Raw genomic sequence first — 121,896 nt, 5'->3', positions numbered from 1 at the left:
TGGTTCTGGAACCATTTTGAAGAAGTAACCAGAAATATCTCTGGGGAAAATTACCTTACAGCTAGCCAAGTGATTGGATTTATCAATGGACTAGTTTCTGTCTGCAATAAAATGAGAAAAGAAACCCTAAGCGAAGTCTCCAAACGTGTAGTTGATGAATTGCTCAAAGGACTAAAAACCAGATTTTCTAACATTGAAAACAGCAAGACTATAGCTTTGGCGACGTTGTTAGATCCACGTTTCAAGCTTGCAGTATTTTCAGATGAAAAATCAGCTGGATCCATAAAAACCTACTGCACTGAGCTCATGTCAGCCATATGGAGCAAGAAGACAAGCACTTCTGTGACGTCTGTCAGTGGAAGTCAGGAAAAAGACGATGGAAATCAGCCTCTTACAAAACAGGCAAAGTTTTCTATCTGGGCAGACCTTGGATAAGATGATAGCATCCAAGAAACCGTCAGGTACGTTAAAATATATTAATCTGTAAACCATATTAAATTGGGTTTAAAAAAACACTTTATTATCCACTTAAAATAATTGTATTTTCAGGGTTAAAGGCATCTGCTGTCATATTCAATTACGTGTTAAAACACTTTATTATCCACTTACAATAATTCATTGTATTTTCAGGTTCAAAGACATCTGCTGCAATTGTTGAAATGAACCGTTATTTAGACGAGGAATGCATCGGACGCTCAGAAAACCCACTACTGTGGTGGAAACAAAATGAAGTTTTTTACCCTCTGTTGTCACAAGTTGTAAAAAAAACATTTTTGTGCAGTGGCAACATCGGTCCCCTGTGAGAGATTATTCTCAAAAGCAGGATACATAATTACAGAACGGACGTACCAGATTATCAGGGAAACGATGTGAACAACTGTTGTTTTTTAAATGCTAACAGATATTTAGTGCAATAAGTTTTTTTTAGTTGTTCTTAGTTTAGTTTTTCTTATTATATGTCAGGCAAACTGTGTTAAGAGCTGTTGTTTTAATAATGCCGACATATTTTTAGTACAAGTTTTTTTAGTTGTATATTTTTACTTGCATATTGTAGTTGTAATATACTTTGTATATTTTTTCAATACGTTGTATCTCATAAATTACATTCTAAAAGGTATTGGCTTATCAACTTTATAGCCCTGGTTTTAAGACTTAATAGTAACTTAACTTAAGTAAATTTTAAATGACACACTAGTTCATAAGCAATTTAGAATTACGAAATAATAATATGTTTTAGTATTGCAACTCTAACCTGTAATTTCAAAAATTAAGTTGAATTATCAGTGTTTGCGGTGACGGGTGTTTGCTGAAGTTTACGAGAGCTACGGCTGTAACGTAACTGTCACCATTAAATAATATGGTGACAGTGACAGACCGGCCGAGCGCGAGCGGAGCCACAGCGCCAGGCGGAGCCGGAGCTGTCCCCGTAATAGGTGACAAAAATAATAGGCTACTGGAACCTATTACGGCTCCGTCACGTAACGTTGGAACCTATTACGTCAAAGTAACCGTAATTTCCATCACTATTTGGTTCAAGAAACTTATGGTATGGTGGTGAGGTGGGCGGCAAAGAGCATTTGGCATAGAGTGCCAGAATAGCTCGCACCAGTCTCTATGTATAAATTTAAACTGATATGACCCACAGAACCAGCAACAGAGGTTATATCAATGTCGTCAAGATTGAAAAATTAACAGGATGATATAATTTGTGAAACTCATTGTTTTAAAATAAGTATAGCCTAAGAATGTCCTTTGACTACATAGAAATTGTTGACTTACTCTTGTCTACAATAATAATACATCATATATCAATATTATATAAAGTTTTGTAAACATTTCTTTTCCGTATTAATGTCTGTCATCCTATCTTACTGCCAGTTACCGGCATGCTGTACTCTTAGAAATTATAATTGTTTGTTTAAAACATTATTATAGTGATAGTAACTTATGGTAATGAGATTTTACAATGCGGTATTTGAATGTTTTCTCAAATTGTTTTCTGGCACGCGACGATGGTCGGAAGCATTCAAGATCAGACTTTCTAGACTCTTCTTAGGTACTAAATACACTTATACAATCACAACCATTACCTCCGTTAATTTTATAAATCAGCAAAGCTAGACTAAGCAAACTATAACTTTCTACTATTGTACTTTCTTATTTACCAACAACTAACACTACTAGTCGACATTGTTGTTTCCTATTCGCCTGTTGTTAATGGGCGATTATTAAGTTATCATAATTAACTTGCAAGTTTTGTCATTAAACATATTTAATATTGATAAATGTATGTTATTTTTCATTTCATACGAAAACATACCATTTCTCCCAATTTTACACTGTATGAACATATACACAAATTGTTCTCGTTATAAAGCTCGGCCTCTCCTTTTTAAAGAAATAAAGAAACCCTGAATAGTTTGAGATTAACTTTAGTCAAGTAGGTTTCGAAAGAAATACAAATCGAAAGGATGCCGCTATAGATATTGTCAAAACTGAAAAGTAATACAATGAATTTAGTTTGTATAATTATAGTGCTAAATTTACTGTTGATTATTCTACGTTCACGATATCTTGTTCGTGTATGTTTAAGCCCGTGTCAAAGCCGATTTCTATTCAATCAAACCATTTTGTTATTAAATTTGAATTTAGGTTATGTTGATAGGTGTATGGTTACAAACGCCGAGTAGTAGTAATATCTTGATAATTAGATTTAAATGTTTTTACTTGTATAATGCTTAAATATTAAGTTTGATATTGTGCCTGTGAAGGTGTTATATGTCTTTTTATTGAAGCTTTTAACAGTAAGTAACTTAATTTAAGTTCTTTACTATATATTTCCAGACCCTGGATCAAAGTTATTTATGTAGCCGACTAATTGTATGTTATTTTGAATTAGTAGTATAGCATAAGGACAACATATTTTAATGTACTTAAACAAAAATTTGTCATCTCAGAATCTGGGTAAGAGGAGCACACAGCTTCCACCCTTACTAGCAGTGTGAAACTGCCCATAGATTCCATCCATAAAAAGTACTAATTCTCTCACAAGAATCCTAACCTGCTTCATGAACTACTACTGACCTATTTCCTGAACTACCATTAACCTAGTCCCTGAACCAGTTCAATTAACAAAACTAAATTAATTTTATTATTTGAAAACAAAAAGAACAAATACAAAAAAATCTATAGAATCTACTTAACAGGCATTCTAAAACTAAAAATACCAGTTTTTATGTACAGTGTACTTAATTTCACAGGCCAAATGCAGAAAAAAAATCTATAAATGATCATAGGTGAAGATTACGATAAAACTTTCTATACACATTCAATACATGGTCTACTATACTACAGTATAAGCCTCATTCTTAGACCGCACCAATTTTCGGAGAAATATCGATTTTACATGTAAAATACTGAAAAACGAAGTCTACGGATGGCCGTACCTCAAAAACGTACAAGCCGATTTTTGTACAACTTTCTATACACATTCATTGCATGGTCAACTATACTACAATATAAGCTTATTTTTGGAGATATATATAGTATATATTTTACATGTCATATACTCTGAAAATAGTTGTGGCCTAAGAATGAGGACTGTATTATAGTACAGTAGAGAATGTAATGAATGTGTATAGAAAGTTTTGATCAACATCGGCTTGTACATTTTTGAGGTACAGCCATCCATATGTTTTTCCAGTGTAAAATCGGTATAGGCTATCTCCGAAAATAGACGCGGCCTAAGAATGAGGCATATATTGTAGTATAGTAGACCATGTAATGAATGTGTATAGAAAGTTTTATCAAAATCGGTTTGTAAGTTTTTGAGGTATGGCCATTCATAGATTTTATTTTTTAGCACATAGCCTAGGTTTGGCTCTAAAAATAGGTGCGGTCTAAGAATGTGGCATATATTGTAGTATAGTAGACCATGTAATGAATGTGTATAGAAAGTTTTATCAAAATCGGTTTGTAAGTTTTTGAGGTATGGCCATCCATAGATTTTATTTTTTAGCACATAGCCTAGGTTTGGCTCTAAAAATAGGTGCGGTCTAAGAATGTGGCATATATTGTAGTATAGTAGACCATGTAATGAATGTGTATAGAAAGTTTTATCAAAATCGGTTTGTAAGTTTTTGAGGTATGGCCATCCATAGATTTTATTTTTTAGCACATAGCCTAGGTTTGGCTCTAAAAATAGGTGCGGTCTAAGAATGTGGCATATATTGTAGTATAGTAGACTGTGTTTCAAATGTGTATATAAAGCTTGTACGTTTTTGAGGTACAGGACATAGATGAGGGTTTCTCAGAACTTGCCTTGATAAATGAGTACAGTATAGTCCTGAAAATGGCTGCTATAAATGGCGATTATTATCATAAAAGTAGTGTTTGTTCATTTAAAATCTTTATTTGTAGTATTATTTTCACTTTATTAAATTAATATATACTCTGTATGGGTTGTTGATGAACGAGGTTAGGATTCAGTTAGGAAAAGGTCTGGGTACTCGTTCTTTCTATGGGTGGAATCTATGGCCAGTTTCATGTCGGCCCCTTATTTATAATGAATAATTGATATTCTGTCAATTTGGAAGGTGTGAAGAGGTTTTTATTGAAATAAGTATAATGAGACGCTTCACCAGTTTCTTGCTCTTTAGTGAAAAAACTCTGAACTCTTTAGTGAAAGAACAGTTAAATAGGATGGCCATTGCTCCTCGAGCATAGGCCATTGTAGGTGAAATCTATGATTTTGTAATAGTAAATTGCAATATAAAATAAGTATTATACTACTAAGTTGTCGTTAAGTTAAACCGTATGGAGTAAGTTTTTTGCTTATTTAAAACTGAATAGGCTAGTGTATATATAGACCTAGTATAGATTAAAAACAGTGGAAAAAATTATAAATAGTATATATATATATATACTGTATAAACATACATAATCATCACCACTGGTTTTGGGTTGTTTATCAATAGTTCGTGGGATCAAACAGAGGGTAGAAACACCAGGCAGAGTACAATAAGCGGACCCGGTTTATATATCGCTTATTACAGTCACCGATACTTATATAGAATAACAGAACTCGATATCAACGTATCTGCAATACTACACTAAGGTCACATGTTTCAAATTAATAAAAATACTTTTAACAATTACTAATGTCATAAATAATAAAGGAACCGTAACCATTAATCAAACAATAAAACTAAAACAGGTGATAGAATAAATGACTTTTAAATAATAAAGAAAACGTAAAAACAAAACAATCATTTTGAAACTGAGAAAGACATTATAAGTCACCTTTCAGTGTTATTTTGTATAGTTTTCTAAAATGAACTATCTTTTTTGTTTAAAAGAAGTTACTTATAGAATAAATTGAGTGTAAAATATGTAAATGCATGTATAGTTGGTGCACATGATTTATTTATTGTTCAAATTAATTACTATTGGTTAATTACTATTAGTAGAGGCGTCCCTCAAGGATCTGTCTTGGGACCGGTACTTTTTATTCCATGCTAACCAACGATCTCCCAAACTATCTCCAAGAGCTTAGCCAGGTACTCATGTATGCTGATGATACTGTCCTCCTCATAGCAAATAAACAAGTACAAGAACTAGAAATAGCATCCTTTATCGCTCTAAATACAGCAAAACAATATTGTAATCAGAATGACTTAGTATTAAACGACCATAAGACTCAACAACTAAACTTTGGAAGAAGAACAATTGAATTTACAGGACTCCCAGAAGTTGACGTAGATAATAAAGCGAAATACTTGGGAGTAACTATTGATGACAAACTCACCTGGACACCACATATTGATAAAATTTGTTCAAAACTTAACTCCTGCGTCTATGTCCTTAAAAGACTAAAGGCTACCAATACTCAGGAGATAACTAGAATTGCCTATTTTGCACTTTTTGAGGCTCATCTTCGATATGGCATAACAGTCTGGGGCAACTCCTCAGCAAAAAATGTGCAACGTATCCTGGTAATTCAAAAAAAAAGCGATTAGGATCTTAGCCAACCTCAATCCACTTGACTCCTGCAGAAGTACATTTAAAGAACTAAAGATACTAACATCAGTATCCCTCTACATCCAGGAAGTTATTCTTTACACTACTAATCAAAATCTAAAAAGAACAGGACAGCTCCATTATTACAACACCAGGCATGGAAACAATTTCATTTTGCCGAACCACCGTCTCAGCCTATATGAAGAGAAGCCAAGCTACATGGGACCAAAATTGTTTAACTGCCTTCCTGACTACCTGAAGAAGATCTCCAGACAAAAACATTTTAAGAGGAAACTTCAAGAATGGCTCCTGGAGTGGTCTTTTTACTCGATCAAAGAATTCACTGACTTAAAACAACAACATCAAAATTTGTACAATTAAAAACCACTTTTGTATATAAAATATGACTTTACTACCATGACGCCATTGTATTTCTCCATGAAATTACAAATAAAGAATTTTTGATTTGATTTGATAATTATATCGATGGGTATATTAATTAAATATTGTTTGATAATATTGATATAAAAAAAACCGGGTCACTTATCGTACTCTTCTCGAAACACCTACAATTGTGTTAGAACTTAAAACTACCTAGTATCATAACTGCAGAGTAAAACAAATATTAAAACAGCCAGTAGGTGGGATAACATATAACAAAATTCAACAATACATAAATTGAATAATTATGATAATTTTATCGTGTGACAACAAAATAACAACCAATATTACAACAATAACAATAATAACTGCTGAAGCAATGATCAATAGATAACAAAATATTAATAATAATAACAACAGAAAAAAATTAAGCGTAATTGGAAAAATTAATTCCAACCATGTTCCTGAGTTACAATAATATTGCTAAGGAATTGTGATACTCATCTCATCTTGAAAAGTGCTATCTTCCAAACATGTGCCTTGATCTGGTTCGCTAAGGAACTCTGAGCTGAGGGCAATAAACCACACCGACCAACATATTTTGAAGGAGTATAACATCAGCCACAGACCTTTGTAGTTGTAGAACAGGTGGATGCAATAAAAGTTACAGCTTATTGGCCGGAAATTTACGATATGAATGCCCCCGCCATTCTCAAAGACTTTCTTTGGATGACCTTCAGTCGGCTAGATATTTGACCAGGTAGGTTACTATAACTTGTCTGACCAGAGAGCAGAAAAGTATCTTTATGGCATCTGGACTATGCAAACTCTCTTGTAGACCTTGAGATAAATCCAATAGTTGATTTGCTCTCCTGCAAACTAAGTTAATATGGGTTTTGTAATGTGAGATGTTTGTGAAAAGTAACACAAAGTTCCCTGATATTACTAATTCGTTGGAGAGGCTATCCAAGACATACTGAAGGAGGATTGGGAACCTTGTTTGTAGAATGTGACAGCTGAGCACTTGTTGATGTTTGTTTGTGTAACACCATTCTATAACAGAGTATGTGACCGGGCTTGGTCTTCCGGTGAGGATTCTTTGGCAACTATTATATAGATGACACAATAATAATTTAGTACTTAGTAATCTAAATATGAAGCTTTATCAATTAAAAAACATTAACCATAGGTTAAGCCTACTTCAAATGTTCAATACAAACATACAAATAATATCATCAGTCTTTCGGTTTATCATTTGATGACTGAAGATGACTTTCCACAATAAGGCCGAGATGTTTCAGGAACATAATTGTGTAAGCAATGATTCAATGAAGTGTGAACTGGAAGTTTTTGACGTTAGTTATGACACGGTTTGCATAGTTTAAGAACTAGGAATACAAAATTAATGTAAAAGAATGAAAATAGTCTCTATTGAGCTGTTGTATCTAGGCATGTGGGAAAAATGTACCTGACTAGATGTAAAACTACTGTATGTGATATAAGGTTGAAATGAATATTTTCTTATTCTTATATTTATCTGTATGTTTTATTTTAATACTAACTACATAAATTATCCTCTCCTGAATATGCCTTGTCCTGATACATACTTCTATTTCAGTTAGAGTGACGGGTCAGGATTGCCAATGGGTCTGCTGACCGACCCGACTGGACATGGGAGACCGACCCAATTTATTGTCAAGTACCACAACATCATTTGTGTGACTGTCTACTTGGTTTCGCTTGTATGGTTCGGCCTCTTGGCACACAACAGTTTCAATGCTGGTATGTTCACAGATTTCTAAATAATTTATTTATGGTCTTGTTAATATTATTTATGATGAACAAATTTTATTATTAAGTTCGAGTGCTGTATATTTTGTTATTAAGTAGTTATTCATATTAATTTTTTTAGTTAGTAATTTTTTACTACTTATGATAAAGGAAAAAGAACTGTAGAGCTGGTAAATACTGCAGTCAAGCTACTTCTGTACTGGTATTGCTGTAGATGCAGCAGTTAATAATCATTTGAAAATTTGTCGTTAGATGTAGATATTTTATTTCAAAATGAGTGTCACGTGACAGAAGAACAATCACCCTAAAGATTTTAGTAAGTTTGATTTTTATTTCTTAGTTTTTTCTTTTTGTAGGTATATAATTTTAGTGTGACCAACTAAATCAATACTTATAACCAAAATCTGTAAAATTAAAAATCTTGTAATATTATTTATTTTTCTTACACGCTATGGCAATAAAGTTTATTCTTTATGTTACATTGGCTTTTTATCATTTTTATCATACTAATATAAATAGTTATGAAGCTTACTTTAAATTGAAAACTTGTAACACGTTCAAGTTTTTGAAACTTTGCAATAAATTAACTAGTCTGCCTGTTAAATAGGCTATGTATAAATCTGCAAACTTAAGTAAAAATAATAATTTTGCAATGAATTTGGTGACCTTCACTGCAGCCTAGGGGGAGTCTGAGGCTCTAGCCTAGAGGTATTAGGGATCAACAGAAATTTACAAATGGGAATGCTTTCTGCGTAGAAGTACCAAAACACTGAATTAAAAAAATATATATAAAAATAACAATTCTTAAAAAAGGATTACTTGACTTTTTTTTAGTTCCCATTGTATTTTTTCAATCAGTACGCCTTCTGTACTTGGTACTTATATTTCTTAAATATATTTGGATTTCAAGTCTGAATAATTCCATTAATGTTTCACACATGTACAAAATCCTTTGAAGAATCCTGGAATCAATTATTATTGTTTACTAGGGGTATATTTAATGTATTATTGAATTTTTAGTGATATAGTGGCAGCTCCAAGAATGACTGAAAATATTGTAAAAGAACAGCAAGTAAAAAATGCCAGTTCAACAGTTTTACATAATGCTGGTAAACAGATAGATTCATACGTTAGTGAAATCCATGTAATTTTGTATGATGGACGTGCATGAACACTTCTCTATTAATACTTGTGTGGTGTTATTCATGTATTACATTTCCATTTTCGTCACTATCCAGCCACCTACTTTTCGGAGAATGCGTTACTCCCAGGGTTGGTGAAGGGGGAATTTGATCTTGATGGAGAGGCCAAGGTGATGCTGGGAGAACTGGAGCTGGAAGCTCAAAGGTTCCAGGAGTCCATGCCTGTCTCCTGGCTCACTGCCAAGATGACCCGTCTTAGCCTAGACACTTATACACACAACTTCACTCTCAACTACCCCCTCGGCAAAGGCACTGTGAGTTGAGTAGCATTAGTTAGGTCATGACATCTTTTATATATATATACTATATATAGTAATTTACTTTTTTGCAAGTACATGAAAATGATTATAGAGACATTATTTTGGAGAGTCCATGAGCATGATGATGTAAGGAGTTAGAGGTAGCGTAGGTCAAATCCTGTCTGTGACCGTAGCACTTTTTATCAGTATCATCTACCTTATACTGTATTGACTTCCTCCTTATACTGTTTGATACGATCCTCACACAGGCCAATGGCCCATGAGGACCGTCAGAATAGGCCTTGAAAGGGGATCGACCTATCATCACAAAAATAACGGTAAGGGAAATATAAGAAATAAATTGTACTCTTTAAAGTTGAAAATATAATGTGGATAAATAAAAAAAAAGTAAAAATGAAGGTAGGTTTATGGGAGATAAAACTCCTACACTTGTCTTAGGGGTTCTTTTCTCAAACTTTCAGGTCTCAAACACTTCAGCTAAGCAGAATGGTAGCTCTATTAACCGGATTATAAAAATATAATTCATCTCATTAGGTCAATGGACAAGATGTCAACGTGGTCTTCATGGTGTTTGGAAAGATGTTCAGGAATCCTGCCCCAAAGTATGTTGATTGTTTCTCAGAGATTGTACCCTCGTTTAATGAAGGGATATTCTTGCAGCCGCCCAAATAATTCCCTATTTATTCTTGTTTTTGCTGTTTTGATAATTCATGTATCGTCTTCTGCCTGAAGGCACAGCAATTAGTCATACAGCAGACTGGCAGTATCCACACTGGTTTTGGTCATTCATATATCGTCTTCTGCCTGAAGGCACTGTAATAGTCATACAGCAGACTGGCAGTATCCACTGGTTTTGGTCATTCATGTATCGTCTTCTGCCTGAAGGCACTGCAATAGTCATACAGCAGACTGGCAGTATCCACACTGGTTTTGGTCATTCATGTATCGTCTTCTGCCTGAAGGCACTGCAATAGTCATACAGCAGACTGGCAGTATCCACACTGGTTTTGGTCATTCATGTATCGTCTTCTGCCTGAAGGCACTGCAATAGTCGTACAGCAGACTGGCAGTATCCACACTGGTTTTGGTCATTCATGTATCGTCTTCTGCCTCAGCAATTAGTCATACAGCAGACTGGCAGTATCCACACTGGTTTTGGTCATTCATGTATCGTCTTCTGCCTCATCAATTAGTCATACAGCAGACTGGCAGTATCCACACTGGTTTTGGTCATTCATGTATCGTCTTCTGCCTGAAGCCACAGCAATTAGTCATACAGTAGACTGGCAGTATCCACACTGGTTTTGGTCATTCATGTATCGTCTTCTGCCTGAAGGCACTGCAATAGTCGTACAGCAGACTGGCAGTATCCACACTGGTTTTGGTCATTCATGTATCGTCTTCTGCCTCAGCAATTAGTCATACAGCAGACTGGCAGTATCCACACTGGTTTTGGTCATTCATGTATCGTCTTCTGCCTCAGCAATTAGTCATACAGCAGACTGGCAGTATCCACACTGGTTTTGGTCATTCATGTATCGTCTTCTGCCTGAAGCCACAGCAATTAGTCATACAGTAGACTGGCAGTATCCACACTGGTTTTGGTCATTCATGTATCGTCTTCTGCCTGAAGGCACAGCAATTAGTCATACAGTAGACTGGCAGTATCCACACTGGTTTTGGTCATTTATGTATCGTCTTCTGCCTGAAGGCACAGCAATAGTCATACAGCAGACTGGCAGTATCCACACTGGTTTTGGTCATTCATGTATCGTCTTCTGCCTCAGCAATTAGTCGTGCAGCAGACTGGCAGTATCCACACTGGTTTTGGTCATTCATGTATCGTCTTCTGCCTCAGCAATTAGTCATACAGCAGACTGGCAGTATCCACACTGGTTTTGGTCATTCATGTATTGTCTTCTGCCTCAGCAATTAGTCATACAGCAGACTGGCAGTATCCACACTGGTTTTGGTCATTCATGTATCGTCTTCTGCCTGAAGGCACTGCAATAGTCGTACAGCAGACTGGCAGTATCCACACTGGTTTTGGTCATTCATGTATCGTCTTCTGCCTGAAGGCACTGCAATAGTCATACAGCAGACTGGCAGTATCCACACTGGTTTTGGTCATTCATGTATCGTCTTCTGCCTCAGCAATTAGTCATACAGCAGACTGGCAGTATCCACACTGGTTTTGGTCATTCATGTATCGTCTTCTGCCTGAAGGCACTGCAATAGTCAATACAGCAGACTGGCAGTATCGACACTGGTTTTTTGTTTAGTTTTACAATTTTTATTGTTTGTGTTAGAGAAATTTTTCCAAACTGTAACTTGTTAAGGATTTGCACTTCCAAGAGACAGCAGTGAGCTGTTGTACTCATTAGTATTAATTATTTTCTCGTGGCACACAAATAGGACGTTTGATCTATAGAAATAGAACTATTTGTGCCTGAAGTGAACTTGTTACCTAGATTTTTCTGCAAGTAATTTACCCTACAACACATTTAAACTTTTACTGTCTCACTGAAGAACAAAATGAAATAAGAATTTTTAGTGTATTGTAAAAAACTATTCTTAGTATATATCACCATCAATTAACATTTCAAAATTTAGTGTCGTTAAATAAGTTAGGAATCTATTGAGAGTTTAAATAAAGATTCTTGACCAAAGAAATTGCTTGGTATAAAAATCATCAAAGGTTCAGTTATTGATCCTTGGATAACTCCACAACTGCTTTTACGGTCAACAAAATATTTGTTTGGCTAGAGCATCTGAAGAAAATAACAAAATATCTCTCCTACAGAAATTTACTGGGAAGAACGTTTATGGTATCTTGAGAGCGCCACGGAGTGCCAGTACCGAAGCAGTTGTGGTGACAGTACCGTACCGCCCGCCAACCAGCGTACACCCCACCACTGCTCCAGGGCTGGCACTTATGCTGGCACTGGCACAGTTTTTTCCGACGTCAGAAGTACTGGGCCAAAGACATCATCTTCTTGGTGACTGAACATGAACAGCTCGGTGTTCAAGCTTGGTTGGAGGCTTATCATGACACACCTCCCACCGGTATGTAAGCACAGATATCTTTGAGGAACTTTCACTATGGAGTATAATAAACTAAACCATAAGCCACTGATATAAATTCTTTGTAATATGTAACTATAGGTTAAAAACAAGGAATTTTTCTGAATAATCATAGAAAGTTTTGTATCCTAGAAGTGTATTCAACTAATTATTTTTCTATTAGCACTTATTTACCATCAATCGATCATTTAACCCTTTTAGTGCTGCAGCCTCTGGCTTTCTCTCACACTCAAGTGTATTAGCCAATTTAATTTAAAATGCAGTGGTTAAGGAAAAAATCTTGAAATATTTATTTAAAGAGATTATTTTACATTTCTTTTCCATAAAAAATATTAAATAAAATATAAAACAGTTCAAGTTTTAAAATATTGTACTTTATATACATATGTATTTTACTTTTTGATAAAATTAAGTATACAAATAATAATAAAAATACAAAAAAGTATGTACATATATTAATCTTGAAAATCAATAAAACATAAGACATCGCTAACAATGCCACAAATGAATAAAAATATAAAATGATTGAAAAACATGTCTAAACAGTTTTTGAAACACATATAATGAAATAGAATTTAATAATATCACAATACAAAATCTATAGACTAAATAAAAAAAAGACAGTAAACAATTACGACAAAACATAATAAAACATTAGCAGCTAATGTAAAAATCAAACCAACAGAATTGAATTACTTATTTTTTTGTCAGATTCATTAATCGAACAGTGTATGGATACGCAAGCTGCAAAATCAATACATTGGAACCTTTGAAACAAGAAGGGGCTTTTAAGAAATATATAGAAATGCAGACTTTTAGACTAAATCGCAGAGTTGCTCACAATGACACTTACAGGGTTAAATATTGTATATTATTTGTAATAATCATAGGTTATCAATATTATTCTCATTCAACATCAACTACTTCCTGCTCTCTGTGAGTGAGTGAGATCACAGTAGTGTTGCCGTAGGAGTGCTGGAGCACGGCTCATTGCTGGGAAGAGGTGGGGCGATCCAGGCAGCATTGAACCTAGAGCTGCACGCCTCCCGGGTCGGGTACATTGATGTCAAGTTGTCCGGACTGAATGGCCAATTACCTAACCTTGACTTGGTCAACCTCGTGCATCGCATGTGCTCGAAAGAAGGCGTCAGGCATACATTCAACAACAAGGTGCGTTTATTGTGCATCCTCTGTTATTGTGTCATTGTACGCCTTCATAAACGTGAAGTAAAGAGTAATTTGTTATCTAATTTTATACATGTAAAAAACTACAGTAGAGCGTATAAAAACTGGACTAATTAAGACTTAAGTGTTTGAATTTTCAAACATAAACTAGAAATTCCAGGTTACACTAAAAATGTAGGATGACACAGTATGAACCACAATACGTAACTACAACTACACTACTGAACAAGTGAAGCAACAACGCTGACTCATATAGACTTGCCTGCTGGGGAGAGGGGAGTGGATGGTTCAAATAAACACTTGATGTATTATTTAATGAACGTTACCAAAGAATATAACACAGTATGAACCACAACACATAACTACAACTACACTACTGAACAAGTGAAGCAACAACGCTGACTCATATAGACTTGCCTGCTGGGGAGAGGGGAGTGGATGGTTCAAATAAACACTTGATGTATTATTTAATGAACGTTACTGAAGAATATAACACAGTACGAACCACAACACATAACTACAACTACACTACTGAACAAGTGAAGCAACAACGCTGACTCATATAGACTTGCCTGCTGGGGAGAGGGGAGTGGATGGTTCAAATAAACACTTGATGTATTATTTAATGAACGTTACCAAAGAATATAACACAGTACAAACCACAACACGTAACTACAACTACACTACTGAACAAGTGAAGCAACAACGCTGACTCAGATAGACTTGCTTGCTGGGGAGAGGGGAGTGGATGGTTCAAATAAACACTTGATGTATTATTTAATGAACGTTACTGAAGAATATAACACAGTATGAACCACAACACATAACTACAACTACACTACTGAACAAGTGAAGCAACAACGCTGACTCATATAGACTTGCCTGCTGGGGAGAGGGGAGTGGATGGTTCAAATAAACACTTGATGTATTATTTAATGAACGTTACCAAAGAATATAACACAGTACAAACCACAACACGTAACTACAACTACACTACTGAACAAGTGAAGCAACAACGCTGACTCAGATAGACTTGCCTGCTGGGGAGAGGGGAGTGGATGGTTTCAAATAAACACTTGATGTATTATTTAATGAACGTTACTGAAGAATATAACACAGTACGAACCACAACACATAACTACAACTACACTACTGAAACAAGTGAAGCAACAACGCTGACTCAGATAGACTTGCCTGCTGGGGAGAGGGGAGTGGATGGTTCAAATAAACACTTGATGTATTATTTAATGAACGTTACTGAAGAATATAACACAGTACGAACCACAACACATAACTACAACTACACTACTGAACAAGTGAAGCAACAACGCTGACTCAGATAGACTTGCCTGCTGGGGAGAGGGGAGTGGATGGTTTCAAATAAACACTTGATGTATTATTTTAATGAACGTTTACTGAAGAATATAAACACAGTACGAACCACAACACATAACTACACTACACTTACTGAACAAGTGAAGCAACAACGCTGACTCAGATAGACTTGCCTGCTGGGGAGAGGGGAGTGGATGGTTCAAATAAACACTTGATGTATTATTTAATGAACGTTACTGAAGAATATAACACAGTACGAACCACAACACATAACTACAACTACACTACTGAACAAGTGAAGCAACAACGCTGACTCAGATAGACTTGCCTGCTGGGGAGAGGGGAGTGGATGGTTCAAATAAACACTTGATGTATTATTTAATGAACGTTACTGAAGAATATAACACAGTAACGAAACCACAACACATAACTACAACTACACTACTGAACAAGTGAAGCAACAACGCTGACTCAGATAGACTTGCCTGCTGGGGAGAGGGGAGTGGATGGTTCAAATAAACACTTGATGTATTATTTAATGAACGTTACTGAAGAATATAACACAGTACAAACCACAACACGTAACTACAAACTACACTACTGAACAAGTGAAGCAACAACGCTGACTCAGATAGACTTGCCTGCTGGGGAGTAGGGGAGTGGATGGTTCAAATAAACACTTGATGTATTATTTAAATGAACGTTACTGAAGAATATAACACAGTACGAACCACAACACATAACACTACAACTACACTACTGAACGAGTGAAGCATCAACGCTGACTCAGATAGACTTGCCTGCTGGGGAGAGGGGTGTGGATGGTTCAAATAAACACTTGATGTATTATTTAATGAACGTTACTGAAGAATATAAACACAGTACGAACCACAACACACTTAACTACAACTACACTACTGAACAAGTGAAGCAACAACGCTGACTCAGATAGACTTGCCTGCTGGGGAGAGGGGAGTGGATGGTTCAAATAAACACTTGATGTATTATTTAATGAACGTTACCAAAGAATATAAACACAGTATGAAACCACAAACACATAACTACAACTACCACTACTGAACAAGTGAAGCAACAACGCTGACTCATATAGACTTGCCTGCTGGGGAGAGGGGAGTGGATGGTTCAAATAAACACTTGATTGTATTATTTTAATGAACGTTACTGAAGAATATAACACAGTTACGAACCACAACACATAACTAACAACTACACTACTGAACAAGTGAAGCAACAACGCTGACTCATATAGACTTGCCTGCTGGGGAGAGGGGAGTGGATGGTTCAAATAAACACTTGATGTATTATTTAATGAACGTTACCAAAGAATATAACACAGTACAAACCACAACACGTAACTACAACTACACTACTGAACAAGTGAAGCAACAACGCTGACTCAGATAGACTTGCTTGCTGGGGAGAGGGGAGTGGATGGTTCAAATAAACACTTGATGTATTATTTATTGAACGTTACTGAAGAATATAACACAGTATGAACCACAACACATAACTACAACTACACTACTGAACAAGTGAAGCAACAACGCTGACATACATATAGACTTGCCTGCTGGGGAGAGGGGAGTGGATGGTTCAAATAAAACACTTGATGTATTATTTAATGAACGTTACCAAAGAATATAACACAGTACAAACCACAACACGTAACTACAACTACACTACTGAACAAGTGAAGCAACAACGCTGACTCAGATAGACTTGCCTGCTGGGGAGAGGGGAGTGGATGGTTCAAATAAACACTTGATGTATTATTTAATGAACGTTACTGAAGAATATAACACAGTAACGAACCACAACACATAACTACAACTACACTACTGAACAAGTGAAGCAACACGCTGACTCAGATAGACTTGCCTGCTGGGGAGAGGGGAGTGGATGGTTCAAATAAACACTTGATGTATTATTTAATGAACGTTACTGAAGAATATAACACAGTACGAACCACAACACATAACTACAACTACACTACTGAACAAGTGAAGCAACAACGCTGACTCAGATAGACTTGCCTGCTGGGGAGAGGGGAGTGGATGGTTCAAATAAACACTTGATGTATTATTTAATGAACGTTACTGAAGAATATAACACAGTACGAACCACAACACATAACTACAACTACACTACTACTGAAACAAGTGAAGCAACAACGCTGACTCAGATAGACTTGCCTGCTGGGGAGAGGGGAGTGGATGGTTCAAATAAACACTTGATGTATTATTTAATGAACGTTACTGAAGAATATAACACAGTACGAACCACAACACATAACTACAACTACACTACTGAACAAGTGAAGCAACAACGCTGACTCAGATAGACTTGCCTGCTGGGGGAGAGGGGAGTGGATGGTTCAAATAAACACTTGATGTATTATTTAATGAACGTTACTGAAGAATATAACACAGTACGAACCACAACACATAACTACAACTACACTACTGAACAAGTGAAGCAACAACGCTGACTCAGATAGACTTGCCTGCTGGGGAGAGGGGAGTGGATGGTTCAAATAAACACTTGATGTATTATTTAATGAACGTTACTGAAGAATATAACACAGTACAAACCACAACACGTAACTACAACTACACTACTGAACAAGTGAAGCAACAACGCTGACTCAGATAGACTTGCCTGCTGGGGAGAGGGGAGTGGATGGTTCAAATAAACACTTGATGTATTATTTAATGAACGTTACTGAAGAATATAACACAGTACGAACCACAACACATAACTACAACTACACTACTGAACGAGTGAAGCATCAACGCTGACTCAGATAGACTTGCCTGCTGGGGAGAGGGGAGTGGATGGTTCAAATAAACACTTGATGTATTATTTAATGAACGTTACTGAAGAATATAACACAGTACGAACCACAACACATAACTACAACTACACTACTGAACAAGTGAAGCAACAACGCTGACTCAGATAGACTTGCCTGCTGGGGAGAGGGGAGTGGATGGTTCAAATAAACACTTGATGTATTATTTAATGAACGTTACTGAAGAATATAACACAGTACAAACCACAACACGTAACTACAACTACACTACTGAACAAGTGAAGCAACAACGCTGACTCAGATAGACTTGCCTGCTGGGGAGAGGGGAGTGGATGGTTCAAATAAACACTTGATGTATTATTTAATGAACGTTACTGAAGAATATAACACAGTACGAACCACAACACATAACTACAACTACACTACTGAACAAGTGAAGCAACAACGCTGACTCAGATAGACTTGCCTGCTGGGGAGAGGGGATTGGATGGTTCAAATAAACACTTGATGTATTATTTAATGAACGTTACTGAAGAATATAACACAGTACGAACCACAACACATAACTACAACTACACTACTGAACAAGTGAAGCAACAACGCTGACTCAGATAGACTTGCCTGCTGGGGAGAGGGGAGTGGATGGTTCAAATGAATACTCCCAAGATCATTGTCCCCCACAGTGCCTGTAAAATACTGTTCTTATGTTTAAAGCAGGCGTTTAGATTATCGACTTTTGGATCATTGACGCTCTATTGTACCTGTAAAAGTTACTAGAGTATTTTATTCAGGACAATGAGTTCAGTTGATTGCTACCGGTTTTGAATTACAATAACATTTTAGATAACCATTAAAAGTTGAATAATTGCAAAATTAGAATTATATATTGGTAGTGTCATTTTTGGAACTGCCAAAAACAGTTTTTATAAATTGAAATTTTTTTGAAATTTGATATAAAATCTTTAAATTAGTCATAATTTTGAAATTGCGAGTATATACGAAGGCCATCCGGAAAGTAGTACCCGTTTCCACCGCGTAAGGCGCTGACGACGCGAGTAGCCGCCGGACAAGGTCAGATCGCTGCAGTGGCTTGTCTGCCTTCTCTGTTACAAGTTCCGTGACGCTAGCATTGCCTGTGTTGTTTCTGTGGCAGTTCATAATGTTTAAAAAAATTGAAAACGCCGCCAGTTGTGAAGTGAGGGCTGTAATAAAATTTCTCAACGCAAGAAACGTTCGACCTTGTGATATTCATCGCCAATTAAAGGAAGTGTATGGAGACAATGTGATGGAAGAGTCATCTGTTCGGCGCTGGTGTCGTAATTTCAACTTGGGGAGGGGGAACACACATGACGATGAGCGTTCAGTGAGACCATCTGTCATTACAGATCAACTGCTGAGGTCAGTAGACGAATTCGTGAGGAACGATCGGCGCGTCACAATTGATGCGCGTCTTCAGATTTTCATCTCTTTACAAAACTTAAAGAGTTTTTGGCGGGAAAAAGATTTGACAGCGATGAAGAACTTAAAGAAGGCGTGACTACGTATTTCAATCGGCTGGCGGCGGAGGAATATGACGCTGGAATATAAAAACTCGTCACACTTAAATGCTTAAATTTGCTTGGAGATTATGTGGAGAAGTAGTTTAAAGTATGCTCTTTTCAATAAAAATGTTTATATTTGTTAATATTTACTTCTGTGTCTTTATTTCACAAACGGGTACTACTTTCCGGATGGCCCTCGTATTATAACTGTTAATACTGAATTAGTATTTATCATGACAATTATTGTACAAAAGTACAGCGCTGTAATGTACATTAGTATTTGCATTAAACATTTTTAAGTAAAACATACAAACAGACAAATGATTAATACAGTAATATACAACATATAGAGTAACATAAAAATATTCAACCCCAGGTTGAGCGCCACAGTGTTTTTAGCCATCTGTCCATTCTGGCCACACATTTTTTTTTCATGCACTTGTTGAAAAATGTGTTTTTCTTGCTTCTTATCAATAGTTAGGTATAAGTTATGTGAAAAATCTCAATATCTAAGAAATACCCATAAGTGGGTCTCATGGCCTGGTGGCGTGGACCCAAAAAGTAAGTCTTTACCATGGAGCCATGAGACCCACTTATGGGTCTCGCTGATACCCATAAGTGGGTTCCAAGTTTATGTTTAGAAAATATTAATTCAATTATAATACACTAAATAGTGCAAAAATAAATACTTAGGGTTTAGTAAAATTATGTTACAATATGAATCAGCAAAAAGGAGGATTAATACAACCAAATACAAACCAAAATTAGAACATTTTACTGGTTCAGGGTGAAAATTCTGATTTTTACAGTCAATTACTACAATTATGACAATTATTTAGTTCAGAGGCTATAGGTATACTGTTATTTTTGAGGTAAAATTTCACTTTGATTTCTTTTTAGCGACATGGTTTATAAAAAAGCATTCTTTGCACATAGGTACTCCACACTGGCTACATTTAGTAGAAGTCTTTTTGGCATTTTGTTGTGCCAATCTTCGTCCAAATTCACGGGATTTCTTCTTATAACACGATGGACATCTGATGCGTTTGTTGTTTGCAACCAGCAAGTGAGGTAATGGTTCCGGGTGGCCTACTTCTGGACTGGGTGTATAAATGCACATTTTTACTATGTCTTCCTTGAAAGTGGTAATGGAACAATTATTTTTAGTTACAGTCTTATAAATTGACCATGCATTCACAATGGAAACATTCAGAAGTAGGTCAAAGGCCACTTTTCTGTACCATTTTACTGTCTTAGACAGTTTGAGTACGCGCTTATCTGATCACTCAGGTCTATGTACGATTTACCTGCATTGTAGTCCATAACTGCTACTGTTTATTGCGCACTGTGACTGTTCTCATTTTATCAACATGTTTGGTTGTAATCATGAGGACATCACGCTTGTCTTTCCATTTAAGTATGACTACATTCTTATCGTTTTTCTGAGCTGATATCTCACCTTTTTTTAATTTGCATTTTACTACATCAGGTGGATTATTTTTTCGGTCTTTCCTCAGGGTTCCTACTAAGTGGGTGTTTTGATTATTTAGGGCTTCTGCTAATTGTACACTATTGTACCAATTATCAGCATATAAAGTTCTTCCACAGTCCAAATAAGGTGCCATAAGCTCCATTATTACATGTTCTGAAACGGGATGACCTACAATTGAATTTTTTCCAGCGTACACTTTGTACTGTAGCGTATAACAGTCTTTAGTACAAAGTTTAAAAATTTTGACACCGTATCGGTGCGCTTTATTTTTGAGGTATTGTCGAAATATCACTCTTCCGAGAAAAGGTACGATGCTTTCATCAATGCATACACTTTTCTCGGGAATCAATACTTGCTGAAAGTTTTGTACAAGAGACTGTAATAGATTATCGATCTTGGCTAGTCTGTTGGCTGGATTAGCCATGTTATTGTCTGCACAATGAAACATACTTAGTATAATTTCAAATCTGTTCCTGGACATAACTGTAGAGAAATTAGTAGAGTACAATTTATCTTCACTCCAGTAATCATTAATTGATGGCAATCGTACCAATCCCATCCACAATATAAGGCCTAAAAACTTGTGCATTTCATCTGGTGTCGTGTCAACCCATTTCTTAATTCTAGCATAAGGGCTATGTACATTTGCTTCAATTTGTTGTGCTGCGTAACAATTTGTTTCTAACACCAACATATCTATAACGCCACTTGTTACAAAAAGCTTGAAGTAATCAAAGGGTTTACACTCAGACATAGTGTCAACAACATCAGGGTTGATGCCCACAGGTTCACTGTCTGGGTTAAAATCAAAACTATTGAGACTGTCCTCATTTCCTACACGTCCCCAAGTCATATTTCTAGGTGCAATATGATTATTTGCTAGTAATGGTTGAGGCGCATTATTGCGATTCCTTATGGTTTCGTCACTGTCATTATCACTGTCAGATAGCGGAGTCAGGCCGAAGACAGCCAACGATCAGTGCCGAACAACAACAGCAGCATCAGCCCCCCAAAAGGACAAGTAAATTAGTAAGATACATTGGGAACTTAATTAATAAAAATAGTAATAGCTGCTCAGGGTTTATTATTTTTATATTCTTGTTTAGTTAAAAAATACTTTTTTTTTAAGTTTCGTATGTATTTAACGAGTGTACGTTTACTTTGGTTGATTGAATAAGTGTTTGTTATGGTATTGGACAGACACAGTCTACCATTGTATATGTTGCACACAACTTTGTAACTAACTGTATAAAACCTGAATGTTTAGTTCTCAACATAAACATTTTTAGAGAAAGCTTTTTATTTAGTTAATTCATGGAGACTTTGTTTGTGCTTTTAAAGTACACGATAAAACTTAATTATTTATCTATTTTTAATAGTTTACTATTTGTTTCTTAGTTTTTAAATAAGATTATTTTTCTTTACAAATGCAACATAGTTTCATTCATTAAATGGAATAGAAGTGGGTTTTTTTATTTATTTATTGATAAAGCAATGATACAATAATATTTATTTACCTTATATGTATCACTAGAGTTTTGTTTTTAAATATGAAAGATATATTTTATTTGTGTATTTTGAATAAGAAATATTTTTAAAGTTTATTTTCTTTAACAAGTTACTTAAACACTTAAATTAAATTGTAATGTTTATTGTTTTAAATCTATGCATAAGGAACATATACACACAATTGTAAGGATGATGATGATTGTAAATAATTCCCCTTATATATGTGTATATGTGTATGTATGGACTTGTATTTGTGTGTGTATATTAATTATATTGACATTGTTATGTCACAAATCTGATATAATTTTCTATGTTTGTTCATGTCAGAGGATTTAATATCCTCTCATCGTTAATATTATCTTATTAAATTCAAATTAAGTTATGTTATAGTCAGATATCATTATATTACCCCAGAATAAACAGAAGTATGCAGTAACCAGATATTATATTTGAACCAGTAATACATTTAGTTTATACTACCAATGGTTAACATAATTAATACTGAATAGAAATGTAAGACTTGATTTAAATTCATGTAGTTAGTTTTTTTTTATAGGATTAATAGAGTATGTTTGTTGTAAGGTGTCCTCTAGCATGCTAGTGTGTATATGTTGTTAGTGTTATACTAGGGCTCAGTGTGTGCTTGGGAATGAGAGAGATTGCATGACAGTACGTTGTGTGTGTTAGTGAGTGAGTGAGTGTGCGCGAGTGCGTGCGTGCGTGTGTGCGTGCGTGCGTACGTGTGTGTGTGTGTGTGTGTGTGTGTGTGTGTTTGTGACATTCTATTTATGCGATGATTGGTGCTTATTTGTTAATAAAATACCAATATTATATCATTTGTTTATATCAGTATAAATTATCTGTGTATAATGCACTTATTAGACAGCACTTATACTTATACAACTGTATAGAAGTTTATAATGAGTGTTATTGTATTATTTTATAGTTTAATGTATATTCCATTTCTAAGTAGTTTCTAAATTGATAATTATGAGTTCGGAAAAAATATAGGTTGCAAAACATAGCGGATCGGTGGGAGGCTACTAAATAAATGGAGTCACCTAACGACTTGGATATTTCTAGTACTGTTGAATGTCTAGAGTTTGAAAATAGTTTTGATTTTAAATATTTTTTTTCTAATAATTTAAATAACGTAAATTTAAAAATTTTCCATTTGAATATAAGAAGTTATTCAAAAAATATTGATAGTTTATTGGTTTATTTGGAATCACTCAACAGAGATATTGATATTATCGTTTTAACCGAGGCCTGGGTTGGTGACGACATGATAGTGTCGCATCTCGACGGTTATGAGGTAGTGAAGACTACAAGGAAAAGAAATCGTAACGATGGTACTCTTGTCTATGTGAAGAGGTCCTTATCTGTCGTGTCCGCTGAGGTAGCAATGGGTGATGTTTATGGGCTTACGTTTGATTTTGTTTTTTATGGTAGGAGATGTAACTTAACTGCTTTATACAGAACACATGACAGTGACACTGACCTATTTATTAACGAACTGGAACGGTATTATAGTAGAACAACAAAGAATAAAACTTATATCTTTTTAGGTGACATAAATTTAAACTTACTGAACACTGATATGTATGCAGAGCGTTACCTTAACATTTTGACAGAAACTGGTTTTGTGAGTTGTATAAATATACCCACACGTGTGACGGGTGACAGGGACAGTGGCTCGTGTATTGACCATATATTTGTTAATCATGATAATTTCCATAACGTTCGGGCAGCTGTCTCACACACAGGCATTACGGATCACTACAGCACTGCGCTGGAGATACAGTTCAGTGCTTCAAGAGTTAGGGTGCAACAGACAAATAATAGCTATATAGATACAAGTATATTTCGGAATATGTTAAGAAATGAAAGCTGGAATTCGATCATTTTATCAAATGATATTGAAACTAGTGCAAACAATTTTAAAAATATAGTTGACGAAATTACGCGCAAGGCAAATAAATCAAATATGGGTGGTTCTCGTCTCACTAAGTTAAAACCTTGGATCACGCCTGGTTTAATTAGGTCAATTAGAAAAAGGGACAAGCTAAGCAAATTGGTTAAGAAACAACCTTTTAACACAGAACTTATTAACTATTTTAAACGCTATCGAAATTCCTTAAATAACTGCTTAAAAGAGACTAGGTTGATTTACTATAGAGAAAAAATAAATCAGTGTGGGAATAATCAACGTTTATTTTGGAAGACAGTTAATGAACTGTCAGGAAGAAATAAAAATAAAGATTCTTTCCCAATAGGGAAATATATGCAGGGGACGGACAGTAACATTACTCACTGTGACTATGTGGACATAGCCGACGACTTCAATAACTATTTTTCAACAGTAGGATGTAACTTGGCAACTGCAATCGACTCAAGCGGCCCACCAGTGTTATGTGACGAGGATTACTCTACTGACTCCACTTTTACTTTAAGCACTGTAACTGAGACTGACATTATTGAACAGGTTAACAACTTACGTGGACTGTCCGCGCCTGGGTGTGATGGTGTATCAGCCTCCCTTCTCAAAAATGACATTGAATTTTTTTTGAAACCATTATTGCATATCTTTAATTTGAGCATTATTTCAGGCAAATTTCCATCTGTTTTTAAATTGGCAAAAGTTATTCCGCTCTACAAAAATAATGATTTCCGTACCAAAAGTAATTACCGTCCAATATCATTATTAAGCGTATTTTCTAAAGTACTCGAGAAAATAATTAAAAATCAATTAGTTAAGTATTTAAATAACAATAATATTTTAACCTCATGTCAGTTTGGATTTAGAAAAGATAAAAACATAACAGATGCGTTGTACATGCTGACTAAAGGAATTAACGATGCTATTAGTTCGAATAGGCGTTGCCTCATTGTATTTTTAGATTTGGCTAAAGCATTTGACTCCATTTCACGGAGTAAGCTCTTACAAAAGTTACATTGTATAGGCTGCCGAGGTAGCACATACTTATGGTTTGAGAGCTACCTGTCGGACAGGAAGCAATATGTATCGATCTGTGGAGCAAAGAGTAGTGAACAGCAAGTAGACTACGGAGTCATCCAGGGAAGTACACTTGGTCCCATTCTTTTCCTAATCTATATTAACAATCTTGCCAATCTGTATGTGGAGGGTGAGTTGTTTCTCTTTGCAGATGATTCCGCAATACTATATGAAGGAAAGAATTGGGGAGAAGTCAAAACTAAGACATTACGTGGCTTATCCATAGTAAAAAAATGGTTTGATCAAAACTTATTATCTTTAAATGTTTCCAAAACGAAATTCTTGCCAATTTCATTACGAACTAATCATGATTTTAATGAAAATAGTCTAAAACTTCATTCCTGTGGCAATTTCACGAGTGAAACATGCGGTTGTGACACTATAAGCAGTGTCGATTCATATAAATATCTAGGAATTATGTTTGACAAACGGATGCGTTGGGCAGAGCACATAGATTACATGAAAAACAAATTAAGAAAATTTATTTTTGTATTTAGGCAGCTACGTGAAATTTTAAATTTTAATGAATTGAAACTTGCTTATTTTGCTTATTGTCAATCAATGTTATTGGTTGGTATTATAGCTTGGGGTGGTGCCTATAAATCAGTATTAGAACCTATAAATGTTGTCCAAAGAGCCATTCTTAAGACTGCCCTGTGTAAAGGTAACCGTTATGCATCATCTGCACTTTTTAATGATATGGGAGTTTTGGGGGTCAGGCAGCTATATGTAAAAACATTGGTTTTGTATATGTATAAAAACAATAACACAATTTTTAGACGAACTAACCATAGGTACGGAACTAGGATTTCGGTTTCAGTAAATATTCTAACAGATAGATTAACTAAAAGCTTTACATTAACTAATTCTCATTATATAATGCAAATTTTGATTAGAAATTTACCGAGACCATTAACTGATTTTTATAATATAAAAATTGGAATATTTAAGAAGCTACTGGTTAATTGGCTTACGGATTTGGGAGGGGAGGCAACGGAGAACGTTATTGCATCCAATTACAGATAGGATTTTCTTTTTCTTTTACTTCAAGCTCATGTCTGTTACTAGCCTATGCCCCGTTACCTTACTTACTCTTTTTTTAGCTCTATTGTAATGGGAGCTAGGTTTATTTATTTATGTGTGTACGTGAGTGTGTTAAGTGTGCTACATATCTGAGTTATATATGATTAAAACTTATCGGCAATGTGGGTCGACCTGTCTTTTCAACGACTCGTGCCCACGCACAGGCTTGCCTATGTGGGTACTTTTTTCCTATATTTTAAGTAATGTTAATGTTTTAATCATACTTGAAAATTACTATAGTATATATTACTCTATTATGGAACTGTAATTTCTTTATTTGGAAATAAATAAGGTTTTGAATTGAATTGAATTGAATTGTCTACCACTTAGATTAGCAAAAGGTTGAAGGCGTCTACCTCTGTAGTTTTGAGTCGATTCGTCACTAATAACAAATTCGGGGTCAGCATCACTATCATATAGACCGAATAGCCCATTGTCACTTTCTGCATCACTCCACTCCATTTCAAATTACCACTAACATTCCTTTCACTTCTCAATAAATACTCTAACCTCAAACAGCACACAAATCATCATAAAGTTATAGGCTAGTCTAAAAACAAAATGTGATTTTTTCATTCAACTAGTTGTCAGTTTAGCCAACCTATGAAAACAAAATGTCATTACATGGAGATAAAAAACGTGTGTGTCATGATTATCAAATATATTGGATATAAACCATTTAAAAATATTAACATGTGGTTGTAGTTTTATGCAACACAGCTGTGTATTATTGATCACTATCTTTGATATATTGTCATATTTTGAATATTCGTAGCTCCTAAACCTGTCATGACACAACCAAACCAACCCCAGCGAGTTGTCATCCAGAGCCACGGCTATCTATTCCACCATTTAAAACCATTATAAGTGAGACCCAAATGTGTCCAAAATAATATTTATGACAGCCTACACGATACCCACATTTGGGTCTCAAGGCTCCCTGTGACATCTGCGTGAGGCCCATTAATGGACCTCATGGCGATTAACCTGTTTTATATGTACTGTTGTTGGGTGCACAATTTTCAGACACCCTGTATAGGTGATGTTCTACATTGGTTGGCCTAAAACTTCCACTTTTTCTGTATGTTTAAATCTAAAATTGTTCTTTATGTTTAGGAGAAGAACATGGACAAAGATCCCATGAAGGCTTGGTTGAGTTCCCTCAACACTCTAACTTCAATGGTTCTCACTCAAGCCACCTCAACACCAGACGGGAACCATGGTCTATTCCACAGGTGACTCTTAGTCATACAACGGGTTTGTGCTATTTATTGTACTAAATCTTCAGCTGACGCATTGAATTTGGACTCATTAATTCCAAAAATTTAAAGATATTTTGGATAATAAAAGTTATTAAATTGTATCTGGGTCACCCTTGGCACCGCATGCTCCTTTGTAGTACGTACTATGTGTTACAAAACATATCATCCTACCACTTTTCTGATCCTACACACAAATGATGTTGATGACATTGAGATTTAGTTGGCAGAACTGATGTGTGAGCAGCTGAGCATTGTGCACTAAAATGTTGGTCAAGATCGATATCTACTAATGAATGTCAAAACAATTAAAAAAGTGTTTATCTACTGTATGTTTGAATCACTATAACCTAAACAGCAGAACTGATGTGTGAGCAGCTGAGCATTGTGCACTAAAATGTTGGTCAAGATCGATATCTACTAATGAATGTCAAAACAATTAAAGAAGTGTTTATCTACTGTGTTAAATTCATACATACTGTGTGTTTGAATCACTATAACCTAAACAGCAGAACATTGTATTTGGGTGTCTGTAGCTTATCCAATTAACACCATAGTGTACCTTGAGGCATGTAAACTTAATTTTATTTGTATTATGTAGATTTATAAAGAAAAGATAGAGTTTCCACAGTTGAAGAAAAATCTGGAACGTATGATTTTATTTGGTCTGCTTAAGACTAGCTTCCATTTAATATGGATTTTATAATAAATTTGAGATCCATACTCGTGTATGGTTGCCAACCATTATTGCACTTTTTAATATTTATAAGGTGATTTTCACCACACTAAAAAAGATTATATTGCTGTTAATATCTATCCAAGTTTAGAACCAATTAAAGTTGGACCTCAGTATATTTGATGTCAAGAAATATATTATTATTTCAGGTTTGGTATTGAGGCTGTAACATTGGAAGGGTTTGAGAAGACTGGGAAAGGCAGTCCAGCTACAATGTATCAACTCGGCCGGTAATATATCTTTCTTAACTTCATTATATTAGTAACAATTTTCCGTTACAAAATTCTGTAAATATTAAAAAAATATATTTTTACTTTATATTGTATAGTAACTTTCCGCTGAAAGCAAGCCTATGCATTTATTTGAAAGATGCATATAATTTGAACATAATGCTGTAAACTATACTGCAAAATTTTTACTTATTATGAAATGATGGCTGTTGAAATAAGATCAATATTGAGAATTTAAGTGGTCACCATTTTGAATAGGGTTGATGCTTTAGGAAATGTCACTCCTTAAGGTGTCTACTGAAATAGTAGCTTACACTCTGGTTGATGACAATATGTGTCACTGTTACTTGATCCCAGGAGCCATGTGAGACACTCAAGATTCAACACTTCTCGTGACGTGACCACACTGAATCCAGAGTCAGAGGTGATAAAACATGTAGCTTACACTCTGGTTGATGACAATATGTGTCACTGTTACTTGATCCCAGGAGCCTTGTGAGACACTCAAGATTCAACACTTCTCGTGACGTGACCACACTGAATCCAGAGTCAGAGGTGATAAAACATGTAACTTACACTCTGGTTGATGACAATATGTGTCACTGTTACTTGATCCCAGGAGCCATGTGAGACACTCAAGATTCAACACTTCTCGTGACGTGACCACACTGAATCCAGAGTCAGAGGTGATAAAACATGTAGCTTACACTCTGGTTGATGACAATATGTGTCACTGTTACTTGATCCCAGGAGCCATGTGAGACACTCAAGATTCAACACTTCTCGTGATATGACCACACTGAATCCAGAGTCAGAGGTGATAAAACATGTAACTTACACTCTGGTTGATGACAATATGTGTTAACATTACTATTACTTGATCTCAGGAGCCATCTGAGACATCCAAGACTCAACCCTTCTAGTGACGTGACCACACTGAATGCTGAGTCAAGAGTGATAAAACATGTAGCTAACACTGTGGTTGATGACAATATGTGTTACCATTACTAGATCTCAGGAGCCTTGTGAGACACCCAAGACTCAACCCTTCTAGTGACGTGACCACACTCAATGCTGAGTCAAGAGTGATAAAACCTGTAGCTTACACTATGGTTGATGACAATATGTGTTACCATTACTAGATCTCAGGAGCCATCTGAGACACCCAAGACTCAACCCTTCTAGTTATATGACCACACTGAATACTTAGTCAAGAGTGAGAAAACATGTAGCTAACACTCTGGTTGATGACAATATATGTTACCGTTACTAGATCTCAGGAGCCATCTGAGACACCCAAGACTCAACCCTTCTAGTGACGTGACCACACTGAATGCTGAGTCAAGAGTGAGAAAACATGTAGCTAACACTCTGGTTGATGACAATATGTGTTACCGTTACTTGATCTCAGGAGCCATCTGAGACACCCAAGACTCAACCCTTCTAGTGACGTGACCACACTGAATGCTGAGTCAAGAGTGATAAAACATGTAGCTAACACTCTGGTTGATGACAATATATTGTGTTACTGTTACTTGATCTCAGGAGCCATCTGAGACACCCAAGACTCAACCCTTCTAGTGACGTGACCACACTGAATGTTGAGTCAAGAATGATAAAACATGTAGCTTACACTCTGGTTGATGACAATATGTGTTACCATTACTAGATCTCAGGAGCCTTGTGAGACACCCAAGACTCAACCCTTCTAGTGACGTGACCACACTGAGTGCTGAGTCAAGAGTGATAAAACATGTAGCTTACACTCTGGTTGATGACAATATGTGTTAACATTACTATTACTTGATCTCAGGAACCATGTGAGACATCCAAGACTCAACCCTTCTAGTGACGTGACCACACTGAATGCTGAGTCAAGAGTGATAAAACATGTAGCTTACACTCTGGTTGATGACAATATGTGTTACCATTACTAGATCTCAGGAGCCTTGTGAGACACCCAAGACTCAACCCTTCTAGTGACGTGACCACACTCAATGCTGAGTCAAGAGTGATAAAACCTGTAGCTTACACTATGGTTGATGACAATATGTGTTACCATTACTAGATCTCAGGAGCCATCTGAGACACCCAAGACTCAACCCTTCTAGTGACGTAACCACACTGAATGCTAAGTCAAGAGTGATAAAACATGTAGCTAACACTCTGGTTGATGACAATATGTGTTACTGTTACTTGATCTCAGGAGCCATCTGAGACACCCAAGACTCAACCCTTCTAGTTATATGACTACACTGAATACTTCAAATCAAATCAAATCAAATCTTATTTATTGCATCGACAATTCTTACATTGTATGGCAAACGTCATGGTTTTTTAAATTTCTGACATTCATATAACAATACAAACTCATACATACAGTTTCACAGTTACGCCTCTTTCATACATCGCCAATGCAACCCACTTAGTACAACGGAGTCAGTTTTCTAATTGGGCGGTCTCCCAGTCGAATGCCAAAAACTCACCTGCATTATAGAATGCTTGTGACACCAAGAAGCGTTTAAGGCGAGTCTTTAACGCCTTGGGCGTTGGAGTATCTTTAATTGAATTGGGCAGTCTGTTGAGAAAATGAACACCCGCCTGCGAGGGCAGGCGTTCATAAACCACCGTTCTGTGTCTCCCAGTTCGGTAGTTTGCTCTACCACGTGTCTCATACATGTGTATGTCTTGGCCTCTGGTTAAGGCGCATTTACTCGCACAAAACAAAGTTGTTTCCAAAATGTAGAGGCACGGCAGAGTCAACAGCTGCAATTTCTTGAAGGATTCCCTGCACGACTCTCTAAATTTGATTTTTGCGATTATTCGAATTGCTTTTTTTTGGAGTCTGAATGCTCTTTGAAACTGTGTGTTTGCGCAAGCTCCCCAAAGGACCACTCCGTAGGCCAGATGGGGGTAAATCAGTCCATAATACGCCGTAATCAGTACCTGACTCGGGCAGTATTTGGCTAAAGATCTCAGAACAAAAATACCTGAGCAGACTTTGGCGCAAACATAGTCAATATGCTCATTCCAAGTCAGCCCTTGGTCAAGGTGCATTCCTAGGAATTTTGAAGAGCTGACTTCTTCCAGTGTGGAGTCATCTAACAAAATAGCAGGCCCACACTGGTTGCCCGCAGTGCGCAAGGCTATATTCAAAACGTTGGTTTTTGAAGGGTTTGTTGTAAGATTGAGGCTGTGGAAGTATTGGACACAGTTGTTGACGTCAACAAAAGCCTGTTGTTCCAAAACTTCACTTGATATTGCATTGAAAAAGAGAGTCGTATCATCGGCAAACTGCACTAATTTTGCATGCAGAAGCGATGATTTTACATCGTTGACGTAAAGCAGGAAAAGCACAGGACTGAGGATGGATCCCTGAGGGACTCCGTAACTCAGTTCTATTTTTTTGGACGACTTACTAGATATCTGGACAACCTGGGATCTGTGAGTTAGAAACGAGCTAAGCCATTTAAGAGGCAAACCTCGAATACCGTGAGACTCAAGTTTGTCAAGCAGTGTACCGTGGTCAACGCAGTCGAATGCTTTGGACAGGTCTAAGAACACACCCATTGTGTGGTTACGACATTCAATCCCCTCTACAATCATATCGACAAGACTCACGACTGCGTCTGTTGTCGATTTGCTCTTCCTGAATCCAAATTGTTCACTGGAGAGCTGATTGTGTTCGTCCAAAAACTGAAGCATTCTTATAAGAAAAAGCTTTTCAAAAATTTTGCTCAGAACTGGCAAGATTGAGACAGGCCGATAATTGGTGATTGAAGCTGGGTCGTCTTTCTTGAAAATTGGCAATTTTCAGGAGAGAGGGGAACACTCCTGTTTGGAATGAATAGTTTACCAATTGAGTTAAAGGTCTCACTAAATGCTTGCAGCATTTTTTTATGAGCCATGGAGACATTAGATTGAGGTCATTCGATTTTTTGGCTGGGAGCTGCTGAATAATTCGATGAAGCTCATCCTCAATTACAGGAGCCAACGCCATTGACGTTATGGGGCTCTGTCTTCGCGAGGGGCATACTTGAGGTTCAGATGGCCGAGGACCCCGCCCACCAGCAACGGATGCGAAAAAGCCGTTGAACTGGTTGGCAATCTCTGTTTCATCCTCCACAAGCCTATCCCCAATTTTAATTTTGATTTGTTTGTGAGCTTTTGTTTTATTGTCAATGATGCCCCAGATTGTTTTTGAAACGTTTTTGGAAGAGAGAATTGATTTTGAGACATCATATGCTTTGGCTGCTTGGATCACTTTCCTGTATATTTTTTTGTAATTCTTGAAAAAATTTTGAATTGTTCGTTTGAAGTGTTTTTGTAAATTTCAGAAAAGAATTTTAGTTTCTCTCTAGAAACCAAGATACCTGCTGTGATCCAGTTGTTTTTTTTATTTTTTTCGCAAACATTGATCGTTTTTGTAGGGCAGCATATGTTAATGTGGAAATTTAGAGTGTCGTTAAACAATTTAAATTGCTGCTCTACGGGTTGAAATGAATTTAGAAAATCCCATCTTTCTTTAGAAAGGGATTTGTTGAGGTGAGCAACGTTTTCTGGCCTTAGGTCTCTTACTGTTTGCTTAATTTTGGGCTCCCTTTTTAATTGTACGCCACTAATGACGGCTTCTTGGCCGTAGTGGTCAGAAATAGCTGTATTCACTACAGACACTGCGACACTTGGGTGGTTGGTTATGATGTTGTCGATAGCCGATTGTGTTGTAGCCGTCACTCTCGTCGGAGTTTTGACTAGCAACTCCAAGTCAAATGACCTAAGTAAATCGACCAATCGAATTGTGGAATGGTGAGTGTTGTCCAACGCGTCAATGTTGAGATCCCCCATGACGACAAATTCTTGACATTGGTTAGTCAGGCATGTCAATAATTTTTCGAATTTAGAAAAAAATATTTCTTCATTACCACTAGGAGACCTGTAAATTCCGATCACAAGTAATTTTGATTGTGTTGTTTGAAGTTTGATCCCGACTGCTTCAAAATCTTTTTCGGTTGATTGTTGGATCGGAAAAGGTGTAGATAACAAATTTTGTTTAAGAAAAATAGCAACTCCCCCTCCTTTGGAGTGGTTTCGACAAAACGCGGAGGCCAATTTGTAATTTGGGATTTTGCACAGTGCGATGTTCTCCATGTTGAAACCATTTTCGGTTACTACAAGCAGATCAGTTTTCAGATCCTCGCACATAAGTTGAATTTGGTCCAATTTGTTAGTTGCAAATTGAGAATTTTGATGAAGCAGTCTTAATTCAGTTTGTTTTTGAGTGTTTGTGTTTGTTCGATTTAATTTAGTTTTGGATGTAAATTTTATCCGCTGTTTCCAAGTGGGGTCCCTAAAAAAACAGCTTTTGATTTAGTGTTTTCATCGGATGTACGACGTTCATTGGGAGGTGAAGATCTCACTGCCTCCGCGTAACTGTCGTGGGGTAGTGTCCAAGGTGTAGTCGGACCGGGTGGCACACAGAGAACTGCGGTGTCGGCAGTCGACCCCGGTGACAGCGTCGGCGGAGACTGCGGCTCCGCGGCGGCGATGCTCGGAGACTCAGCGGGAGCAGCAGGTGACGGCAAAGGCAGAGGCGGTGGTGGCTGAGACGGGCCTACAGAGACCAAGCTTGCCCTCCTCAAATTAGCCACCACAAGTCGAGCCAGTAGCCGCTTTCCCCCCATCGTCAGATGCTGGCCATGGCGAGTAAAGTGCCGCCTCCCGATGGTGTTGAAGTCCAGCAGTACGGATCCTTCACATCTGGCACACAACTCCCTGATGTAGTGGTTGACCAGAGTAGTCTGCTTGTTGACGGGGTGGTCGGTGGAGAGATCGTGGCGATATGGCACTGTCGACACCACGACCTTCGCAATGGAGGTGCGCACGATGATCTGCTGCTCCAGGTGCTCAAAGATCGTTGATGATTCGCCGGCTCCGACGTCATTCGCACCGGCAATTAGGACATAGCAGTTGCCCGGAAGAGGGGGTTGACCGCCCCCAACCACACCCAACAGTCCGGCCCCAGGCTTGCACACCCCAAGCACACTCGTCTCCGCGGTGACGAGGGACTGGACCAGTCCAGCCAAGGAGCGAACGTGGCTGTCCCCCTCGACAATCACAGTTGAAAAGACCACTGGCGTTAAAGATGTCTCGGTGTTACGTGTTTTTGCTTGGGTTGCTTTTTTAGGCGTTTGTGCTTATTTTGATTTTTTTCATGCTTTTTAACGATAGATTTTTTAAAAGTAGATGTTTAAGGAGTGTTATTTTTAAGTATTTCCGGTGTTTCGCTCAATATATCGTATTTATTTTGTATTTTTATCGGTTGATTCTTTTTATTCCTCCCACAAACAGTCCATTGCGTCGAATTTTCCTCTTTCACCTCTTTACATGGGCAACTGCTACTTCTCGATTTCAGCTGTTCGATCTCCGCCTCCAACACTTCGATGGTGGTTTTGAGACTGCTTACAAGATCGCGAACCTCAGTGCACTGCCTGTTTTTGCACTCGGTGGACCGCTGCTCGCCGGGTTCAATCGGTATAGTATCAGCCACGGAAGATGAAGTTGAGGGTGTCTCATTCCGTGAGAAACTTAGTCAAGAGTGAGAAAACATGTAGCTAACACTCTGGTTGATGACAATATGTGTTACCGTTACTAGATCTCAGGAGCCTTGTGAGACACCCAAGACTCAACCCTTCTAGTGACGTGACCACACTGAATGCTGAGTCAAGAGTGATAAAACATGTAGCTAACACTCTGGTTGATGACAATATGTGTTACTGTTACTTGATCTCAGGAGCCATCTGAGACACCCAAGACTCAACCCTTCTAGTTATATGACCACACTGAATACTTAGTCAAGAGTGAGAAAACATGTAGCTAACACTCTGGTTGATGACAATATGTGTTACCGTTACTAGATCTCAGGAGCCATCTGAGACACCCAAGACTCAACCCTTCTAGTGACGTGACCACACTGAATGCTGAGTCAAGAGTGATAAAACATGTAGCTAACACTCTGGTTGATGACAATATGTGTTACTGTTACTTGATCTCAGGAGCCATCTGAGACACCCAAGACTCAACCCTTATAGTTATATGACCACACTGAATACTTAGTCAAGAGTGAGAAAACATGTAGCTAACACTCTGGTTGATGACAATATGTGTTACTGATACTTGATCTCAGGAGCCATGTGAGACACTCAAGACTCAACCCTTCTAGTGACGTGACCACACTGAATGCTAAATCAAGAGTGATAAAACATGTAGCTAACACTCTGGTTGATGACAATATGTCGTGTTACTGTTACTTGATCTCAGGAGCCATCTGAGACACCCAAAACTCAACCCTTCTAGTTATATGACCACACTGAATACTTAGTCAAGAGTGAGAAAACATGTAGCTAACACTGTGGTTGATGACAATATGTGTTACCATTACTTGATCTCAGGAGCCATGTGAGACACTCAAGACTCAACCCTTCAGGTGACGTGACCACACTGAATGCTGAGTCAAGAGTGATAAAACATGTAGCTAACACTCTGGTTGATGACAATATGTGTTACTGTTACTTGATCTCAGGAGCCATCTGAGACACCCAAGACTCAATCCTTCTAGTTATATGACCACACTGAATACTTAGTCAAGAGTGAGAAAACATGTAGCTAACACTGTGGTTGATGACAATATGTGTTACTGTTACTTGATCTCAGGAGCCATGTGAGACACTCAAGACTCAACCCTTCTAGTGACGTGACCACACTGAATGCTGAGTCAAGAGTGAGAAAACATGTAGCTAACACTCTGGTTGATGACAATATGTGTTACCATTACTTGATCTCAGGAGCCATCTGAGACACTCAAGACTCAACCCTTCTAGTGACGTGACCACACTGAATGCTGAGTCAAGAGTGATAAAACATGTAGCTAACACTCTGGTTGATGACAATATGTGTTACTGTTACTTGATCTCAGGAGCCATCTGAGACACCCAAGACTCAACCCTTCTAGTTATATGACCACACTGAATACTTAGTCAAGAGTGAGAAAACATGTAGCTAACACTCTGGTTGATGACAATATGTGTTACCGTTACTAGATCTCAGGAGCCATCTGAGACACCCAAGACTCAACCCTTCTAGTGACGTGACCACACTGAATGCTGAGTCAAGAGTGATAAAACATGTAGCTAACACTCTGGTTGATGACAATATGTGTTACTGTTACTTGATCTCAGGAGCCATCTGAGACACCCAAGACTCAACCCTTCTAGTTATATGACCACACTGAATACTTAGTCAAGAGTGAGAAAACATGTAGCTAACACTCTGGTTGATGACAATATGTGTTACTGTTACTTGATCTCAGGAGCCATCTGAGACACCCAAGACTCAACCCTTCTAGTGACGTGACCACACTGAATGCTGAGTCAAGAGTGATAAAACATGTAGCTAACACTCTGGTTGATGACAATATGTGTTACTGTTACTTGATCTCAGGAGCCATCTGAGACACCCAAGACTCAACCCTTCTAGTTATATGACCACACTGAATACTTAGTCAAGAGTGAGAAAACATGTAGCTAACACTGTGGTTGATGACAATATGTGTTACCATTACTTGATCTCAGGAGCCATCTGAGACACTCAAGACTCAACCCTTCTAGTGACGTGACCACACTGAATGCTGAGTCAAGAGTGATAAAACATGTAGCTAACACTCTGGTTGATGACAATATGTGTTACTGTTACTTGATCTCAGGAGCCATCTGAGACACCCAAGACTCAACCCTTCTAGTTATATGACCACACTGAATACTTAGTCAAGAGTGAGAAAACATGTAGCTAACACTGTGGTTGATGACAATATGTGTTATCATTACTTGATCTCAGGAGCCATCTGAGACACTCAAGACTCAACCCTTCTAGTGACGTGACCACACTGAATGTTGAGTCAAGAGTGATAAAACATGTAGCTAACACTCTGGTTGATGACAATATGTGTTACTGTTACTTGATCTCAGGAGCCATCTGAGACACTCAAGACTCAACCCTTCTAGTGACGTGACCACACTGAATGCTGAGTCAAGAGTGATAAAACATGTAGCTAACACTCTGGTTGATGACAATATGTGTTACCATTACTTGATCTCAGGAGCCATCTGAGACACCCAAGACTCAACTCTTCTAGTGACGTGACCACACTGAATGCTGAGTCAAGAGTGATAAAACATGTAGCTAACACTCTGGTTGATGACAATATGTGTTACCATTACTTGATCTCAGGAGCCATCTGAGACACCCAAGACTCAACCCTTCTAGTTATATGACCACACTGAATACTTAGTCAAGAGTGAGAAAACATGTAGCTAACACTCTGGTTGATGACAATATGTGTTACCATTACTTGATCTCAGGAGCCATCTGAGACACTCAAGACTCAACCCTTCTAGTGACGTGACCACACTGAATGCTGAGTCAAGAGTGATAAAACATGTAGCTAACACTCTGGTTGATGACAATATGTGTTACTGTTACTTGATCTCAGGAGCCATCTGAGACACCCAAGACTCAACCCTTCTAGTTATATGACCACACTGAATACTTAGTCAAGAGTGAGAAAACATGTAGCTAACACTCTGGTTGATGACAATATGTGTTACTGTTACTTGATCTCAGGAGCCATCTGAGACACCCAAGACTCAACCCTTCTAGTGACGTGACCACACTGAATGCTGAGTCAAGAGTGATAAAACATGTAGCTAACACTCTGGTTGATGACAATATGTGTTACCATTACTTGATCTCAGGAGCCATCTGAGACACCCAAGACTTCAACCCTTCTAGTTATATGACCACACTGAATACTTAGTCAAGAGTGAGAAAACATGTAGCTAACACTGTGGTTGATGACAATATGTGTTACCATTACTTGATCTCAGGAGCCATCTGAGACACCCAAGACTCAACCCTTCTAGTGACGTGACCACACTGAATGCTGAGTCAAGAGTGATAAAACATGTAGCTAACACTCTGGTTGATGACAATATGTGTTACTGTTACTTGATCTCAGGAGCCATCTGAGACACCCAAGACTCAACCCTTCTAGTTATATGACCACACTGAATACTTAGTCAAGAGTGAGAAAACATGTAGCTAACACTCTGGTTGATGACAATATGTGTTACCGTTACTTGATCTCAGGAGCCATCTGAGACACCCAAGACTCAACCCTTCTAGTGACGTGACCACACTGAATGCTGAGTCAAGAGTGATAAAACATGTAGCTAACACTCTGGTTGATGACAATATGTGTTACTGTTACTTGATCTCAGGAGCCATCTGAGACACCCAAGACTCAACCCTTCTAGTTATATGACCACACTGAATACTTAGTCAAGAGTGATAAAACATGTAGCTAACACTCTGGTTGATGACAATATGTGTTACTGTTACTTGATCTCAGGAGCCATCTGAGACACCCAAGACTCAACCCTTCTAGTGACGTGACCACACTGAATGCTGAGTCAAGAGTGATAAAACATGTAGCTAACACTCTGGTTGATGACAATATGTGTTACCATTACTTGATCTCAGGAGCCATCTGAGACACCCAAGACTCAACCCTTCTAGTGACGTGACCACACTGAATGCTGAGTCAAGAGTGATAAAACATGTAGCTAACACTCTGGTTGATGACAATATGTGTTACTGTTACTTGATCTCAGGAGCCATCTGAGACACCCAAGACTCAACCCTTCTAGTGACGTGACCACACTGAATGCTTAGTCAAGAGTGATAAAACATGTAGCTAACACTCTGGTTGATGACAATATGTGTTACTGTTACTTGATCTCAGGAGCCATCTGAGACACCCAAGACTCAACCCTTATAGTTATATGACCACACTGAATACTTAGTCAAGAGTGAGAAAACATGTAGCTAACACTCTGGTTGATGACAATATGTGTTACTGTTACTTGATCTCAGGAGCCATCTGAGACACCCAAGACTCAACCCTTCTAGTGACGTGACCACACTGAATGCTGAGTCAAGAGTGATAAAACATGTAGCTAACACTCTGGTTGATGACAATATGTGTTACTGTTACTTGATCTCAGGAGCCATCTGAGACACTCAAGACTCAACCCTTCTAGTGACGTGACCACACTGAATGCTGAGTCAAGAGTGATAAAACATGTAGCTAACACTCTGGTTGATGACAATATGTGTTACTGTTACTTGATCTCAGGAGCCATCTGAGACACCCAAGACTCAACCCTTCTAGTGACGTGACCACACTCAATGCTTGAGTCAAGAGTGATAAAACATGTAGCTAACACTCTGGTTGATGACAATATGTGTTACTGTTACTTGATCTCAGGAGCCATCTGAGACACCCAAGACTCAACTCTTCTAGTGACGTGACCACACTGAATGCTGAGTCAAGAGTGATAAAACATGTAGCTAACACTCTGGTTGATGACAATATGTGTTACTGTTACTTGATCTCAGGAGCCATCTGAGACACCCAAGACTCAACCCTTCTAGTTATATGACCACACTGAATACTTATACAAGAGTGAGAAAACATGTAGCTAACACTCTGGTTGATGACAATATGTGTTACCGTTACTTGATCTCAGGAGCCATCTGAGACACCCAAGACTCAACCCTTCTAGTGACGTGACCACACTGAATGCTGAGTCAAGAGTGATAAAACATGTAGCTAACACTCTGGTTGATGACAATATGTGTTACTGTTACTTGATCTCAGGAGCCATCTGAGACACTCAAGACTCAACCCTTCTAGTGACGTGACCACACTGAATGCTGAGTCAAGAGTGATAAAACATGTAGCTAACACTCTGGTTGATGACAATATGTGTTACTGTTACTTGATCTCAGGAGCCATCTGAGACACCCAAGACTCAACCCTTCTAGTGACGTTACCACACTCAATGCTGAGTCAAGAGTGATAAAACATGTAGCTAACACTCTGGTTGATGACAATTTGTGTCACCATTAGTTGATCTCAGGAGCCATGTGAGACACTCCAGACTCAACCCTTCTAGTGACGTGACTACACTCTGATGCTGACATTGGGATCTTACACTTTTCATTCATTCATTCTTAGATTTAACTTCAAATTGGGGGTAGTGGAAATCAATAGAATTTTTTTAGATAAATTAAAGCAAAATTGTATTATTTTTCTAGATGAAGTAAATGTGAGATATGTTGTTTTCGTTGTGTATCTGCTATAAACCGGTTGTAATATTAAAAAAGGGATTGAATGAACATTTTTTACAAACAATAGTTTTGTAACATTTGATATAAGGGAGATTTCTTTGGGAAATGAGATGTTTATGTTTTAAAAGATTGTAAATTCAGTACAAATTCTGTTTAGTATCTGGTGAGGGGATTTAAAAATCCTTTTACATTGGAAAAAAGACAAAGATAACAAATAAGCAAGTAAAATGTAAGATGAAAAATCAAACATGTGATAAGGTAAATACATAATCTACCTCATAGTCTTCCATATCATTCTCTATCACCGGAACCTTGTCAATCAGTTGTTGTAGCTGTGATAAATTGGTAAGGATTAAAATTTTATTTTAGTAGTTTACTTCTAAAGAGTGTTCCCTATTTTTTCAAGGTAACATTTTTTTTTATGTCTCTTCGTTGGCAATTATGTTGTTGTGATTCCAGTGTGCTGGAAGGTTTGCTCCGGAGCCTTAACAACCTTCTGGAGCGATTCCATCAGTCTTTCTTCTTCTACCTCCTCCCGGACACAGACCGCTACGTCTCCATCGGCATATATATGCCCTGCATGGAGCTGCTGGCTGGAGCTCTGTTCCTCAAGGCTTTCACTCTTTGGTTACTGCTCAAATACACCCCACAGTCCGATACCACCTTGTTGTGTGTGCCCGCCGATAACGTGGTCAGTTCAGTATACCTAAAGTACCAAATACATAAATGACATGTAAATACCAATGACTGTAAAAAGGGGACAGTAACTAAGATTGAGACTCGTAATAGCATAGTAACGTAATTATTATAGAAAGGTTTAATTCAATGTTAATGATGAGTTTAGCTCCAGTTCACCATCCTCTTAGTGCAGCATCTGGAATTTGAAGCTGTTTCAGGCTATCTCTTAGTCTACGTGCCTCTGATTCTGAACATTGTAAAAGGGTTCATTTTGAGCTAATTTGTTGCTGACCTGCTAGTTAATGACTCTAGATCTAGATTGCAGATGATGCTCTAGTAGGCAGGTAGACTCAACACTCACAATAGCATACTGCTGTAAGGTCTGCTAGTTAATGACTAGATCTAGATTGCAGATGATGCTCTAACAGGCAGGTAGACTTAACACTCACAATAGCATACTGCTGTAAGGTCTGCTAGTTAATGACTAGATCTAGATTGCAGATGATGCTCTAGTAGGCAGGTAGACTCAACACTCACAATAGCATACTACTGTAAGGTCTGCTAGTTAATGACTCTAGATCTAGATTGCAGATGATGCTCTAACAGGTAGGTAGACTTAACACTCACAATAGCATACTGCTGTAAGGTCTGCTAGTTAATGACTAGATCTAGATTGCAGATGCTACACTAACAGGCAGGTAGACTTAACACTCACAATAGCATACTGCTGTAAGGTCTGCTAGTTAATGACTAGATCTAGATTGCAGATGCTACACTAACAGGCAGGTAGACTTAACACTCACAATAGCATACTGCTGTAAGGTCTGCTAGTTAATGACTCTAGATCTAGATTGCAGATGCTACACTAACAGGCAGGTAGACTTAACACTCACAATAGCATACTGCTGTAAGGTCTGCTAGTTAATGACTCTAGATCTAGATTGCAGATGATGCTCTAACAGGCAGGTAGACTCAACACTCACAATAGCATACTGCTGTAAGGTCTGCTAGTTAATGACTCTAGATCTAGATTGCAGATGCTACACTAACAGGCAGGTAGACTTAACACTCACAATAGCATACTGCTGTAAGGTCTGCTAGTTAATGACTAGATCTAGATTACAGATGATGCTCTAGTAGGCAGATAGACTCAACACTCACAATAGCATACTGCTGTAAGGTCTGCTAGTTAATGACTAGATCTAGATTGCAGATGATGCTCTAACAGGCAGGTAGACTTAACACTCACAATAGCATACTGCTGTAAGGTCTGCTAGTTAATTACTAGATCTAGATTGCAGATGATGCTCTAGTAGGCAGGTAGACTCAACACTCACAATAGCATACTGCTGTAAGGTCTGCTAGTTAATGACTAGATCTAGATTGCAGATGATGCTCTAACAGGCAGGTGGACTTAACACTCACAATAGCATACTGCTGTAAGGTCTGCTAGTTAATTACTAGATCTAGATTGCAGATGATGCTCTAGTAGGCAGGTAGACTCAACACTCACAATAGCATACTGCTGTAAGGTCTGCTAGTTAATGACTAGATCTAGATTGCAGATGCTACACTAACAGGCAGGTAGACTTAACACTCACAATAGCATACTGCTGTAAGGTCTGCTAGTTAATGACTAGATCTAGATTGCAGATGCTACACTAACAGGCAGGTAGACTTAACACTCACAATAGCATACTGCTGTAAGGTCTGCTAGTTAATGACTCTAGATCTAGATTGCAGATGATACACTAACAGGCAGGTAGACTTAACACTCACAATAGCATACTGCTGTAAGGTCTGCTAGTTAATGACTCTAGATCTAGATTGCAGATGCTACACTAACAGGCAGGTAGACTTAACACTCACAATAGCATACTGCTGTAAGGTCTGCTAGTTAATGACTAGATCTAGATTGCAGATGATGCTCTAGTAGGCAGGTAGACTCAACACTCACAATAGCATACTGCTGTAAGGTCTGCTAGTTAATGACTAGATCTAGATAGCAGATGATGCTCTAACAGGCAGGTGGACTTAACACTCACAATAGCATACTGCTGTAAGGTCTGCTAGTTAATGACTAGATCTAGATTGCAGATGATGCTCTAGTAGGCAGGTAGACTCAACACTCACAATAGCATACTGCTGTAAGGTCTGCTAGTTAATGACTAGATCTAGATTGCAGATGATGCTCTAACAGGCAGGTGGACTTAACACTCACAATAGCATACTGCTGTAAGGTCTGCTAGTTAATGACTAGATCTAGATTGCAGATGATGCTCTAGTAGGCAGGTAGACTCAACACTCACAATAGCATACTGCTGTAAGGTCTGCTAGTTAATGACTAGATCTAGATTGCAGATGATGCTCTAACAGGCAGGTAGACTTAACACTCACAATAGCATACTGCTGTAAGGTCTGCTAGTTAATGACTAGATCTAGATTGCAGATGATGCTCTAGTAGGCAGGTAGACTCAACACTCACAATAGCATACTGCTGTAAGGTCTGCTAGTTAATTACTAGATCTAGTTTGCAGATGATGCTCTAACAGGCAGGTAGACTCAACACTCACAATAGCATACTGCTGTAAGGTCTGCTAGTTAATGACTAGATCTAGATTGCAGATGATGCACTAACAGGCAGGTAGACTTAACACTCACAATAGCATACTGCTGTAAGGTCTGCTAGTTAATGACTAGATCTAGATTGCAGATGATGCTCTAGTAGGCAGGTAGACTCAACACTCACAATAGCATACTGCTGTAAGGTCTGCTAGTTAATGACTAGATCTAGATTGCAGATGATGCTCTAACAGGCAGGTGGACTTAACACTCACAATAGCATACTGCTGTAAGGTCTGCTAGTTAATGACTAGATCTAGATTGCAGATGATGCTCTAGTAGGCAGGTAGACTCAACACTCACAATAGCATACTGCTGTAAGGTCTGCTAGTTAATGACTAGATCTAGATTGCAGATGATGCTCTAACAGGCAGGTAGACTTAACACTCACAATAGCATACTGCTGTAAGGTCTGCTAGTTAATGACTAGATCTAGATTGCAGATGATGCTCTAGTAGGCAGGTAGACTCAACACTCACAATAGCATACTGCTGTAAGGTCTGCTAGTTAATTACTAGATCTAGTTTGCAGATGATGCTCTAACAGGCAGGTAGACTCAACACTCACAATAGCATACTGCTGTAAGGTCTGCTAGTTAATGACTAGATCTAGATTGCAGATGATGCTCTAACAGGCAGGTAGACTTAACACTCACAATAGCATACTGCTGTAAGGTCTGCTAGTTAATGACTAGATCTAGATTGCAGATGATGCTCTAGTAGGCAGGGAGACTCAACACTCACAATAGCATACTGCTGTAAGGTCTGCTAGTTAATGACTAGATCTAGATTGCAGATGATGCTCTAGTAGGCAGGGAGACTCAACACTCACAATAGCATACTGCTGTAAGGTCTGCTAGTTAATGACTAGATCTAGATTGCAGATGATGCTCTAACAGGCAGGTAGACTTAACACTCACAATAGCATACTGCTGTAAGGTCTGCTAGTTAATGACTAGATCTAGATTGCAGATGATGCTCTAACAGGCAGGTAGACTTAACACTCACAATAGCATACTGCTGTAAGGTCTGCTAGTTAATGACTAGATCTAGATTGCAGATGATGCTCTAACAGGCAGGTAGACTTAACACTCACAATAGCATACTGCTGTAAGGTCTGCTAGTTAATGACTAGATCTAGATTGCAGATGATGCTCTAGTAGGCAGGTAGACTCAACACTCACAATAGCATACTGCTGTAAGGTCTGCTAGTTAATGACTAGATCTAGATTGCAGATGATGCTCTAACAGGCAGGTAGACTTAACACTCACAATAGCATACTGCTGTAAGGTCTGCTAGTTAATGACTAGATCTAGATTGCAGATGATGCTCTAGTAGGCAGGTAGACTCAACACTCACAATAGCATACTGCTGTAAGGTCTGCTAGTTAATGACTAGATCTAGATTGCAGATGCTACACTAACAGGCAGGTAGACTTAACACTCACAATAGCATACTGCTGTAAGGTCTGCTAGTTAATGACTAGATCTAGATTGCAGATGATGCTCTAACAGGCAGGTAGACTTAACACTCACAATAGCATACTGCTGTAAGGTCTGCTAGTTAATTACTAGATCTAGTTTGCAGATGATGCTCTAACAGGCAGGTAGACTCAACACTCACAATAGCATACTGCTGTAAGGTCTGCTAGTTAATGACTAGATCTAGATTGCAGATGATGCTCTAGTAGGCAGGTAGACTCAACACTCACAATAGCATACTGCTGTAAGGTCTGCTAGTTAATGACTAGATCTAGATTGCAGATGATGCTCTAACAGGCAGGTAGACTTAACACTCACAATAGCATACTGCTGTAAGGTCTGCTAGTTAATGACTAGATCTAGATTGCAGATGATGCTCTAGTAGGCAGGTAGACTCAACACTCACAATAGCATACTGCTGTAAGGTCTGCTAGTTAATGACTAGATCTAGATTGCAGATGATGCTCTAACAGGCAGGTGGACTTAACACTCACAATAGCATACTGCTGTAAGGTCTGCTAGTTAATGACTAGATCTAGATTGCAGATGATGCTCTAACAGGCAGGTAGACTTAACACTCACAATAGCATACTGCTGTAAGGTCTGCTAGTTAATGACTAGATCTAGATTGCAGATGATGCTCTAGTAGGCAGGTAGACTCAACACTCACAATAGCATACTGCTGTATGGTCTGCTAGTTAATGACTAGATCTAGATTGCAGATGCTACACTAACAGGCAGGTAGACTTAACACTCACAATAGCATACTGCTGTAAGGTCTGCTAGTTATTGACTAGATCTAGATTGCAGATGCTACACTAACAGGCAGGTAGACTTAACACTCACAATAGCATACTGCTATAAGGTCTGCTAGTTAATGACTAGATCTAGATTGCAGATGATGCTCTAACAGGCAGGTAGACTTAACACTCACAATAGCATACTGCTGTAAGGTCTGCTAGTTAATTACTAGATCTAGATTGCAGATTATGCTCTAGTAGGCAGGTAGACTCAACACTCACAATAGCATACTGCTGTAAGGTCTGCTAGTTAATGACTAGATCTAGATTGCAGATGCGGCTCTAAGAGGCAGGTAGATATGAGACACAGATTTAAAATATTCAGAAAAATATCTTGGAAAACCTCATTTCAATATTGAATGAACTAGTTTTAGAATATTGATGGATCTTTGATTTTTTAATTTTAGAATATTTTACTGAATATAGTACGGTGTGATGTGCTGCTCCCGTCTCACATCGTAAACGTAACGTATACAATAGTTTTGAGTTCTTTGCAGCTTCTCACTAAGTAGCCTACTATGGTTATATCATTGATCACGGAGTTACAGTAGTTGAAATGTGGAAGTACGAGTGATTTAGTCAAGAGCAGCTTGATATGTTCTGGTAAAAATCGTTGTAAACGTTTGAGTGAGTGAATAGATGCAAAAACCCGTTTAGAAATCTCCGCAACAGCGTCAGTCCAAGTCAAAGTCGAGTTTATAGTCAAATCAAGATCCTTCACCTCGTCGTAGTATGGCAGAATGTTACCATTTACAGTTAACGTTTCAATAGTATTGAATTTTATTGAGTTTCGTAAACGAGAGTGACAAATAATGATTGGTTTCGTTTTTGCATAGTTTAGTCTCAGGCCATGATTTTTGGACCACATAATGATATTTTTAATGTCACTATTGATTTTGGTGATACATTCATTAATGGAGTAAATTTTAAAGTGTGAATAGATTTGCAGGTCATCGGCCATTTTTTTTTTTTTTTTTTTTTTCCTTTCTGAGGGAAGAGGACACTTTGTCCCCGCACTTAGTCCTAAAAGGACCTTTTCGCCTCCCTTACTTTAATTTGTACCCTCAAAAACCAATCAGGTTTAAGGGCTCCTGTTCTCTAATGTCCTTGGGGCTGAGGAGATATGCTCCGAAGTATCTTTTCCTAGTCTCAACGATGGCAGGACAATCCAACCAAATGTGCTCTGCTGACTCTTCCTCTTCTCCACAGAGTCTACATTTGCTGCTCCGACTAAGGCCTACCTTCAGAAGGTGCTTCCTCAGAGGGCCATGTCCTGTTAACATTCCTAATATCAGTCTTATATCCTCCTTATTCTGGCCTAGGAGAGCTATCCACCCTTTTGCATAAGGAGAGATAAACATTTTGGATATTCTTAAACCCAAGGCTCTACTCCAATTCTTGTATCTTGTCTTCTTTTCCCAATCTTTGACCAGAGCTTTAATGTTGGAGAAGGCTATCCCACAACCTGGCTCAGGCCCCACCAATGTGGATTCTGCTCCCTTTTTGGCGAGGATGTCAGCTTTTTCATTCCCATGAATTCCTTCATGACCCGGCACCCAACCGAGTGTTACTCTGTTATTTGTTGCTAGCTCTGTTAGAGCATTCCTGCATTCCCAGACCGCTTTCGAATCAATCGAACAGGTATCCAATGCCTTCAGTGCAGCCTGACTATCAGAGAGTATTAGGTATGATAATCCTTTTGTCCTCAACTGTGTGAGTCTTCTGGAACATGAATCTATTGCCATGACCTCCGCCTGAAAAACTGAGGCATGTCTTCCTAGGGGCACAGCCATGTCGACTCCAGGTCCATGTATTCCATATCCTGCCCTAGAGTCTAGGAGTGAACCATCGGTGAAAAACTTCAGGACTCCTTTTTTAGGGTAGGCCTCCCTTTTAATCCATTCCTCCCTACTTCCGATAGAGACCGTATATGGTTTTTCAAAGGAGTATTTCTTAACCATAGTATCAGATACTTTGGTTAGCATTTCAGCCTCAGGAAAATTTTCCAATATCTTCATGTGGCCTTCTAGGGAGGTAACATTTATTACCTTTGTTCCTAGAAGCTTCATTGCGCTCATCGCAGCTGTTCTCATCAACTCCTGGCCAAGAGGAGTGTAACCCAGGACCGCTTCCATTGCTAGTGTTGGGCAGGAGCTCATTGCTTTCTCAGGACTCTGTAGCCTTTTTACAGCTGTTGTTTGTTTGACCTTCAGCCACCACACTAAGGCAGCATATGTGACCATTGGTTTTACTATGGTTTCGTAAATCCAATACATCATTTTGGGTTTAAGTCCCCATTTAAATCCAAAGAGTCTCTTACAGGCCCCAAGGGCCATTATTGCTTTGGATGTCCTGTTTCTAATATGGGAGTTCCAAGTGAGCTTCTCATCCAGGATTAAACCCAGATACTTCACTTTCTTTGTTTGGTTAATGCTGATTCCCTCCATGACCGGTTTTGCTAGCTGGAATTTGCTTTTCCTGGTAAAGGTAATCATATTAGTTTTTGATAGGTTGATCCGCAGACCTTCCCCATGACACCAGTTGCTTATGAAGTTCAGTTCTGTTTGTATTAGGCGTTCCAGCCTGCCTATGCCTGCCTGGAAGGGTCCTATTTCTTCCAACTCTTCTGCTAGGGACTCTCTGTATCCTCTCCAGTTGGTAGATTTAGGAACCCTGTGGGTCAAGTATCTTTCCCCTATCTCCTCTATGTCGAACCTAATTGGACAGTGGTCCGATAGTGAGGCCTCCTTGGAGACGTGCCACCTTTCCTGTATGTTTTTGAGTCCTGTAGATAGGGTTATGTCTAGGACTTCTTTCCTATTTCTAGTTATAAAGGTTGGGCTTGACCCTCTATTTTCTAACACTAGGTCATTGCTATACATAAACTGTAGAAGTTCCTCACCTCTTTTGTTTATGTTTGTGCTTCCCCAATACGTATGGTGAGCATTGCAGTCGCAGCTGAGAATGAGGGCCGAACCTCTGTCTCTGCAGCTCTGCAATAGTCTTTCTATTCCTTTCGGTGGGCAGCTTGTTGACGGGTTGGGGAAGTAGGCTGAGGCTATAGTAACCTCTCTGACCCCTTGCAGTGAAGCCACCTTCACTGTGGCCGCCACCAGATCTCTTGTTATTAGATCTGTAATCGGAAAGGCTGTTATTAGTTTTGAAGTTAGAATACAAGTTCTTGGGTTTTCAATTGTTCGATCATATATGAGATTACCTACCTGAGCCATCAGTCCTCTGATGCAACCTCTATTGATCCAAGGCTCCTGGATTAGGGCGATATCCAGGCCTGTTGAGATAAACCTTCTTCCCAAGATGTCAGTTGCGCCCTTTGCATGGTGTAGGTTTATCTGTATTAGGCGCATACTTACGCCTTTTTCCCACCTCCCCCAGGTGATCCATCCCCGTCTCTTCTTTTGGATTGCTTGGAGACTTTGTCCCCTTTTCTTCCTCGAGCCGAGACGGATGGTCCTTTGAGAGAAGGTCCCCTCTTCAAGAAGAGAGAACAGGTTGGTTTATCATCTTCGACCGCTGCACTGGCTTGTGGAGTAGACCTTTCAGGTAAGGTATGTACAGATTGCTCTGACACCTTCGTGGCCTCCTCCACTTCCATCTCTTTAGCGGTGCTTTTTTCTGTGGTGACCGTCTCAGATTTCTCTGAAGTCCCCTCTTCCCTTGTGGGTTGTTCTGTGTTTCCTTGGTGTTTCTTTTTCAGTCTAAGCTGAACTTTTCCAAACTTGTAGCCGATCCATGGACCTTCCTTCTCAAGCTTGTTCGCTGTAGCGCAGTCGACTGCCAGGGTGAGTAGAACAGACTTCCCCTCGTCGCTCCTACGCAGAACATTCCATTCTCCGACAGATAGCTCTTTGTTTTGTCCTTTTAGGAACTTCATTATCTTGTTGGTAGTTTCGTGTGTACTATCAGGAAGATAGACAGTTGCAATTCTTGCACGAGGGATTTCTTCCTCTGGTACAATCCTCAGACTGGCCTCTTCCGAAGGCTTGAGGGAGTCTTGCTTTCCTTTAAGCCATTCAGCTGTTTCGGTGTTTTCGCAGGTGAAGATTAGAACCCCTTGTCTCCTGTTGATACTGTAGAATCTTGGAGAGTAGGGACCCTCCTGTTCTTCCACGATAGCTTCCAGGATGAAGCTCTGGATCTTCTCCATCTGCTCCGTTGTGAGTAGGGTCTCGGGAAAATTGGAGTGTAAAACCCCCACCCTTATACCAGCTACCGCTTGTTTGTAGGAAGGTTTCTGGGGTTGTCCAGATTGCTCCTTGTGTTCCCCTTAATTTCCTTCGTTCTTTGTTTTTTTCCTCCGATGGGCCTCCGGAGTGGATCCATCAGAGTGAGGTCTTTTCGGTTTCTTTCCCTCCTTTTGTTTGTTTAATTTTTATTTCTTTCTTCTGGAATTGGTTTTAGGGCCAATTCCCTGGCTTCTTCTTGGGAGTACCCTCTTTTTCGAAACCAGACCATGCGTTTCCTGGCGGCTCCACTTAACTTAGGCAGTACTGGGAGCTGTCTCTCGACTTTTGCTCCCTCTTCCTTCTGGTGATCGCCCTCCAGTATTGCATCTTCTTCATCGGTTTCGACTCTGACCGAGTCAGAGGCTTTTGGACTTCTACTAGGAAGTCCACCTGTTTTTTGGGTTTGTTCAGGATTGCTAGGGTCAGAGCCCATCATCAATCCCTCTATGTTTCGTGAATTTTCATTCACTTTTTGAGTGCTACAAGAGCTCTCTGGTTTTGTTTGGTTGTCTTTAAATTCTGTACTCATTGTGTTCCCACAAGTAGCGGAGATCTAAAGGTCACCCCAAGCATTGTCCCGCTCTACTTGGGGAAGGCTAGGTTTAAACTGGAGGTCGCCAGGTATCCAGAGTTTGCATATTTACGACCAAGCTCTCCCTTGATCATGCAGCCCTCGGCATATGCTGTTCCACCTTGGCTTGGATACAGAAAGAAAACTAGATATAGGATAGTTTAAGATAGATTGTTGGGAAGATTACCCGACAGGTGAGAGTAGTAGGAAAAGAAAATTGAATGTTGTGGGATAGTTTACAGAAAGCCCGCCAGATCAGCTCAGCCTGATCGGAATTATAAAGAAGACAAGATTTGGATCAGGCAGTTCCCAGGTGTACGCGCACGAAAAATACAGCACTTGAGAAGAGAGAAGGTGGCTGTGCGTGTGCTTCGTGGACGCTCTGGCTTGGCACATGTGTTGGGGTATGAAGACCCCGCCACTTCCGCACCCGTCATCGGCCATACATGTGATATGAGCTTAAGTACAGAATGAATGTCGTTCACGTACAGTACAAATAATAAAGGACCAAGAATCGATCCCTGTGGCACCCCACAAGTAAAAATTTCCCAGTCTGAAGTCATGTCATCCACTTTTACACACTGCTGTCTCCCTCACAGATAAGATCTCAGCCAAGTTAATACATGACTAGAAAACCCTATTAGCCTTAGTTTAGCTAGCAATACTTTATGGTTTACGCTGTCGAAAGCTTTTGAAAAATCGAAAAGAGTGAGAATTGTGCCCTGTCTGTGATCCATAGCAAGCCTAATGTCATCCGTCACTTTTAAAAGTGCAGTTTCTGTACTGTGGTTAGTCCGAAAACCAGATTGATAGTCACTAAATAAGAGGACGGACAAAAGCAGACTTCCATTGTGATGGGAAAATACCACTCCTAAGAGACGTGTTGAAAATAAATGTGACTATTAGAAGGACAGCAAATAGAATATTCTTTATGAGGCGTATTGGGATGCCATCGTGCCCAACAGCATTACTGCGAATACAGCGTATAGCTTTCAACACGTCACCTTGTAACACAGGTTTAAAAGTAAACTCAGGATAACCACAACTACGGTAAGGTAGGTTTTGAAGATGTTTTAAATAGTCCTCCACTTTGTCCTGACTGAAACTTTGACTACAAGATGTAAAAAATTGGTTCAACTCATTCAGAGGTATAAGAACTGACTGTGAAATACGTTGTTTTCCTATTTCAAGGCTTTTAACCTTAAGCCATAAGTCGCTTGACGACTGTTTCCTATTCTCAAAAAGACCTTGAGTATATCTCAGCCTGGAATTACGCAGAAGTTGTTAAACCCTGTTTCGAATTAAATGGTATTGATCCATAAGTATCTGGTCATTAGAGTGCCTCACTCTTCGATATAAGCTATCACGATGGGCCATCAGGCTAAGAATATCCTTTCTCATCCATGGCACTGAGTGCCTCTTATTTATTTATTTTGTTACATAAGGAGAATGTTTATCATAAACAGATAAAATTTGTTTATTAAAACCATCCACAAGGTCATCAACAGAGTCAAGATTCTCTAGGTTATGCCATGAGATCAATAAAATATCGGACATAAATTCAGCCTCATTCATGTTTTTAAAGTCTCTATACTTGATAAACCTAGCTTTAATCTTAGGTATATTTACTGAATAAACACAATAGATTAGATCATGCTTTGATATGGCAGGGACTGGAAGCTGCCCATGAAGGACGATATCTTGTGGTTCCGAAACCACCATGAGGTCAAGAAGTGTGTCAGACTCGGCAGTGTGATGAGTTGGCTCCAGTGGCAGGTATTGTAAGATTACACGAGTCAAACATGGAAGTCAGCTGTCTGTAGTTATAGTGTTGATTATTTTTCATCAAATCAGTGTTGAAATCGCCCATGATCAATATATCTGTGCATGTGGTGTAAGAGAGCATTTTCAAAATCTGTCATATGTCCAACTCTGGGTGGGCGATAACACACTCCCAGTAATAGTACATCTGAACCAGAAAAGCCAATTTCAATAAACATAAATTCTGGCCCAGCCGAGTACTCAGAAGGCGAAAAAAGAAGCGGTTTAAAATTTAAACCCTCCCTAATATACACTGCAACACCTCTGCCATTTTTTCCTGTTCTATCGTTCCGTTGCAAAACATAACCAGGAAGAAAAACTTCGCTTGACTGAATACTCGGCTTAAGCCAGGATTCTGAAATTCCAATTAAATCAAACTGATGAAGGCCAAAAATTTCTCTAAGCTCATAAACATGCCCCCTCAGCGATTTCGCATTGATATGAGCGGCTTTCAAATGTCTAGGATAGGAAGATAAGGAAAGAGAGAGGACATCAGCTGTGGATGGAGGCGAGGAGGAGTTGGTGAAGGTGGGGAGGCGTGACATGCCCGCTCCGGACTGCTGCCACGACACTGACTCATACACACGCACAAATACATACAATACTCTAATTCTACGCAATAGGCCTAATACATTAACTAAACACATGCCATGACAATTTCGTATAGCACACAATAGCATACTGCTGTAAGTTCTTTAGTTAAGTTAAGAACAATTTGTGTTCTAGAATCCCAATGACTTGTTCCAGAAGGAGCAGGAGCTGAATATTGTGTATGTGGGGATCGCAATGTTCCTGGCTCACGTTTCGGGACTGATGCTTCTGTCCGGCAGTCCGTGGTTCACATATCTCACGTCTCTACCAACAGAGGATTCTCTCTTCCTGGGCTTCCTCATTGTTTCCATTCTCTCCATGTTTGTTCCTCCCATCCTCCACTGTTTGTGAGTGCATTTTCAATTTTAGGTTTAAACCCTTGCCCTTATCTTCTACTATTTTGTAACATATGGCACAAATTGTACTGTAATACACGTAATCTCTATAGGTGTTATATTACAAATTTAAAATACTTGAACAGTTGTAGAAATGTTGTTTAAATCTAAAATTAATTTTGAAATGAGGCAACCTATAATAATAAAATTTATAAAATGAATATACTTTTTGTTATAGTTTGATGAAGCTATGCCAATGTAATTTACTTTTTTTACTTTTGTTGTGGATGTGATAAATTATAAATCTCTATGCTCAGATGCATAGATCAATCAATTTGTAGATCAGTTTACCTTGCTTCAGCCTCAGCATTTTGTTACTATCAGAGGCTCTTGTATTCTTGGAATTGACTAATCATTAATCCTCATAATTGTATCAAGTATTACTTAACAGTGATATAATTTAATTATTAGTGGTGAACCTTTACTTTCTTTCAAAGTGCAGTACAGTGATCGTGAGTGTGTAATGTTAACCATTGTAATGTTATTGTGTTGGCAGCATTGGCAGAGAACGAAACCTTGTGCTACTCAACATTCTCGCTCTTCTAGAGTTGGCAACACTGCTGGTGGCTGTTTCTCTTACTAACTTCTCCCTTGCATTCATTACCGGAGTGTTATACCTACCTCCTGTACTGTGGATACATTCAAGCAACAACAGGTAAGGGTTTTGGTCCAGTACATCCTAGTAAGTACTGGTACTGTAGTAGTATTACTATTACAAGACACATCATAGCTTACTTTCCCCTTTAATGAACCCATCTAATGGCCAGCACTCATTTTCAGCTGATCTCTGACAAATATGATATCTACATGTTCCCACTGAACTAAACTATCCAAAATAGGTATTGACATTTCAGATAACCTACATTAACATGACTTAACTTCAGCAACTTTGTGATACCAAGGGAATTTTTGTTTTGTAAAAGCTTAGATTATGACATTTCAGATAACCTACATTACATGACTTAACTTCAGCAACTTTGTGATACCAAAGGGAATTTTTGTTTTGTATTATATATGAATATAAAGCTTAGATTATGACATTTCAGATAACCTACATTAACATGACTTAACTTCAGCAACTTTGTGATACCAAAGGGAATTTTTGTTTTGTATTATATATGAATATAAAGCTTAGATTATGACATTTCAGATAACCTACATTACATGACTTAACTTCAGCAACTTTGTGATACCAAAGGGAATTTTTGTTTTGTATTATATATGAATATAAAGCTTAGATTATGACATTTCAGATAACCTACATTACATGACTTAACTTGAGCAACTTTGTGATACCAAAGGGAATTTTTGTTTTGTATTATATATGAATATAAAGCTTAGATTATGACATTTCAGATAACCTACATTACATGACTTAACTTCAGCAACTTTGTGATACCAAAGGGAATTTTTGTTTTGTATTATATATGAATATAAAGCTTAGATTATGACATTTCAGATAACCTACATTACATGACTTAACTTCAGCAACTTTGTGATACCAAAGGGAATTTTTGTTTTGTATTATATATGAATATAAAGCTTAGATTATGACATTTCAGATAACCTACATTACATGACTTAACTTCAGCAACTTTGTGATACCAAAGGGAATTTTTGTTTTGTATTATATATGAATATAAAGCTTAGATTATGACATTTCAGATAACCTACATTACATGACTTAACTTCAGCAACTTTGTGATACCAAAGGGAATTTTTGTTTTGTATTATATATGAATATAAAGCTTAGATTATGACATTTCAGATAACCTACATTACATGACTTAACTTCAGCAACTTTGTGATACCAAAGGGAATTTTTGTTTTGTATTATATATGAATATAAAGCTTAGATTATGACATTTCAGATAACCTACATTACATGACTTAACTTCAGCAACTTTGTGATACCAAAGGGAATTTTTGTTTTGTATTATATATGAATATAAAGCTTAGATTATTTACGATTTAAAAATAATATTAAATTTCCATAAACATCTCAGCAACATAAATACAACAAAATGTCCACAACATTTTTTTACATTTTTGAAGTTTAACGTTTTTGGTGTATTTTTTTTTTTTTGCTAATACTAAAAAATTTGCATTTACCTAATAGAACATTTATTTTTATTACAATGATATAAAATTTGTTGGTTTGTATGTAAAATAATATTTTATATTTACCTATGAAAAACCATTGTATTTTGTCAATTAGCTACTGTTTTGTATTTGTTAACATTCCAGGCTAGAATCCTAAGCGTAGAGGAGGTTTTTGGTGGGTATTCTATGTAAGTAGGAGTCCCACACTACAGGCTGGCCACTTGTGTGCGTAAAAGCATGTTCCTGCCTCTCCCTCAAAAAAAAAAAGAACATTAATTCAACAAAATTTGTACCATATATATATACACATAATACATATCATACACACAGTGTGTTGTTCATCTTATATATGAACAAAAAACTGTGTTTGATGTGTATTACACTGTGTTTTATATTTTATTTTTGGATATTATTCTTTGTCATTTGGCTATTTTGGATTTTTTTCAAAAAGATATTACACGACCAGGGAACTCGATATTTATGGTTTTACTCTAGAATTGCTCAGAAACCACTAGTTTTTCTAAGTTAATTGTTTTCTATGAATTCTAATAATTTTTAAAAAATAAAGTTTAATATTCAAACTGTACACACTTTAGCAAAAATAAATATAAAAAGCATTTTATAGCAGTTTAGAACGAAAACACTAGGAAATCAGCTTGTGTATGTGGTTTTAGTTTGAGAATTTTAGCTTAATTCGTAGAGAAGATGTAGCAATAATTGTTGTGTTCCAGGTGGTGGAAGAAACTGATATGGTTGTTGTACCATCCTCTGGTGGTCCTGGGTGGGGTGGTTCTTGTCAACTCCATGCTCAAGTTCCCAGAATTGTCTGGATTGGAAGTTCTGAGCCGAGCACTGAGTGCCACGAAACACGCTCTGGTGCTCGCCTGCGTGGACCATCTAGTCTACGGAAATGTTGTGTTCGCCATCGGGTCAGTCTAAATATGTCATTTACTGCGATATATACACTACTATTCTATGATTTATCAAATATAGATACACAATGAGTAGGATATGAGAGAGAAACTACCATACTAACTCTAACAGTGGTGGTGATAGCTATTTATTGTAATATGGCTGAACCAATGTGTGGCTATAAACACATGTTGTAGTATTAGCTATCAAACTTTGAATGTGGTTTAGTTTTTTTTTTTTTTTTTCTTCCTTGGGGCGGCCTACTGCCATGCACTTAAGCCTCAAGGGCCTTTTGCGCACCCCGAAAACACCATGAGGACTACCAGTCTACAACTTCAGCAGTTCAACAAACCGCCGAAAACAACCTATCAAGTCCTCCTGGGAAAACTCGCCACCCCTGTTCAAGCTACCAAAGATGGCATACCGCTCTCTTGCTATTGCTGGGCAATCAAAGAGCAGGTGCTCAGCAGTCTCCTCCTGCTCATTACACCTTCCACAGAGCGGATCCTCCTGAAGGATACCAACTCTGTGTAGATGCTTCTTCAGGTGACCATGCCCCGTAATGAGACCAATGACCTTGGAAGACATTGATCTGTTTAATGAGAGAAGGTCCGAGGCCACCTTGGAGGAAGGTGACTGTAATACCATTCTACTCACTCTCAAACCCGGATGCAACCTCCACCTTCTCCCATGCTCCGCGCGAATCCATTTCGAGACAACCCTAGAGGATTCACACCTTGGAACACCGCAGAATGGTTGAGGGCCCGTCATAATTGTTGCTGAGCCCTGGTTGGCCAGGGCATCAGCTCTTTCGTTCCCAGAAATCCCCTTATGACCAGGAACCCAACAAACGGTTACATTGTTGATTCTGGCAAGGGAGGAAACGGTCTGATAGCAATCCCAAACCAGTTTGGATTTGATTGCGCAAGAATCCAGCGCCATCAGCGCTGCCTGACTGTCCGTGAAAATGTTAATCGTCTTGCCCCTATATCGCAGACGAAGATTCTCACGAGCACATTCCATAATGGCTGCGACCTCCGCTTGAAAGACTGTCGGATACGGACCCATAGGAACCACCAGCTCCCTACATGGTCTCACTCCCAGAATTCCAGCACCTGTGCCGCTTTTTGTTTTAGAGCCGTCTGTGTACCATTCGAGCTCCGCTGGTGGAAGAGGTTGCTTCCCCTCTGACCAATCATCCCTTGAGGGCAAAATAATCAAAGGAAAACTTTTGTGGCATCTGATCAGAGATCATATGCAAAACATCCTCCTGTATCAGAGTGCTAATTCTGCAGTGCCCACCGCTGCAGCCCGACCAGAATCCCGTCTGCTGCAGACAGTAGGCACTCTTCCTGGCCATAGCTCGAATGACAATGTCCAGGGGGGCGAGATTAAGACAACAGTCCAGAGCCGCGCCTGGCGCACTAGGAAAGGCCCCTGTGATAGCGAGGCAGGCCATCCTTTGGATACCTGCCAAACGTGCTACCACCGTTTTGGCTTCCATTTTTGGCCACCATACGACAGCTCCGTACATTAGTGCAGGTCTGACCACGGAAACATAAAGCCAGTACAAGAGCCTCGGCTTCAGTCCCCAGGGCCCACCTATCACACGTCTGCATTGCATTAGAGACCACTTACCCCTGGCAATGACCCTTTCTAGATGAGGTCCCCAGTTTAGAACCCTATCTAGGATCACGCCCAGGTACTTGACCTCAGGCTTCAGCTCAACGGGTGAGCCTTTAAATAGAAAAGGACCAATGCCCTCCATCTGTCGCCTCCTGGTAAAGGCAACCACGGCAGCCTTGGTGGGGTTGACGGTGAGGCCAACCTTATCACACCAGTTTCCCACCATGTTCAGAGCAGCATTGGTCAATTCCGTGATTGTTGTGTTGAACTTGCCACTCACAAGAATCACAATATCATCTGCGTACCCTTGTAGTAGGATATGAGAGAGAAACTACCATACTAACTCTAACAGTGGTGGTGATAGCTATTTATTGTAATATGGCTGAACCAATGTGTGGCTATAAACACATGTTGTAGTATTAGCTATCAAACTTTGAATGTGGTTTAGTTCATAATCAATTCTATAAATTGGTTTTTATCTGTAAAACAGTACATTTCTGTTTCCCTGAATGATTAGATTACTTAACGAGCCTGTCAAGGAATCACTTATCATCAAGTGGTATAATTTAACGACACATTATATAATTTTATTTCCCCAACATTCCATCAGAATACGGTTGAGTGTTTGTTCCGTATTCCATTGTGATGTTGACGGAGTGTGAAAGATCAGAACAGTTGTCGCCACAGACTACATTAGTTTTTGTTGACTTTGACCGTCTGTCAAGAATCAAGAATCAAGAATCAAGAATCTTTATTAGTCATAATAACATTATTAAAATGCATTGACATCGTCACCAGAGCTTCAATAAAATATTAAATCTAGATACATTACATTAAATGTTAATTCCAGTGAAAACCTGACTGGCCAGATGAAATAACAGTACTATGTATAACTAAGCATGGACAATCAACAATAAAGAATAAGAATAAGAATAAGAATAAGAATGTATTTATTCCATCATCAAATAACAAAGGTAAACATATGTAAAAAAACTTGGAATGACTAGTCACCGCATCAAGTAAAGGTGACTAGCACAATGAAAATAAACAAGAACTTCTTACATCAAACAGTCTAAATATTACTTATAACCTAGCGGTCCGCTGCAGTGTCAGCACTTATTTATTTAACTGAACCAAAGTACACTTTACATTAATACGTGTAAGTAAAATAAACTAAGTAAACTATTCACTTCACTAAGTAACCTCGTCAGTAGGTGAACCAAAAACATCCAATACATTAAATAAAGCCAAACAATTGAATACTTAAAAATATTTACACAAACGCATATAAACTCCATTCCATATATCTACAATAGGAATTCGTTTTTAATTTTCATAATTATAGCTAATGTAATATTTCTACCAGGTCATTAATGTTGTCTTTATCAAACAGCCATGATTTTAATTTAATCTGAAATAGCCTTATGTTTTGACTGTTTTTTATGTCTATTGGTAAAATATTAAAAATTTTTGGGCCTAAAAATATAAATGTTTTACTGAACATAGTTTTATTCACTTTTGGTCTAATGTATGTTACTTTAGAAGCTGCCCTGGTATAGAAGCGAAATTGTTTTGAACATTTATTTCCACTACGTATGTAAAACATTCTTAATACTTTAAAAATAAAAAGGTATTTCAGAGGCAGAATTTTTAGGAGGCGAAATAGAGGCAAGGACGGTTCGTGTTTGGATTTAAATGTTATGATCCTTATAAAGTGTTTTTGTACGATTTCTAATGGATTTAGTGTGGTATTGTTTGCTGCACCCCACACTTCTATACCATAAGTCAGTCTTGAGTGGATTAAGGCAAAATATAGCATACGTAAAAGGTCATCGGTTAAAAGATTTCTTAAATAATAGAACGTTCTTATATTTTTTTCTTAATTGGGTCTGTAGATGATAGATGTGTTGCTTCCATGAAGCGTTTTCGTCTAGAATTACGCCCAGATATTTTATATGAGTTACTTGACTAATAATCGGGCAGGGACAGTTATCATTGATTGAGCAATTTAAATAATCGTGATATTTTAAAGTATTAGGGAAAGAGTATTGTTTTAGGTCAAAATTAATAAAGTTTGTTTTTTCAGCATTTATTTTCATTCTGTTGTTAATACACCAGGTTCCCAAGGACTGCAAATCTTCATTAATGTCGACCCATATGTTTTCCCAACTTTTCTTGGAGTAATGGATGGCAACGTCATCGGCAAATGCTATTATTTTACCCTTGAATGGAACATTCATTAAATCATTTATGAAAATTAAAAATAGTGTTGCAGACAGTACCGATCCCTGGGGTACACCTTTCACAATAGATTTTGCGTGACTGAGACAGTTTTGAATTTTTACTTGCTGGGTTCTTTCTTTTAGAAAACTACTAAACCAGTTTAGCAAAGGTCCTCTTATTCCAGCGAGTTCTAATTTGTCTAGAAGTATGTCAATGTCAACAAGGTCGAAGGCCTTTGAAAAATCTATAAATAATCCTGTACATTTATGACTATTATTTATGCTGTTTAAAATTCCTTCCATAAAAGTTGCAATAGCCGATTCTGTACTTTTACCTTTAGTAAAGCCAAATTGGTTAGATGAAAAAAAGTTGTTGTTATTTAAAAATGAAAGTAGCCTAGATTTAATGCACCTCTCTAGAATTTTAGATATAATAGGCAATAGAGCAATCGGTCTGTGGTTTTGTATCATTTCGGGGCTGCCTTTCTTAAAAATAGGTACAATTATAGTTTGTTTTAATTTAGAAGGAAACTTGCCTGTTTCAAAACTTAAGTTGACAATATATGATAATACTTCAGATATAGCAGTTTCAATATGTTTTATTAATTGGACTGATATATTGTCAATTCCAGTAGATCTTTTATTATTTAGGGATTTAATGGTATTTGCTATTTCTAGCGGAGTGACAGGACTCAGGAACATGGAATGCGGTTGACGGCAACAGTGTGCGAGGGCTGCCTCGCGAGGAGGGGAGGGGCCGGCTATCAGCTGTTGAGAGACTGATACAAAGTATTCATTGAATATGTCGGCTATTGATTCTGGCTTATCGATTATGGTGCCGTCCTCCAGTCTTATCTTAGTAGTTAGTTTTTTATCAGTTCTATCAATTAGACTGTTGATTGTTTTCCATTGATATGCTGAATTACCTGCATTGCGATGAATTAAATTGTGGTAGTAGTTTTTCTTTGTACAACTTATCTCGGTTTGAAGATTGTCTTTAAATTTATTAAAGTAATTGCAAAAAGATTTGTCATACGGTCTATTTTTCAAAATTTTTACTAATTTGTTCCTCTTATTTATTTTTTTTAACAGTGATTCCGTTATCCACGGACTTTTGAATTTAGCTTTGCTGAATTTCGGCAGAAATACTTTTTCATTGGTATTTGAAATTATACTTTCATGTAATGTATCATAAAACATATCTAGTGACAGGTCAACGTCTGTCGTATGATAGATTGCATCCCAGGAGGAAGCTAATAAATAATGTTTAACACCCTCAAAGTTAATTTTTTTAATTGTCACTTCTTTGTTGTGCTGCAAATTGTGTACATTAAAGTTATTTAGAGTTAATGCTGTTAAACTGTGGTCGGTAATGTTAATGTGAAAAATTCCTGTTTTGAAGTTTGTTAGATTTTTGTGCCTGACGAAAATGTGATCCAGACATGAAGCATGTTCTGTAGTTATTCTAGTGTTATCATTTATAAGCGAGTTAAAACTATTATTTTGGAACAGAGATAGGTAGGCTTCAGATTCGGGACTATGTTTTCCTATATCTATATTAAAATCTCCAATAACTATAGAATTTGGTTTTAATTGTTTGAGAACAGGTTCTACTTCTTTTACAAACTCCAATTTTGAAAACTCATGCATTCTATAAACGCAAAGTAATGAAAATATTAGGTTGTCAAAATAGATTTGTAGTAGCAATACATCTGCAGTTGTCATCTTACACTCTATAACATTTGCCTTAATTCTATTATTGATGAAAACCACTATGCCACCTGATCTGTACGTCTCGTTACAGTTATAGAAGGAGGTATAATTAGGTATTTGATAGTGTGTTATTTCATTATTAAAAATCCAAGTTTCAGTTAAGATCAAAACATCAATATTTCGTTCTAGCTTTTGCAAATACATTAAAAGTAAATCAAAGTTTTTCCTGAGGCTTCTAATATTTTGATGTATAAACGATATATGATTGAATTTGTTTACAGGGAAGAAAGACTGATCCAATGTATTAAATATACAACTCATATAGTGTTAAAGAGTTAAATATGAATAGAAAATAGCTAAAAAATAACATACTTAGATCTAATTACGAGTAGCATAAACTATTTACAACTTATCTAAATCAGCGAAAGTGTCAACCTTCCTACATTTTTCTCCTTCGCCTCTTCGCACGAAGATCTTGCCGTCCCTGGTCCACACGTATTTGTACCCCTTCGTTTTCGCAGCCTCTTTGGTCCTTGAGAGGAGTTGTTTATTTTCTGGCGAGAGATGTTCATTGATAAACACTTTATTCTGTAAGTTGAATCTCGGGTTGATCTTATTGGCTGTCAGTGGTCGCACGTTCCTGAAGCTGCTGATCCAGACGTCCTTTTCCTCGAAGGTAGAGAACCGGACAATGATAGGCGGCGTCCTCTTCTTATTAAAGGAAGGTATGCGGTGAGCTGCTACCACTCTTTCTCTCTTCAGCTCGACTCCGATGGCTCTCCCAACGTCGTGGATGATGGCGTAAACATCTTCATTATTTGATTCAGGCACTCCGTCGATTTCTATATTTTGTTTCCTGGAGTACTGTTCTAGGTTTCTCACCCGTACCTCCAGATTCGAAACGTTGTTCCGCAGCTCCAAGTTCTCTTTCTGAAGCTTAAGGTTATCTTCCTGGGTTTTCTTTAAATCTTTCCTGACATTCTCCCTTAGTTTGTTACTTTCCTCAACTGTGGTATTGAGGAAGCTCAACGAGGTGCTGAGGCTAACGTTCTCGGTGGCAATCTTCTTCAACTCTTTCAGCATTTCTTTCTTGAATGCCTCGATAGTGTTGACTAGAAACTCCTTGCTGATGGTCGTGGTTCCTGCTGATTTGCTACTGGCCACTGATGAGGACTCCGGTTTACAGGAATTACATATCCAATCTTTCTTGGAACTCCTCGTTTTCTGCGGAACACAGTTAAGATGGCACACTGCTCCACAGTTCTCTGCACACCTCACCAAGTTAGGTTCACCATCACACGCTGAGTTACAGACACTGCAGTTAACCGGCATTATTTGAAAATCGTCACTTCGCGATTTTTTTAAAAATTATTAGTGTCGGAACACGATCGACCTACACGTGGCTCACTATGACCTTGAGCTCGGCGCACAGCGATAAGGTCCGCACTGCTCGGCTGACTGATAACGACTGTGGATCTATTAATAAATCCATGTATTAATAGATTTAAGAGAAAATAAATTAATAACATTGTAATAAAATGGTTAACATTCAATAATAAATAAATAAATAGTACAATAACAGACAATTTAAAACAGTAACATTTAAAACATTTATGTGGGCTACAATACAGATAGATTTAAAAATTAAAAAGATACATCTATCACAGACAGTGCCAGGTATTCATCTATACTATAAAAAGGTCTAGTTAACAGCCATTTACCTGTATACATCACTGATTTGAATTTACTAAGACTAATGTTATGACTGGTAAGAGGTAGTTTATTAAACAAACGGATACCAATAAAAGAATACATAGATTGTGTTTTACTTAATCAGCAGTAGGGCTGATCTAAATATAAGCTGCCTCTAGTAGGATAGTGATGAATGTCATTTCTAAGAGAAAAGTCGCCAAGATTCTGTTTTAATATAATCAGACATGAATAAATATAAAGGTTGATAACAGTTAGAATACCTTCCTCTGCAAAAATAGGTTTACATGTAGTTAAGGAGGAGACTCCTGCTAAAATTCTAACAGCCTTTTTCTGTAACAGTGATACTTTATGAATATCATGACTGTTACCCCATATGGTGATTCCATACGATATGGTGCTATGAAAAAATGCATAATATGCGGATTTAAGATAATCTTTGGGAACAAGTTTCTTTAGGTGGCGCAGCAAAAAAATTACTCTTGACAGCCTACAACAGACACTCTGAACATGGGGTTGCCAAGTCAACTTAGAATCTAAAGTTATACCCAACAGTCTTACACAGGACTTTAAATTTAAATTATACTTCGTTAGCGTAAGATTTTTACAAAGAGAAAATAAAATATTTTGTGATTTATTATCATTTAGTAACAGACCATTAGATGAAAACCAGTGGTTAGCTTGGTGGAGGACATGAGTTCTCTCTATAAACAAGGTATCTATATCGTTATTTATACAATAAAACGTGGAGTCATCTGCAAAAATTACTGAGCCGCAATCCACATTGGTAGGCAAATCATTTATAAGAACTAAGAATAAGAATGGGCCAAGGACCGATCCCTGTGGTACACCACCCTTAACTGAAGCTAACTCAGAGAGTGTGTTGTTGAAGTACACCCTCTGAGTGCGATCAGACAGGTAAGTTCGAAAGAAGTTTAGCTCAACACCATTTAGGCCATAATGTTGTAATTTGTTAAGGAGGATGTCATGTGGAGCACAGTCAAAAGCCTTTGTCAAATCACATAAGCTGGCAAGTGTGCTAGAGCAGTGTTCAAAACCACCTATTACTCCTGAGACTAGAAGCTCGACTGCGCCCACAGTGGACAAACCCTTGCGAAAGCCAAATTGATTTTTAGAAAATAGAGAATTAGATTAAAAAAATTCACTAACCTGGTATATCACAGCTTTTTCAATTATTTTGGAAAAGGTGGGCACCACAGATATAGGTCGATAGTTCTCAGCCAGGGAGGAGTCACCCTTTTTAAAAATAGGTACAACTTTTGACAACTTAAGCAAGTCAGGAAACAGGCCTGTAGAAAGACAATGATTGATGCTAGCCGTAAGGGGCTCTAGTATCACAGGCAAAACAAATTTCACCAGATCAACACTGATATCGAAGATGTCTTTACTGGAACTGCTTTTGATGCTTTGGACACACTTCAGTACTTCCTCACTTGAAATAGTTTCCACACAAAACGTAGGGGTGGAACCTGGTAGCCGCTCACAAGTTGACCGGAAACCGCCAAAGAAGGCGGAGCCTGACTACATGCTTCTTTCACTGTTGCAATGAAGGTGTAATTGAAGTCATCAGGGGTTAGGTTGTGGCTGATCTTACAGGCATTTGAGCTACCTTTATATCTGTTAATAATTTCCCATGCTGCCTTACAGCTATTAGATGCAGAGGATATATATTCAGCATTGAAATTTAGTCTGGCATGGATAATAGCTTTCTTATAGGTTTTCCGAGCTTCAACATAGTTTGACTTGGTTTGTTCGACAAACAGATTGTACCTTACTGCCCACAGATGAATATGATGCAGACTACTAACTTTCTCTTTTAGACGGAGAAGTTCTTCAGAAAACCATTTGGGCCTACTATTAGAACACAGATTTATTTTATGTCTAATTTTCACAATTTTCTTTGGAAAGCACAAGTTCATGCCTTCATGAAAATAGTTTAAAAAGTTTTCAAAAAGTGTGAGATTTGGATTACTGTTTAAAACATGATTCCAGTCCGTTTGACCAAAATAAGAATAAAATTTAACTTTGTTAGACATACTAAAAGATCTTATTACCTTTTCCTCTTCTACGGGAATGCCACTCAGGTTATGTTCAATACTGGACTGAGATGTCAAGGTAGTTATCAAAGCACTGTGATCTGACAAAGGAGGCTGTAGTACATCGACAGAGAGACAATCCCTCGGTAGGCCACCTACAACATTGTCCAAACAGGATTTTCCCCTCGTAGGCTTGTAGTTGAAACAACAGCAGTCGAGCGATCTTAGAAGGTTGAGAAACTCATTTGGAAATTCTTCATGTACTTTATTGATATCTATATTGATGTTCCCAGAGGCAATGATAGGGAGGTTGAAATTACACAAAAACAACCACAGTTTTTCCATGTTGTTTAAAAATATGTCTTTGTTGCTATTAGGAACTCTGTATATAGATACAAAGATTACTTTAAAATTATTAAATTCCACAACTGCAGCAACAACTTCAAAAACATTTTCTTCACAGAAATCATTTACATTAATTTCAGAGAACTTTAATGTTTCATGTACATAGATAGCGACTCCACCTCGCGATCTTAAAGATCTACAGAATATGGCAGCACAGTAAAAACCACTTATAAGAGCTAGGTCCTTAGAGTCATAGGTACACCAGTGCTCACTTAAGCATATAACAGAAAAGTTATTGTTGGCGATTATAATATCAAGTTCAGGGAGCTTATCTAAGAGAGACTGAACGTTGACAGTCAAGATTTTATAGGTAGTCCTATTCGACGTTTGGTCATCACTCTTGATTGGAGGTTTTGTGAGTTTAAAATCCCTTAAGTAGGGCTTAATACTATTCAGTTCGTCTAGACATAACTTATCTTCTTCCAAGTTCACGTTCGACTCAAGAGGGTCTAAGTTACAGTTTGTGAAGTTGGGATTTGAGAGTTTAAAGACTTATCAGATTTCTTCGGTTTGTTGAAAAACCTTGAAACATATACATTTTCTGGCCAAAATTCAGGAGAAAAAATGTCTTTATAATGCGTAGCTGGAACGCCCACCTTGAATGACGAGTAGTAGTTTGGAAATCTTAAATTTAACTTTTCAACAAAGTATTTACCACTCTTTCTCTCTGTCAGAAAGCTTTTTAGATCCTCACACTTCGTTTCGATACTTAGTCTTGAAATAAACAGGAACTTTAAACGATCCGTCACAGTCAAGTTATGGCCACCTATGGCTTTTCCAGTTATAGAGCTATGCTGTTCTGGTCTTCTGCGCTTCATTATGTCATTAGTAGTATTATTTCTCTTTAGGGAGTAATTTTTAGTCTTCCGAGACACAACAAGATGAAATCCTTCATTGTCATTTATTTCTTCTGTAGCCCTAGGACTACTAATATTTCTAATATTCTGTTGTGTTTCTGAAGTTGGATTGATACTCACACAATTTTTCATTTGTGGGAGAGTAGGCTGTAAATTATGTTCCCTTGTAACTTCAGTCACAGCTGTCCTTTGCTTACTAGTAGTTGGGCTAAAATCAGTTCTAGTCCTAGACCTACCTATAGGGTTCCGTGTTATCGGATTTATATATGTGGGATTCACTCCAGATACATCGCTGCAAGCACCCGATTTACTCAGTGTCTCCTTGTATCTGTGTTTTAACTTCCCTGCATAGGAAGCATCGTTAATTAAAATATCACCAATAGCTTCTTCATGACTGTTGAGAGCAGAGGTTAGTCTGATACTGTCAGTTTGGAGTTCACTGAGTTGTTTTCTCATTTCATTTTGGTTCTTGGTCAGTTCAAAGATTTGATCCGTTAGGATTTTTATATGATCAAAACATTGAGCACAGTCACAACCAGTAGTTCTATTATTTATAACCTCACTATTGGCTGTTAAACTTCCCAAGTGAGTGTCAGATGTTTCTAAGTTTGACTGAGAGCAACGTCTGCATAACCATAATTCATCGCCTTGCTTTTCAAATACTTTGTTAGATACACCCCCACAGTTAAAATGAAACCATATTTGACAATATCCACTACATTTAATGCCACCAGAAGTTTTGGTAACATTTTTATCACAATAACCACATTTATGTTTACTACCTGCCATGTAGTTAAAAGTCAAATCTGGGTATGAGGATTTTTGCCTTTGATGTTGTATGTTTGGTAACACTTGTATAGAAATAACTTATTTAGTAAAATAAATAGTACAAACAGTCACAGCTATAAAAAATAAATAATTAAAATTAAAATATTCAAATATTAGTCAGTCAATGCAATTATTATTAGTTTGGAGTCTCTATTTATATACAATCAAGTTTGACAGATGGGAGATAACAGTTACACAATTGTCCACTCAAGAGCAGTGCAAAGGTCAAGCAAGATTCCTGCCAGCTAGACTCTCCTTATCAGTATTGCTGATAAAGATCCCTCTTATCTCAAGTGAACAATCTTGTCCCAATTGGAAATTAAAATAGTTTTTTATGATAACCTTTTCACTTTTACTATTTATGTTAAAAATGTCACCTGATACAGAAATAAGCCGACTTTCTTCACAGATTGGTGTAAAATAATTATATAATTTCTTTAAATAACCACACAAATTTCAACTGTATTACAGGAGCAAACTCTTAACTGTTATCACTGTTTGCCACTCAGTCACCCAATCTGTACGCTCGAATTGGGTAAACTCGCTCGTGAAAGGTCACAGCTGAGGACGCATTGTTTGTTTGGTATTCCATTGTGATGTTGGAGTGTGAAGGATCAGAACAGTTGTCACCACAGAAAACATTAGTTTTTGTTGACTTTGACCGTCTGTACGCTCGAAGTGGGTAAACTCGCTCGTGAAAGGTCACAGCTGAGGACGCATTGTTTGTTTGGTATTCCATTGTGATGTTGGAGTGTGAAGGATCAGAACAGTTGTCACCACAGAAAACATTAGTTTTTGTTGACTTTGACCGTCTGTACGCTCGAAGTGGGTAAACTCGCTCGTGAAAGGTCACAGCTGAGGACGCATTGTTTGTTTGGTATTCCATTGTGATGTTGGAGTGTGAAGGATCAGAACAGTTGTCACCACAGACAACATTAGTTTTTGTTGACTTTGACCGTCTGTACGCTCGAAGTGGGTAAACTCGCTCGTGAAAGGTCACAGCTGAGGACGCATTGTTTGTTTGGTATTCCATTGTGATGTTGGAGTGTGAAGGATCAGAACAGTTGTCACCACAGAAAACATTAGTTTTTGTTGACTTTGACCGTCTGTACGCTCGAAGTGGGTAAACGCGCTCGTGAAAGGTCACAGCTGAGGACGCATTGTTTGTTTGGTATTCCATTGTGATGTTGGAGTGTGAAGGATCAGAACAGTTGTCACCACAGACAACATTAGTTTTTGTTGACTTTGACCGTCTGTACGCTCGAAGTGGGTAAACTCGCTCGTGAAAGGTCACAGCTGAGGACGCATTGTTTGTTTGGTATTCCATTGTGATGTTGGAGTGTGAAGGATCAGAACAGTACCTGCACTTTATATTTTAGATTGCCTATAGTATATAAAAAGAAATTTACATGCCATACCTACAAATAGATCTGTACATAACCATATGACTAGAAACTCAAATTCTCTTAGAATATCTCAATGTAGTCTTAAAACCACTTTGAATTGTTTTGCTGAAACAGGCATTATAGTCCAGTCGTATTACCTGAATGAAAAAATAAATGTTTTCTTACAGCAAACTAATGGCACAATTTAGTCAAATACATCATAAATAAATAAAAAAAACCATTCCCAACCAAAATCGTCTATTAGGGGGTATAGGAGGGGTGGTTTTTAGGGGTGAAAATGGTTTTTTTTGCAATTTGTGAGTAAACAATGCATCCTATTGAAAAAAGTCAAATATAAAAGTGGTTGGAAATAAAAAGATCTACAACTTATGTAGTAATCATTTTTGCCCTAACCTCAAAAATTTCCCCAAAAAATTCAAAAAACCGTTTTTTTGGTTTTTAATTTTTTTCTTTTACAAAAATGGTTCGATTGAGCTGAAAGTTTGATCAAATATACTTTGTGCTATTCTAAAAATACTGTATTTTTTTCATTAAGAAATATTCAGCCGTTATAATAAAATTTCACTTTAAAAAAATATTTTGATAATTTTCAATCACCATTTTGAAACATTTTTTTTAATCAAAAAAGGTTCTATGACGGCTCATTATTTTCTTTTTTTAGTCTATTTTGAAGAAATGAAATAAAAAATATGTAGTTTAATTGAAAAAATTGCAGAAAAATGGAAAATAAACAAAATATTGACATTTTTCATTATACATTGTATTATTTACGTGGAAAAATTGTTATTATTTATTTAAATTATAATTCTTATTAATGTTGAAGAATTTTCGAATATTTTGAAAAGTTTAGAAACATTGTTGAATGTGAAAGTTGGATTACACGTATATATAGTGCAGGTATATAATAGTGTCCTTGAAGCAAAAGGGCGGGGTCAATCCTATTCTTCTATTATACGGGTCTCAGTATATTTCTAAGCATACAATAAGCAGCTGCTTTGTCGTCAGTGAAGTTATATTGGAGTAGTGTCGTGAAATAAGCCTCGTGATTAGCAATTTACAAGATTTTTGTCTATATAAAATACAAATCGTAAGTAAAACTTTAAAATTTTTCGAAACAAAATTTTATAAAAATTATTCAATAAAAATTATTAAAAATAATACAGATCATAAAACTTTGTCTCTGTACATACAATTTTACGCATGCTAATTATCTAGTAATTTTTACGTATTTTCAGTATACTAATTTTATCGTGCTTTCTGCATTTTATAGATTCGTGTAAATGGTGGAAAAGGTACCTTCTTGTATCATTTGTAAAAGCCGCGATGGAGATTTGGCGAAAATAAAAAGTCGAGGGATAGATACTCTTATTTCGTCAAGTAAACAAAGCAATGATCAGCGGTACAAAACATTTCAGAAATTGACTGAAGCACACATTCATGATGGTTGTCGATCGGCATACATTAGACCTCAATCAATTGTTACAGCTTCCGAAGAACAAACAAGAAAAAAAAATCTATTGGGAAGAAGATTATGAAAGAAGCATGTGATTTTGATTTTAAGCATCATTGTGTTGTGTTTTTTGTGAAGAACCTTGTAACCAAAATAGAGCATTTCGCGGCATGCAGAAGGTTGGGACTAAAGAAAAATCAACTTTAAAGGGAAGAGATATTTCAGAATAATTTAATAAAAGTCTGTTAGTTAGAGTGAATTTTCTCAAAGAATCAGATGAAGTTCAAGCTTATTATCATAATAGGTGCATGTCATCTTTTTATGATGGGACAGCTCAACATCTTGTAGACATACATCGAGTGTAGATTCTAAAGATTTCATAAGTTACTGCGTGTATTACTTAAAAAAAAATTCATCCGAGTGCCAATTTTCCCTTAACGAAATTAAAGAAGATTTTGATGGTGATATCCCAACATTAAATATATTTAAAAAAAATTGAGTGATAGTTTTGATAACGATCTTGCGTTTCCTTCAATGAAAGGAGATACAATCATTACATTTAAAAAAAGCAGGGAAAAATTGAGTAGAATATAGTATGAATCACGATCAGATGACGTAGAATATGAAAAAAAAAGATATTTATATTTTTAAGTTCACTGAAAAAACATAAATATTAAAAAAAAACTTTTGGAAGAAAATAATGGTTTCTTGATTCAATTTCAATAAGAATTGTAAAAAATATTACAAATAAATAAAAAATATATGATGAAAAATAAAAATTAAAAAAAATTTACTATGACTCGAATTCTGTTTTTTGATTTATTTAAAAATTTCCACGTAATTTTTAAATATCCATGATTCATTATTATTTTGCTTAATGCTTACAAATAGCACTGGTATAAAAAAATTATAATTTAAATAAATAATAACAATTTTTCCACGTAAATAATACAATGTATAATGAAAAATGTCAATATTTTGTTTATTTTCAATTTTTATGCAATTTTTTCAATTAAACTACATATTTTTTATTTCATTTCTTCAAAATAGACTAAAAAACGAAAATAATGAGCCGTCATAGAACCTTTTTGATTAAAAAAAATGTTTCAAAATGGTGATTGAAAATTATCAAAATATTTTTTTAAAGTGAAATTTTATTATAACGGTTGAATATTTCTTAATGAAAAAAATACAGTATTTTTAGAATAGCACAAAGTATATTTGATCAAACTTTCAGCTCAATCGAACCATTTTTGTAAAAGAAAAAAATTAAAAACCAAAAAAAGGTTTTTTGAATTTTTTGGGGAAATTTTTGAGGTTAGGGCAAAAATGATTACTACATAAGTTGTAGATCTTTTTATTTCCAACCACTTTTATATTTGACTTTTTTTCAATAGGATGCATTGTTTACTCACAAATTGCAAAAAAAAAACCATTTTCACCCCTAAAAACCACCCCTCCTATACCCCCTAATAGACGATTTTGGTTCGGAATGGTTTTTTTTATTTATTTATGATGTATTTGACTAAATTGTGCCATTAGTTTGCTGTAAGAAAACATTTATTTATTTGACCATTTTTAACTGCTATTTCTCCTGGACTATTAAACTCTAAAACTCTCTTCCTTCTCATCTTAAATCTCTTGCAATTAATTGTTTCAAGAAAAGTGTAAAAAAGCTATTGATTAATATCAGCCCATATGACATCAGTGATTATTATGCTGTAATTGTATAGACACTTGTTACTAGGCCTAGGCAATGCATATCATATATGATAGTTCATGCTGAATTTGTTTCTGACACTGCTATACATTGTAAACATGTTCTGGCAATAAAGAATTTGATTTGATTTAATATGTTGATATATATATATATATATACACACACGCACAGGAATCCATACAAGAAGAAGAACATACACCCATACAATTTTGATAACTTACAATAAACATATATAAGTCAATAGATTTTAAAATTAAGATAAACTAGCAACCTATTTTAGAGTTAAAATTAACATAAAACAAATAATCATACATATAAGATAAAAATACATTGTAAAATTGAATCATCAGACAAAATAAAGTATTTCTTTAGACCAAACACCACAGAATACATTAAATCTTCATATCAAAAACAAGGAGATTGTTATGCAAAGTAAGTTTACAACACCTTAAGTTATAAAGTGAATTTAGATCAAATAATGACTTTTTATAATAATGGAATTTATTCTTTTGAATCATGAGTTAATTTGAGACTGAAAAGAACCCTTTTTGGTTAAGAAATTTATTAAAAAACACCAAGTTAATCAATTGAGTTATTAAATACAGTCATACATTTTATTATTTGTGTTAAATTGGTGAATCTCGATTTTTGTAAAAAAACAGAATAGATATTTACTAGATGATGACCACTTGAATACTGGATAGCAACCAGAACTCTCAGATCTTAATGGATTAACATTGCCAGTATTAAATCCACACTAAACTGACAAGGATGATTGGAAGATTAATAAGTGTCAATGGAACACACAAAGTAAAACTGTATTTGAACTCAAGTAAGATCTACCCAATTTATGACTCCAAATCTTTCATAATTCAAATGTATTTTTTTGTATAAATTCATACCTAACATGCACCAAAACCTTTTCTATGTTAGATATAATTTTTTGTGTGCCTATACCAGTATAATTCACGGAAACCCTCTATCATACATGTGACAAATAAACTCAATAATAATTGTAAATTAATCGTTTATTTATTTATATTAATAGCTAGTTAAGCAAGGGCAAAGAACGAGTTAATAAATAAATAAAGCAAAAGAAAAATGAATACGCTTCTTTTCCACTTTTTGAGTGCTGCTAGAGCTCTCTGGTTTGTTAAAATTGATTGGTATTTTTTTAATCATTGTGTTTCCACAAGTAGCGGAGATCTAAAGATCACCCCAAGCATTATCCCGCTCTACTTGGGGAAGGCTAATTTTAAACTGGAGGTCACCAGGTATCCAGAGTTCGTATATTAACAGCCAAGTAAAACCTTGATCATGCAGCCTTCGACATATGCCTTTCCACCTTGACTTGGATAAAGACAGAAATTTAGGTTTAGTATGGTAGAATATAGTTGGAGCCAGATTTTTGGGAAGTTTTCCCGATAGATGAGGGTAGTATGAAACTAAAAATGAGGGTGGTAAGGATAGTCAGAAAGAAGCCCGCCAGATCAGAATAATTAAAGAAATCAAGAATCGGATCAGGCAGTTCCCAGGTGCGCCCACATGAAAAATACCAATAAAATACACCTACAGACAACGTTTCATAAATAAATAAATATTTGCTATTTAACATAAAGTAGTTACATAGCATATGAAGAAATGAGCTAATTAGTGATTATTATGTGATGCTTGTATATGTTAATTAGGCAGAGTTTTCAAAGAAAAATTAAAGAAAATATGTTGATAGCTTATTAAATAATCAAACTGTGAATTTTTTACTGAAACCTTGCAAAATACCTTCAAAAGGACTGGCACTTTTATGTGCACCCACTAGTAAAATACATGGCACTTTTCAGTACACCCACTCAATAAATACTTGGCACTCAAAGGGTGAAAGTTTGAATATTCAAACTAAGGCAACAACACGTTTTAGCAATTTCGATCAGCCGATAATTATTGACATGGTGGATCTCTGCAGATTCGAATGTTGCATCCCAACAATCGATTCTCAAATCCAAATCTTGGTATAAAACTTGAGAAAACATACAAACTACATTATGAAACACTAGTGTGATAGATCTCGTCTAACAAAGGTATTGCTCACTGATAGCCACAAAGTAGCACTCTTGGCAGGATAAGTGAAAGGGAAAATGAATTCTATAATTTTTTTCTTCTAATTCACAATAATGATTTTTGTTGCAGATTGGTATTCATGTTGCCGATTTGGTTGTTGATATGGACAGTATGTCTTTCTACGGACACAGAAGTTTCAGAAACAAAGAAAGAGAAGACTGACTAATCTAAAAGTTATCCATGAATTCACCAATTACTTCACAAAGACTGCATTGTTTTCATACCTGTCTTTGTTATACTGTAAACATTATTTCTGTTAGTTGTGTTTAGTTCTTGTTTCAAGTTCAGTGTAGTCTGTGCTTAACATACATGAAGTATAATTGCAGTGATTTGTCTTGTCAATATAACGGTTGTGTTATTTTAGTTCATAAACATTGTACTGTACATTATCATTCCATTTTTTACTGCTTTTGAATGAATTAAAATTATCCTTTAACCCTTTGACTAGTAATGTTGACAGTTACATAGCGCGTGCCACCAGAGGTGACTGATCATAACTATGACTCTAAACAATATTTTCTGTACTCTTTCATAAATTTTAATATTTAACTTCAATGTTTATGCTTTCTAGCAGAGAATAACATAGGTCCTATGTTTCAAATAGGCTACTTGTTTTTCTCTGTTTGTTTTCAGTTCCTTTTAGTTAAATTCACGGTTCCTGATAAAAAACTCTGACACATTTTTTAATTTGTAACGATAAAAAATTACTTTTGCTTTCTACACCAGTTTAGTATCCTACATTATTATTTTAGTAAATCCAATATAGCCTTAAAAAAACTCACTTTGTGGAGCACTATTACATTGAAAAGCTTCACCAGTCAAAGGGTTAAATTAAAGTATTTTGTAAATATTTAAGTATTTGTTATATAAGTTAAAAATCTTAATGTGTATTATAATGTACATGTGTAGTATTTATTTTAAATTTTTAAATAGAGATCTTTAAGCTTATTGTACAACTATATCAACTGTAAATGTATGTTAAGTAACTTTCTTACGTAATTAAAAATGAAAATTAAAGAAATGTACACAAATATATGTTATTTATTTTGTGTCTCAATCAGCAACACCCGTTGTTTTGCATCACTCAATTTCGTCACTTGTTATAGTACTTATAATAGTGAATGTCAATATGAATTTTATATATATATATCTTATTGGAAATTGAGAAAAATGCTAAAATCATGATGCTTTATTTCTCTTTGTCGGCACAGAATTACGATTCAAAACGTAGTTAGAAAGAATATTCAGTCTCGTTTGCACCAATTTATCTAGAGCGAGTTTTGTTCTTGTTTAAGGTAAAATATGCTTAAATAGTGATTATTATATGTTGAAATTAGCGTGATAAGATTACTAAATTATGTGTTGTCTTGATTGTGTTTTGTTCAATATTTTGGTTTAGATTTAAACACCTCAAACAAATTAAGGGATCACTTCTATTGCTAGGTGCATAAATGGCATAAGAGAGTTGTACTTTACCCGCAGATAAAGGCAGCATCTTGATAAAGATGATTTTTATTATTTCCGAATAGTACTGTTAAATACTGCTGTTTTGATTATCAGGTCCAAACAAGAATGAGATAAGAAAAATACCAGGTATAGTTCTGTAGCTAGCTGAACTTGTGCCAGTTTAGATGTTGATCAATTGATGTTTTATGGTTGTTATGTTCGGTTTTCATTGTAATGGCGGGTTTTAGACAGGTTTTGTCCAATACAGAAGTCACTAGAGCGGTCACTTTGACAGAAGAAGGTGTTTCCCCACGGGATGTAGGTAGTCACTTAGGTGTGAGTCAGTCAGTGGTTACAAGATTGTGGAACCGGTACCAGGAGCAAGGCACTCTTCACAGAAGACCAGGACAAGGTCGCTAGAGGTCCACCACGCACATAGAAAACAGATCTTTACGAGTTAACGCACTTTGTAATCGGGTTTCAACTGCTAGAGAACTTCTTAATGACTTTAGTCAAGCGACTGAAACTCGTATATCAGACCAAACAGTGAGAAATCAACTCCTGGAAGCTGGAATGAGGTTTAGGAGACCTTTCCAAGTGTCGTGATTGACCGCACTTAAAAGAAAAGCAAGATTGCAGTTCACAAGAGACCACAGGCGTTGGCATAACGTAAGGTAATATACAATACGAGTCGACATTTACAATTTTTGGTACTGACGGCCGTGTCAGAGTATGGAGAAGAAGAAATGAGCGGTTTGTTGACGGTTGTTTGTCAAGTAAATAATTTAATACGTTATTTTTATTTTTGTTTTGTACCTTCGTTAACTGCCCTAATCTAAATAAGAATTTCAAAATTAAAAAAGTATGCTGTTCTTAACTACCAGTTAAGGCTTTATACATAAAAATAAGTGTTAGATTATAAAACAATAAATTAAGTACACACTCTTAAAAAAGTACAAAACTCTTAATTGTTTTGAGGTGTGTATTTTTATTAGTGTTTTTGTAGGTCAGTCAACTGTGTGTACACTGGACCCAATATTAATACATTTATCAAGCATATACTCTGTTTGCAGTTATAAGTAAAATCCAAAATCTATTTAAAGGCTACTAAAATTACGTCATAATTATTTTGACGTAATATAAATAACTATGTATATTTTTAAATTTTATAGTTAGTAAATTATTGGTTTTATGGTTTTTAAAATCGTGGTTAGTAAAAATTGATTTTATGGACTACTTCCAGTTTATGCTCTAAGACTAATTAATTTATCACAAACCAATACTAAACTAAAGATTTTCTAAAACTTCACTAAATTTAGTACGTTTTGGTTATCTCAGAGTTTTTAATCTTGACTTAGAGTAAAAAATTGCAAAGCTTTAGAAGTATTATGTATTACAGTGTTCTCTAGTTCATTGTTGACAAAATGATACCACATATAGATAGTTGAACGGCAAAGAAATATTATTGGATTTTTAACAGCCTGCCGGTTAGAAAAAAATTATGGTTTTAGGCTATTTTTGTTTACTGGGAACACATAGATATTTTCGTTGGGTTTAAAGCCTTGTTTGATGGTTAAATATGTCACAGAAGGAGCGGAACTCTTGATGTGCTGGCCCAAAGGAGTGTTAAATACGTGACAGAAGCAGAGACACAGTGACCAATAATAATATTAAACGTGAACTTAGAGGAGCTATTGAGGTGCTAATCCGAAGGAGGGTTAAATAAGTCACTGAACAATTTCAACATTTTATTAACAAAATAATACATACTCATTGAACAAGACAAGAAAATACTACAATATATGAAACACATCACATCACATAATTCAATAATAAAATATTATATTGCTTGGATGGTAACAAAACAACAAAATGTAGATGACAATAAGTAGAGTAGATAATGTATACAGGGTGTCCCATAAGTAACCCGACAAACTTATCCGATGCAGGGCTCTGCAACTGCTTTCTAACTAACAAAGCTTTTCAGACATATGTTTATATGAACTTTTTTCATTATTTTATTGAGAGGAAACCACCTGAAAGTTTGTTGAGTTACTTGTGGGACACCCTGTAGAACTAAAAAAAGAACAAAAGACATGATGATTCTTATTCAGTACTATTTTCAAGTTTGATTTGGGATTCTTATAACTGGTTCTAAAATGTGTTTTAATCACAGAAAGATCCCTAAATAAGAATGCCATATTTCAAGACTGAATGCACAGAGGGATAATGGACAAATTCGTCTAATAATCTAAATGTGACTTTCAGTTTGTGTTGTACTCAATACTTATTTTATTCCTGAAATCTCAACTAAATAACTTAGGCCATTTTCAATATTGCCAGCCTCACCATGTGTTGTTAAGAAACAAACAAAGAAATGTGTTGTTAGTTTTTCTATCGTTTTCATTATTGAACATTCTGAATTTCTTATTAAAGAGTGTTTTATAGTTAAAACATTTCTTATCATCAATGAAATGTTTTTTTTATCTCATTTGGTAAATTGTTAAGATCTGTAAAAAAATATATGTTCAAGTATGGAGCCTTATAGGATGTCAAATAAAATCTTTTACTATTTCGATTCAATGTGTCTGTAACAAATTGTTCATTAAAATCAGTAACATAAATTGATACAGTAACTTTGTCACTATCCCAATTTCTGTAACAGGCTAGTGAGGTCAATACAAGAAATCCCTCTCAAGACTGAAGTCAGATGACAGAAATCACCCACTTTAGACTTGTCTACGGCAGCCATGAGCTCAAAAACAAAAATGTTTCTAAATCAAAATTTATCACAACAAAATAAATTATTTTATAAAAAATATGTTAAGCTGGAATCAATGACACTTTCTAGTGGATTTTCAGAAGACAAAGTCTTTTTCTTTTTTATACTGCATTGTTGCAATTTGCACACTGAAGACGATAGGTGGATTAGTAGCCACACAACGCCATTAAGATCACATCTCTACCAGACAGCAAACATTGGGCATGATCCTTACCTACTCTACACCTCCACCTCCTCTTGACAAGTTAGATCCTTGCGCAGGTATAAAAACAAAAACGCAAGGAAGCGCGATCTTCATCCCATAACAGAGATAAAGCTTAAATGAAGACAATAATGAGGAAAAAACTACTTGGCAATTTAAAATAATTTTGGGGGATAAACATAGGAAAAAGGAAAACAAATTTGTATTCGATGTGCATACAAATCTATAAAACATGTTTCATATGATATATACATTGTACACTATATTGATAATAAATAAATTCTTAATCGTTTCATCAGTAACAGAATTTAACCAAGCAGTTACACAGCCTGACTGAAATTAAGAGTTAATATTCTCGGCACTCTAAGTATGCAATAGATAATATGTGTGTGTTGTGTACACAGTGAATAATGCACAACAATTTCAGTAACAGGAAAGAAGAATTGGGAAGACAGTCAGTTTAGCAAAAACAAACTTTCTTTAATTGGTACTTAAATCCTACTATTGCAGAAACTTGTGATTTTAACTTTATTTATATTATTTCTGTTACGTAACAATCCTGTTATCTTTTAATCTGATCTAATGAGTAAATAACGACACTTTACAACAATAAAATCATTATATAGACTTTTTTGAACAGCACAGAATAAAAGACACAGTGTTACTTCACATGGACTTTATTTAGAAAAATGAGATCATCTGCTCAGCAGAAACCGACGTTGAAAAACAGTGGCATGAATATATTACTGTGTTTACTATGGTCATATTTTGTCTGTTACTAGGCCATGTGTGCACATGCACACGTAAACTGTTGCATTGTTATGAACATTTGAAGTTCCAACAAACCACAATGGATATTCCATAGGGAGAATACTAATATAGAGTACATTATCCGTCAGTGCACCATTGGAATGAAATCCAACAAAAATCATTTAAACAATCAAATTTATAAAATGTTAATAGGATTTCATCCAAAGTCCAGAGATTATAAACAATTGGACAATAACTATTCTGGAACTGAATTGAATACAATGTATTATGTGTCCAACACAATTACAAGATTGGCTCTTCAGCAAATCTCATGTACATCTGACAGCCACTACTAGCTGAGTAGCCGACTAGCTGAGTAGCTGTTTTCTTCTGTTATTAGTCAGAGACGGCCTAGATTTCCTTCAAGATTGTCAGATTGAAAGTGCTTGGCCATTCATTAATGGATATGGTGTATACTGTGAGAAAACAGAAAACAATTCTGAAGCTTACAATTACTCAACACAACTAGACTAGACTGTGGGATACAGAAGTAATTCAGCCCAGATTCTATAGAAAAGGATTTGAAAACATGAACACGACACTCTCACATCTGTCAGACCCTTGGCTGTGACAACATCACTTTAAACACGAAGTGAGCGATCTTCTCGTAGACTGCAAACATGAGAGCTGCGGTCAACACTGTCTGTAGCACCTTGGCCTCCATCCCCTTGTACAGACCGGCGACACCGAACTTCCTGCACAACATTCTCAACTAAAACATTATGCCTTATCAGTCACGAGGGTTGTTCTAGAAAAAGAAAGAAAAAGTAGTTTTTTGAAAATTTTTTGAATTTCTCAACATAGTCTCCTTTTAGCTCTATACATTTTCCAATTTTTTTTAGTTGTCCACAAAATATGATTTGGGAGGTTCTACAAAATAAGCATTTGTTTGCTCGATAGCCTCCTCGTGAAGTGAAGTGTCGTCTGCCAAGCCATTATTTCAAATTCAGGAAGAGGAAAAAACAATGGAGCCAAATCTGACCAATATGATTTTGCAACTTTTCAAACTTTAATTCAGCCATTTTGGCCGTCGACCACACGATTGATCTCTTTGTCATCGGTTAACAAATGCAGCACCAAGCTCGCGGAAACTTTTTTTCTAGCAATTATTTTAAGATAATATTGAAAAGTAACAATACTTTATTAAAACGTTCACTGCTAATACGTAAAGTATAACATTTACAAGGAGCTGAAAATTTTGAGTCAGTTTTACTTACCGAATGGTGGTTTATATCCTTAGTTTTGTAAAATAATTGCATTTCATTGCACCATTCCATGTACCAGTAACGTCATAATTTCCAGCACGATTTCGGGCCAGCCGCTCCTGGCACAAATTGAACCCATTCAACCGACTCAAAAATAGAATAATACACACAAAAAACTTATAAGGCATTGTTTTTATGGTTTATCACTACTTTACAAATATTTACAATATATGTACAACCCCTCCCACCACCCTTTTTGTCTCAATTTACAAGTTTTTGTGGAAATTGTCAAAGCATTTGACGGGGCAGAATGCTTTTTTCTCTGGGCAGGCACAGCACACATATACAGTTCTTTTTCTGATTGCATTTTTGGCGCAAACACCACAACGCTTTCTTTGCCTGTTGCCCTGCATGTCTCTTTCCTCAGTTTCCACAAGCTTGTGCAACGCATTTTCTGGTGGCTATGCATGTTATGTAGAGCCAATGAATTGATGATTAGCATTTACGTGAGGTGTATAAATATCTTTTTATACCAGCGAATGCTCTTATGCTCACACGGGTAGTACAAGAGCATCTGGTCCCCATGGTCCACCCCTTTCATGTGGACATTATACTGTACAGTTGGAAGTGGCTTCTCCTTCTCCTGGCCACGTTTATTCACAATTGTCACCATGGTGTTTTCAAACTCCGAGGAAATGTATAAAACATGCCTCTTGTCTCTCCATCGCCCCATCATTACAGACACAAAATGAAACTAACAGGAACTATGCTATAATTAACAAAAAATACAATAACTTGAGACTGATCACGTAAAAGTATTTAACAAGACGAGCGCCACACGCAAACAACGATAGATGTACTCCCGACAAGCGAAATCGGACCAGCCGCACTGAACGTGTTAATAAAAATACATTTATGCAATTGAACTATTGTTCATGTAGTTGGCTAACTCACTACAAATTTATAGGAAACAAGTCATTATTGGGAAGAGAAGTAACAAATTAATTAATTAGATTCTTATTGTAGATATTTAAGCTCACTTCTATTTTTGTACTGTTTACTTCATCAGAATCCTGACTCTCAACATGATCTCTGGTCTGTCAATGATTCCGGTGTTACTACAGTGTCCAGACCACAGACCAAAGCACATACTTACTTCAGTATGTAGACTATTAGCTCAACCATGCCAGCGTCTGGAGGCAGATCCCTGTAGTTATGGCCATGCTAAAACAAGTAAGTCAATCAGTCAATCAGTACTACACTAGCAATAACATTTGCCAGTAAGTTGCAAAGAAAAATATTAAATTAAATTACATTCATTAATGAAACTATTCTTCCTGGATTCTATATTGTTAGACAGGCTGCTTCTTGCGGTCATGTGGTCAATCAGTGTGTTAGAGTGATTAAATGTGTTCTTATTCTTCATTTTGAATTTTTCTTGTAATTATTACAATATGTATGTATATGTATATATAACAAAAATTTCTTAACCTGCACAAAATTAAATGAGCTTAAAGTAAAAACCTACATATTAAAATCAATTCCAAACTTATATATATATATATATATATATATATATATATATATAAAACTTATAGTGTATATATATATATATATTATAGTATATATATATAAATACTATATATAGTATTTTGTATTTTAAGTTTGGAATTGATTTTAATATGTAGATTTTTACTTTAAGCTCATTTAATTTTGTGCAGTTTAAGAAATTTTTGTTATTTTATATTTAAATGATAATTTACCAAAATTGTATCAACTATTGTAAATTTACTGTATACAATATGAAGTTGAGTGGTAGAGAGGGCTTGATAGCCCTAACTCCGCCTCTTTAATAAAGGCATTTTTCATTTAATTTCCATGAATGTTACATAGCTGTTACCAGCAAACCAAGACTTCAAAGCCACTTTAACAATTTAAGTTCCTCTGTGTTGCAATAAATGCTCGCTTTTTTCATACATTTAAATTTAACAAACATCAAAATATTCGTTTTTCTATTTGCATGACTATTCTAAACTGCTATCTAGTTCGAGTTCATTGACGTCATTAGATGGAGAGTAAACATGTAGTGTAAATATTATCATTAAACATTCCCAAGCCTTTATTGATTTAAAATAATTCATTGACTGTGATTGCGAGAGCCTATGCACAAGAGATTAAAATCACTAGGTTTGTAAAAACACAAGAGATAGTACAGGACGAAACCCTTTTTTAGACATATTTTTCCCATGTCTTTCTCTCTTTTTCAGTTTGATACAATCCTCACAAAGACTAATAATGTAAGAGGACTGTCATTATAGGGCCGAGATAGTGGTTGGCCTCTCCTTACAAAAGGGCTGAATCCAGTAAATAACATTGAAATTGAAAGTTCTCTGTACCCAATAACAATAGGGTAGGAATTGGCCCATGTCAAAATAGTGGTAGAGTTAAAAATTTCCTACTGTATCTTTTACTGATGGTCCGAACTAATTGTACTACAGTAAAATTGTATCCAGTTTGTGTGTATCACTCACCCTGAGCTTGGTCTGCAGCAGCTGAAGAGGGTAGGTGAGTGTGGTGGCCACGGCTTTGGCGATGGCTCCAACAAGGAAATACCCTGCGGTGCCCAGATCTGTACCTGCCATCCTCCGCTTGATACCTTCGTACACGGCCATCTGCAGGGCAGGGTTGACCACGAGGAGGAGACTGGGTAAGGTACCGTTCCACAGAGCCCCTACTCCCTCGTCACGGCTTATCCGCTTCAACCCGTCTGTCATCAGAGATCATTGAATAAGAATACAGTATCCATTACGGATTAGATCCTCCTGAATGAAAGAGAATGATCACATATAAAATGTGATTTCCAGTATTTTAAATTGAAAGAGTACTGGAATTGTTTTTTGTTCACATTAAATGAAACACAGAGCTCTACTTTTACCTCATCTAAATATTCACCTACCTCCTCCAAGAAAAAAACAGGTGTAACATATTTTCATTTACAAAAATTTTCAAATTGATCAAAAAGCACAAACAGCTCTCTTACAAATACAAAATCACTTTATTTCCAAACACATTAAGTATTGAAATGGTGTCAGGAAATTTAAACAAAAACAAAATTGTTCAAGTAGTGGTTCATCGTTCTCAGCCACTGAGTAGACCGGACAGTCAGTAAGGGCATTCTCCAATCTTCCTCCAGAGAGACATCTTATTTCCTCTGGCAATGGGAGATATCTTGTGCTATATCGGGTGTTGTAGTCATGAAGATGGGTCAAAGATTGTCCAACAGCATACATTAGAGCTTTTTTATGTAGAAGTTTATTACAGTCATGATCTTCAGACTTATAAATGCTTCTCTAAAACTTTCCTTGAAGCCTAGTCCTGATAAAGCTCTTACACCCCTCTTTGAAACACCAATACTCTCTCAAAATTACTTGCTGAGGTTCCTCCCCATACCACTAGTCTATATCTAAGGTGTGTTTCAAACAGAGAGTGATAAGCTACTTTTGCAGTAGTTATATTGCTTATTGATTTTATACGGTTTATAATAAAGTGTAAGGTTAAGTTTAGGAAGGAGATTATAAACATGTTATGACCAGGAGAGCCTCTTATCAACAATGCTTCACAGAAACTTTACTTTGGGTTTTCTGTCCAGTTCAGGAATTGCTGGGACTTCTTCGCATCTTCTCCTGGAAGCTAGTTGGTTTGTCTTCTCTGGGTTAACTACAAGGTCATTTGAGTGGCAATATTGATAGGCCATGTTTAGTGCTGGGTAACATTTAACATCAAGATTATCTGTCTTTTTTCCACTCAAGAGTAAGGTGGTGTCATCAGCATAAATCGAAGTTGTGTTGAAAGTTTTAAGGTATTCAGGAAGTCATAATACTAACGTAATAAAGTAAAGTATAGATAATACTGGTCCCAATAATGAATCCTGAGATACTCCTTGGTTTACGGGTCAAAACTTATAGGGACAATTTACTTGTCAAAAATATAACTCTAAACACGTGTATGTTACAGTATAGTACTGTAGTAAGGTATTTATTCAATATATTTATGTCAATGTCAGAAGTTGTTGAAACTATTCGAGCTTCTTCATTACTGCCATATTTTCACTTATATATTACTTATAAATCTTTTCTTTATAATACTTGAAAAGCATTAATATTATATTCAAATAAGTTTAATGAGGAAAAAGAATCTTTGTATAAGCTAGTGAAATCTAGTCAATCTTGATTGCTTGTCTCAAATCAAGAATGAGGTCAGTATCTTGAGTATTTTTAGAATGAGTGTTATATTCTTGTAGTGATATTATTAATCTTAGTGTTAAAGTACAAATGGACTTACAGTAACCAGGTAAGCTTCCGCACAAGTGGATAATTCTATGTTGGGGAATTACATACTTAAATGCAATATGGTGTCTTCATTGGACAGACTTACTCTTGGATAAAAAAATATAGATACCCGAATTTGAAAGTTGACGACAAACCACAACAATAATAGAGCTAATAACTGTAGTTACATTAGAATTTAGCTTGTTTATTATTATGTTTATAAATACAAACAAAATAATTTACAAACAATAACTTTTAGTTTTTGGGTCAATAATAACGACAGAAAACGACACTGGTTTTTGGTGTTTTTCAACCAAACTGTAAGTTTGAAAATTCACTTTCGTAATACAACTTGTACAATCATTCAAAAGTGCTGCTTAATATTATGTGAAAAGTGATAAAAAGCTTTAATTGATTTATCAGTTTTTTCATGCCAATCTAATTTTTTTTTTATTTCTTTTAGAAAATGTTGAGGAAATGTACAAAATTTATTATTTCCCAGTTGCTGTGCCCTTAAGGAAAACAAAATTAGTTTAGAAATGGCAAGATTGATGTATCACTCACCGACGAGCCCTGAGTATCTAGGTGGACGGCTGCGGTGCCCTGGACTGTGCCCCACCCCACTCATTTTCAGTCTTGTATTGACCACCCACAGAGGTGTTGTCGTGAGGACGTTAATCACACCTATAAACATAATGTATTCACACTTCAACACTTGACTTGACTGCTTCACGGGCAGGATGAGACACGTACACTTTTGGTCAAATCTGGAGTAATGTTCGTCTCAAGAGATCCAAAAATGTCGGTGACGAAAACCTCAAAATGAACATAGTTTCAACATCAGAGACAACCAAACTACACGATATAGTTTAATCTAAATAACTCCAGATTCCATGAGTCAGTCTGTGACAGCATCAGATTTCAGATTCTGCACTAAGAGGAAGGTGAACTGGAGCTAAACTCAACGTTCACGATGTATCAATCCTTCCCAACATAGCTACGTAATGTCAAGAAAACTCGGTTTCCAATTCTTTCCAATTGTAAAGGGCAGAAACTACTTAGATAAAAAACCTTGGGTTAGCGAAGATCTAAAACTAGAAAAAAAGAAACTAATTACTAAAAGTAATGCTGCCCGAAGAACAAGATCGCAAAGAGACATTGACAACATAAAACTTAAATATAATACTTTTAAAAATAAAATTATTCAAGAAAAACAAAATTACTATACTAATAAAATTAAAAGATCTAAAAATTGTCAGACCCTTGGAAAATCATTAACTATGAAACAGGTATTACTACGCAAAATAGAAAAAATATACACATCAGGCACAATAATAATACAGTATCACATCCTAGTAAAGTTAGTGAAATTTTTTATAATTACTATATAACTTCAATTAAGGAAAAAGCAAAATTTAACACATCTCAAAAATCTTAATTTTAATGCTTTTCAGATATTAATTTTCAATGCAAACTAATTGATAGAGATAATATTATTAGAAACATGAGCAGTTTAAAAAGTAGTTATAGCACTGGATATGATGACACACCGGTGCCAATATTAAAAAATGCTATGGAATTTCTAACTGACCCACTTGCTTCATATAGTCAATTCATCTTTCCTCTCTACGCTATTCCCTGAAAAACTAAAAATTACAAAAATAAAACCTCTATTTAAAAAGGGAGATCAGTTCGATGCAGCAAATTATCGGCCACATGCATTGCTCCCAGTTATATCCAAAATATTTTAACGTGCAATGTCTAACCAGCTGGTTGACTATTTAGAAAGAAACAATTTACTTGATAGCATAAAACATGGGTTTAGAAAAAGTAAATCTGTAGTTACAGCTGCCACTGATTTCATCGAGTCAGTGATTGATTCTGTGGATAGAGGGGAAAAGGTAACAGGAGTATTTATGGATCTCCATAAATCATTTGACAGTGTTAGTCATGCTAAGTTACTAAGTTATCGCAGTTTGGTATCCATGGGAAGGAGTACAAATATATACAAAACAGACAGCAGTTTGTGGAAATACATAATCTGAACAATAAGAATAATTTAACCAGTAAATATAATTCTACTTTAAAACAAACTTCTTGTGGGTTCCTCAAGGATCCGTTTTGGGGCCGCTTCTATTCCTCTGCTAGGAAAGGAATTCCAGAGCTAGATAAATTATGCTTATACGCTGATGATGCCACTCTAAGAATTAGTGCATCATCCAAAGAGGAAATAGAGGAGTTTGCTTTTCTCAGTGTATAAAAAATAAATCAGTTTTTAAAAAAAAAACAATTTAATTTTAAATCCAACAAAAACAACAAGCTATATGGAATTTTGTACTAACCAATGCAGAAATAAAATTAGTCCTCATATAGAAATAGAGAAGTGGCTATAGTTAAGGAAGAAGAAGTAAAGTTTTTGGGTTTAACATTAGACAGTTCGCTGACATAGAATAAACATTCAGAAAAAATAGTTTAAAAAATTAAATTCGGTTTGTACGCTCTTCGCAGAATGTCAAAATTATGCTCACACGAAACTCTAAAAATGATTTATTTCTAACATATCCATTCATTTTATTATGTATTTTTAACATATTTGGTATCTCATTATATGGATCTGCATCAATAACAAATTTAGATTCAATTTTAGTGATACAAAAAAAAGCAATTTGTGTCATTTTTAAACTTCAATGGAATGAAACTGTGAAGAATCACTTTCCTCAACTTGGTATCATGACGGTTTATAGTGCATATATATGAAACTATAATGTCAGTGATGAATCATGCTTATAGCTTAGGCAAAAGTGGTGAGAACTATAGTTATAATACGAGAAATATAAATAATATGGCAGTAGCTCAACATAATTTACATTTTTTTCTGTAAAAAACCAATATTCATAGGAGCTAATTTTTTAAATTTGCTGCCAAGCAATATTGTTCTTTATTGTTACATAATCTTAGAGAATAGTACATGCGTCAATACATAAATAAGAAAACAAGACAAAAACAAGACAGAAAAGCAATCTGTTAGTCGTCAGTTCTTTCAAAGTATTCCTTGAGGGTGTAGTAAGGGTGTTCTCGGAGCCAGTGCTTCAGTTGCCGTCCAAACTGCTGTCGTTCTGTCTTCTTCAGTTCTTCTGGGAGGGCATTCCAGAGCTTTGCCCCTGCATATGTCGGCTTCTTCTCTGTGGAAGCGAGATGATGTACAGGGAGGCAATAATTCAAGGCGTGGCGGGTGTTGTAGTTGTGATAGTCTGCTCCAGTTGCAATAGACTCAGGGAATTTGAGGTGTATTTGCGTGACAGTCTCCAGGATATAGAGATTAACTATGGTGAGAATCTTCAAGTCCTGGAAAGCCTGCCTGCAGGATTCTCTTGCTTGTAAATTTGCAAGGATGCGGATGACTCTTTTTTGATGGACAAGTACCCGCTGCAGATTGCCCCTTGTGGTGCCTCCCCAGACTACTATTCCATATCGGAGATGAGTCTCATAGAGAGCATAGTAGGCAGTTTTAGCTGTTATGGTGTCACTGATGTGTTTCATCCTGCGTATTACATATAGTCCCGCACTGAGCTTTTTGCAAAGAAAGTCTATGTGTTGGGTCCATGCCAGTGTGTCATCAATTACCACCCCGAGATATTTTGAAGTACTGCTCTCCTCCACTTCAGGCAGTCTTCCAGTTGTGTCTTTATGCCTTCCTAGAAATAGCTGCTTCGTCTTTTTCTCATTCACGACAAGGTCATTACCATGACAGTATTGCACTGCCATGTTGACGGCAGTATAAGCAGCTATTTCAAGGTCTTCTTGTTGTTTTTTACTCAGTAGGAGCACAGTGTCATCAGCATACATTACTGTGCTGCTGTAGTTTTCCATGTATCGGGGGAAGTCATTGGTGTACAGAATGAAAAGGACTGGCCCGAGCACAGATCCCTGGGGCACTCCTCGGGTGACGGTTTGCAGCCCTGATGTTGTTTGGCGTGTTAAACCCCTGGTTGTGTACTTCACCTCAGTCATCTGTCTTCGTCCGGTGAGATAACTTCTGAACCAGTTAAGAGCTTGTCCTTGTATCCCAAGAGTAGTCAATTTTGATAGGAGATGGTCATGGCTAAGGCAGTCGAAAGCTTTACTATAGTCAAGCAAGATGGCAGTGGATGTGTTTCCGTCTTCCAATTGGTCAGCCAAAAACTCCACTAGACCTATCAGTGCTGTTATTGTTGATTTGCCTGGCAGGAAACCATGTTGTTCAGGTGTCAGTAGCTGGTTAATTGATAGGTGGTGTATGAGTCTGGACAGCACAAGCTTTTCAATTAATTTTGAGAAGGTGGGTATCAATGATATCGGGCGGTAGTTGGCTGTTTGAGTAGTGGGTCCCTGCTTGTATTTTGGATAAACTTTGGCTATTTTTAGTGCAGATGGGAAAATTCCTGAATTGAACGATTTGTTGATAATATCCATTAGGGGATCAATCAGTTCTTCTTTACATGTTTTCAAAAGTTTTGTAGAGATATTGTCGTAGCCAGCGGAGCTTTTTGGCTTTAGAGATTGGATGAGTTTTGCTAGTTCCTGTCTATTGGTGGGATGTAGTATTAGGGTTGGAATGTTCAGGTTTTCAGCTGGCAATATCTTTCGTTCGTCAAGTTGTCCACTCAATTGAAGCGTTTCATTGGCAACATTTGTAAAGAAGGTGTTAAGGTGGTCTGCAATCAGTCTTGGGTTTTTGATTTCTTGTCCATTAATGTCTAGAGAAGAGGGTAGGGTTTTTTCTTCTTTTTAATTTCTTTCAGAATTTATAATCTGCCATAGTGCTTTTGACTTGTTATCAGCTTTTGATATTGCATCTATATAAAATTAATAGAAAATGGTACATTATTTAAAAATAAACTTAAAAGCTACCTGACTGACCTGCCATTGTACTCCTTTTCTGAATTTTATACAATTCACAATAGTTTTTGAGTTTTGAATAGAGATTGGATGAGTTTTGCTAGTTCCTGTCTATTGGTGGGATGTAGTATTAGGGTTGGAATGTTCAGGTTTTCAGCTGGCAATATCTTTCGTTCGTCAAGTTGTCCACTCAATTGAAGCGTTTCATTGGCAACATTTGTAAAGAAGGTGTTAAGGTGGTCTGCAATCAGTCTTGGGTTTTTGATTTCTTGTCCATTAATATCTAGAGAAGAGGGTAGGGTTTTTTCTTCTTTTTAATTTCTTTCAGAATTTATAATCTGCCATAGTGCTTTTGACTTGTTATCAGCTTTTGATATTGCATCTATATAAAATTAATAGAAAATGGTACATTATTTAAAAATAAACTTAAAAGCTACCTGACTGACCTGCCATTGTACTCCTTTTCTGAATTTTATACAATTCACAATAGTTTTTACTATCGTTAAAATTATATTGTATTAGATTTAGTTAGATATTAATGTAAGGCATATTTAGGAAACTTAACCGTTTACTTTCTCAATCATGTGACGTCATTCATGTACACCATGTGTAACAACTGAATAAAGATTTTTCTGATTAAATATCTTTTGGGATGTCAAAACACTGAACTAGGCGTCCCTTATCTGATGAAATACAAAAAATACAGCAATATTACAAAATGTCCTCATATGAGGATGTAAGCAGTCAATGGGTTATTTGACAGACAGCCTGCATATTTGGTTTTCTGGTCACATATTACATTATTTATTTTAAACAGGTTAAGGAAACAACTATATAAAAAAAAATCATTAATGTTTACGAAAAGGAACATAACCTACTGATAATTAATTTTCAAAAATATTGTTCAGTTATCTACTTAAGATAAAATTTCACATTTGAGGCTAAATGGACAAAATACTTCAATATTCTTACACACAATTCTTCCTTTTCAGGTCGTCTCTTTTTTATCATCAACCTTTTGACAAACAATTTGAGGGAATCACCTGGTCCAGCATTCAATAAAGACCCACCTGCTATAGAAGCGAACATGAGGTCTTTCCCTGCAGATTGGGTGTACTGAGCGTGCATTGCCTTGAGCCCATGGAACGTGTAGAAGTAGACAAAGTTGGAGGCACACAGACTCTGCAGGACAGGCACTATGCCTCGGTACAGGGTCACACTGGAGGGCAAATCAACCCACTATTTAATCGCGTATATCTTGTTATTAATAAGTCAATAAAATTGATAGGCTATATTTGATTAGACATTAAAAACATAATAATAAAGGCACAAGGCTCATTTTACTGGGAATAGAAACACAAGTTAGTTGATTTCATTTTAGTTTCCTTTTTAATGAAATTTGCAAGTTTTTCAACACCCCGTCAGACACAACAATCACAACCCACAATTTAGAGACGCATCTGTTGGCAAACAAAAAAAAAACATAAAACCACTTGGTGTTTAGTGATTTTAATCTTTAAACAATAAACCTTCTTTCTAGAACCTTGATCCCTGCTGCTTCCTTACAAACAGTTTGCATCTTCCTCAATGCTAATAAATTGTTATAAGGGGAAATGCATACTTAATACAAATAATAAACAATCAATATCAACAAATAAACATAAATTTAACAATTTATTAGCAATGAGTTTTTAAAGCAAGCCATTTAAGGATTTAAGATGAGTTCCTACTTATAATGCAGTTTTAAAATTTATGTTAAAAGTGGAGCCTCAGGCAGCTGACTAGTTTATTATTTATTATTATTTCAACGGCATCCGCCAATATACAATAATTTCACTACATTTTCATGCAACTTAAATATAACATCAACAAAATAAATAACAACTAATTAAATTACAGAAAGTAGTGATTATGCAGTGGAATAATAAATAAGTATTAAGATTTGTGAAATAATGTTACAATAGTGAAAAATCACAAACATCATCTCCAACTGATATTAAGGGGAAAAAAACTCTATCACTCATTACTGTTGTAGTCTCTTTTTAAGGTGTGCGATGCTGTCATAAAACATATCACCATCGGAAGGAATGCTGTTTCCAAGCCTATGAAGTCGAGCAATAGGACCGTGATAGCTGTAATTGTTTGAGTGGTGGCAGGTTGAAAACATATTCCTGGATCTGGTTCCAGCAGGCACCAAGAGGGATATCCTACTCAGAAGCTCTGGTGAATCGATCGCCCCGTTGATAAGCTTGTGCAGGAAAATAATATCAAACATTCTCCTTCTGCACTCCAGCGTAGGCAGAAGAAATTCCTGCTCAAGTGCGGGGACAGAGACCTCCCGATAGGCTGCACCTCTCCGGACTCCTTGAAGTCTGCAAAATTTGTTTTGAATACTCTGTAGTTTGTGAATATGAGATGCGTAATGAGGGGACCAAACAAGAGTACAATATTCCAGATTAGGCCGAACTAAAGCCTTATACAAGAGCAGTAGTGTCTCGTCACCGAACGTCCCTCTAGACATTCGAAAAATGAATCCTAGCATTTTGTTTGCCTTCAAGGATACCGCATCAATGTGTGCATCGGGTGACAAATTTGTAGTCAAACTTACTCCAAGGTCGTTTATCGAGGTCACTCGCTTGATGTCGCCGGATACAGTGTAATTGAAAGCAACAGGATTCTTCAGACGACAGAAGGTGATTGTAAGACATTTGGTTGAGTTAATGACCATCTTATTATCATCGCACCACTCAGCAATTAGGTTCAGATCACGTTGAAGATTGAGACAGTCATCACGAGAGTAAATTTCTTTGAATATCTTGAGGTCATCTGCGAAGAGGAGATATTCCGATGATAGGTGGCTGATGATGTCGTTGACAAACAAGTTGAAAAGAATAGGGCCAAGCTTGGACCCCTGTGGGACACTTGAGGTGGGAGGAAATTCTTCAGACAAATGGTTTCCAAGTTTGACCCTCAGCGAGCGTCCACTTAAATAGCTCTTGAACCATTCTAGAGAGAGTCCGCAGAAACCATATCCTTCGAGCTTGGAAATCAGAAGTGAGTGACTAATCTTGTCAAATGCCTTGGAAAGGTCTAAATAAATGCTGTCCACTTGATGTCTTCGATTAAACGCAGAAAGAATATAGTCTGTGTAGATGACAAGGTTGGTCTGGGTGGAACGACCCTTGCAAAACCCATGTTGTTGGGGGACAATGATACTCTTTATGTCATTAGATATCAATTCCAGCACTAAACCTTCCACAACCTTAGCCAAAGCAGACTGGATGACGACTGGCCTGAAGCTGGTGACATCAGTAGCATTTGGTGTTTTAGGAATCGGCACAACATAACTGGACTTGAGTGCTGTGGGAAAGATGCCGTCCATAAATAGTCTGTTAAGTAAATTGGTGAGAGGCTTTGAAAGCTGAACACTACATTTCTTGAGAACTATAGGTGGGATGAGATCAGGACCATTACAGGGTTGCTAGAGGAGTCCAATAATGAAATTCCCTGACTTTTCCCTGATTTCCAGACCAAATTTTTCATTTTTCCCTGACTTTTTTCGACGCAATCCCCAGGGTTTTTGGCAATTAATGGGTGGAAAAAAGCGGTGTTGAGGCTAACAGGGTGGCAAATATAAAAAAGCAAAAAAGCCTGCTTCATGCGCCGCGTCGTCTGCAGGCTTGGACTCGGCGCGGCAGCAGTAAGTTTATTTGTGTAAAGAGATTTTATATTTTTCCCTGACCAACGTCGAAATTCCCTGACTTTTCCCTGACTTGAGACCGGATTCCCTGACTTTTCCCTGATTTCCAGTCCTGTTTTTTTCCCCTGACTTTTCCCTGACTTCCCTGATTTCCCTGACCTGTAGCATCCCTGCATTACCTTTGTTGACATCAAGTGACTCCAGCTCCTTCCGTACTCTTTCCTCACTTACATGGAAGCTATTTACATTGAAGTTGCTAGCAAAATGAAAGTCTAAAGTTGTGTCATCCCTGGGATTGAAAGTTGAGGAGAAGAAGCCAGCAAAAAGATTGCACATGACATGAGGGTCATCAGTAACTGTGTGATTAAAAGTCAGACGAGTTGGGATAGACTGCGATTTCTGCATTTGCTTCACATAACTCCAAAAAGATTTTATATTGGAGGGTATAGAATACTCAATATGCCCAACGTATCTGTTAAAACAATCCTTGGCCAGCAACTTGCACTGGGCCCTGGTATGAGAGAACCTCCAGTAGTCCTCAAATGACAATGAAGTCTTGTAGATCCTGTGCAGTTTCTTTTTTAAGATGATTAAATTTATCAGTTCTTTAGAAAACCAAATGGGAAACTTGGACAATCCAACCTTTTTCATGCAGGTGTTGTCCAAAATAATTTCTCTAAGTTCCTCGCAAAAACGACTGAAGGCTACGTCAGGGCCCTCCGCCAAACGCACATCGATATTAGCAATGGCCAAAGAAATATTAGCAATGTTGCACTTTCTGAAGTTGGGGATGAAAGTAGCAGTGCAAGAGCGACGAGACATTTCAGGAAGATCAATCACAGCTGTCAGGGCAGGATGGGCTATATCTTCAGCTACCAAACTCTCTGCGGTGTGCGATACAAGACAAGGGATGTTAGTGAAAATTAGATCAAGGAAATTTCCTATGTAATTAGGAATAATATTCATCTGCCCAAGGTCGAGAAAAGAAGTAAGCTCCAATATCTTGAGAGCGGAAGGCGAGTAAGTGTTCGGAGGTTGTGCGGTCCAGTCGATCCTTGGCAAATTAAAATCTCCAGCAATAAACACAGAAGAAATATTCATATTGTTCGAGATGACGGTGTGAAAAATGTCACAAAATTCTATATAAGTCTGGTGGGCAACATCTGGTGGTATATAAACAGTATTTATAAGCATATTTGAAGAATGTGCACACCTCAGAGCAACAAATATGGTTTCAACTGCTGGTTCATCAATGGGAATGAGCCATGAGGTATAGCATTTCTTGACTGCAATCAGCACACCACCACCAGAATTTTTAAAACTTGTGAGCGCCGTCCTGTCTTGTCTGTATATGGAATAGTTACTTAATCCCAGTTCGGCATTAGAGATTTCATGGGATAGATTAGTTTCTGCAATAATTATAACATCGTAGTCACACAAGGAGTGAGCAGTTCTAAACTGATTCATTTTGGAACGTAGCCCATTGGCGTTTTGGTAGTAGACATCTAACTTTTGATGTCTACTGAAGCAGGCATGTTTTTTGTCTTGACAATCTTCGGCACTCCATTCACATACTTTATGGTAAGGTCAACCTCGCCTTGAGACAGCCGGTGCTTCAACTCCTGCCTGAGCTCCACTAGGAGTTCTCTTTCTCTGACTGTCCTATCCCTCGACAACTTGACATCAGCTAAAGTAGGATTTTGAAACGTGAATGATTCATTAGAATAGTGCTTCAGAATATTTATTACATCAGTTTCACTTTCCATCTGAATTTGAAGAGGTCTGATCACTCCAGGCTTCACCTTACCCAGCCTGACCGTCTTTAAACATTTGGAACGGTCAGTCTGGCAATATTCAATTATTGCAGCAGCCAAATCAGAGTCATGACTAATTCTGTTGTTGGTATGTGCAGATTTACTTTCAGGAACACTGTATGCAATGATATTACGAGAACGTCTTGATCGTTCATTAATTTCCTCAACGGTTACAAGAATGCTATTAGAGGCACTACTGCTTGCCTTGATACTATCAATGTCCTTACGAAGACGGGAAATGCTTGCTTCATTAGCTTCTACACGAGGTTCCAAAGATGACAATTTGACATTCAGATCTGCCACTTCCCTCTTGATATTCTCCACTCCCGCCGCAATGTCGTCTATTTTATCACACTTATTAACCAAGACCTTGACTTCAGACAACTCGGAGATAATCTTAGCCAAAGTGTCTTCCAAGGATACAGGAGGTTGAGCCCTGCAGTCCACTCTACCACAGAACCACTTGATGTTGTTATCTTTACAAATTCGTTCATATTCTGTTTTGCTCATCTTTACACAATCTCTATGAAACCAACGGCCGCATTGGCCATCACACTCGACACCCTGTTCTGTATCGAGAACATTCTTCATACAAACGGCACAGGGATGAGCCATTGTTTGTGGTGGCGAGGACAAATGAATGTGTTCAAAAATCTGATTCTTCAATTGCCAATTCACACTGGTTAAATTTTCATATAGTTCATGCAACTTAAGTCAATGACACCCAACCCAAAGCTACTCTATCCGCTCCAAGTCAGAGTTAATATATGATTCCATTATTTATAAAAGATCAGACATACGAGTACATCTGCAAATGGTGTTGGAATGTATTACTCAAATTATGATTCGAAATACACAAATCAATCACAAACATTACAAAATGAGGTTATGGTGAGGAAAATAGTAATCACTTTTTTCCGGATAAAATTCGCTAATACATTTTTAATTTTACTAGTGTAACAATAAAAGACAGAAATCACCTGACAAACATTAAAACATAAACTAGATACATTTCAAACCTTTTGCTTTACACATTACATACTAATGTCATAATTTTAAGCAGTACATTTTTTTCAAATGCCAGGATACAAAACACTGCCTAAAATTTAAAAATATTGTACAATCTACCATATTGTACGCCTGATGTCCTTGATGTTGAAAGTCCTTTTGCAATAAATTAAAAATTATTGGACAATTGTGTACTTTCTTCTATAGCAATAATTTGTTATCCAATAAGAAAAGCTTTCTCTACCTTCAAATCCACCATAGTTAAAAAATGTTATCAGAGAGTAATTTTTCTGTATTGATGAAGTAAAAAAGATTGTATAGCCTACATAATGTTTTAGTACACTCAAGTAATTTACTGGCATAAAAAAATAATAAAAATATATACTCACAATCCCTCTTCCCTAATCAGATCTTGGAGTACTGCAAACGTGTTTTTCGCTTCTCTGCTTTCTTCAACTGAAAGAAGTAGTAAACATTTAGACAAAATCTAGTAACCTTGCTTAATAGGGCTGCATTTAATATGAGTAGGCCTACTGAATAAACAGACTAGAAACCCTTAATCTTAACAAGTGTAAACCACCATAAGGAAATAAGGTAATATTAAGATGGCTAGTGAATTAAGAATAACAGTCAGAGCATTATGTGTATTTTAGTAATCTGATGTTTTAAAATAAACAATGATATTTCCCTAAGATTGACATTAAACATTTGGCAGCCAGTGAGATGGAGCCCTGTAGTCAAATGTATTTCAAATCCACAAAAGGCATATTGACGAGCCTTATAGACGTTTTCAAGTAAACACAAAAATAAAATGTCATATGATGTCGATACTCATTTTGTTGAGTTATGCCGAACTCTTTAAAGTGTTGATATCAAAAATGTATGTAAAATATTAGTTTTAGATACCTGAAATTGCCGTACAACAATCTAGAAATTCTTTCAAAAGAATAGATATTAATTAAGGTAGAGAATTTAATAAGTGATGTCAGTGAGGAATGTTACCAATACGAGAGAAGATATAAAATAGTTCCAGATTATTCCAGAACCTTTGTCACATCTCAAAAAGTAGAACTAAAAAAAATGAAAATTTTAGACTTATTGTGATTGTGGGATTTTTCTCAGTTTTGACCAGACTCAGCAAATCAGTCAATACTCACTTTCTTTGTTTAGAAGTAGACAAAATTCCCATTAATTTGGAGATGGCAAGCAATCTCATTTAAATAAAATATTTTTAAATTCTAGTCCTAGTCTAGGGTAAAAAAAGAAGCAGGCAAAATTGGTAGCCATCGTGATTTTAGCTCCATAAGATCAATGTTAAATTTCAGACACATTACAACCATATTTTTCGTCATAAGTATGAGAGATGTTTAATTTTAAAGGTGTGATTAACGCATCCAAACGCTTTTTAGTAAAAAAAATTTATTGCTTACTCAGAAAACTTTTTTTGTTCTTTATCGTTTAAATCCTCAAAATGTAAACAATTTACAAGAAAAACGTAAAAGCTCTTGGATATGTGTTGATGATGTCTTTATAAGATATTTCTCATAATTCTACGACCAAAAATAGGGCCTTTTAGAAGAATAACACTGTTCATATGAGATAAAACTCAAAGTCATTTCACTTGTCATAACAACTTGTTACTTACGTTGGAGCCGTGATCTGACAGTGTCCAAGGGGAAAAACGCAGACATCCCAACCATACTACCCTGAAACCAATGATATATCATCAGAATTAATTAAGGTGAGAAGGAAAAATCTATAAAGTAGTGCACAACAAAGAGACTATATCTGGCCTACAATGATTCATAACTTAAATATGATATTCTAAAACTTTTTACTGAACTTTAAAATATTTTTTTGATTCTTCTAATTTAGTTATGTACAATGGTGTCATGTGATTTTTTATGATAATCTTTAAATTTATAAATGTAAAACTTAGGTAATTCAATTCCGACAAGACATTTACTATTCCCCTCATAATAATTTCATTATCTGAAATTAATTATACAGGTTCGGGCAGTTTGACATGGGGCAGAAATAAGTGAAGTAAGTCTCTGCAGTAACGTGATGTTTAAGCTGGATGAATATGATAGCTGCGATGTGAGGAAACAAGGCTTGATATTTATAAATCCACATCCAACTTCTTATACTTTATAGTAAGAGATTAATGAAAATGGATTCAGCTTTTTCTTGATTTTCTTCTAGTACATTAAAACAATGATACTGAATGCTTCTTATATGACCTTCTGGTACATTTAAACAATGATACTGAATGCTTCTTATACAAGCTTGCATGTTTTGCTTCGCTGAGTTAAAAACCCACTTCCAATATAAATGTGGTGATTTCTACAACACTAAACTGGCATTCCTGGTCTCAAGGAACTCATGGAGCAAATATTGAAATTATCCAGATTAAGTTGTTTTATTTTAACATTTTGCGATATTAAAAATGAAGTGTTCAAGTTTAGGAATAAGATTAGAGTCAGAACTATGTTTGAAATATGAAATTAGAACATTTATATCAAATCAGAAAGTCAGTTGTCTAAGGTCAATACTAAATCTTCTTTATAATCAGTGTTAGATGTGATATAATAAATTATTATTATAAGCCATAAGAGACAAAGATTTTCTTTTATTAGTGTACATTACCTGTATTTTGGTATAACATCACTACTTAAGGCACAAAACGGATTTTAAGAATTCTGGACTTCAGAGAGCATGAGAGCAAAGGCATCAGGAAGCGTCTTTCTGTCTTGCATATAAATATTTCTCAAGAGCATTGAGTATCTGATGATAGATTCTCCTTGGAATTGAAGATGCCCCTTGTGACTCTCAACCCAATATATATAGCAGAGCACCTAAATCCCTCTAAAAAATATCATGTCTCGTGTGGATCTTCGGCTGAAGTGATGTTAATCTTTCAAAAAAGGATAAAAGGGTTTTAACCCAAATGTTTAATTATTCTGGCCTTACAGTTAAAACACAATATTTACAGTGCTAATAGCTGTTAACAAACAAACAGGTAAATGGTAGACATCAAGTACCAAACTAATTTTTGCTAAACCTACATATCAGAGAAACTGTACACAGTATTTATAGCAGTACCTTGGTATTATCCCGAAGTCACAATTCTTGGAAAAGTTTTTCTTACCGGGGACCTAAAAAAACTACATTATTAGAAAGAACTGACTTATTTGACGATTACATGTCATTAAGACGATCAGTTCTTATTCCTGCCTCCCAAAAGAAAGCAATATCGGTGATGTCAGCGAGAATGAGGTCAGATCAGATGCCAGATCGTCCAACATGATCTGACACTCCGCACTTCTGGTGAACAAAAAAAACCAACCTCGAGATAGTATCCAAATTCAATCTTAGAGCATGTAAGAGCTCGTAAAGGTTATGTTTTACTTTGGTTCTACTAGTAAAGTATTTATGATAACCTAAACTAAACCTATGTAAATCATGTTGTAACAAATACGTAGATAAGGACAGAGTGACATCCTTCTTGCTAACATCACTTTCTTTTGGGAAGCATAAAACAAGAACTGATCGTCTTAATGACATGTAATTTTTACAGTAAGTAAAATAAAGTCTGTTCTTTCAAATAATTTAACTATTTTAGATCTCTGGTAAGAAAACCTCTTTAAAAAATAGTAAGCTCTGAATAATACCAAAGTACAGGCCGAGAGATTCCATGTGGTCCTCAGCCCTACGATGTGTAGCAGCCATGTGGAGTCTGTACGCCGACTCCTCTCCACGTATCCAGGAGACCACATGGAATCTCTCGGCAAGTACACCAACTGAGGCCAAGGGAACTGAGCGCACGACTGAGGTTGTACTAGCCATCTACAAAACATTGACTTCACCTACACAATGTCATTCTGTGATTGATTTTAAAGAACTGAACTATGAGAATACCTTTCATTTGAATATAACCAGAAGATAACTGAATAAATCAGTAAATATTGCAATCCTTGCCTCCTGGGTCACAAGAAATACTGAAGTATGGGCTTTAAGGAAAAGCCCAATGTACTTGGAAAAGACACCTCTCTCTCCCTGTCTGCCCAGATAGCTTGTCCCATCTGTACCTTTATAGCTTGTCCGGTTAACAGTGAATAACCATTTTTGTGAAATGGAGGAAAGGATTCTCCCCCGTCAGGTGCACTTCTCTACAGTACAAAAACTATAATATGGCTTGCTAAACCATCTCTCTGTATTCCACTCTGTTCACCAAGAACTTTTAATTGTTTATCTCACACAATTTCCTCATATTCATCAACATTCTACAATGCTCCAAAAATTGTAATTATTGTTTACATTTAACATTACTATAATTAATACGTTGAAATCATTTGGTAAGTATAATAAATTGTAACATCAAATTCTTCATTTGATAAAAAGAGCCAAATAATGAGTGTACGCCACTTATTTAAGTCTACCCGTTACTTTTGCTCGTTAATTAGGCTAGTTTATTACTTTTAAATTCTTACAGTTATAGTTTTATTTTATTAAGTTATTTTCAATTTACTTTTACCTACATGGATAGGACGTTCACGTTATTAACCTATTACAAACATAAGTACTATCTTGAGAGATCACTCCGATAATTTATGAATTTTTATTTTCAGAAGGTCATTGTAACAAACAATACTACCGTTGTTCTTTGAGTCAAACCTCTCTGTATTCACTAAATTACTATTTTACATATACAAAGATGATGCAGCGGCTGATGTCAGTAATGGAAAATACAACATTGATTTACAGCTACATCAAATGAGGTATTGTGCAGATTTAGAAAAAAGAAATATTACTCAGCACGACAAAAATAATTCCAGTTTTAATGCTCTACAACTTCTACCCCTTTAAACCTTATATTCTTTTATTCAGGAGGACAAACACAATAGATTATATCGTCAAACTGGTATTTTGCTACTCCGGCCATTAATTCTATATTTATCCTTAATTTATATCTATTTGTTCTCACTACCAATTTTATGGGGGTATTTTGATGGTTACAGTTAGGTTTAACTGTTTAGTCGGTTGGGGCAAAGTACGGTAAGCGGACCTGGTTTTAATATCATTTATTACAATTATCGATACTTTAAATATCGAATAACAGAACCATCAACATATGTATAAAACACTGAATTAAAGTTATATGTTTCAAATTAATAGAAATAGTTTAAACAATAATTATGTAATGTCATAAATAAAAAAAAATCATAACCAAAAAATTAAGACAGGTAACAGGAAAAATATCATAATAAAGAAAACATAACAAACAATACAATCATCTTAAAACCGAGAAACAGTAAACCATCTTTTAGTGTTATTTTGTATTAGTTTTCTAATTTGAACTTATATTTATTATTTAAAAGAAGTTGCTTATAGAACAAATTGTTTACAATATGACAAAGTGTGTACAGTTGTTGCAGATGATTTAGTTATTGTTCAAATTAATTACTACTATTGGTAGAAAATATCAATAGGTATGTGTATAGTTAAATATGGTTTGATAAGTTCGATATAAACAAACAGATCCCCTTACTTTACCCTTGGTTGTATTCCCTGAGCTCTTTCCTATATTTCTACACAATATTTGCTTAGATAAACTAGCCTACTGCAAAATACGAAATCTTGGGCCTAGAGATAAAAGAAAAAAATGTTTACTCACCAAAGATCCAGCCATAGCATGGACTAAGGTTTTGTATGAGAAAAGTTCCTTTGAGTGTGCCACCATTTCTATTATTAAGAATTGATTCAATAAAAATCTACCACGTTAAGTGTTAAAACTAAATATTAGTAGCATTAACACTTTATTCTTCCCGTAAATCTCAACTCAGCATAGATAACTCATTTTACTGCTTTACTAAGTAACTTTTGCTAAAAGAAAACGTTTCTATGCGTGGTTCTCATTTTATACATCAACAGTACAATGGAGCAAGCAATAGTTACTCAGCACATACTAAATCTAATGTAGATTTATTCCTCTTTATTAAATTAACATAACTTTACGAAGATTCCACCTTGTAGGTTAAAATGTTTTTAACAAAGTGGGCGGGCAGAGTGGGGCGTCTGTTGAATTTGACATCCACATGATGAATATATTTTTGATGTTTTCCAGCAACAGAAAAATAAATTTGACATTTGGAATTTATGAAGCCAAGAGAGAGGAAAGTCTATTCTGGAAAGCCTTTGAAGTTTTAATCGCTTCGGCTTTGACGTACACTTATTAATTATTTAGGTGAGCCAGGTAACAAAAAAATTACTAAAATATAAACTTTGAAATTATTTGTTATATTCTGTTTAATATGTAGACAAATATTTCTCAGCAATACCTTTTAGAATTTACGATGAAGGAAATACAGCCAGATCCAGTTCCAACATATGCGATCGTCATGTATACGTCGGACAGGGTATGCTGGGATTTAGAACTTTACCTTCAGCTCACGTTTCTGTCGTTCGTTTATGCGCGTGGTTCGTGTAGAGTAATGGTATCCTACTGGAGGAGGACAGTAAGTGTTACTGGCTCTTACATATTCATCGTACTGTGGATCATGTCAGATATGGTCCTATGTTCCTGTGTTTCATCGTGAACTTATACTTTGGATGTATGTTTGAATATAACATGTTGAGTTTACCTAATGTGAACATCAATCACTCTTCTGGCCTCAAAAAGAAATGATAAGTGAATAAAAACTAAACCGAACTACTAGTTCGTTCGAAGTGGTGACTAGCTGGAATCTAAGGAACGCTGGTGCCAACGTACGTCAAGCGACCCAGCGGCCCTGGAAAGAAACGATAATTAAATAAAAATTCCTTGTTACTAGCAATAAAATTGAGTCTTATTTGTTTTCAGATTTTTCCAGATAGAATTTTTTCCCGATATAAAATAACCTATCTAATAGCGTTATACATTCTGTATATAACTTATTAAATGTATACTTAGTGTCTCGGAAATTAGCTTAATAAATATCGAAAGGCGAGTCTAGACTAGCAAAATGAATATAAACCAGGCGCGGCGTACTACGCCGTAGCACCTTAGTCCTTCCCTATAAGACGCCTCTGAAGCAATTTCCAGTGGATTTTTGCTAAAACTCCATGGTTCTTGTTACCTGGTAAGGCTGGACCCTCGAGCTGACATCTTCTCCGTTAAAGTTGTGCTATTAGGGATTGATTGTAGGTGACATAAATAAAGTTCATAACATGTTATTTAGACTAAAATTAGTTTCATTTCAAAATAATGAAAGCTTTTCCTTATTTAGTCCTCTGTTAAGAATAACATGTTACAAGATATATCGAAATGAAGTGACTTGAAATTGTGCATTGTGTATGGTGCTTTATTTCCATATGGGAATCGCTGAGCTCGATGATGGTACTTGTCACTCTATGGGATTTTGTTGAGCGTTAGCGAATACCTTTACATTTGGTATTATGGGTAACCATGATGACAACGAGAAAATATCAGAATAAATAAATTTGTAGCCAAACTCAATACACCCAAGATAGATTGAAACGTGAAATATTTTAACACATGTAGATAAACTATGCCAACTCATAGAACGTCATTTTATAGCACAATTGGATTCATGACCACAACCTAGATTTAGGCTTATAGTTTAGTTATTTACCTGAAGAAGAGGTCAGATTGCAGATATCGAAATGTAGTGTTACAGATTGTATTGTATCACTGAACGATGTCAAAAAATCTCGTTTTCTCAACATAAAATGTTACATACAAACCCAAGTTTATTAAACCATCGGAATATATCGTATGGAAAAATATCTAGAAAGATTTTATATGTAAACGTTACATTTTACATGAAACTTAATATATCACACAAGATATAATTTTTGTGTGTCGACCTATTTTTAGTGTCTGTCAATCAATCTGACCGCAGAATATTTCAAGAATTAAATATAAATAGATTTGAAATCTTACATGCAAAGTCAATGACGTTTATTACGACGTGTCACACTTGTACCCTGTTATTCTTAGGACTCGTGTTTGTACATTGATGTGGCATGACTTGTGAGAGACACCTAGCCTCCAAAGGTTGCCGACTATCAACCTTCATTATCACTTATGTTTCCAGAGTATTGTGTTCTATTTAGGCATTAGGCATTTCAATATAAGACTCACCATCTTTGGAAAGGGACGAATAATAGGCTTGTGTAGTCGTTATTCGCCACTTTGACGAATAAGTAAATCATCAAGCAACTATTCTCCAAGCTACTTAACTACTCAAAACATTTAATCCTTTTTATTAAATAAGTTTGTGCTTTATATGTGTTTCACAAATTAATAAGTCACGTGATAGTTAAGGATACATATTTTCTTTAACAATACCGGGTGTATCAAAAAGAATGATCTGGTTTTGTACGGTAATAATTACGAAACATTACGCGTGCGGGCAAGGAAAGCTGTGTATTTGGAATGGGAGTGGCCTACAGTTTCATAAAATCGCCGCTAGATGTCGGTCAGTGCGTCTTCTTCGTTTCCAGTCAGTCTGAAGTAAAATGGCGTTCGCTCAACAAAAGGCGTTTTGTGTGTTGCAGTTTGCCAACGATGAAGTCAGTTGTTTCGGTCCAGCGTGCTTTTCGTCGTCGATTCGGCATTGATCCGCTTTCACCTAAAAAAAAGTTAATCGATGGTATCGCCAATTTGAAGAGAAAGGGTGCTTGTGCAAAGGTAAAAGTTCAGGCCGACCTCGCACTTCTGACGAAATGGTGGAAACAGTTCGGCAAACGTGTGAGCGCAGTCCACGAACGTCTACTCGCCGTGCAAGCAGACAACTGGGTATGCCTCACATGACTGCCTGGCGAGTGTTAAGGCGTCGTTTGCTATACAAACCATACAGACTAAAATTAGTACACGCTCTCCGGGTTGGTGATAAAAGGAAACGTGTTGAATTTAGTAATGCTCTACTTGAGGACATGGAAGTGGATACATTTTTATCACGATTAATTTTCAGTGATGAAGCAACATTTCATACTAGTGGTAAAGTAAACCGACATAACGTGAGCATATTGGGACTCGAACAACCTCACGACGTTATTCAGCATAAGCGAGACTCGCCGAAAGTGAACGTTTTTTGTGCAGTCTCTCATAAAAAAGTGTACGGTCCCTTCTTTTTTGAGGGAGACACTGTGAATGGAATGAGCTATCTTCAAATGCTGCAGAATTGGCTTTTCCCACAACTTCAGGCAGACTCTGGTGACTTCATTTTCCAACAGGATGGAGCTCCGCCTCACTGGCACAACAATGTTCGGCAGCTTCTCAACAACACTCTGCCCCACCGCTGGATAGGGCGCACGGGACCTCGAGACAGTGTCCTTCATTCTTGGCCTCCAAGATCACCAGACTTGACTCCATGCGACTTTTTCTTGTAGGGATATGTGAAGGAAAAAGTGTTTGTTCCCCCTCTAACTCATGACTTCGAAGAAGTAAAGAACAGAATAACTGTCGCAATAAGGTCTGTGAACGCAGATACGTTGTGTAAGGTTTACGAGGAATTTAGCTATCGTCTGGATGTTGTTAGTGCTGCTGCTGGTGGACATATAGAACATTTGTAATAACATACCTAAAACTTTAGGATTTTGTGAGTATTTTGCAATAAATATTATTTTTGTAGTATATTTTTAGCAATAGATATTGAGTTTTAAAATCAGGTCATTCATTTTAAAACTCATGAATACACGCTGAAGAAGATGAAGATACACGCTGTATTTAACCAAACAGGTCATATAATTATACAAATTAAAATATACTTCTTACATAGAAAGTAGCTATTGCATTAGGAACTAATTACTAAACAAGTTATCAACAAAGTGGAGTCCAGAATGGTGTCCAGTAACGCGTAATCAATGCCAAACAGAAAGCAGTTGGCGGGCTCAAAGCGGTGGTGAAGAGCTAACAGCTGATGTTTGAGGTCCTGCCGATTTTTGATCACCAGTTTCGAGATCTGGTTTATAGCGAAGATCTTCTTCAGATTAAGATATTCTAAAGCCATAACAATAATCGGTACCATCACAAAGTAGGAAGCTATCGTAATATCGTAAGTACAGAAGTCGAGGAGGTTCCAGGTAGAATACTTGTAAAAGAAGTCGTTAGACAGCCACACGGGAGAATCAATTGCTGCGACCAAAGCCATCCATGCCACGTACAGCCAGTACCTGGACCAGATGTCCAACTCTGCGTAATTCAGAGCCCCTCCAAGTTTCTTCATGAAGCTGGCCGATCTGTTTAATTCCGTAACGTCAATCCAAGCAAGCCGCCTAAGTGAGTGACGATTGTGACTTCCTTCCAACAAGACGCTTTCTTCGAGATTGCCGAGGCTTTTAGTCATTCTATGCTGCAGCCTTGAACATTCAGCCATAAAGATTAAGAACCCAAAAAACACCGTACATTTGACTATGCTGAAATACGTGGTAGTTACCCATTCGAGTATCCGATTTATATGTATATCCGAACTCATCCGCATATATGCTGCTAAAAATAGTAAATTTTCCAGGATATGCACTAACAACAGTACAAGTGACATTAAAGTGATAGTCATTAGTAAAAATGCTCTTTCTAGAACAAAGCTTTCCTTTTGTAACTGACTCTTAATAGCGTTTAAGGTTAAAACCGCAGAAACCTTAGTTTTGTATCCATAGATGGCCATGAAGTAAGTATACATAACAACAATTTTTAAAGCAAAATGATGGAAAGTCCTCAAGAATTTTGAAGGTTCTTGTTCGAAGAAACTCTCTCCTTCGTGGTAAATTACTACTGTAAAAATTAGCCACATAATTAGTAAGACACTCAGTGTGTATTTCTTCCATCGCTTTTCACTTAAGTCATTTAAGGAAACCATACTAAATCCAAAAAGCGATTCAATCCCAACAACTAATTTTAAATAATTAAAACCTTGCGCCATGTTTTGTTACAATGTTCTAATTCCACACAACGCTGTCCTATCCAAGCCAGAAATAACGGCAGAACTGTCATCTTAGGTACTCGATATGTGTCCAGTTTGACTTGTGAGTGGACCGTTATTTATTTAGCTTGTTAGAGGCACGAAATTGTCAGACAGAAATACTCTAATGTTCACTTTTACTTGACCTAATCCACTGTAACAAAAAAGGAACACCACGACCTATTAAGTGCAGGCTGTTAATACAAATGTTTCTCTTCCACTCAAGATTATTTTAAAGTAAAACATATTTGTATTGGTACACTTCTTTTCTGCCTCCTTAATCAATGTTCAGTTTTTGTTATGTACGAGTGCCATTTATAAGTAATGTGTAAAAATATTAAAATAAAATGTATAATGCCTATTTCATACTTAACCAAAATCAATTGAACTAACAAAGTATAAAACTATGAACATCCGTTATTTTGAAGGTTATTATTAAATAAGGACAGCTAATTAACTTGTTAAAAATATGTGCAAGTACTATGGTTTTACTAAGTTTTGTTTTAATGGATTATAAAGCACAGCAATGTCTTTTAAGTTTTCATATGTATATAACTTTTCTCGCGAAGGGGAGAAGGTGTTTTTGGGTAATATATGTAAATCACTATTCTCAAAAATTTGGAAAAATATTCTTGAGCTTCTGTGATTTGCGTATATTTATTCAACTTTGAAAACATTAATTACACAGAAAACAAAATACAACGAAAAAATGGCATCGTAATGAGAACAGACTGGCAACATTATGTCCAAGTTCGATGATTAATTTGTGTTTTGATGGATACCACGTTACACACCTGAATTGTTGCAGATCCCATGATATATCGCCTGTGCCAGAGTTGTGCTTGTTACGGGGAGGCGTACTTAGTTGTTTTTATCACATCAGATCTTAATAGCTTCTCGACCCTCCTGTAGGAAGAGTGGTAATCCAGAAGCTTAAAAAGTATAAATGTAAGTATGAGTGTAGAAGTTTATTAGGTATTGTAAATTGATTATTCCAAAAGTATTTTTCGAACATTTTAAATAGAAAACTATACTGCTCTTCCCAAATTACGTCTGGTACATTCTATAAGAACATTGTTAGGTACTAACATACAATCAGGATTTACAAGCAGTGGCGTATATAGAAAAATATTTTGGGGGGGCTGAAATACGGGGGGGTCTGGGGGGTATGGAATACCCCCCAGTAGAAGGGGGGTCCGGGGGTCCTCCCCCGGGAAAATTTTGCCAATTTAAGTCTTAAAAACACAGGTTTAAGGTTTTTGGCATGTATAAACGCTAAAATGGAAAGAATGAAAATCACTCTTTCGGAGAGATTTTTAAGTTTTTCATGGCGAGTTTCCTTCTTTTCGAGCAGGTTTCACTTTTCCATTTTAGCGTTATTATGTTTATATAGAAGGACCTGTATCCTTTGTATATTATTTTTGTATAAAATTAAAATTCAAAACTTAAGTGTCTGCTAGTTTGGTAGTTTTCAGTTGTTAAAATAGAAAATAATAGAGGCTATAAAGTCCTATTTTTAAAATCTTTGGTTTAAAATAGTTGTTATACAAAGAAATATATTGTCCTACGTATCTAAAACACAACACACCACAATATTATAAGTTTGAAACTAATAAATGTTGACTATATACTATATTTATTTTAGCAATTGAATTGTTATTTTAGTTTTTTTTAATTTTACCTTAATGAAATCAGAAATAGTAATTTCAGTATGCACACAATTCAAATATTTATATCGTTAAAAAACTAAAATCTCAAACAGCCTTCCAAGCTACAATAACCAGTTATTGTAGGCCTACTTTATGAACTGTTACAAGGGAAGAAAATGAAATATAGCTAAAAGTATTCATGAAACACTGTTTATTGTCATTTTACAAAACAAAATCCAAATTTCTAGACTTCAGTGAAAATTGTTTTAAAACTTCCTCATCAGTTATGGTAATGTCTCTATGAATAGATAAAAGTGCAAGACCATTCAACCTGTTTTCCGAAGTTGTGTTTCTCAGATACGTTTTAAGTCTTCGGAGAGATGAAAAGCTCCTTTCTGCAGAAGCCACTGAAACGGGTAAAACCGCTAACAATTTCAAAATATTAAACATGTTTGGGAAATAGTCTTTATCACATTTTTCAAGAGCAGAAATTGCAGTTTTTGGCAAACTTTCTTTTTCTTCACGATTCCACTTTTGTTTCCACAGTAGAAATTCACTTCGTACCTCATCTCTGAAAGATAGATCTTTTTCATAAAACGTCAGGGCAGGTTCCAGGGATGAAAATTCCGTTTTAATGCAGTGCTCAGGAAGAACATTCTGTAGTGAGTCGATTACTTCCCTGTGGTTTTTAAAACGCTCCTGAAGTGAACAGCAGAAATCGTCAAGGTATGGTATATACACTACACGCCGGTAGTATTCTTCCACGTTTGTATAAGGAGTATTGCAGCGATTAGTTTGCTTGCGACATGTACGGGGGGTTTCCTCTTTGATACCTAATTTGTCAGTGCTTACTTTTAGCTCACTGAACAAAGCCTGGAATGTCTCTTCTGCTTTGCTTCGCCTTTCCTTTACTAGTTCCAATACATTGGAAATCTGTTTGTTGGCTTGAGCAAGATCTATATCTTTCTTTTGGAGCATCTCTGAAAGGCGGATAGTCAAAGAAAGCAAGTTGTTCAAAATAAAAAGACATGCAAAAAACTGAAAACTGGTCACGGAGGCAATTAGTGTGTGTGCTTTTACAGAAGCTTCTGCAGTCGATTCTTCTTCAATAGTTGATAGAGCGGTAATTATAGGCTCCAAAGCTTCTTTAAACATTATAACTGAATCGTGGCGTTGCACCCAGCGAGTCTCACACAGACATATAAGTTTTTTTCTTTTCATCTCAGGGCAGCATTCAGAAATACTTGACTTAAGTATCGCAGTTCTCTTAGCTGACTTGTGAAAGAAACTACACACCTCACTGATGACACCCATACAATTCCTTATCATAGGGATTTTTGATGCATCAGATAGACATAAGTTAAGAGAGTGAGAGGAACAATGTGTGTATATGGCTGAGGGTACTTTTTCACTTATGTATGCTTGTACCCCTCTGAACTGGCCACTCATGACAGAAGCCCCATCATATCCTTGACCACGTAAATTGTTTAAATCAAGTCCAAGACTGGTTAGACTTGACATTAATGTATTGGCTAAACCTTGACCTGTTACATCATACACGGGTACAAAAGCCAGAAAATCTTCCCTAATTTTAAACAATTCCTCGTCAACATATCGGACACAGAGGGAAAATTGTTCAATTTGGCTAATGTCTGTTGTCTCATCTGCTAATACTGAATAAAATACAGATTTTCTCACGTTGGATACAATTTTTGACTGTATTTGGGAACCAAAAATACCTATAATTTCATTTTGGATAACAGAACTAGTATACATAGTTTTGCCACCACCAGTTTCTAGCTGTGTTTTAAGATTATTGTCCCCGTAATTAGCCCTGTACCTTAATAAAGAGCGAAAATTACCATCATTTTGTATAGGCTCGTCAAGATCCACTCTTCCACCATCACGATGCCCTCTAAGAGCAATTTGTTGCCTTCCACAAAATCTAATTGTCTGGATTATCGGTATAATTCTATTTTTGTTTTCCTGAACATTCATTTTTCTCTGCATGTTGATACTGTTTATCACACTTTCTGTTTTTCCATGTACTAAGGATTTTACGTCTTCAGCCATTAACATTGCAGTTTTATGATATTGTTTATTTTCATGTTGCATGAAAACCTCCCTAGCTTTCTTAAGCTTTGTAGTAAGTGGTTTTGATACTAATACTCCTAAACTCTGATGGTTTCCTTTCCCACCTGTGTTGTGTGAGAAAAAAACACAATATTTACACAGGGCCCCTTCCTTTGCTTCCGAATAAGCTAACCATTTGAAGTCTTCCAACCACTTATATTGAAAACTTCTGTTATTTTCAACTTTAGGAAATTCGTAACTACGTTGAGGCTTCCAACAGTTCTCAATAATTGAAATTTTCTCTTCATTTTGAAGTGAAAAGGAAGTTGAGGAGCAGTAATGACCAATATCATTGATATTGTGAACTAACAAAGTGTGATTACTCTCGTTAAGGTTATGTTCAATTTCACCTGTGTGATCCTTGATCTCAACAACGCTGCCAGTTGATGTAGCACAAGTGGAGGGACTCGGTGTTATTTCAAACGATGTCTGCTCGTCGATCTCAGACGAAACACGTTTTTTCTTCACGAAAAAAGCTTGAATCGAACTCTGTCTCTTCATTTTAAATGTTTAATGTAGCCTATGTACTTCACACGTAAACTGTCAACTATAAAGTAATCAGATCATGTTTAAATAACGCGACAACAAAACATATCACTTGATAACAGTCACTACAATCACAGCACATATGCATACAGCACTTAAAATGTCACCACGGGTGATACGCACTAGACAACAGCAGACAATGGCGTGGTAGTGCGGAATGAGGTCAGGTGTGGTGGGAGTGGGTGGGGGGTTGTAGGAGGAGGAGGGTTGCTAGGCAGCGGGGCCGCGGCGACACGTCATCGTCATATACGCATGCCTGGCGCTGGCACTACACGAGCGGCCGACGCGACAGTCAGGAGCGTCAGGCTACCTCGCACTCTTTACAGTTGCAACGCTTATTTGCATGCTTACAAAATATTAGTAATTTCAACCTCTGAAAAAAATAAATATTGAATATTGTTAGGTATCATAATGTATTCTTAAAATTCCACTATAAACTATAATACTAATGTAGTCGAAAGTATAGAAGCACAGCTTATTGAAAATAAAAATAAATTATCGTATATAAGTTATAATATTTTTTTGTGTTTCAAATTTCGGGGGGGGCTCGAGCCCCCTGAGCCCCCCCCTTATATACGCCCTTGTTTACAAGTAAGAAGACTTATGTTCATATCTCAACATTTTAACTCAGTCATTGCTTCACCATTTTAGAAATGTTAAAAAGATAAAAATGTTATTTGGATTAAAATGGTACCATAAGTGTTTAGGTGTAACTCTTAACTTAATTTTCTTTGTATACTTCTATATATTCGATCTCGTAAGACCACTTTATTTCTGTTAGGTAACTTTAAATAAAAAAGATATAACATTTATAAAAGATTTACTATTCTTTTATTGTTCCATGTAAATACCAAATTCATCATCAGCTACGTAGGAAGGTGAACGTACCGCGGAGGATGACTGCAGTGGGTGGAACTCCCGTACTGTTAAAGCCAGGTAGCCCAGGACATGAGTGGGTGCAGTCCCCTACCCGCTCGGACGTCGACAGGAGCTGGCCCTGCCCGATTAGTCTAGAGAGGCTGGAATAGAGCTGGCCTTTCATTCTTTCAAGGTGACAAGGCTGAGATATAGCACGCTATCATTCCTAATGGGATGTCGATAGGAGCTGGCCCCTGTCCGATTTGACTGCAGAGACTAGAACAAAGCTTGTAAAAATGACATGTTACATCCCCCACCCACTTCGGGGAAACAAAATGAGAAAAAAGTTAAACATAAGGACTTTTCGAATAACTGTAAACTACAGATTGATTTCCATCAGTTGGATCCCGTATACGTTTTTACGTCTTTTACGTGGGCCGTTTGAGTCTTGTTCGTCGAGCGGTCTTTCAACTCTACGATATTTGGGCCTTTAAACCTAATTACTTCAAATGGGCCTACAAAACGAGGCGCCAGCTTCGATGCATACGCGTCAGGAGCCGAAGACAGGGTATGATGTCTTTTCCAGACCAACTGTCCAACCCGGAGGTTATGATCTCGTCGTCTGAGGTCATAATATCGAGACTGCCTCTGGAAGGCACGTGCTAAGTTGCGATGACATCTTTGATAAATCCTTTTAAATTCTTCCATTCGTTGTGCGTGTCGTTCTTCTCGTGTAGTCGTTTCCTGGTCGCCGGAGTACTCAAACGCAGGTCCACATATTGCTTTCGGCAGTCTCAGCTCACGTCCAAAATTAAGCACGGCTGGCGTGAAGTTTGTCGATTCATGGTTCGCCGTGTTTAATGCATACCTAAACTCACTTAGTTTAGAATCCCACAATCGGTGGTCTTCACCGACGAATTGCGATATCAAGGTTTTGATGACGCGGTTACAACGTTCTACTGGATTGCTCTGAGGACTATAAGGGGCCGTCAGTTGACAGTCGACGTTCCAGTCCCTACAAAGATCCCGAAAAATTATCGAAACAAATTGGGACCCATTATCGGTTATTAAAACGCTGGGTGCACCGTATCTGAACAAAATCATCTCTTTGAAATTCTTTACCACATTAGCTGCCGTGGCCGATCTAAGTGAACTAAGTTCTACCCACTTGCTGTAGTAATCTTGACACACTAGTATAAACCGATTTCCACTCTTCGATCGTGGTAAGGGGCCCACTATATCTGCGGTAACCGTGTACCACGGACCTTGTGGCTTACGAAAATACATCTTCCCGGCGGGCTTCGTTTGTTCAACTTTATATCGTTGACATATCAGACATTTTTTTACGTATGCCTTTACATCACGAAACCAACCTGGCCAGTAATAACATTGGGAGAGCTTTAAGGCGGTTTTTCTAACACCCAAATGACCTGCAGTTTCAATGTCGTGATTTTCTTGCAGTACTTTCGGGCGGTCCTCCTCGCGAACACACATTTTCCAGTGGGCTTGCCTGCATCCGTTATTTCCTTTTACGATCACTCGACGATAGAGGTTCCCGTCTTTTATAATTAGATTTGAGTCACCCTTTGTGGCCATCTTGTATAGCCTTTTATACCATAGGTTCCTATCGACCATCACTACATCATTGGATTCATCCGTAATTTCTTCCTGACGTGGTCTTCTGTTTACCTGCCTTCTTTTCTGAGCTGAACAATTTTCAGCCGTAAATGATCCTATATGCTCAATTTGTTGCTCATATACCGGGTTCCGAGACAGAGCGTCAGCCACTTTGTTTAGGGCTCCTTTTCGGTATCGTATCTCCATATCATGTTGCTGGAGTTCCAACACCCAGCGGGCCAGCCGACCAGAAGGAGGCTCTAACTTTTGTAACCATCTCAAAGCCTGATGGTCCGATTCTGCGATAAAGTGATATCCCTCTAGGTATGGGCGAAATTTTTTTACGGCCCAGACTAGCGCTAAGCATTCTTTTTCTGTGACTGAGAATTTGCGTTCATTGCCCGTCAACAATCTGCTACCGTACGCAATCACAACTTCTTTTCCGTTTTGTGTTTGTGTTAACGATGCTCCAAGGCCATCGCCCGAGGCGTCCACTCTTAAAACAAACGTTTGTCCAAAATCAGGACAGGCTAGGATAGGCGTAGTCGTTAATTTTTCCTTAAGAGTCTTGAATGAACTCTCCTGTTCTTCCGTCCATTGCCATCTAGTATCTTTCTTCAACAGTCTCGTGAGGGGGGTGGTCAGAGATGCGAAGTTGGGGACGAACCTCCGATACCACGAGGCCATACCAAGGAAGCCTCTTAGAGTTTTCAAATTGGACGGCCTAGGAAATTCTACAATGGCTCGAACTTTCTCTGGATCTGTCTTAATGCCCCTGTCGTTCACAACGTGACCCAAATACTTCAGTTCAGTTTTGCAGAAGTGACATTTGGCAGGGTTAAGTTTCAGACCTGCTCTTCTTAGTCGTTGAAAAACCTCTTGAAGAAGCTCTAGATGAGCCTCGAAGTTAGGGCTCACGATAACCAAGTCATCCAGATAGGCAAACACTTTAGGTTCCAATTCTGGTCCTATAACGGTGTCCAGGAGGCGCTGGAAGGTAGCCCCAGCCGAATGCAAACCAAATGGCATGACGCGAAATTGGAACAATCCTTTTCCAGGTACAGTGAATGCTGTCAGCGGCCGACTTTCCTCTGATAAAGGGACCTGCCAATATCCATCTTTGAGGTCGATGGTCGAAATATAGCGGGCTTCCTTGAGTTTTTCTAGAATGGGGTTGATTTGTGGCAAGGGGTAAGCATCCTTCACCGTGACTGCATTTAGACGCCGAAAATCGATACAAACTCTGTATGCACCAGATGGTTTTTTGGTAAGTACAATCGGTGAGCTCCACGGACTCGAAGACGGTTCGATCACTTCAGCTTCGATCATACGCTCTAACTCTTTTTCTAGTACAGCCTGCATTGCCGGATTTCTCGTATAGTACCTTTGTTTAATAGGTGTATTATCGATCAGGCGAATCTTGTGTTCAACTAGTGTTGTTTTACCCGTAACATCATCGAATTTAGGCAACTCCTCTGTTAGAAATTTTTCTAGGACCTCTTGTTCATCTTCTGATAGCTGATTCAATCCGCTAACATCCCCTACATCACTCTTATGTAAGAAGATATTACGTTTGTGTCGCGTCTGGGGAGGGAAATCATATGTCAGCAACCCCAACGATTCAATCGAATCGACACCAACTATCAGGTCCGAAGTAAGTGACGGCACGCAAAGTGCTTCGAACGTATGCGTCGTATCTCTATAGGAGATCAAGCCTTCGAACGTATAATATTCTTCTAACGATGTCTGTGAGCCATCAGCCATCCGGATTTTAATCGGGCGTTTAATTGGTACATTTCCGTTTCTTCTCAAATGCTCAGCTAGTCTCTTTCCCACCATTGAAATCGTTGCTCCAGTATCTATTAGAGCAGAAAATATGCTACCGTAGATTTCTATTTCGATGTGTGGTCTGCTGTCCATGTTTCTGCTGCTCTGTACTGATCCAGAAAAATTCGCTATTGTGCGAAGCCAAATCTGCCAGTCTTCTGGGGTCGTTCTTAATTTCTTCGGTTGGGACTCAGGTGACCCCTTCTCGGCTGAGTCCACCGACCGTTTCCCGTCTGGCAATTGCAAGCGGTAGTTGCTATACCTTGTCGCTTACAATAAAAACACCTCAAGGTCTTGGGCCTCTGGCATTCTCGAAAAAATGCCCCCTTTTTTCGCAGTTCCAACATATGGTGTCGTCGCGTATACGCCTCACCGTGTTAACTGGGGTTTGGAACCTCACGTTAAGCTCACGTTTATTTTTTTGAACGTTAGGTTTGACAATTTTGGTTTCTGTCGTCCGTCTTTGCGTGTGGTTCGCCTCGCCATGAATGGTGCAACTCATTTCATTTTCTACTTGAGCGGGTTTTGTCTTTGTAACGCCGTTCTTGCTAACCGCAGACGCTTCGTGAGATTTATTAAACTTCTTTGCACAGTATGCCGTCTCTGGCACTAGGGCGAGTGATGGCAGTGGAGGAGGCCGGTAAGTGTTTCGGGCCCTCAAATATTCTTCATACTGCTCAGCCTGGTGAATCATATCCGATATGGTCCTACATTCTTGTCGTTTCATCGTAAGTTTATACTCGGGACGCATGTTTGAATATAAAATATTGAGTTTTTCGTCTAGTGTTAACGAGCCTCTTCTGCGCATTAATGTCATTAAAGCCACGACAAAGTCTTTAAATTGCTCCTCTTGACCTTGTGTACGCTTCCGGATCTCGTCGTCAAGATTTTGTTTGTATCCAGGAGGAAGAAACTGTGTTTCAAAGTCCCTCCGAAAATCCACATAATTGTTCCATAAGTCCTTATTGTTCCTATACCACAGAAGTGCAGAGTTTTGGAAAATCTCTGGCAAGGCTGTAAGGATATCGTTTTGTTCAATGCCGTACGCGTCGAGTAGCTCATCCAATCTCTCTAGGAACGAGATCGGTCCTTTCACTCCGTCAAAACGAAGATTCCATTTCCTTACTAGGTCGCATAAGTTATGCGAGTCATTCTGCAGATCGAAACAACCTGGTCGTTTTTGTAGTCCAACCGGATTCGTTTGTGTGTACGTCGGAAGTGAATAGTCCGGTAACATCGATTGGTGGCTATGTACCACGTTTGTGTGCGGAGTTCCCATCGTGCCATTAGCTGAAAGCTGGGATTCTCTAGTGGTTTTTAACGATAAAATCATTTCCCTTAGAGTTTTGCTGTCAGCGTTAGGAGGGAGTCCAAGAATTTCACGAAGAGCCATGCTTTCGTTTTGCTCGTTGTTGCTCAGTGCCCTGTGGGTGTGAGATACGGAATTGCCTTCTAAGACGCCCGCATAGTCCATCCTATTATTTTCGTTCTCGACCTCGCGCTCTGAAGTCGTTAATTTATCCGACCGTAAATATGCTACGTATCGTTTTCTTAATTCGTCAACTTTTCCCTCACTATCAAGATTGTATTTTAATAATTCGTTGCGTAGTTGGGTTTTGTCTAAGCGATAGACCCATCCAACATATGGGTCATTTTCCGTTGGGGATTTACCTTTTATTGTTTCCGGTTGCCTAGTGAGAACATTAAGTATGGCCGAAGGTCGAGTTTCTGTTGACAATGGTACAGGCGTATCTTTATCACCCTCAGTACCGTTAGACTTATCTAAATCGACCCTTTTGTTTGAGGTAGGCAAAATATACCATATTCCCAACAGCCAGCGTAAAACTGCAAAGAACTTGCGAAAAATAATGTTTTCAAACATTTTAAACTAATTCCCTTAAATATACAGTATTTTAAGAAAATTTAATCGTTTAATTTCGTCCAATTGTTCGGGCGCCAAATTTATAACGTTTAATCGGGTCAGGGATAGTTTATAAAAATATATAACCCTAAGACACCGGATAGAACAGTCGAGAGGGGTAAAATCCAGGGTTCGAAAGGGAGGGGTAGTTTCCAAGTTCAGCTCAGAACCGAATTAGTGTAAAACCAAAAGCCGAAGCAAATACAGCACCGATGATCAACGGATCAACATGCTTTCATCATCGCAGACTCGGAAACGAAAGGGAATAGAGGGAAGGCGTCAGCATTTGCTTTAGGATGACTGTTCCACCACCTAAACGTCCCCTAATACGACAGTTGTTAGTTCAACTGAAGCTCGAAAACGAGGAACGCTGGAGCCAACTTATCAAGCGACCCAGCGGCCAAAAAAAAGAAATGACAGCTAAATAAATCTAAATGCGAACACTAGTTCGCTCGAAATCACACATAGCTCGACTAGTGCTCGAAAGTAAGGAACGCTGGTGCCAACGTACGTCAAGCGACCCAGCGGCCTCGAAAAGAATCGATGAACTAAATAAAAACTAAATGCGAACACTAATTCACTCAAATTCGCACCTAGCTCGACTCGAGCTCGAAACTAAGGAACACTGGTGCCAACGTACGTCAAGCGACCCAGCGGCCTCGAAAAGAAACGATAAACTAAATAAAGGCTAAATGTAAACACTAATTCACTCAAATTCGCGCCTAGCTCGACTCGAGCTCGAAACTAAGGAACGCTGGTGCCAACGTACGTCAAGCGACCCAGCGGCCTTGAAAAGAAACGATAAATTAAATAAAAACTAAATGTAAACACTTGCTCGCTCGAAATCGCGCCTAGCTCGCCTGGAGCTCGAAACTAAGGAACGCTGGTGCCAACGTACGTCAAGCGACCCGGCGGCCTCGAACAGAAACGATAAATTAAATAAAAATTAAATGCGAACACTAGTTCACTCAAATTCGCGCCTAGCTCGACTCGAGCTCGAAACTAAGGAACGCTGGTGCCAACGTACGTCAAGCGACCCAGCGGCCTCGAAAAGAAACGATAAACTAAGTAAAGCTAAATGTAAACACTAGCTCGCTCGAAATCGCGCCTAGCTCGCCTAGAGCTCGAAACTAAGGAACGCTGGTGCCAACGTACGTCAAGCGACCCAGCGGCCTCGAAAAGAAACGATAAACTAAGTAAAGCTAAATGTAAACACTAGCTCGCTCGAAATCGCGCCTAGCTCGCCTAGAGCTCGAAACTAAGGAACGCTGGTGCCAACGTACGTCAAGCGACCCAGCGGCCTCGAAAAGAAACGATAAACTAAGTAAAACTAAATTAAATTACGCCTAGCCCGAAGCTCAGGAACGCTGGTGCCAACGTACGTCAAGCGACCCAGTGGCCTCGACAAGAAACGATAAACTAAATAAAAGCTAAATTAAATTACGCCTAGCCCGAAGTTCAGGAACACTGGTGCCAACGTACGTCAAGCGACCCAGCGGCCTCGAAAAGAAACGATAAACTAAGTAAAGCTAAATGTAAACACTAGCTCGCTCGAAATCGCGCCTAGCTCGCCTAGAGCTCGAAACTAAGGAACGCTGGTGCCAACGTACGTCAAGCGACCCAGCGGCCTCGAAAAGAAACGATAAACTAAGTAAAACTAAATTAAATTACGCCTAGCCCGAAGCTCAGGAACGCTGGTGCCAACGTACGTCAAGCGACCCAGTGGCCTCGACAAGAAACGATAAACTAAATAAAAGCTAAATTAAATTACGCCTAGCCCGAAGTTCAGGAACACTGGTGCCAACGTACGTCAAGCGACCCAGCGGCCTCGAAAAGAATCGATGAACTAAATAAAAGCTAAATGTAAACACTAGCTCGCTCGAAATCGCGCCTAGCTCGCCTAGAGCTCGAAACTAAGGAACGCTGGTGCCAACGTACGTCAAGCGACCCAGCGGCTTTGAAAAGAAACGATAAACTAAATAAAAACTAAATGTAAACACTTGCTCGCTCGAAATCGCGCCTAGCTTGCCTGGAGCTCGAAACTAAGGAACGCTGGTGCCAACGTACGTCAAGCGACCCAGCGGCCTCGAACAGAAACGATAAACTAAATAAAAGCTGAATGTAAACACTAGCTCGCTCGAAATCGCGCCTAGCTCGCCTAGAGCTCGAAGCTAAGGAACGCCGGTGCCAACGTACGTCAAGCGACCCAGCGGCCTCGAAAAGAAACGATAAACTAAGTAAAACTAAATTAAATTACGCCTAGCCCGAAGCTCAGGAACGCTGGTGCCAACGTACGTCAAGCGACCCAGCGGCCTCGGACAGAAATGATAAATTAAGTAAAACTAAATTCAAACTCTTCTTTACTAGTAATAGAATCTAATCCTATTCGTACTGATCTATTTTCTTGCTACACTTTATATCTATAATTATATTCTGTTAGCAGCTTAAGTACGTAATGTCATGTACTTATCCTATCGTTAGTGACTAGGCAAGTTCAGGTAAAAGCGTGTTTTGGCAGGTAAATAAGTACCTACTTACTTGCACCTTATCGTGGCGTGTGTGGGGGCGGCGACTCCGACTCGACGACTTCGACTGCTAGACACCGACCGAAAGACAGCGACCGAGAGACAGCGACCGAGAGAGCGAGGAAGCCAGGCACAGCGTACTTACGTACTGTAGT

The 121,896-nt window shown here is 37.2% G+C and overlaps 2 protein-coding genes across 2 annotated transcripts; one reads left to right on the top strand and one right to left on the bottom strand.

The window, feature by feature from the left end:
* Positions 1-2,383: 2,383 nt before the first annotated feature.
* LOC124353474 (glycosylphosphatidylinositol anchor attachment 1 protein) lies at positions 2,384-76,561 on the top strand. The gene is given in 13 exon segments (XM_046803317.1): positions 2,384-2,502; positions 8,018-8,181; positions 9,429-9,646; positions 12,456-12,605; positions 12,607-12,718; positions 13,707-13,906; positions 27,847-27,965; positions 28,875-28,955; positions 41,661-41,892; positions 54,166-54,356; positions 54,901-55,059; positions 57,239-57,436; positions 75,598-76,561. Coding segments are annotated over 12 exon segments (1,896 nt in total). The 5' UTR covers positions 2,384-2,502; positions 8,018-8,042; the 3' UTR covers positions 75,695-76,561.
* A 2,146-nt stretch (positions 76,562-78,707) lies between these two features.
* Positions 78,708-103,778, bottom strand: LOC124353473 (peroxisomal membrane protein PMP34). Its single transcript, XM_046803316.1, has 8 exons — positions 103,379-103,778; positions 99,347-99,407; positions 98,091-98,157; positions 92,250-92,398; positions 86,866-86,985; positions 84,505-84,740; positions 83,130-83,197; positions 78,708-81,463 (listed from the first exon to the last, which is right to left on the bottom strand). The coding sequence occupies exons 1-8, from the start codon at positions 103,442-103,444 to the stop codon at positions 81,322-81,324; spliced, it is 909 nt and encodes a 302-aa protein (XP_046659272.1). The 5' UTR covers positions 103,445-103,778; the 3' UTR covers positions 78,708-81,321.
* Between the last annotated feature and the right edge of the window lie 18,118 nt (positions 103,779-121,896).

The sequence above is a fragment of the Homalodisca vitripennis genome, chromosome 2, assembly GCF_021130785.1.
Source record: "Homalodisca vitripennis isolate AUS2020 chromosome 2, UT_GWSS_2.1, whole genome shotgun sequence".
Lineage (NCBI taxonomy): Eukaryota > Metazoa > Arthropoda > Insecta > Hemiptera > Cicadellidae > Homalodisca > Homalodisca vitripennis.
The sequence above is the reverse complement of the archived record's forward strand: the minus strand, read 5'-3'. Positions and strand labels throughout refer to the sequence as shown.

Coding starts and splice junctions, on each gene's coding strand:
- LOC124353473 (XM_046803316.1), bottom strand. CDS start 103,444: ATGGTGGCACACTCAAAGGAACTTTTCTCATACAAAACCTTAGTCCAT. Junction 83,198..84,504: donor TGCTGCAGACCAAGCTCAGG/GTGAGTGATACA, acceptor TACTTGTTTTAG/CATGGCCATAACTACAGGGA. Junction 81,464..83,129: donor CTAATAGTCTACATACTGAA/GTAAGTATGTGC, acceptor AATGTTGTGCAG/GAAGTTCGGTGTCGCCGGTC.